Source organism: Oncorhynchus clarkii, chromosome 7 (genome assembly GCF_045791955.1).
Source record: "Oncorhynchus clarkii lewisi isolate Uvic-CL-2024 chromosome 7, UVic_Ocla_1.0, whole genome shotgun sequence".
Taxonomy (NCBI): Eukaryota; Metazoa; Chordata; class Actinopteri; order Salmoniformes; family Salmonidae; genus Oncorhynchus; species Oncorhynchus clarkii.
The window spans coordinates 35,829,468-35,971,574 of NC_092153.1; the positions used below are offsets into that span (position 1 = coordinate 35,829,468).

At 42.1% G+C, this 142,107-nt stretch overlaps 6 protein-coding genes and 1 long non-coding RNA gene across 7 annotated transcripts; 4 read left to right on the top strand and 3 right to left on the bottom strand.

The window, feature by feature from the left end:
* Window positions 1–2,414: 2,414 nt before the first annotated feature.
* On the top strand, window positions 2,415–7,198 carry LOC139413232 (trypsin-like). Its single transcript, XM_071160372.1, has 5 exons — window positions 2,415–2,469; window positions 2,777–2,927; window positions 3,325–3,466; window positions 3,603–3,860; window positions 7,046–7,198. Exons 1-5 carry the CDS (start codon window positions 2,415–2,417, stop codon window positions 7,196–7,198), a joined length of 759 nt encoding a protein of 252 aa, XP_071016473.1.
* Window positions 7,199–9,493: 2,295 nt separating this feature from the next.
* On the top strand, window positions 9,494–17,003 carry LOC139413233 (cytidine deaminase-like). Its single transcript, XM_071160373.1, has 4 exons — window positions 9,494–9,774; window positions 10,736–10,847; window positions 14,809–14,866; window positions 16,571–17,003. The coding sequence occupies exons 1-4, from the start codon at window positions 9,585–9,587 to the stop codon at window positions 16,703–16,705; spliced, it is 495 nt and encodes a 164-aa protein (XP_071016474.1). The 5' UTR covers window positions 9,494–9,584; the 3' UTR covers window positions 16,706–17,003.
* On the bottom strand, window positions 16,934–44,400 carry LOC139413231 (dnaJ homolog subfamily C member 16-like). The gene is made up of 16 exons (XM_071160371.1): window positions 44,352–44,400; window positions 43,429–43,646; window positions 38,890–38,956; window positions 38,413–38,555; window positions 37,868–38,046; window positions 37,264–37,448; window positions 34,223–34,327; window positions 33,977–34,135; window positions 33,704–33,834; window positions 28,344–28,521; window positions 28,049–28,231; window positions 27,280–27,356; window positions 21,969–22,049; window positions 19,866–19,955; window positions 19,591–19,761; window positions 16,934–19,318 (listed from the first exon to the last, which is right to left on the bottom strand). The coding sequence occupies exons 2-16, from the start codon at window positions 43,605–43,607 to the stop codon at window positions 18,751–18,753; spliced, it is 2,496 nt and encodes an 831-aa protein (XP_071016472.1). The 5' UTR covers window positions 43,608–43,646; window positions 44,352–44,400; the 3' UTR covers window positions 16,934–18,750.
* A 16,061-nt stretch (window positions 44,401–60,461) lies between these two features.
* On the bottom strand, window positions 60,462–103,643 carry LOC139413234 (mitogen-activated protein kinase 14A-like). The gene is made up of 12 exons (XM_071160374.1): window positions 103,161–103,643; window positions 84,965–85,094; window positions 81,115–81,173; window positions 75,734–75,845; window positions 75,621–75,650; window positions 75,088–75,135; window positions 69,357–69,471; window positions 64,436–64,507; window positions 63,440–63,519; window positions 62,299–62,377; window positions 61,993–62,166; window positions 60,462–61,851 (listed from the first exon to the last, which is right to left on the bottom strand). Exons 1-12 carry the CDS (start codon window positions 103,277–103,279, stop codon window positions 61,784–61,786), a joined length of 1,086 nt encoding a protein of 361 aa, XP_071016475.1. The 5' UTR covers window positions 103,280–103,643; the 3' UTR covers window positions 60,462–61,783.
* A 3,041-nt stretch (window positions 103,644–106,684) lies between these two features.
* Window positions 106,685–109,177, top strand: LOC139413235 (protein kish-B-like). The gene is made up of 3 exons (XM_071160375.1): window positions 106,685–106,819; window positions 107,464–107,595; window positions 107,882–109,177. The coding sequence occupies exons 1-3, from the start codon at window positions 106,810–106,812 to the stop codon at window positions 107,962–107,964; spliced, it is 225 nt and encodes a 74-aa protein (XP_071016476.1). The 5' UTR covers window positions 106,685–106,809; the 3' UTR covers window positions 107,965–109,177.
* Window positions 109,178–110,123: 946 nt separating this feature from the next.
* LOC139414205 (uncharacterized) lies at window positions 110,124–111,295 on the top strand. Its single transcript, XR_011634868.1, has 3 exons — window positions 110,124–110,390; window positions 110,557–110,594; window positions 111,174–111,295. It is a non-coding gene; the product is annotated as an uncharacterized lncRNA (long non-coding RNA).
* A 143-nt stretch (window positions 111,296–111,438) lies between these two features.
* On the bottom strand, window positions 111,439–115,239 carry LOC139414204 (beta-1,3-galactosyltransferase 6-like). Its single transcript, XM_071162093.1, has 3 exons — window positions 114,936–115,239; window positions 114,107–114,656; window positions 111,439–113,931 (listed from the first exon to the last, which is right to left on the bottom strand). The coding sequence occupies exons 2-3, from the start codon at window positions 114,644–114,646 to the stop codon at window positions 113,452–113,454; spliced, it is 1,020 nt and encodes a 339-aa protein (XP_071018194.1). The 5' UTR covers window positions 114,647–114,656; window positions 114,936–115,239; the 3' UTR covers window positions 111,439–113,451.
* Window positions 115,240–142,107: the final 26,868 nt, after the last annotated feature.

Consider the following 142,107-nt stretch of genomic DNA (forward strand, 5'->3'; position numbering starts at 1 on the left):
CAACTGGACTGGAGTGTAAATCTATTACACTTTGTGATACAAAAAAAAACAAATAAATGGAAAAACAATTACCCTGCCAACTAACCTTTCACGTATTAAATAAACTAAATAAAACCCACCGTCTCATTCCACTACTTTGACCCTTTCTGATCCTACACCAGGCCAACAGCCTGGGAGGACGGGATACTACAATTCAGCACTCCTTGTAACTTCCTCTGCAGTAAAATCTCGTAATCCCAAGTACCTCTCACAGCTGCCGCCACCACCACACCTATTTCCTGTGATTTATGTTCCATTTCGGTGGTATAGTTCATAGCCATGGCAATGAACACTAATATTTCATCAACCACTCTGCCACCGGGCCTGCATCGCACCAAATGGCAGGCATCACTGACACCGAGAATCTTCAACTTGAGTTGCTCAACCTCCACCCACACCCCAGTAAATCACTCCTTCCAATAGCGCCCTTTTGCTGAAAGCAAAGTAAGTAACAGGTATTTTCACAATTTACGTGGCGCAGAGCACCTGCTTCCTCTGGGTGGAAGAAACAGTCCACTTCGGGTTACCTTCACCGATTCAACAGTGCCCAAATCCTTTTTCCCCCAACCTGAAATCACGTATGGGTCGGCCAAAAGGCAGGGGTCCACTTGGAAAAAGAAAAAAACTCCTGCCGGACCAGATTCTTCACAGCACCTCAAGTACTTCATCCTCATTCTCTTCTAATTCACCTCCAGAGCTACTGGAGAAGAGCTCATTCTGTTTGGGCTTGAAGTCAATCTTCCTCGACGCCCCACATCTCTGTCATTACCGCTAGCTTCATCTGAAAACACGTAACCTACTTCCAGCCATCTCTTCATTAACCCCAAACCTGGGTTTATCATCACTGATTAATTGGATATATTAATTGGCGAGGGAGGTGCTTTGCATGTGTGGTGAAATTAGCGAAAGTGGGGGGGGGGCGGCTTTGACAGAGTTCCCTTTTGCGAGGGTGGAGACGCCAACTCCCAACCAGTGTTGGGAAGTAGTGAACTACATGTTGTTCAACTAGCAATTAAACTTTATTTTGCAGAAGCTTAGTGGTAGTTGAACTTAATTCAAATCTTGGTAGTGTTTTCAGTAGTTAATCGTTTTTCGGGTAGCTAACTACGGGAACTACACACTAAGAGAAGGGTGTGCACGCCTAATCCTCACTGGAACATAGTTTTTGTGTTTAATGTTTAATAGACACATTCTCTTAACATCTGACTCCAGAGTGATCTGTTCATTCAATATGCAGTCTGACATTTCTGACTAAGATATGATACATTTTTCACAGGAGGTTGGTGGCACCTTAATTGGGGAGTACTGCCTCGTGGTAATGACTAGAGCAGAATAGGTGGAATGGTATCAAATACATCAAACACATGGTTTACATGTGTTTTGATGCCATTCTGTTTGCTCAGTTCCAGTCATTACTACGAGCCGTCCTCCCTTCAGCAGCCTCCACTGAATTTTTCCCGAAGTATCTAGGATGTAGTGTACTACTTTTTTTTAAAGTAGCTCTAACTATATTTTTCTTAAGAGTTGCTTTGGTGTATCTTAACTTCTTCTAGTGTGAAGTAATTGGTAGTTTGATAAACTATGATTTCACTTATGGACTCTGAACTTTACACACAATTTTAGTTCTGGGTTAACCAAGATTACACTGCTCTAAAGAGTGACTGCTTATGTTAGCCTTTTCGGACAAAAAAACCCACGATTTTACTCAGCAAAGATGGTGTCTGAAGTTACACATCCCACTATTACAACAGCGTTACTATTTTGGAGAAAAAAAGTTCAATATATTTTCTTAAAACATCCTCTGTATTGTGTGCTTATTGTTTAACCATTGATATGTTCTAGGAGCATCAAGTACTGCTGGAATGTTTAGCAATGGAATGTCCATCTTTTTGTAAGAAATTACATTATAAATTATTTTGTGACCAAAGTATAAATAGCCCACACTAGATGAGGCTACCCAAAAGTACTTTACTAATGATTAGCAAATGTTTTATAAGGACCTATATTAAACATCTTATGAATGAACTTGTGAATCATTATTAAATACTTTAAAAGCTGTTTATACTATAAATGTGTGAATAAGGTTACTAACGTTTACAATTAAATGGTCCATAAATAAATAAACTATTTACTAACCAAATATAAATGCTTTAACACGTGGAGTTTTTATTACGTGCTACCGAATTGCACAAATATGTTATGTCTACATTAGTGGTACATTTAGAAATCTATAGTCTTTAATGTGGCATGTTCCTGAATGTTTAATGGCAGTAAAAATATGGAGTAAAATATTTCCCAGTGTGCTTTTCTGTCTGCTTTAGAACCGACCAATCCAGTCCAAATAGACCAGACAAGCCAGATCAGACCAGATAACCATGGCAGAATCATGTCATGTATCACTGATCCTACTGGTCATTCTCACAATCAGAGGTATAGAACCAATGTATGATAATGGGCATAGAAATTATTCGGCAGATGTCAATCTTACCTTTAAGAACCTCCTCTCTCTCTCTCCCCTTCTACCCTCCTTCATCTCCCACTCTCGCTCCACCTCTCTTCCCTCCTCACCCCCTATCCTCTCTTCCTCCTCACCCCCTATCCTCTCTTCCTCCCTCCCCCTACCTCTCCTTCTGACCACCTACACCTCCCTCACTACCCCCCCCCCCCCTCCCTCCCCACCACCACTCTCTCTTGCCCCCTTTCCTTTGTCCCTCCTCCACCATCCCTCCCCTTTTAGGAGTACTGGGCCAGAGGATCATTGGGGGTCTGGAGGTAACACCCTACTCTATAACCTACCAAGCCTCCATCCAGTACAACAAATTACACTACTGTGGAGGGACCCTCATACACCCTCAGTGGGTGGTGTCTGCTGCCCACTGCTGGAGACCGTGAGTAATTCAACTTCTATTTCACCTTGTACAGTTGCTTTGATGGACAGTAGCTTCCCACAGCCACTGTGTCTGGAGCTCTGTGAGTCTGGCTAATCTGGTCCACCAGCTGGCTCTCTCTCCGAACCTATGCAGTAACAATTGAGCCTGGGGACGGGGTTAGAGTCCTCTGGCAAGTGAGACTACCTCTTGTACTACACCCACTAGATTTGGGGTTATGATGGGATAGAGTAGGGCATTTCTAATGTATATTCTTCAAGAACCAATAGATATACTATTTATTGAAATAACCATTGAACAGCAGGACATCTTACAGAGTGTGTTTTTAGAATTAAGTGGAATGATTCATGCTAGTTGCCAGATTGGAGTCCTAACTTCCGCTTCTCTCGATCCACAGGGCATACCTGATCAAAGTGGTACTGAGTGAGCACAGTCTATCCAGAGTGGAAGGCCTTGAGCAGGAGTTCAACGTCTCCAATGTGCTGGTCAACTACATGTATAACTACAGGACGTTCGACAACGACATCATGCTGCTCAAAGTAAGCTGATACGATGGACAGTAGCTTTGGTTTCCCTGTACTCCCGCTCTGTATATTATCTATTGGTCTGATTAATTGATGGATAAATTAATGAACAAGTGAATCAATTCTCTCTCCCTCTCCATCCCTCCATCAGCTGGAGAGGCCCGTGAATCTCAACGCCAACATCAAGCCCGCCATCCTGCCCAGAGTGGACATGCCCCCGTTACAACAGGGAATGACCTGTACGGTAAGCGGCTGGGGGGTCACCAATATCTTCAGCTACTACCTGTCCCCCGTGCTCCAAGCTGTGGATGTTGACGTTATCACCAACTGCCAGAACTACTACTACTTCAGGATCACAGACAACATGCTCTGTGCCGGCTCTCCCTTCGGAGGGAAGGACTCCTGTCAGGTGAGAGATAAGAGATCTGTGGCTCTATTTCAGTGTCCATAATACACACTACTATACTACTTAGAATTAAGTAATGTATCGGCATACTGTACATTCTAAGTATAATGCTAGTATGGAGACAGGAATGTGTAGCCTGTCTCTGAATGTCAGACTGTAAGGTACTTTATGTCGTGACGTATGCAGACCTGGGTTCAAATACTATAAGGTATTTCAATTATTAAGTAGTTGAATATGGGAATGTATTTTAAAATACACTTGGAAAGTATTTGAAAATACTCAAATACACTCTCATGCAATTAATACAGGTCATTTAAAATAGTATTTAAAAAAAACATTCAAAAGTTACCCTTTAAGATAAAACTATAGTAAATATTTTCACGTGACCAAATAAATAATTTATTAAAACACACTGTTTTGCAATGGTCTACAGCAGCCTTAGCAGCACTCTGTAGCGTAGCACCATGGTGTAGCGGGAGGATAGCTAGCAGTCTGTCCTCCGCTGGGTACACTCCTCTGGGTACATTGACTTTAATAGAAAACCTAGGAGGCTCATGGTTCTCACCCCCTTCCATATTTACACAGTAATTATGACAACTTCCGGAGGACATCCTACAACCCATCAGATCTCTTGCAGCATGAACTGACATGTTGTCCACCCAATCAAAGGATCAGAGAATTAATGTAGTACTGAAAGCATAAGTTACAGCTAGCTAGCACTGCATAAAATGTGGTGAGTAAACTCAGCAATAAAAGAAACGTCCCTTTTTCAGTACCCAGTTTTTCAAAGATAATTCATAAAAAAACAAACTTTACAGATCATTATAAAGGGTTTAAACACTGTTTCCCATGCTTGTTCAATGAACCATAAACAATTAATGAACATGCACCTGTGGAACGGTCGTTAAGACACAGCTTACAGACGGTAGGCAATTAAGGTCACAGTTATGAAAACTTAGGACACTAAAAAGGCCTTTCTACTGACACTGAAAAACACCAAAAGAAAGATGCCCAGGGTCCCTGCTCATCTGCGTGAACGTACCTTAGGCATGCTGCAAGGAGGCATGAGGACTGCAGATGTGGCCAGGGCAATAAATGGCAATGTCCATACTGTGAGATGCCTAAAACAGCGCTACAGGGAGAGAGGACGGACAGCTGATCGCCCTCGCAGTGGCAGACCACGTGTAACAACACCTGCACAGGATCGGTACATCCGAACAGCACACCTGCGGGACAGGTACAGGATGGCAACAACAACAACTGCCCGAGTTACACCAGGAATGCACAATCCTTCCATCAGTGCTCAGACTGTCGCTCAATAGGCTGAGAGATGCTGGACTGAGGGCTTGTAGGCCTGTTGTAAGGCAGACAACACCGGCAACAACGTCGCCTATGGGCACAAACCCACCGTCGCTGGACCAGACAGGACTGGCAAAAAGTGCTCTTCTCTGACGAGTTGCGGTTTTGTCTCACCAGGGGTGATGGTTGGATTGCGTTTATCGTCGAAGGAATGAGCGTTGTACCGAGGCCTGTACTCTGGAGCAGGATCGATTTGGAGGTGGAGGGTCCGTCATGGTCTGGGGCAGTGTGTCACAGCATCATCGGACTGAGCTTGTCGTCATTGCAGGCTCTCTCAACGCTGTGTGTTACAGGGAAGAGATCCCCCTACCTCATGTAGTACCCTTCCTGCAGTCTCATCCTGACATGACCCTCCAGCATGACAATGCCACCAGCCATACTGCTCGTTCTGTACGTGATTTCCTGCAAGACAGGAATGTCAGTGTTCTGCCATGGCCAGCGAAGAGCCCGGATCTCAATCCCATTGAGCACGTCTTGGCCCTGTTGGATCGGAGGGTGAGGGCTAGGGCCATTCCCCCCAGAAATGCCCGGAAACTCGCAGGTGCCTTGGTGGAAGAGTGGGGTAATATCTCACAGCAAGAACTGGCAAATCTGGTGCAGTCCATGAGGAGGAGATGCACTGCAGTAATTAATGCAGCTGGTGGCCACACCAGATACTAACTGTTACTTTTGATTTTGACCCACCCTTTGTTCAGGGACACATTATTCAATTTCTGTTAGTCACATGTCTGTGGAAATTGTTTGGTTTATGTCTCAGTTGCTGAATCTTGTTATGTTCCTACAAATATTTACACATGTTAAGTTTGCTGAAAATAAACAGTGAGGACATTTCTTTTTTTGCTGAGTTTAGTTGAATCAAAGAGAAAGACAATAGTTGAACAGCTTTGAACAAGTTAATTTCTTCCAAAATTAAGGAGAAGCAATATAGAGAGAATGCTAGCTATATTTTGTAGTATATTTGTTTTCCACCTTAGCTAGCATCAATGCAGCTAGCTAGTTTAGCCTACTCAAAGAGAGCTTAAACAGAGAGGGATGCTATGTTAACTAGCTGGCTATACAACACTGGAACTCTTCCGAGTCAGCTTTTGGTTTAATCCATTTTTTGCTACTGGGACGCGCCAGAGTAACTGCTAAACTGCTTTCTGACTGTAGAGGGTTTACTAACGTGTTAGTTTTAGTAGCTATGTTGACTATGAGATGTCTAATGGTTACACCCTTGACCAGCTAGACGCAGCTAAGTGTGCAAAGTTTTATTGAATGTGTCACTGTCTGACACCTTGATTACTCAACCTGTGCACTCATGTAAACTTTCTAGGTTGTAGCAACCTCATGATGGTTAGAGGGAAAATGTGAGTATCATGTAAGTAGCCTGAACCTATCGATGTTACATTGAGCTGGGTGAATGGAATATGAATGACAGTCATCCAATATGCTGTTATAGAAATAAGGCCATGTTCATGTTCCTCCCTCATAGTAAACGGCACCGACCGCCCCTATCCACTAACCCTAGCTCTACCCCTAGCCTTAACCCTTGCCCTTATTCTAACCCTAACCCTCGCCTGAACCTTAACCCTAATTCTAAAGCTAACCCTAACCTTAACAAGCAGTTGCTTATCAACAGATAGTTTGTTGATAGTATGACCATCTGTAGAGCATCTACAGACAAAAATCCAGACTATCCAAATAAAGTCTGACCATAAATAATTATATAAAAAACACACGTATTTGAACCCAGGTCTGGACATATGTTGTGATGTGCGTATGCCAAGTATATCTGTACGGCAAGCAAATTTCTTGATGCGGATATTAAAGCACATCAATTCTATCAGGGTGACTCAGGCGGCCCTCTGATCTGTAATGGGCACTTTGAGGGCATCGTGTCCTGGGGCATCAGCTGTGCCAACCCCTACTTCCCTGGCGTTTACACCAAGGTCAGGAAGTACATCAGCTGGATCAAGTGGATCATGCAGAACGACAGCTAGCGACGCCATATCCTCCTTTGTAAGGATCACAATGGGATACCATGTACAGAAACTGTTAGTGTATCGATATGGGACATAGATACGGAACTACCCACTGTAAACCATTACCACCAGTTTTCTTTACTACATAGAAAACACGAAAAAAAAATACACTCAGGTCTATCATCTCTCTTATGGCTACTGAATGCTGTACTGAATATGTCAAAAGTGAGTGATAGTCTTTTTGCTGATAGAAAGCATCTAGGTAATAGTGTTATCAGCAGACAGACGGGTTTACTGTATAGACGTGATCAACCTATGTAATCATTTGTAATCATTTGTTGAATAAGAAAAACCCACGTACACTTTACAGCCATTGAAAAACATGGTTTATTTTGTCCGGTCACCAAAACAGAAAGAGAGTTTAAGACACACTAAAGCATTTGTGTCTGCACTGTTAGTTGACATATTTCCCTCTATATCATATTTTCATTAATATGTTATTTTGTATGTCTTGTCAAACACATACAGCGAGGGGGAAAAAGTATTTGATCCCCTGCTGATTTTGTACGTTTGCCCACTGACAAAGAAATGATCAGTCTATCATTTTAATGGTAGGTTTATTTGAACAGTGAGAGACAGAATAACAAAAAAAATCCAGAAAAACGCATGTCAAAAATGTTATAAATTGATTTGCATTTTAATGAAGGAAATAAGTATTTGACCCCCTCTCAATCAGAAAGATTTCTGGCTCCCAGGTGTCTTTTCTACAGGTATTGAGCTGAGATTAGGAGCACACTCTTAAAGGGAGTGATCCTAATCTCAGTTTGTTACCTGTATAAAAGACACCTGTCCACAGAAGCAATCAATCAATCAATCAATCAGATTCCAAACTCTCCACCATGGCCAAGACCAAAGAGCTCTCCAAGGATGTCAGAGACAAGATTGCAGACCTACACAAGGCTGGAATGGGCTACAAGACCATCGCCAAGCAGCTTGGTGAGAAGGTGACAACAGTTGGTGCGATTATTCGCAAATGGAAGAAACACAAAATAACTGTCAATCTCCCTCGGCCTGGGGCTTCGTGCAAGATCTCACCTCGTGGAGTTGCAATGATCATGAGAATGGTTAGGAATCAGCCCAGAACTACACGGGAGGATCTTGTCAATGATCTCAAGGCAGCTGGGACCATAGTCACCAAGAAAACAACCGGCCGCGACCGGGAGGTCCGTGGGGCGACGCACAATTGGCCTAGCGAGGTCCGGGTTAGGGAGGGCTTGGCCGGTAGGGATATCCTTGTCTCACTCCTGTGGCGGGCCGGGCACAGTGCGCGCTTAACTAAGGTTGCCAGGTGCACTGTGTTTCCTCCGACACATTGGTGGGCCGGCTCCCGGGTTGGATGCGTGCTGTGTTAAGAAGCAGTACGGCTTGGTTGGGTTGTGTATCGGAGGACGCATGACTTTCAACCTTCGTCTCTCCCGAGCCCGCCCGGGAGTTGTAGCGATGAGACAAGATAGTAGCTACTAACAATTGGATACCACGAAATTGGGGAGAAAAAGGGGTAAAATTCAAACCAAAAAAACCAACCTCAAAACCAAAAAAAATCCTCCTGAACTACAAGAAACATCTGACCTCTGATTGCCAACAAGGGTTTTGCCACCAAGTACTAAGTCATGTTTTGCAGAGGGAGGGTCAAATACTTATTTCCCTCATTAAAATGCAAATCAATTTATAACATTTTTGACATGCGTTTTTCTGGATTTTTTTGTTGTTATTCTGTTTAAATAAACCTACCATTAACATTATAGACTGATAATTTCTTTGTCAGTGGACAAATGTACAAAATCAACAGGGGATCCAATTATTTTTTCCCTCACTGTACTTCTTATCCATTTCATCTGTGGATAAATAACATTTGTAAGGTTATTTTGGGTTTTCTCTGTGCTTTCCCAGTAAAACAATAAAGATAATTATTTTTACCAAGCTGTCTCTTCACTAATCACTAGCTACTCATCTACAAAAAATTATATATTTTACCAGCACACAAACCTCCTTCTGGGAACTTTATACACTGCCACAAAGAAAACATTTACGGTAAGCTAAGGCAACAATATGCAACATCCTACTGGTTGTGCAACAAGAGTTCACTCAGCTCAGCACGCAGCTGACTCACCCCCTTCCCGCTACACACACACACCCTACCCACCCAGATCCATCAGAGAGGGGGAGGATATACAAGTAACAGGGATTGGCTATAAAGAAATAAACCACCCCCCAGTTACCCTCCCCCGATTTATTACAGTACAAGACATACTCATACCTCCACAGAAAGTCAGAGAAACTCAACAAGAACAGACACAGGCACCAACACCCACAGATTCACACCACAGACAGACTCAGAGCCAGTATGGGAGACCTGCCGATCGAGATGCTCCATGGTAAGGACCAGGGGTCGCAGCTCCTCCACCTCCCAGACAGGGTAACGGTAGAAGGGCTTATCCATCAGTCCCTGGAGGCCAAGGAGTTTTCCTACTGTCCCTACAGCAATTTCAGGGTCGGGGCTGCCCTTCTGGCCCACGACGGCAGAGTGTTCACAGGTGAGATATCATCTATCACTTCAAATCTATTGATTGAGTTTACTTGATCTTAAAAGAAAATACCTACATCTGACAATCAGTATACGTTTAGTTCGATCTATTTGACCAGGTAAGTTGACTGGGAACGTGTTGTCGTTTAGCTATAACATTGAACTGGGAAGACTTATAGTGGAGAAGGATCCGACGTTAGATGCACGTGTTACAGTAAAGTAAAAAATGTACAGAACGTCTACATTTTAATCAAGAACTTTAGAATAGATCGATAACCAGGAAATAGGCATATCCCACACTCTGTAAAATACATTATTACCCTGTAACGTTTACACTGTCAAATGTGTGACAAAGATTGCTTCTAATCACGAGCAGGAATATGTACGTGTGTAAAATCCAATGTTTCAACGTTCCTGAACCAAGGAATAACCACATATGAAGCAGGCCTGTGATGTTCAGAATGATGTAACTGTCTGTGTTCTACAGTTCTGTAGATTATTCACACTTGTTCCCTCAGCGTTGGAATTTACTCAGTCAGAAATTAATCAGTTAGTCCGTTAGAATCTAGTCAGAAAGGAATTTAGCTCAAGTGGGCAAGAAGCCTTTTTGTGCACAAGCATAACTAGGTTATTTAACAATACATGAACAGTCAGTAAATTCAAAGGACTTCAATAACTTTGTTGAGTACACTGTGCTCTCGACTGACTGGTTTTGCATAACCTGTTAATGATTAATTAGGGGAAAACTATCGAAACCAAGTAATCTCCTTGGCCTAAAGACACATTTATTTGCAAGAGGATGCTTGGTATTTTCAAATCAACCAATCCATCAATTGACCAATCATATAAGATCTTTAGAGGGAACAGGGGAGACGTCTTCAGCTCTGTCTGCTTTGCCTTTGTTTTAAGCCCTTTGAAACCAAGTGAAAAGCGCTGTGCATGACAGTAAATGTGATCTATCGTCTCTTCAGGTTGCAATGTGGAGAACGCGTGTAACAACCTGGGTGTGTGTGCAGAGAGGAACACCATCGCTAAAGCAGTGTCAGAGGGACGCCGTAGCTTCAAGGCCATCGCTATCGCCAGGTAGTTCTACACTGAGTGTACAAATGATTAAGAACACCTGCTCTTTCCTATGACAGACAACCGAAAACGAAAGGAGACAGTATGTGTTTTTTTCATAAATAACAACTGGTCTCAAGCTTTTGCTCACCTGATAAAGAATATCTCATGGTAAACTGCAGACTTATCTACCAAGAGAGATCTCATCCATAATTACACGGCTGTCTACATTCCTCCACAAGCCAACACCACTCTGGCACTCAACAAACTGTATGGGGCAATAAACAAACAAGAAACCGCTCACCTCAGCGTTTCTGGTGGGTGGTGAATAACACAGGGAAACTTAAAACCAATCCTACCTCACTTAGCGCCCCTACTGGCGCGGGATAAAACTCTAGACCACTTTTATTCTCCCACAGAAACGCATACAAGACCCTCCCTTGTCCTTCCTTCGGCAAAATTTGACCATGACTCCATTCTCCTGCTTCCTGATTACAAACAAAAGCTCAAACAGGAAGTAGCAGTGATAGACTCAATACGGAAGTGGTCAGGCGAAGCAGACGCGAGGCTACAAGACTGTTTACTAGTACAGACTGGGATATGTTTTGGAATTAATCCAATAACATTGAGCCATTTACCACAACAGTCACAGGCTATATCAATAAGTGCATAGACGATGTCGTCCCCCACAGTGACTATAAGAACGTGTCCCAACCAAAAAGCATTTGTTGCAGACAACATCCACTCTGAGCTAAAGCCTAGAGCTACCACTTACAATACGGGGACATGCTTTCATTCAGCCACAAGAGCATTAGTGAGGTCGGGCACTGATGTTGGGCAATTAGACCTGGCTCTCAGTTGGCGTTCCAATTCATCCCAAAGGTGTTCAATGGGGTTGAGGTCAGGGCTCTGTGCAGGCCAGTCAAGTTCTTCTAGAGTCAATCTTAACAATCAATTTCTGTAAGGACCTCGCTTTGCACAGAGGGGCACTGTCACTGAAACAGAAAAGGGCCTTACCCAAACTGTTGCCACAAAGTTGGAAGCACAGAATTGTCTAGAATGTCATTGTAGCGTTAATATTTCTCTTCACTGGAACTAAGGGGCCTAGCCCGAACCTTGAAAAACAGCCCCAGACCATTATTCCTCATCCACAAAACTTTACAGTTAGCGCTCTGCATTGGGGCAGGTAGCGTTCTCCTGGCATCCACCAAACCCAGATTCGTCCGTCAGACTGCCAGATGCTGAAGCGTGACTCATCACTCCATATGAAACGTTTCCACTGCTCCAGAGTCCAATGGTGGCGAGCTTTACACCACTCCAGCCGACGTTTGACATTGTGATCTTAGGCTTGTGTGCAGCTGCTCAGCCATGGAAACCTATTTCATGAAGCTCCCGACGAACAGTTATTGTGCTGACGTTGTTTCCAGAGGCAGTTTGGAACTCGGTAGTGAGTGTTGCAATTGAGAAGATTTTTACGCACCACGCGCTTCAGCACTTGGCGGTCCTGTTCTATGAGCTTGTGTGACCTACCACTTGGCGGCTGTTGCTCCTAGACATTTCCACTTCACAATAACAGCACTTACAATTTACCGCGGGAGCTTCTAGCATGGCAGAAATTTGACAAATTGACTTGTTAAAAAAGTGGCATCCTATGATGGCGCCATGTTAAAAGTCTTCAGTCAGCTCTTCAGTAAGGCCATTCTAATGCCAATATTTATCAATGGAGATTGCGTGGCTGTGTGCTCGATTTTATATACCTGTCAGCAATGGGTGTGGCTGAAACAGACAAATCCACTAATTTGAAGGGGGTGTCCACATACCTGTGTATATACAGTGCATTCAGAACTTATATAGACCCTTAGACTTTATCCAGATGTTATGTTACAGCCTTATTCTAAAATGGATTTAAAAAATAATTCCTCATCAATCTACACACAATACCGCATAATGACAAAAACAGAAATATAAATACCTTATTTACGTAACTATTCAGACCCGTTGCTATGAGACTCGAAATTGAGCTCAGGTACATCCGGTTTCCATTGATCGTCCTTGAGACGTTTCTACAACTTGGAGTCCACCTAAATTAAATTGATTGGACATGATTTGGAAAGGTCTCAGAAGCAATTGTCCGTAGAGCTCCGAGACAGGACTGTGTCAAGGCACAGATCTGGGGAAGGGTACCAAAACATTTCTGTAGCATTGAAGGTCCCCAAGAACACAGTGACATCAATCATACTCAAAATGGAAGAAGTTTAGAACAACCGAGTCTCTCCCTAGAGCTGGCCGACCGACCAAAGTGAGCAATCGGGGGAGAAGGGCCTTGGTCAGGGAGGTGTCAGGAAAGAACCTGATGGTCTCTAACAGAGCTCCAGAGTTCTGTTGAAATGGGAGAAACTTCCAGAAAGACAACCGTCTCTGCTGCACTCCACCAATCAGGCCTTTATGGTAGAGTGGCCAGACGGATGCCACTCCTCAGTAAAAAGGCACATGACAGCACGCTTGGAGTTTGCCAAAAAGGCACCTAAAGGACTCTCAGAACATGAGAAACAAGATTCTCTGATCTGATGAAATCAAGATTGAACTCTTTGGCCTGAATGCCAAGCGTCACGTCTGGAGGAAACCTGGCACCATCACTACGGTGAAGCATGGTGGTGGCAGCATCATGCTGTGGGGATGTTTTTCAGCAGTAGGGACTTGGAGACTATTCAGGATGGAGGGAAAGATGAATGGGAAAAGTACAGAGAGATCCTTGATGAAAACCTGCTCCAGAGTGCTCAGGACCAGGAAGGTTCACCTTCCAACAGGACAACGACCCTAAGCACACAGCCAAGACAATGCAGGAGTGGCTTCGGGATAAGTCTCTGAATGTCCTTGAGTGGCCCAGCCAGAGCCAGGACTTGAACCCGATCAAACATCTCTGGAGACCTGAAAATAGCTGTGAAGCGATGCTCCACATCCAACCTGACAGAGCTTGAGAGGATCTGCAGAGAAGAATGTGAGATACTCCCCAAACACAGGTGTGCCACGCTTGTGGCGTCATACCCAAGAAGACCAAAGGCTGTAATCGCTGCAAAAGGCCCTTCAATAAAGTACTGAGTAAAGGGTCTGAATACTTATGTAAATGTGATATTTCCATGATTTAAAAATTTGCAACAATTTTTTTTTTAACAGTTTTTGCTTTGTCATTATGGGGTTTTGTGTAGATTGATGAGCAAAAAATGTGTTTAATCCATTTTAGAGTAAGGCTGAAACGTCACCAAATGTGGAAAAATTCAAGGGGTCTAAATACTTTCCGAATGCACTGTACCATGTATCTCCCTCGAGTACCTCTGCACATTGACCTGATACTGATACTCCCTGTATGTAGCCCCATTCTTGAGTATTGTATTCCTTGTATTAGTTACTATTTTTTGATTTAAAAAAAATTACGACTCTGCATCGTTGGTAAGGTTCACAAGCCAGCATTTCACAGTAAACTCATAGACTGTTGTATGCGGCGGATGTGATAAATACATTTTGATATGTGTACATTCCTCATCTCAATAATTCAAGTCTAATGCTGACTCCTAGTGTCAGGATAGTGTTATAACATCTTGGTAACTATCAATGTTCTTATACAAATGTGTTCGAGGCAGGTTGACGTTTATCGTCACGAGTCTCGCCCTGGAGGCAGAACTGAGCAGTTTCCGCTAGATGGGCCAGCTGGAGTCAAAATTGGCTATATTGTAAAAATATATGTAAGGAAAAAAACAAATTGGTTGACATTTAGGGTTAACAGTGTGGTTAAGGTTACAGTTGGGTTTAAAATTAGATTATATATGACTTTGCGGCTGTGCCAGCTAGTGACCACTCTGCAGAGCTGCCTCCAGTATGAGTCACCCCAATACATGCCAACCTGCATGTTGCATAGTGCAGTGCAAGGACAATAGCATTCTTCTCATTGACGGTGTTGTAAAATGTCTTCATATCAATTTGTTTGCAGTGACTTAGATGACCAGTTCATCTCACCATGCGGTGGCTGCAGACAGTTCATGAGAGAGGTAAGGATAATTCAAGCCTTGCATCCTAGGAGGAAGAGAAATGGTCTGTCATTCATCTATACTGTAGGTGTAGTAGGTCTACTTCTGTTACAATGCCTACATTCTGATGACTAAAGTAGTTATAGAGCAGGAAACTTAATCTAAAGTTTTGCTGATGCTTCATATACAGTGGGGCAATAAAGTATTTAGTCAGCCACCAATTGTGCAAGTTCTCCCACCTAAAAAGAGGAAAATCACATTGTAGGATTTTTAATTAATTTATTTGCAAATTATGGTGGAAAATAAGTATTTGGTCACCTACAAACAAGCAAGATTTCTGGCTCTCACAGACCTGTAACTTCTTCTTTAAGAGGCTCCTCTGTCCTCCACTCGTTACCTGTATTAATGGCACCTGTTTGAACTTGTTATTAGTATAAAAGACACCTGTCCACAACCTCAAACAGTCACACTCCAAACTCCACTATGGCCAAGACCAAAGAGCTGTCAAAGGACACCAGAATCAGAATTGTAGACCTGCACCAGGCTGGGAAGACTGAATCTGCAATAGGTAAGCAGCTTGGTTTGAAGAAATCCACTGTGGGAGCAATTATAAGGAAATTGAAGACATGCAAGACCACTGATAATCTCCCTCGATCTGGGGCTCCACGCAAGATCTCACCCCGTGAGGTCAAAATGATCACAAGAACGGTGAGCAAAAATCCCAGAACCACACGGGGGGACCTAGTGAATGACCTGCAGAGAGCTGGGAACAAAGTAACAAAAAGCCTACCATCAGTAACACACTACGCCGCCAGGAACTCAAATCCTGCAGTGCCAGACGTGTCCCCCTGCTTAAGCCAGTACATGTCCAGGCCCGTCTGAAGTTTGCTAGAGAGCATTTGGATGATCCAGAAGAAGATTGGGAGAATGTCATATGGTCAGATGAAACTAAAATATACCTTTTTGGTAAAAACTCAACTCGTCGTGTTTGGAGGACAAAGAATGCTGAGTTGCATTCAAAGAACACCATACCTACTGTGAAGCATGGGGGTGGAAACATCATGCTTTGGGGCTGTTTTTCTGCAAAGGGACCAGGACGACTGATCCGTGTAAAGGAAAGAATGAATGGGGCCATGTATCGTGAGATTTTGAGTGAAAAACTCCTTCCATCAGCAAGGGCATTGAAGATGAAACGTGGCTGGGTCTTTCAGCATGACAATGATCCCAAACACACCACCCGGGCAATGAAGGAGAAGCATTTCAAGGTCCTGGAGTGGCCTAGCCAGTCTCCAGATCTCAACCCCATAGAAAATCTTTGGAGGGAGTTGAAAGTCTGTGTTGCCCAGCAACAGCCCCAAAACATCACTGCTCTAGAGGAGATCTGCATGGAGGAATGGGCCAAAATACCAGCAACAGTGTTTGAAAACCTTGTGTAGACTTACAGAAAACGTTTGACCTGTCATTGCCAACAAAGGGTTTATAACAAAGTATTAAGATAAACTTTTGTTACCAAATACTTATTTTCCACCATCATTTGCAAATAAATTCATTAAAAATCCTACAATGTGATTTTCTGGATTTTTTTCTTCTAATTTTGTCTGTCATAGTTGAAGTGTACCTATGACGAATTACAGGCCTCTCTCATCTTTTTAAGTGGGAGAACTTGCACAATTGGTGGCTGACTAAATACTTTTTTGCCCCAATGTACAACGTGTTTTTCTCCAGTTTGGGGCCAACTGGGACGTGTACCTGACTAAGCCAGACGGCTCATACATAGAGATGAAAGTCAGCGAGCTGCTTCCTGTCTCCTTCGGTCCAGAAGACCTGTCCATGAAGAAAGTCGTCAAGATCCCCAACTAGTATTAACCTGTTATAACAACCACTGGAGGGGGGGGGGTAGCACGTGAGGACTGGACAGTAGTGCTATGTCAACGATGTATATTTATGCATTTTCATTGTTCATGAGTAATCGAGATTTCAGTATGTTATTGACAGTACATTGATCAATTTGTATCCAATACATGTATAATATTTTGTCACACTTCGCTGGTATCTTTATTCCACATCAATCTATTACTGTGAGTGATAAAGATTTAGAAAATGTTTATTCATGTTAGGAAGCATAGTTACATCAAATAAATAGCAACAGCACATCAAATAATTCTATATTTCACATCATTTCATACTAATCGTTTAAAATGGACTACAGTACTACCGACTCTCCCAAACAGTTCAACTCCTCAAATGTACGTTGGATTAAATCTCTCATCAGCACCAATATTGGACATGGACATGAGAAACACATTCAAATGAAAAAGCAGGCAAAGTGAAATATCTACGTAGTTTATATGTATAACTTAGCGAGCGGGAAATCATTCTGTAGCAAGAATGCAAGTAAAGGACATCTTATGCAAACCTTGTGTGCAAGTGTGACCGACTGGGTTTGAACCATGGACCATACGGTTTCAAGCACAAACTGTTTAGCTCGCTAAGCTAAAGCCTTAACCAAAGTCTTCAGGTCTCAGGCAAGGTTACTCATCATCACACAAGCATGGTTCACAAGCACATCATGAGGTACAGGAAGGAAAGAGTTGTGGAATAAAGTTGATGGAGCTTTGCAAATCTCACGGTGACAAAACACAGAATATTCTTCTGACAAAGACATGCAATAAAATCCATAGCGGTATATTTAAGGGCACGGACTCAAAACGAAAGTAAAAGAAAAGAAACGAGACAGAAGGATGATTCAACCTTTCTGCCTGATCTGCAAAGGGAAATAAATATTTATAAAATAGTTGTACTGAGATCTCCAGCTTGGGGACCTGGCCCTGAGCAGCAGCAGAGAACACCAAGGGCTCTATTCAACCAGCTAGGAACAGTTTAGCACCCCCAAGTCCTAACCATTAGGAAAGAATAAGCCAAACTGACCTTAGTCCAGCGTTACTGTGGTAAAAGTTCAGTAAGCATGAAATAGGAGGAAATGTCGTGAAAAGGGAGGTCATACCTGAATTTGTGCTACAAAAACGAGTTTGCTTTTCCTGTTTCAAACATGTATTCCTTTGAACAGGACCCTAGTTTAAAACTGTACATGAGATTTTTTTTTTGCTTCACATCATTTTGTTCAGTACATGGATCCTAACCTACGTAATCCCCCCCCCCCCCAATCCCCCCCCATAATTGAACCAAAGGCAGCTGGTGAGAGGAGCTATCGGAGGAAGGGCTCATTGTAATGGCTGGAACGGAATCAACGGAATGGTACCAAACACATCAAACACATGGAAACAACGTTTGACTCCATTCCATTGATTCCATTCCAACCATCACAATGAGCCTGTCCTCCTATAGCTCACCCCACCAGCCTCCTCTGAATTGCACATAATATACTCCCCCCCCCCCCCTCCCCCTCCCCCTTTCTTTAAATCCTAAGAGCTGGTGGTTATTGAATAGGGTCCTTGGTGTTTATTTACAACAAAATATCCAAACATACAGTAGTCAGTGCTTTACAGTGCTACACGTCAATTGTCTCAAGCCCTAATTCCGGGTTAACAGCTTCCTATGAAAGACAATGGCAAGATCAGTGCATTTGAAGCTTCACCTACTACAGTCCCTAAAGCTAAAGTAAAAAATGATTGTTGTGATAGGGTAAATGGAGCTTCAGTTTCTTGCCTGGTCCCGGATCAGTTTGTGCCATCTGGCCAACTCCTATGACCATTGTCACACCTGAAGTTGGCATTCGCAAGAAAGCACAAACAGATCTGGGACAAGGTTGGTATACTTTATAGGGTTATATTAATCTTCTGTATTATTCATTTGGCTTTGCATAATGACTACTGGCTACGTTTAAGCTGCAGAAATCTCATTTACACTTCATATGGGTCCGGTCGGGTCCAGTCCAGTGTGGTTCCTCAGTTCTGGGGAGCGGGGCTGGAGCTTGGGGAGGTGGTGTCCAACCCAGGCCAGCCAGGGACGCTGTGCCTGGGCAGAGTCCCCTCCATCAGCCTCTCCATCCACAGCCCCAGCCTGTCCAGCTTATGGTGCACCTCCAGACTGGTAGCCCTGGAGGCCCGCCCACCACCCCTCCCACCCCTACCCGACAAACCCCCCTCCTCCCTGGACCTTGAACGTGAGCTCGACTGGGATCGCGACCTTGACCGAGACTTTCTCCTGGAGCCTTCGTCAAATGATGAAGATGATGAGCTTGAGCTCTCTCCTCCAGTGTCCGTGTCCCCAGTGAAGACAGGTCTGAAGAGACAGAAGTACTTCTTGTGTCCATTGAGTGCCAGAACATGGCCTGTGAAGTCTCTGGGACGACCTGAGAAGGGAGAGGAGTATTCATCCCCCTCTCCTCCTCCCCCTTCCTCCTCCTCTCCGTGGGTCAGGACCCGGGCTGCAGTAGGACAAGACTCCAAGAGAGATGGCATCCACTGGCTGTGTTTGTCTGCATTCAGGAAGGAGAAGTGTAGGGTCTGGGTCCTGAGGGTGGGCATAGAGAGACAGACACAATCACAGACAGAGACAGAGTGGGTGTGGCACAAAAATACACTAATCACTAGAGCAATTGTGGCATAATACAATATAACACAGAATGCATTTAATTTCTGACACAAAATAAAGTGTTGAGGTTATTTTCTAAAGCAGTACATTTTCTGTAACCATTACTTATACATTTTTGTCTCATTCATTTATATATGAAAAAAAAAAGTATATATTTTGCAACAGAGGCTAAGCAGTGTGTAGCATCTTACCCGGAGAAGGAGAAAACCTCTTTGGCGTACTTCCTGAGCAGAGCATTCTTGGAAGCGTCAGTGAGGACTAGGACCACGTTGATGTGACCAGGTCTCAGCTTGACCAAGTTACTGATGTAGGTGATGTTTGTCAGCTCCGTCACCTCCACAAAGTCCTTCTTAGGAGGACGACTGGCAGGTGGGGAGAGAGGAGAGAAGAGGGTGAATACTCGTTATGATAACGAAGATAAATATCCTTGCGCATGCATGCACGCATTCTTTTATTTTATTGTTACCTGGAAGTATTGGCTCTACCAGGTGAGTCTTCAGTCTTTGGTGGGTTCTTTGGCTTTGGTTTTTGGGGAGGCTTCTCTTCACCCGAGTCACTAGTGATGAACAAACGGTGAGAGAACAGCTGTATGTCTGTCTGCTATCAGAAGACATATGACTTATCGCTCGACTACTGACACTGACTGAAAAGTCTATGTTTAAGGTTGAGTTAACTCTCCAAACATACAAATGTGCAGCATCAGGTGCTTTCCAAGTATATTTCAGAAAGACAAATGGGATTCTACATGTTTCTATTGTAAATACTGTCTCAACAAATCCTGATAAAATAATATATATGTCGGGCTTGTGGAGCCTACAAAGAAGAATTCATGAGTTAGCTATTGATTTCCTGGTTCACAAAAAAAGCTCAACTTAGATATAGTTAGTCAAGTTTGGACACACCTACTCATTGAAGAGTTTTTATTTTTATTATTTTCTACATTGTAGAATAACAGTGAAGACATCAAAACTATGAAATAACACATACGGAATCATGTAGTAATAAAAAAGGTGTCAGACAAATCAAAACATATTTTATATGTGAGATTCTTCAAAGTAGCCACCTTTTGCCTTGAGGACAGCTTTGAACAGGCTAGGCATTCTCTCAATGAGCTGCATGAAGAATGCTTTTCCAACAGTCTTGAAGGAGTTCCCACATATCACGAGCACTTGTTTCCTTACCTCTGCGGTCTAACTCATCCCAAACCATCTCAATTGGGTTGAGTACGGGTGATTGTGGAGGCCAGGTCATCTGATGCCTCACTCTCCTTCCTGGTCAAATAGCCCTTACACAACCTGGAGGTGTGTTTGGGTCATTGTCCTGTTGAAAAACAAATGATAGTCCCACTAAGCGCAAACCAGATGGGATGGCGTATCGCCTCAGAATGCTGTGTTAGCCATATTGGTTACGTGTGCCTTGAATTTGAAATAAATCCCAGACAGTGCAAACAGCAAAGCACCCCACACCATCACACCTCCTCCTCCATGCTTCACGGTGGAAACCACACATGCGGAGATCATCCGTTGACCTGCGTCTCACAAAGACACGGCGGTTGGAACCAAAAACCTTACATTTGGACTCATCAGACCAAATGACAGATTTCCACTGGTATAATGTCCATCGCTCGTGTTTCCTGGCCCAAGCAAGTCTCTTCTTACTGGTGTTCTTTAGTAGTGGTTTCTTTAAAGCAATTCGACCATGAAGGAAGGCCTGATTCACGCAGTTTCCTCTGAACAGTTGATGTTGAGATGTGTCTGTTACTTGAACTCTGTGAAGCATTTATTTGAGCTGCAATCTGATGTGCAGTTAACTCTACTGAACTTATCCTCTGCAGCAGAAGTAACTCTGGGTCTTCCATTCCTGTGGTGGTCCTCGTGAGATAGTTTCACCATAGATAGAGCATGATGGTTTTTGCGACTGCACTTCAAGAAACTTTCAAAGTTCTTGAAATTTTCCAGATTCACTGACCTTCATGTCTTAAAGTAATGACGGACTGTGGTTTCTCTTTGCTTATTTGACCTGTTCTTGCCATAATATGGACTTGGTCTTTTACCAAATAGGGCTGTCTTCTGTATACCACCCTTACCTTGTCACAACACAACTTATTGGCTGAAACGCATTAAGGAAAGAAATTCCACAAATTAACTTTTAACAAGGCACACCTGTTAATTTAAATGCACCTCATGGAGCTGGTTAAGAGAATGCCAAGAGTGTGCAAAGCTGTCCTCAAGGCAAAGGGTTGCTACTTTGAAGAATCTCAAATATATTTAGATTTGATGAACACTTTTCTGGTTACTACATGATTCCGTGTGTTATTTCATAGTTTTTATGTCTTCACTAGTATTCTACAATGTAGAAAATAGTACAAATAAAGAAAAGCCCTGGAATAAGCAGGTGTGTCCAAGCTTTTGACTGGTACTGTATGCGTTTTTGGTTGAGTCATTTAGACCATGACTATTTCAAGCTTATTTTTCATGTATATATTTACATATTTAGGCCAGTTAGCAGTCCTACGGTATGTAAACTAACTTTGAGTCCCAGCCCCAGAGGCGGAGGCTCCCATGCTCACCTGAAGGCCTGGATGATGACAGTACCAAAGAGGATGAACAGAGCAGAAAAGATGAGAGACAGGATGGGCATCATCTCCCGCCTAGAAGACAAACATCAACAAGTTTAGATGATAGATTTATAGTATATGATACTTCGCTGTCAATTTTGTTCTACCATAAAACACCAACAAAAGGTTTAATAAATGTGTTGCAGAATTGTGTCAATCACCATCTAACCAAGAGGTAGATAAACTTTTTGTGGCCCACATCAACAACCATGTGAAAAAAAAACTATAATCAACAGCCAATGTTTACTTATATTTGTTTTGGGCTATGACTTTCAACTGCAATCATTGTCAGTATTTCTGATTGTCTCCTCAACGCACTCTCTCTCATACTTTTACATTTGCGACTATGACTAGGGCTGTGGAGGTCATAAAAATGTGTCAGCCAATTACTGTCATGCAAAAGTATGCCGGTCTCACTGTAATTGACCATTAATTAACATAAAAACGTTTAGCATATCCAGGCCTCCACGCATACAAGCTGCATTCAAGCCGCTGAGCTGATGTGCTCCTTTGGAACATCTACATTTAAAAAGCCTCATAAATCTATTTAATATACTGTACACCATCACAATAAATCCATAATTTATTTTTAGCCAGGTCTAAAGAAACAATATCATATGAAGAACATTTATTTCAGAAGAACAGAAAATGGAGTTGGCCTACTGTATGTTATCTGGCTAAACTCCATGCCATAGGCCATAGGCTGCACACAGCCAAGACAACACAGGATTGGCTTCGGGACAAGTCTCTGAATGTCCTTGAGTGGCCCAGCCAGAGCCCGGACTGGAACCTGATCAAACATCTCTGGAGAGACCTGAAACTAGCTGTGCGACACTTCCCATCCAACCTAACAGAGCTTGAGAATGGGAGAAACTCCCCAAATACAGGTGTGCCAAGCTTATAGCGTCATACCCAAGAAGACCAAAGGCTGTAATCGCTGCCAAAGGTGTTCCAACAAAGTACTGAGTAAAGGGTCTGAATACTTATGTAAATGTGATATTTCAGTTTATTTTTAATAAATTTGTAAAAATGACCAAAAAAACGATTTGCTTTGTCATTATGGGATATTGTGTGTAGATTGACGAGGGGGAAAAAAACAATTTAATCAATTTTAGAAAAAGGCTGTAATGTAACAAAATGTGGGAAAACTGAAAAGTCAAGGGGTCTGAATACTTTTCAAATGCACTGTATGCTTATAAGTCCCGTACCATTATTTCATGTGATTTTTTAAAAAGAAGAATATAATAGATAGATATTTTCCCCATTCTGGAGCAAGACCGCATATGAAGTGACTATGTTGAGTGTAAAAGTGATCATTTGAAACAGGTCCTGTCAGCTAGATTTAGAGTTATTTGGCAACTTAGTTCTGAACAATGTTCCCTCTAAGCTGCGCAATTGCGCGGACACGCAGGAGCCCCGAGACTGCAGCGCGCAGAAGAAATATCAGCCCACGGAGAGAAGCACGAGATTGAACTCCACTTTCTAGAGTTTTCCCTGACAGTTAATATAAATGTTATACATTGAACGCATTATTAGCCAGTTTCAATGCAACATACCAAAACAAAACAAACTACGTAAGAGATTTTGTTGTCGGCAGAAAGCATCGGAGTAGGATTCTATTGCCCACGACTCAGGCCGTCCTCTACACAGACCAGTGTGGCATAACACATTTTTTTTCATAACCAATCCATTTGCCTATATGCAAATAAGCAATAGGCATATATGGATCTGTGTCATTTACTTTGAACTGGACTGTGTTTACAGCTGTGGTCGTGAATAGATGCACTTGTTTTGAGATCAAAGCAAGAGCTAAATGTAGCCATGTGTGCACATGCTGTTCATATCCTTTGCCAGGTAAGAGTTATTAGCCCAGTTATAGAACATTTGTAGTCAGCAATAGGGGAGTGATTGCTTCCTACAAGAACACAAAAGGTGTAGATTTCTAGACATCTTTGAAAAGCGGGTCAAGTAAAGAGCTTTTTTTTTGTCTTAAAGGGTCAGTGTTGTATTTTGAGACAGGCTTGAATAAGCTAAGTAGCCAATAGGCAGAAGGTAGCATAACTTGTCTGATTCTCTGTAATAATGGTATGGGAATAATAATGCATTTTATTTTGTAAAGTGGTTTCTTGCGTTGAACAACATTCAGTCACCTTATCTGAAGGACAAGTATATAAATACGTAAATGTCAAGTCCTGCGTATTGTTTTGAAAAGTCTCATGGAATATAGGTCTACATTGAACACCACACATTGGCTGCTGCTGTAGGCTGAATGATAGTACAGCCATGTTAAAATGTTATGGGATGCATTTTCTACACTGTTTTTGATGGTAGGCCACTCTGGTAGGCCTACATTATGATCAAAAAGCCATAGTAGCCTACTTGGCCACTGTTAAAACTAACTTAAAGCGGGTACAGCCTCAGTGTTGACAGTTAATGAATGCCGGAATTCTCCCAACGTTCGAGTTAGCACTCAGCATTGGTTGTTTGAGGGAACATTGGTTGCGAATGATACAAACCGTAGAATGTCTTAGACATCAAAACATATATGGGCCGTGTGGTAGTAAAATTACAATATTATGTTATGATACCGTTTTAATTCATGGTTGTTTTCATGCAATGGAGTAGCTTTCATAGAACTCTCTTCATTCTGATTGAACTGAGAGGAGACTTTGAAGCTTGGATTGGCAACTGATTAAGTGATGGCTTGGTGAAACTTTCCAGCCACATTCCATTCTGTGATTAGTGGTGCATGTGAGACATATGTCTCTGGTCGGACTAAGCCTGCGTTCATAGATTAGATGTGTGTGTGACCCGAGATAGCCTGAAGGAATAGAACAAACATTTCAGTGTTGGCTCTCATCCTTGCTCATGGGAAACTTCGAGGAGTAAATTAACACCCCTGTGCAGATAAACGACAGGATGAACCCAGAATGGTTTATAGTGCCCAATCTGCATAGGGGGGGGGGTGCAGCCATGATTAAAGCATTTTGAGGTCCCCTATATAAAAAAAACCCTGTATACTATATGTATAATTTTAAGCACTCGGCAACACACACTTCGGAGTGTGGGTTCGCCGGTTTCATTATTAAATCAAGATGATTGTTTGAAGAAATGACAAAGTCTCGCTCACTTGATTTGAATATTCCACCACAGCTGCATGACGCAACGATATGCTATTGATGATTTGAGAAAGTCGGGGGGGGGGGGCTTGGTTGCTTGCCTCAGGCTGCTCCTCTCATCAAGTGATGATATTTTCACCCGTCAGACTATTCTCAATAGAATTTTGTCTTTACTAATATGTCAAATTAGTCTAGATTTAGAAATGGCCCATTATCAAATTGGCAGGAACAGGGGGAAAAAAGACATGTCATCTGTATGCACTCAAATAGCGAATGGAGGCCGTGGGCTTTTCTGACTGTCCGTTTTCCAATGATGCTCGATGGGCTACTTCAGTATATTAGTTGAGCTGTGGATAATATGAGCAGCTGAGAAATAATAGAACATTCATTTCACTCCATGCGTCAACCGCTTTGAGGAGCATGCGCTCGCTGTAAGACAGGTGACATACCGCCCAAACTCCGTATGGCATGGGCTCTCCAACCTTGCTCCTGTAGCTACCCAGTGCTTAATTTGTGAAACCAAGTAAAAATCTGTTTGGGAACATCGATAGTAACATGTTTTGCACAACAAGGCACATTTCACTGTTGACAGACCCTCTGCGCCCATGAGAAAGGAATAAAAGAGAGGAGTTGGAAACGCATGGCGGTGAGATATTCTGTAGCTAAAAAGTCATGTCAGCCTATTGATTATGAAAATATTACAAAAACTCAGATTACTAGGCTATTCAGAATCAGATACAAATTCACTACAATTGTAAGCCGCACAGTTGACTGTGCCTTAAAACAGCTTGGAAAATTCCAGAAAATTATGTCATGGCTTTAGAAGCTTCTGATAGGCTAATTGACATCATTTTGAGTCAATTGAAGGTGTACCTGTGTATGTATTTCAAGGCCTACCTTCAAACTCAGTGCCTCTTTGCTTGACATCATGGGAAAATCTAAAGAAATCAGCCAAGACCTCAGAAAACAATTGTAGACCTCGACAAGTCTGGTTCATCCTTGGGAGCAATTTCCAAACGACTGAAGGTACCACGTTCATCTGTACAAACAATAGTAAGCAAGTATAAAAGGAAAAAGGGGAAAGCTTGCAAGCCGAAGAACACCATCCCAACCGTGAAGCACGGGGGTGGCAGCATCATGTTGTGGGGTTGCTTTGCTGCAGGAGGGACTGGTGCACTTCACAAAATAGATGGCATCATGAGAAAGGAAAATTATGTGGATATACTGAAGCAACATCTCAAGACATCAGTCAGGAAGTTAAAGCTTGATTGCAAATGGGTCTTCTTTTATGGACAAAGATTCCAAGCATACTCCAAAGTTGTGGCAAAATGGCTTAAGGACAACAAAGTCAAGGTATTGGAGTGGCCATCACAAAGCCCTGACCTCAATCCTATAGGAAAGGTGTGGGCAGAACTGAAATTACAGGTGCGAGCAAGGAGGCCTACAAACCTGACTAAGTTACACCAGCTCTGTTAGGAGGAATGGGCAAAAAATTCAGCCAACTTATTGTGGGAAGCTTGTGGAAGGCTACCCGAAACGTTTGACCCAAGTTAAACAATTTAAAGGCAATGCCACCAAATACTAACTGAGTGTATGTAAACTCCTGACCCACTGGGAATGTGATGAAAGAAATAAAAACTGAAATAAAATCCTTCTCTCTACTACTATTATGCTAGTGAGGTAGGTTTATTCGAGGTAGGTTTCATCATCTTTTCGAGCACGATTTCTGCTTTTGTGCTGGCGAGTTGCCTCGGCTTCATTTAATGTATTAGCCACCGAACTAACTAGGGATTGTGGTATAAGGAAACAGGCCATTTTACAGCAACGTAGCGGACCTAGCCATTCACTGTGGGGATGATACATGTGCCGCCTTCTCCCATGATCTAAGGGTGCTCTCTCAGTGGTTGAATTATGTATTTTAGATTTGAATCATTTTAAATTTGGATTTCTAAGGTAAACCACATTACAATGACTTTGAGATACAAAGACAATATTAAATATTTTTAAATTTCATCCGGCTTTTGGACATTTTCCCATGACCCCATTTTCATATCAGGCAACTCCCGTACGGGGTCACATCCCCTTGTTTTTGGAACCGCTGACCTAACCCAATTGAAAACGGATCAAATAAAGAAATATCTTACCAGTTGGAGAAGAGAAGGTCATCATAGATTTGAAGGAAATAATCGTAAGCTGCATTGATCCACTGAATCAGAAACATCTAGAGTTGGAGAAGAAGAGAGAAATTGCTGTTTAGTTCAGGTAGAGTGCCGTCATAGTTCAGGTGTGTGTGGTGTGTGTGTACCAGGTGTGCATGTGTGTGTGACTCACAGGGGTCAGTTCGTTGTTTAGTTCAGGTAGCGTAGCATCATTAACTGCCAAAATAATGGTTAACACTTGAGTAAAAAAGGTACACAGAATATTGAAAGCAGGTGATTCCACACGTGTGGTTCCTGAGTTAATTAAGCAATTATAACCCATCATGCTTAGGGTCATGTATACAAATTCTGGGCAAACCATTATTTTGGCTACCATGGCTATGCCCCCATAGGATGACAATGCGCCCATCCACAGGGCACAAGGTCACTGAATGGTTTGATGAGCATGAAACGATTTAAACCATATGCCATGCTGTCTCAGTCACCAGATCACAACCCAATTGAACACTTACGGGAGATTCTGGAGGGGCGCCCCAGACAGCGTTTCCTACCTCGATCAACAAAAACACCAAATTATGGAATCGCTCGTGGAATAATGGGTATCGCATCCCTCCAATAAAGTTCCAGATACTTGTAGTGTCTATGCAAAGGTGCATTGAAACTGTTCTGGCTTTCCTTTATTTTGGCAGTTACCTGTAGCTCAGGTAGGCAGGTGTGTGTGTGTGTGTACCAGGTGTGTGAGTGCGAGACTCACGGGGGACAATTCGTTGTTTAGTTCAGGTAGCGTGGTGTCATAGCTCAGGTAGGAGGGGTCTCTCTGTAGGAGCTCCAGCTGCTCGTGGAGGCGGGTCTTATCATCGTCACTGCCGTTCCATCCACCAATCACAGACCGGTACACAGCCTTACCTCCCGGGCTCCGCCTCTCCAGTATCACCACCTGTTGTGGTGCAATCAAACACGAGCGCATAATGTGTGCGTACTGTACGATACACCTTATTGCCCATTTGTGTGGGTGTGTATTGTAAGCAAAGCATGTGTTTATTACTAACCTGTGCGAACAGTGGGGCCTGGTTGTGGAGCAAGGCCTGACACAGTGGTTGTTGCTGTCTCTGGTAGACATATGTGAAGCGCAGGACGTCTTTAGTGTTGGACGAGGCGAAGGTCAGGAAGGCCCGGTTACCAGGGACAAACCCTGGCTCCTCACCAGTGATCAGCAGCACACAGTACCTGAGTGAGTGAGTGAGTGAGTGAGTGAGTGAGTGAGAAGGGGGGAAGGAAGAAGGTTTACTTTATTTTCCTTAAGGATCAGAAACGTGTCTTTCTGCTTTGTTCCAATAACCACACTAGCATACCACTTAGAACTCAGAATGCATGCCAATACAATACTTCATTCTTAGGTTTACCCCAACGCAGACATACAGTATATCCGAGAGTCTTTATTGCAGTCACACTGCAAAGATGATAAGATCTCACAACACGTATAGAAGTGCTGAACATCTCAGGAACCACAAAAAAGTTACATAGAAATCTTCTGCTATGTGCAGTGCACAGTGAGGCTGCAATAAAACGACCTAAGACAGAGGCGAGCTCTGTCCACATTAGCATACCACTTAGAATTAAGAATACATGCCCAAAACATGAGTTCATTCTAAATCAGGCCTGGGCAAACTATGGCCCTTGGGCCATATGCGGCCTGATTCAATACAGCCAGTGGAATCCTGCTCAGATCAAAGAATTTGTGATAGTAAAGTTTTGAAAAAAAGTATTTGTTATTCAAATTAGAAGCCCAATGAAAACTCGCCTTTGTGTAAAGATTTAACTACCATGGCTTGTGGGACATTTACCTTGAATGCGCATATAAATAACAACTGCACGAGGACCGACAGTAACTGACAGGCTGACACACACACGTCACAGTTACAAATAGTAGCTAGCTAGAAAATGCGCAAAAAATGTGCTTTATCAAAGAAAAGAAAAGTGGACAATGAATGTAGGGTGTTCCAGCAAGAGTGGACGTTGAAATATTTCATTATTGAGGTATCAGGGAAAGCTATGTGCTTAGTGTGCAAAGAGAGCATCACTGTCTTGAAAGACTACAACTTGTCCCGACACTTCCGTTCGAAGCATGCAGAGAAATATAGGAATGTGTCTTCTGAGCAGAGGGCAATTACGTTGAAAGAGTTGCTTTCTCATGTGCAAAAGCAGCAAGGACTTTTTACAAAACTGAATTCAGCAAACAGAATTGCGAGAACTAGCCATGTACTGTCCCACAAAATTGATAAACATAGCAAGCCATTCTGAGGGTGAGTTCATTAAAGAATGTTTAATTGACTCTGCAGCAATACTTTGCCCCGCCAAAAAAAGAGCTGTTTGAAAATGTTTCCCTGTCAAGGCGAACAGTGACACGGCGTGTTGAGGACGTCGCAGAGAATATGGAACAACAGTTCAAAAAGCTCATCAAAAAGCTAAAGGACCCTGGGATGAAACACCTCCCTCTGCAACTGGATCCTGGATTTCCTGACAGGCCGTCCCTAGGTGGTAAGGGTAGGTAAGCACACATCCGCCACGCTGATCCTCAACACAGGGGCCCATCGGAGGTTTGTGCTCAGTCTCTGCCTGTACTCCCTGTTCACTCATGACTGCGCGGAAGGCATGACTCCAACACCATCATTAAGTATGCCGATGTCAACAGCGGTAGGCCTGATCATAGACAACGACGAGACAGCCTATAAGGAAGAGGTCAGAGACCTGGCCGTGTGTTGCCAAGACAACAACAACCTCTCCCTCAATGTGATCAAGACAAAGGAGATGATTGTGGATTACAGGAAAAAGACTGAGCACACCCCAATTCTCATCAACAGGGCTGTAGTGGAGCAGGTTGAGAGCTTCAAGTTCCTTGGTGTTCACATCACCAACAAACTAAGCACACCAAGACTGTCGTGAAGAGGGCACGACAAAACCTCAGGAGACTGAAAAGATTTGGCATAGATCCTCAAAAGGTTATACAACTACACCATCAAAAACATCATGACTGGTTGCATCACTGCCTGGTATGGCAACTGCTCGGCCTCCGAGCTTAAAGCACTACAGAGTGTATGGCCCAGTACATCACTGGGGCAAAGCTTCCTGCCATCCAAGACCTCTATACCAGGCGGTGTCAGAGGAAGGACCTAAAAATGATCAAAGACTCCAGCCACCCTAGTCAGAATGTTCTCTCTGCTACCGCACAGCAAGCGGTACCAGAGCACCAAGTCTAGGTCCAAGAGGCTTCTAAACAGCTTCTACCCCCAAGCCATAAGACTCCTGAGCATCTAATCAAATGGCTATCCAGACTATTTGCATTGCCCTAACCCCCTTTACACCACTGCTACTGTTATCATCTATGCATAGTCACTTTAATAACTTTACCTACATGTACCTCAATTACCTCGACTAACCGGTGTCCCCGCACATGGACTCTATATACAGGGGGGTACCGGTACAGTCTCGCTATTGTTATTTTACTGCTGCTCTTTAATTATTTGTTACTTTCATTTCTTATTTGTACTGCATTGTTGGTTAGGGGCTCATAAGTAAGCATTTCACTGCAAGGTCTACACCTGCTGTATTCGGCACAAGTGACAAGTAATATTTTATTTGAAGAGCTAAAAGACAAGGTAAAGGATTTGACCTATTTCTCCTTGGCCCTGGACGAGAGCAGTGAGGCACGTGACACGGCGCAGTTGTTGATATTCTTACGATGCATAACCATAGACTTTGAAATTACAGAGGAGCTTGCTTCAGTGCAGTCAATGAAGAGCACAACCACAGGGAAAGATTGATTGGAGGAGGTTAATATGTGAAAAGTTATCTAGTGTGACCTCTGATGGGTGACAGGAAAAAAAAACATTGGCCTTTTGAAAAGGATACAAGATCAAGTAGCAGAGCTGAACCCAGATCAGAAAACTATTTTCCTGCATTGCATTATTCATCAGGAGGTGCTCTGTAAATGTGTTCTGAAAATGAGCCATGTGGATACAGTCACTAAAGTGGTAAACTTCATAAGAGCAAAATCTTTAAACTACAGGCAGTTTGTCTCACTGTTGGAAGAGAGTCGGGTCATGCAGATCTCCCCTACCACGCAAACGAGAGAGTGGGGAAGGTGCTTAAAAAGGGTGGGGGACCTGAAGTCGGAGATTTCCTTTCTTTTGCAAAAACTGCAAGATCAAGAATGGTTGGCTGATTATGCCTTCACCGTGGACATCATGGCCCTCATGAATGAACGGAATTCTAAACTACAAGGGAAAAGCCTTTTTGCACATCAGATGTACAGCCTTGTCAAAGCCTTCAGGGGAAAACTACTCCTCCTGACCCGCCAAGTAGAAGCCAACAATCGCACCCACCTTCCGACACTACTAGTCTGTTCCCTATCAGATGACCAGTGGGAGAAGTTGTACATCGCTGCTGCGTGCTTTGAACGGTCAGTTTTCCCGTCGTTTTGAGGATTTCAAGTATTGGAAAATGACATCCTGTTGGCTTCCTCTCCTTTCTCCTTCAATGTGGAACACGCACCCACTGGCCTGCAACTTGAGCTTATCGATCTTCAGTCTGATGCAGTGACTGGAGAACTATTCAAAACAATGTCACTGACGAGGTTCTACGCATCTCTCGATGAACAAAACCTTTCAAAGATTAGGAGTCATGCTCAGAACATGTTTGTACTGTTTGGGTCAACCTATGTATGTGAACAGACATCGTCAGTGACGAAATATAACAAGTCAAGGCACAGATCCTCTCTTACCGACTCTCACCTCTCAGCAATCCTGCGCAAAGCAACGAAACTATACCTGACTCTACTGCTCTAGTCAATGCCCATCAGAGACTTTTCCCTCTGTGTAGTTCATTGCATGATTAATAATGAAATACCTTCCAAAAGGAAAATATGGATGTGGTTTATTTCTGTGCATGTTAAAGTAAAATAAGTGGCATATCTGGACGTGATTTACAGAAGAGATATGTCAACAAAATCATACACATGATGTATAATCCTGTTATATGATTCTGGCCCGCGATGGCAAAAATATATTCTAATGTGGCCCTCCATGGAAAATAATTTCCCAGGCCTGTTCTAAGTGGTACTAGTGTGGATATTAAAGCCCAGTGCAGTCAAAAACGTGATTTTCTTTCTTAAGTTTATTAGGTACACTCACCTACCGGGTAGGACCTCTCTTTTCCTCCAGAACAGCCCGAATTATTTGGGGCGTGGATTCTACATGGTGTGGCGTTCAAACGTTGCTCAATTGTTATCAAGGGACCGAACGTGTGCCACGGAAACATTCCCCACAACATTACACCATTGACACCAGGCTGGATGGGTCCATGGCCTCATGCTGCTTACACCAAATCCAGACTCTGCCATCAGCATTACGCAACCAGGATTTGTCGAACCAGGCAATGTTTTTCCGCTCCTCAATTGACCAGTGTTGGTGATTGCATGTCCACTGGAGACACTTCTTGTTTTTAGCTGATAGAAGTGGAACGCAGTGTAGTTGTCTGCTGCAATAGATGCCGTTCTGCACATCACTGTTTTACTACGCAGTTATTTTCCTGTTTGTGGCCAGCCTGTTAGCTTGCACGATTCTTGCCATTCTCCTTCGACCTCTCATCAACAAGCTGTTTTCGCCCACAGGACTGTATGTTTATTTATTTTTTGTCGCATCATTCTTGGTAAACCCTGGACACTGTCGTGCGTGAAAAGCCCAAGAGGCGGGCCGTTACTGAGATACTACATCCGGCGCGCCTGGCACTGACGATCATACACACTCAGTTGCTTATGGCACTCCTTTTGCCCATTCTAACATTCAATCGAACAGTAACTGAATGCCTCGATGCCAGTCTGCCTGCTTTATATAGCAAGCCACGGCCATGTGACTCACTGTTTCTAGGAGGGAACCATTTGTGAACAGGGTGGTGTACCAAATAAACTGTATATTTTATTGAATATTTCCACAGTGAGGTTGGAATAATACTGCGAAATTCGAATGATGATAATTCCCTTTCGGTGTGAGAGCTGTTTGAAAAGACATCCTAAAATTTCACCCAGTTTTGAAGGGATGGAGTTTTGGGCCAAGCCTGGTGACATCACCAGGCGGTAAGTTAATTAATAGACCAATAAGAAAGAGAGTTCCAAACCTCTTTGCGAATAACAGCTAGTTTTCAGTTTCCCCCTCAGACAACTCCCATATAGTCCTCGCAAGATTATTGGTTGAGAAATTGCGCTTTGCTAAGAAGCTATTCTTGTTAATTTTTGACCATTTTAATAGAAATCACAATAAGGTACTAAATTGTTATCCAGAAATTATTTGATATGGAGATAGAAACGGCTGCATTGGACCTTTAAGATCAGAGGCCGGATTTAGTTGGTTCTTACTTCCTGCGCCGGTGGAACTGCTTGATGGGGCAGAGCTCATCGAACAGATGCTGGTTGACCAACCGAGGGACACACAGGTACTTGTTGTTGGACACAAACTCCTCCATGATCTGTCTCTTCATCCCTTTAGCCTGGGGGGGGGGGGGGGGGAATAGAGAGAGAGAGCAATGATCAATAGAGAGAGAGAGCAATGATTCATCTCTGACACCAAAACAGAATAAGTAATCTAGAGCCAGCGCATGCAACTATTTTAATACTGGTCCATGAGTTTACCTGTATAATATCAGCAGGTTGCTCAGTGTTCTCCTTGAACAGCAGCATTGTGGGAGCATAGCTGTTGATGTTGAACTGATGCAGTAGTCTGGATGTCTCTGTCAGTCCCTGGTCCACGTAACCAAACCGCACATAGTCCTTAAAGGCAAACGCTGTGAGCTGGAGAGAGGGAGAGAGAAGGGTAAGCTGTTGGACTGATGACTAGATAGATACTCATTTTCCACAGACACACTCGGTGTGTGTTACCTTGTAGAGCAGGGGCACTGCAGGCACTTGGTCAAACAGCAACACACTGGGATTGTTCTCAACATGCCAGCTGCCCAGGAAGGACACATAGTTCTTATCTGTTACCTGACAAAAGAAAAATAAAACAAGATCAAATGGAACAACTTATTAAGTTCAGGAGAGATTAAAATGCTTTTTATATATATATATATATATATACACATACATACATACAATCAGTGCATTCGGAAATTATTCAGACCCCTTGACTTTTTCCACATTGTGTAACGTTGCAGCCTTGTTATAAAATGCATTAAATAAATAAAAATCCTCAATCTACAGACAATACCCCATAACGACAAAGCGAGAAACTAAAAGAAACGTATTTACATAAATATTCAGACCCTTTGCCATAGCAAGAAATTGAGCTCAGGTGCATCCTGTTTCCATTCTTGAGATGTTTCTAAAACTTGATTGAAGTCTACCTGTGGTAAATTCAATTGATTGGACATGATTTGCAAAGGCACACACCTGTCTATATAAGGTCCCACAGTTGGCAGTCCATGTCATGTTTTTCCAGAGTCAGGGACTGTGAGACTAGTCAGGATTGAGGGGAAGAACAGAGCAAAGTACAAACACCCTTGATGAAAACCTGTTCCAGAACGCTCAGAACCTCCGATTGGAGCAAAAGTTCACCTTCCAACAGGACAACGACCCTAAGCACACAGCCAAGACAACGCAGGAGTGGCTTCAGGACAAATCTCTGAATGTTCTTGAGTGGCCCAGCCAGAGCCCGGATTTTAACCCGATCAAACATCTCTGAAGAGACCTGAAAATAGCTGTGCAGCAACGCTCCCATCCAACCTGACAGACCTTGAGAGGATCTGCAGAGAAAATTGGGAGAAACTCCCCAAATACAGGTGTGCCAAGCATTATACCCAAGAAGGCTTGAGGCTGTAATCGCTGCCAAAAGTGCTTCAAAAAAGAAGTGAGTAAAGTGTCTGAATACTTATGTAAATGTGATATTTCAGTTTAAAATGTTTAATACATTTACAAAAATGTCTAAAAACTTGTTTTAACTTTGACATTATCACGTATTGTGTGTAGATTGATGAAGGGGAAAAAAACTGTTTAATACATTTTAGAATAAGGCTGTAACGTAACAAATTGTGGAAAAAGTCAAGGGGTCTGAATACTTTGCAAATGCACTGTATTTTATGGCATGCAGTGCAAAAAAGGAAACCTACGTATTACAGGTACTGCGTAATTGTAGCAATTATACACAATATATGAGTAAAGTATTCACATATCCCTTTGCATAAATTTGGAATGAAAAGCACCGTAGCTTATTAAAGAGCAACTGTACCACTTCTCAACCTCATATTCATTATCTCCAGTACCAAACCAGTGTCTACATATGTCAAGATGGAGCATATATGTTAAAACATTTGGGGTCACATAGAAATGTCCTTGTTTTTGAAAGAATATAACATTTTTTTGTCCATTAAAATAACATAAAATGTATCAGAAACACAGTGTAGACATTGTTAATGTTGTAAATGACTACTGTAGCTGGAAACGGCTGATATGGAATATCTACATAGGCCCATTATCAGCAACCATCACTTCTGTGTTCCAATGGCACATTGTGATAGCTAATCCAAGTTTATCATTATAAAAGGCTAATTGATCATTAGAAAACCGTCAGCTATGTTAGCACAGCTGAAAACTGCAGTGCTGATTAAAGAAGCAATAACACTGGCCTTCCTTAGACGAGTTGAGTATCTGGAGCCTCAGCATTTGTGGGTTTGATTACAGGCTCACAAATGGCCAGAAACAAAGCTTCTGAAACTCAGTCTATTCTTGTTGAGAAATGAAGGCTATTCCATGCGAGAAATTGCCAAGAAACTGAAGATCTCGTACAACGCTGTGTACTACTCCCTTCACAGAACAGCACAAACTGACCCTAACCAGAATAGGAAGAGGAGTGGGAGGCCCCAGTGCATAACTGAGCAAGAGAACAAGTACATTAGCATGACTAATTTGAGAAACGGACACCTCACAAGTCCTCCACTGGCAGCTTCATTAAATAGTACCCGCAAAAAACACCAGTCTCAATGTCAACAGTGAAGAGGCGACTCCGGGATGCTGGCTTTCTATGTACACCTATTCCATTCCATTTTTCCCCCATTTTTTAAAAATCAGCCGTTTCCAGCTACAGTAGTCATTTACAACATTAACAATGTCTACACTGTATTTTTGATCAAATGTATGCTATTTTAAAAATGGACAATTGTTTTGGCTTTTCTTTCAAAAACAAAATTTCTTAGTGACCCCAAACTTTTGAACGGTAGTGTATGTGCTTTGTAGAAAAAAACTACGTTAAAAAGTTACTCGATGACATCAAAAGTAACATTACATTTTTTTTTTTTTCAAACACTATGAGATTCACAGTGACGTGGGGAGCAAGGAAATTACCCTCCCTCTTGCAAGAAAAAGTCATTGCAGGTTCTGAAAATGCTTCTTACTTAACCTTACCCTGTGACGTCACAGAGAAGCATTTTTAGGACCTTATCTTTTAACACAGATCAAAGAAACATATATGTAGACATTGATTTGGTGCTGAAGATAATGAGTGAAGTTGAAAAGTGGCGGAGTTGCCCTTTAAGCTATTATTTTGGACCTGTTTGCCTCGGAGGCAACAGGTCCACTACAAACTGTCTGAGGTGTTTCTGACTATTTATTATAATGGTGCTGATTAACTGAACACGATAGGTGGCAAAAAAACATCGGAAGCCATTCATTTTCAATGGAGGGAAGTGAAATGGGCAGGAGACTGTTGGGCGATCCGAACATGGGCGAGAGAGTGTGAATAGGGCGGGACCTAAGTTGGGGAAAGCTGAATTCTCAGCGATATTGCATCAGGATTGACCAATCAAAGCCTACTATAGCTTCTAGCCTCTACTGGATTGTCTGTTGATACCTAGCATGCTCGCTAGCACCCATTATTATTACTATAAATCATACTGGATACATTGCAATATTGTTAACAGCAGGCCTACCTTTTCCACCAGCCTCTGAGGCAGCAGGTCTTCTACAAACTGTCGCAGGTGTTCTCTGACCACGGAGTAGTGGAACACGGTCACTCTACCATTGACCACACCCAGGATGGATGGCGTGCGATGGACACCCAGCTGGTTGGCTAGGCGACGCTCGTAACCAATGTCAACAATGCCGATACCCACACCTGAGTGATGGACACCATTAATTAGGTTGTTACATACCAGTGGACAGTAGAGGGAAGCAAAGAAACAGTTGTATTAAACAGATTACAATGTACTGTATGTTTTGATTCATTTGAGTCACCACTGACTAATAGGTTTGAGCCCATTTCCCCTGTTGTTCTCTTGTCAATGGTTAGTTTCTCCACCTGTTACAAACCACACATCAGTGAATGAATTTAACAACCTTCAAATCATGATTCGACCCCAACGGATTCTTAGTGAAAGACATGTACTGCATCCCAAATGGCACCCTTTTCCTACAGAGTCCACTACTTATGACCACAGCCCTATTGTCCCTGGTCAGAAGTAGTGCAGTATATAGGGAATAAGGTGCCATTTGGGACACAGCCATGGACTTCCTGGAAGACAGCCTACTTCGTACCCAGTGGCTCTAGCTCCTGTACTGCCTCCCTCCAGACTGGCTCGATGTGAACGCAGGCAAAGCACCACTCGGAGGTGATCTTGATCAGGTAGGGCCGCTTGAAGCTGTCGGGCAGCACCTTACTGTTGAACCCTGCGTGGTCGAGCAGATACTTGCTGTCTGAGAAGTCCCGGCCTGACCTGGGGGAAGAGAAGATTTAGCCACTCTTGGAGGACAATGGAAGTTGATTAAATATGCTTCTTTACTACTAAACCCAATGCGTTTTTTGCATGTAGCCTTCGTCATGGATACCCTAGACAGAAAAATAAAGGAGGCTTTGATACGGTATCTTTCAAAATGGCCTCAGGGACCAATCAATTCAGGGACCCCTCAAAGTGGGAATATATTTACGTTTTGGTCATTCAGCAGATTCTCTTACCCAGAGCGACAGTGCAATTAAGGAATGTAAAAACCAGCACATATCACAGTCATTGCAAGGGATACAAGACAACATGATTGGCAAATGAGTTGCAAAAATTGCGTGGTATCTTTTCCTTTGCACTGACCTAGGGAAATTGAAGAATGATTCGTCGAAATAGAAGCTGTTGTGGAAGTGTCGGTTGAAGCCCTGCTGGTGCTGACCCTGCTTGTTCTCCTCCATCTGTCCATAGCGGTCGTAGTTAGCACGCCGCTCCACATTCCCCAGGATCTGAGGGAGGGATCCAATCAAACTTTGTTATGAACTCCTATCCTCCTCCTGACTATAGCGTTTAAATAGAGCAGTGTTCTACAACTCAGATCCTTGGAGACCCACAAGGTCAGGATGTGCAGGCTTTTGTACAAGCCCAGCATTTACACAACACTTCAGCACCAGCATAGTCAAGCTCTTGATTAGTTGAGCCAGGTGTTAGATTTGTGCTGTGTTAAAATCTGTAGTGCACACACCCAGTGCATGCTATGTAGCCATGTTAGTTGAATAAACATGAATCTAAACATTTAAGATTTTTGTCTGCATGTGTGTCTGGTAAGTGAAACTAGTATACCTCATAAGATTTAGTGATCTTGATGAACATATCTTCAGCCCCAGGATCATTGTTCTTGTCTGGGTGCCTTGAACACAGAGCAAAGAGACACTTATAGCAGAAGGACACTTAAAAACGCCCATACCAGTAGAAATACTGAAATACAATAAGTCATTGTTTTAGTCAAAGTATGATATTTTTAGGCTTGCAAATCCATGTGAATCCGGTGACTTTTCCTATGATATGACATTCATATTATTACATACATCAAACTTTTGACTGGTTGTGACACACCTACTCATTCAAGAGTTTCTTTATTTGACTATTTTAGACATTGTATAATAATAGTGAAGACATCAAAACTATGAAATAACACATATGGAATCATGTAGTAACCAAATAAGTGTTCAACTAATTAAAATATTTGATATTCTTCAATGTAAAACACCCCTTGCCTTGATGACAGCTTTGCACACTCGTGGTATTCTCTCAACCAGCTTCATGAGGTAGTCATCTGGAATGCATTTTAATTAACAGGTGTGCCTTGTTAAAAGTTCATTTATGGAATTTATTTCCTTCTTAATGGGTTTGAGCCAATATGTTGTGTTGTGACAAGGTAGGGGTGGTATACAGAAGATAGCCCTATTTGGTAAAATACCAAGTCCATACAACATCAAGAACAGCTCAAATAAGCAAAGAGAAATGACAGTCCATTACCTTAAGACATGAAGATCAGTCAACCAGGAACACTTCAAGAACATTGAACGTTTTTTTAAGGTGCATTAGCAAAAACCATTAAGCACTATGATGAAACTGCCTCTCATGAGGACTGACACAGGAAAGAAAGGAGTTACCTCTGCTGCAGAGGATAAGTTCATTATAGTTACCAGCCTCAGAAATTACAGCCCAAATAAATGCTTCAGAGTTCAAGTAACAGACACATCTCAACAACTGTTCAGAAGAGACTGCGTGAATCAGGGCTTCATAGTCAAATTGCTGCAAAGAAACCACTGCTAAAGGACACCAATAAGAAGAGACTTGCTTGAGCCAAGAAACAAGAGTAATGGACATTAGACCAGTGGAAATCTCTCCTTTGGTCTGATGTGTCCAAATTTTTGATTTTTGGTTCCTACTGCCATGTCTTTATGAGATGCAGATTAGGTGAACGGATGACTGCCGCATGTGTAGGTCCCACCGTGAAGCATGGAGGAGGTGGTGATTTTCTGGTGAAACTGTCAGTGATTTATTTAGAATTCAAGGCACACTTAACCAGCATGGCTACCACAGCATTCTGCCACGATACGCCATCCCATCTGGTTTGCGCTTAGTGGGATATAATTTGTTTTGTTTTTTCAAGAACACACCAGGCTGTGTGAGGGCTATTTGACCAAGAAGGAAAGTGATGGAGTGCTGCATCAGATGACCTGACCGCCACAATCACCCAACCTCAACCCAATTGAGATGGTTTGGGGATGAGTTAACCTGCAGAGGTTAGGAAAAGAAGCCAACAAGTGCTCAGCATATGTGGGAAGTCCTTCAAGACTGTTGGAAAGCATTCCAGGTGAAGCTGGTTGAGAGAATGCCAAGTGTGCAAAGCTGTCATCAAGGCAAAGGGTGGCGACTTTGAAGAATGTAAAATCTAAAATATATTTAGATTAGTTTAACTGTGTGTTAACTAACCTGTGTTAACTAACCTCCAAACGAGCTTCAATGCCATAACACATTCCTTCCGTGGCCTCCAACTGCTCTTAAACGCAAGTAAAACCAAATGCATACTCTTCAACCGTTCGCTGCCTGCACCCGCCCGACTACCATCACTACTCTGGACGGTTCCGACCTAGAACATGTGGACAACTACAAATACCTAGGTGTCTGGCTAGACTGTAAACTCTCCTTCCAGACTCATATTTAACATCTCCAATCCAAAATTAAATCTAGAATCGGCTACCTATTTCGCAAAAAAGCCTCATTCACTCACGCCGCCAAACATACCCTCGTAAAACAGACTATCCTATTGATCCTCGACTTCGGCGATGTCATTTACAAAATACTCTAAAAATACTCCAATACTCTACTCAGAAAACTGGATGCAGTCTATCACAGTGCCATCCGTTTTGTCACCAAAGCCCCTTATACCACTCAACACTGCGACCTGTATGCTTTAGTCGGCTGGCCCTCGCTACATATTCGTCGCCAGACCCACTGGCTCCAGGTCATCTATAAGTCTATGCTAGGTAAAGCTCCGCCTTAACTCAGCTCACTGGTCACAATAACATCATCCACCCGTAGCACGCGCTCCAGCAGGTATATCTCACTGGTCATCCCCAAAGCCAACACCTCTTTGGCCGCCTTTCCTTCCAGTTCTCTGTTGCCAATGACTGGAACGAATTGCAAAAATCACTGAAGCTGGAGACACATTTCCCTCACTTACTTTAAACATCAGCTATCTGAGCAGCTAACCGATCGCTGCAGCTGTACATAGCCCATCTGTAAATAACCCACCCAATTTACCTACCTCATCCCCATATAGTTTATTTACTTTTCTGCTCTTTTGCACACCAGCATTTCTACTTGCACATCACCATCTGCTTATCTATCACTCCAGTGTTAATTTGCAAAATTGTAATTATTTCGCTACTATGGCCAATTTATTGCTTTACCTCCTTACGCCATTTGCAAACTTTTTTTTTCTATTGTGTTATTGACTGTACGCTTGTTTATTCCATGTCTAACTCTGTTGTTGTTTGTGTCGCACTGCTTTGCTTTATCTTGGCCAGGTCGCAGTCGTAAATGAGAACTTGTTCTCAACTAGCCTAAATAAAGGTGAAATAAAAAATGTAAAATGACATAAGCATTCAGATCCTTTGCTATGAGACTCAAAATTGAGATTAGGTGCATCCTGTTTCCATTGATGATCCTTAACATGTTTCTACAATTTGACTGGAGTCCCCCTGTGGTAAATTTGATTGATTGGACAGGATTTGGAAAGGCACACACCTGTCTATATAAAGGTCCCACAGTTGACAGTGCATGTCAGACCAAAAACCAACCCAAGAGATTGAAGGAATTGTCAGTAGAGCTCCCAGACAGGATTGTGTCGAGGAACAGATCTGTAGAAGGGTACCCAAAAATGTCTGCAGCATTGGAAGTACCCAAGAACACAGTGGCCTACATCATTCTTAAATGGAAGAAGTTTGTAACCACCAAGACTCTTCCTAGAGCTGGGTGCCTGGTCAAACTGAGCAATCGGAAGAGAAGGGAGGTGACCAAGAACTCGATCATCACTCTGACAGAGCTCCAGAGTTCCTCTGTGGAAATGGAAGAAACTTACAGAAGGACAACCATCTCTGTAGCACTCCACCAATCAGGCCTTTATGGTAGAGTGGCCAGATGGTAGCCACTCCTCAGTAAAAGGCAAATGACAGCCCGCTTGGAGTTTTCCAAAAGACACCTAAATGACTCCTAGACCATGAGAAACAAGATTCCCTGGTCCGATGAAATCAAGATTTAACTCTCTGCCTGAATGCCAAGTGTCATGTCTGGACGAAACCAGGCACCGCTCATCAATATGCCAATACAATCCCTACGGTGAAGTATGGTGGTGGTAGGATCATGCTGTGGGGATGTTTTTCAGCGGCAGGGACTGTGACACTAGTCAGGATCGAGGGCAAGATGAACGGTGCAAGTACAGAGACATCCTGGATGAAAACCTGCTCCAGAGCGCTCATGACCTCAGAATGGGGTGAAGGTTCACCTTCCAACAGGACAATGACCCTAAGCACACAGCCAAAACAATGCAGGAGTGGCTTCAGGACAAGTCTCCAACAGTCCTTGAGTGGCCCAGCCAGAGCCCAGACTTGAACCCGATCGAACATCTCTGGAGAGACCCGAAAATAACTGTGCAGCGACGCTCCCCATCCAACCTGGCAGAGCTTGAGATGATCTGCAGAGAATGGAAGAAACTCCCCAAATACAGGTTTGCCAAACTTGTAGCGTCATACCCAAGAAGGCAGTAATCACTGCCAAAGGTGCTTCAACAAAAGTACTGATTAAAGCGTCCTAATACTTATGTAAATGTGATATTTCAAGAGAAAGAAATACAGGGCTCTACAGTGCTTCCATTTTGGAAGCATTATGTTCCAAAATATTTAGCTGTGTGACCTGGAATTTTAATTTAGGAACAGTGCGCCTAGAGAAATTAAGGATTCCAGCTTTATTACCTTCAATATTTTTCATTGTGCTCCTACATCTCTTTGTGTGTGCATACGTTTTTTCCAACTTAGGCGCACACACGCTGCTTGTAAAAAAGGTCAGTGTAGAATTGTGCATCTGCCGGCCGAAAGTACTTAGTGTTCCCTATAACACTCTGTGCCGACAGAAAGCAAGATAATAGCACCTACTATGCAGACCGACTATTGGTCTGGTAAGTTCTCCCTACCCAATTGACAGACATTACTAGAGACAAACACACATCCATCCGTAAGAGGCCCCACACGCACACGTTACCCAAACCTATTCATAGTATGATAGACAAAAAGTAGCAGGGTGTTTCCAACTCACCATTCTCTGACCAGCCTCTTGTACACCTTCTTGACCTCTGCTTGACCGGCGCTCTTGGTGAGCCCCAGGACTCTGTAGGGGTCAAACTCCTGGGCTGTGTTCACCGTCTCCCCCAGCAGCAGAAGGAGAACGGCCAGCCAGACCATAGAGGCCTGGAGTGGCCTACACAATCCCCCCATCTCCTCTCCTCCCTGTCCCAACGTCTCTAAATCTGCAACCTGAGTCAGGAGGAAGAAATGAAAGTAAAAAGATACATTCATATCATTTGACTCAGTTCTGTTGGACCTCTAACTGAAAATATTTGTAATCACTTTCATTTCAATACAGCGGTGCAGTTCTGCGGTGTTGTTAAATGGTTTCAGTTGTGTCGTTGAGACACTTCACCTGCATCAACTCGGTCAATAAGTTTCTCTAATGAGCCACGGAGTGGCACTGAACAACAATCAAAACGTTTTGCTAAGGCTGGCATAAATGACCCCACCTGGCCAGCAGCTAGTTCCAATCTATCTAGCCAAAGTTAGCTAGGTATAATTATTGACATGATCCACATTAGCTACTACAGCTAATATAGCTAGCTGCATTTGGTCGATGTTTTGCTAGATAACGTTAGATTGCTGACAGCTGGCAAAACAAAATACGAGTGTAGCTTTTATAACTAGTTAGCTATACACATTACTCTGCTAGCTAACTAAATAAGGCAGAGTGAAAGATAATGAATGTGGCTAGCTAGCTCGCTGGCTATTCCAGCTCTTTGCCCAGCTAGCAGCAAATATTTCATCTGTATTAGCAGTTTTTGCCTTTACTCTGGCTAGCCAACGTTAGAAGGCCAAGTCATGTCTACAGTACCTATTTATCTAGACAGCGATGCAACATGAACATATATTGCTAAATAGCTACAAAATATGTTATAAAAAATACTAAACCTGAATCAGTCACAAAATCAACTTGTCATCATGTCGACTGATATAATTTGATTTTGGATACTAGGTAACGTTTACAGATGCTGCTGCTTCTTCACATTTGTATACAGCGCCACCTACTGTACTGGAGTGTGAGTTCTTGTTCTTCTTTGGGGTTAACGACGGGTGACATCCAATATGTTCCCTGACAAGTGTTATTGCAGAAAATCTTCCTCCTGCCAGAATCCCCCCCCCTCTAATTTCCTTAATTTTGTGGCTAGAATCAAATACTTATGTGGCACACACATTTGTTCTATAGAACAAACTTCACGTCAGGCAACCGAAATTAATAATGAATGTATGTGTGTTATATTAAACATAGAGGTACGGGCGACATGGGCGGCCGCCCAGGGCGGCATTTTACCGTGGACAGCACGTGACCGCTGAAGGTGGGGTTCGCCCAGGTTATTGATGATTTAATATTATATTTTTCTAACGCTGATAGAAAGAGAAATCTAATACCTCCTCAGCTAGCAATGCTCAGGCATCATCCAATGTCGTTACACAGGAGGCAAATGCTTTGATTGACAACTGCCACAACTATACTGGCCTGACAGACTCTATGACTCTTACAGTGTCAGACGAGGATTTTCCTTTACAAGAAAGGAATGTTTGAACTGGGCCCAGATGCCGCTGCCAATAATGATGCTATCGCCACTCTTTCCAGGCTCATCAATACAAGGTCTGATGCCAGAGAAAATGGTCAGCGACAACGCAATGAAAATATTGACTTTGCATGCATGGAAATCAAGCATGTTAACCCACATCGAAAGGCGTTTAAAAAAAAAAGAGGAGGGAGAGACGGACTTGTGCCAAAGAAGAATCGCAGAACTCGAAAGCTACTCCAGACGGTGGAATCTGAGACTATGGAGTTCTCCACGGCAGATGGGGAGAACGTGCGGCCAGAGACCATCAAACTCTGCCAAACTATCCTACCCGAGGAGAAGTCTAAGCTTGCAGATGTGGTCGACACCGTACATCGCCTCGACACGAGAAGTCAGGGTGACTCCAAGCCCAAAGGTGTCATTCTCCAGTTCACATTACAGATCTACAGGGATGCCACTTGGAAAGCAGCCAATGCATCTACCTTCCTACGCGACAACAATCTGGTTGGTTTGCTGAAGACCTCTCGAAAAGAGAGAGAAACTGTGGCCAGTTGTGGGAAAAGCACGAAAATAGGGGAAAGCGGCTTACTTTTCTTCGGAGTGCGCGCATTCATCAACAGATCTGAAATCAACCTCCCTCATTGAGGACTGTCATAGACTGTGCCTGGTGGTCAACATAGGCTACCTAGATAGCTACCTCTGATGTGAGCAGATCTCACTCCCGGCTCTAAGGTGATTCAACTTTCGTTCCAACTGCACAGGACTACTGGAGTAGTAGATATTTATTTTTTTTATTTTTTATTATCTCACTTCTGCTATTTTTACCTGCAGTATAGGCAGTGAGCAAGATTTTTGTTGTTTCTTGTTCTGGCAGTTATTTGTTAAGGTAAACATCTCACTGAATCATTTATATCTATCTATATTGTGTGCAACGCTGGCTTCTTTTCATTCTTACTCGATTTTCGATTGCTGTTTAGCTTGTAGTGCTTTCTGTTCTATATTCCACTTTGTCGTTGTCTATAATTTCAGTCAATGCTAGGAGGGTAAGAAATAATGTAAAGCGCAAAGCATTATATTTATTTGGCAAACAGCTTAAAACAGACTAATATATTTTTTTCAAGAGTCATTTATTTTCTACCGACGTCAACTTCTGGAGATCTCAGTGGGGAAATGATTTATGGCTCTATCATGGTTCTGAACGCTCTGCTGGAGTTATCACTCTGGAGAATAATTTAAATGGAAGTATTTTGCACTCCGACTGTGACCCTCATGGTCACTTTCTTTGTCTTGTTATCAACTGTAACAACAACATCATTATTATTATTACCAACATTTATGGGTACAATTCCAAACGTAAAAATGATCAGTTACTTGAATCTTTGGAAAAGCGTATTCTCCATTGGCTAACCAAGTTCTCTAATGATTTACTTATAGTAGGTGGGGATTTTAATATTTCTCAGTTTATGGAAAGGTTTGATATTACAGATATTTGGAGAGTAGAGTTTCCCAATGACAAGTCTTTCACTTCGAGTAAAAAGGCATGCTCCAGATGATCCTAGATATCCCTCTAATGGTGTGGGGGCTGTGTTTTGGCAAGGTGGGTGGGGTTATATCCTGCCTGTTTGGCCCTGTCCGGGGGTATCGTCAAATGGGGCCACAGTGTCTCCCGACCCCTCCTGTCTCAGCCTCCAGTATTTATGCTGCAGTAGTTTATGTGTCGGGGGGGCTAGGGTCAGTCTGTTACATCTGGAGTATTTCTCCTGTCTTATCCGGTGTCCTGTGTGAATTTAAGTATGCTCTCTCTAATTCTCTCTCTTTCTTTCTGTCTATCTTTCTCTCTCTCAGAGGACCTGAGCCCTAGGAACATGCCTCAGGACTACCTGGTCTGATGACTCCTTGCTGTCCCCAGTCCACCTGGCCGTGCTGCTGCTCCAGTTTCAACTGTTCTGCCTGCGGCTATGGAACCCTGACCTGTTCACCGGATGTGCTACCTGTCCCAGACCTTCTGTTTTCAACTCTCTAGAGACAGCAGGAGCGGTAGAGATACTCTGAATGATTGGCTATGAAAAGCCAACTGACATTTACTCCTGAGGTGCTGACCTGTTACACCCTCGACAACCACTGCAATTATTATTATTTGACCCTGCTGGTCATCTATGAACATTTGAACATCTTGGCCATGTTCTGTTGTAATCACCACCCGGCACAGCCAGAAGAGGACTGGCCACCCCTCATAGCCTGGTTCCTCTCTAGGTTTTTTCCTAGGTTCTGGCCTTTCTAGGGAGTTTTTCCTAGCCACCGTGCTTCTACACCTGCATTGCTTGCTGTTTGGGGTTTTAGGCTGGGTTTCTGTACTGCACTTTGAGAATTCAGCTGATGTAAATACATTTGATTTGAATCACACGTAGATTTTTGTCTGGTGTCTAAATGTTTTAATAAACAGGGTATTTCTGTTAACATCCTGGCCACTCCCCTTACTGATTGATCATAGAGCTATTTATAATGACATTAAACTGTTTATCTCTGATAATGGCCTTGGCAGAGCATCCTACTGGAAGCTTAATAGCTCCATATTAAAACACGAGTTGGTCAAGAGGGAGATAAACAATTTAATTACACACTTCTGGAACAAAGCTATAAATGACAATTCACACAGTAATAACTGGGAGATTTTCAAATATGAGATTGGAACATATTTAAGAAAATATGGGAGTATTCTTGCCAAGACGAGAGCTGAAGAAGAAAGTGTAATTACAAAGACCACCTCTCTTGTTCAAAAGCCTGTTGAAAGTCTCTCAGAGGAGAACAAATCTGTTCTGTGTGAGCTTCAACACAAGTTGGATGATATGTACAAACTGAAAGCAGAGAGGGAGCCTTTGTCAGATCTAGAAACAAGTGGCTAGAGGAGGGTGAACAAAATTCATCTTGTTTTTTCAGGTTAGAAAAAACGCTCTAAAAAATAATACAATTCAACAATTAAATATTAATGGTCTCATCACAGGTGATCCCAAATTATTCTCTAACTTTAGTTGCAACTTCTACAGGAATTGATATGGTTCTAACTATTGTGAGGTTTCCTCAAGTTTCCTCAAGTCAACTCTGTGTGATGTGAAATCAATTGGGGAGGCTGAAAGGGAACAGTGTGATTTTTATTTTATTTTACCTTTATTTAACTAGGGAAGTCAGTTAAGAACAAAATCTTATTTTCAATGACGGCCTAGGAACAGTGGGTTAATTGCCTTGTTCAGGGGCAGAACGACAGATTTGTACCTTGTCAGCACGGGGATTCAATCTTGCAACCTTTCGGTTACTAGTCCAACGCTCTAACCACTAGGCTACCTAGAGTAGAATTTTTTCTGTTGTACACATTCAAAATAAATAAGTCTCCTGGGACTGATGGTATATCTGCTGACTTTTACTAACCTTTTTCTCAACAGTCAGACCCATTTCTGTTGGAAGTCTTTTCTGAAATAATTTCAAATAATGCACACCCTCCCAGTTTGACTCAAGGTCTGATTACATTAATAAGAAAGCCCAAGAAAGACTTGCTTCTCCTCGATAATTGGCGTCTAATCTGTCTGCTCAATAACAACTACAAAATATTAGCCTCTATATTTGCAAAAAGAATGAAGGCAGTATTGGACTCAGGGCCTCCCACTCCTCTTTCTATTCTGGTTAGAGACAGTTTGCGTTGTTCTGTGAAGGAAGTAATACACAGCGTTGTACGAGATCTTCAGTTTCTTGGCAATTTCTCGCATGGAATAGCCTTCATTTCTCAGAACAAGAACAGACTGATGAGTTTAGGAGGATAGTTATTTGTTTCTGGCCATTTTGAGCCTTTTATTCGAACCCACAAATGCTGATGCTCCAGATACTCAACTAGTCTCAAGAAGGCCAGGTGTATTGCTTCTTTAATCAGAACTACAGTTTCCAGCTGTGCTAACATAATTGCAAAAGGGTTTTCTAATGATCAATTATCCTTTAAAAATGATAAACTTTGATTAGCTAACACAACGTGCTATTGGAACACAGGAGTAATGCTTGCTGGTAATGGGCCTCTGTACGCCTATGTAGATATTCCATAAAAAATCTGCCGTTTGCAGCTACAATAGTCATTTACAACATGAACAATGTCTACACTGTATTTCTGATCAATTTTATGTTATTTTAATGGACAAAAAATGTGCTTTTCTTTCAAAAACAACAACATTTCTAAGTGACCCCACACTTTTGAACAGTAGTGTATGTCTAATAATATCCAACTGGTGTTTGACCTTATTGACTGTTCTGATCTAATATTTTAAGATAGAAGACAATAAAACGTAGACTTTTATAAAGACTTTGATACAGTGGAATATGAGTTTCTGAGAATTGTTTGCTGTTAAATACTGTGTGATACCCTCTATATGCAATATTCTAGTCAAGGAAAAAGTAATATACCTTGGGATTACCATATCTAAGGATCAGCAGGGTAGATGCTCATTAAATGTCATACCTATTATTAATTTGTCCTTGAAAGGTTGGGTATTGCTTTCTAAAGCTGAAGGTATCTCCAGACTTATGCAGCCCAGTCAATCTTGACAACAAAATAGGTAAAGTGGTTGACCAGATATATTTCAACTTCATTTGGAAAAATCGTACACATTATATAAGGAAATCTGTCATTATGAACACATGAATATGGTGGTCTCAATTTTTTGGATTTTCCTACTTTGAATAATACTTTAAAGATACATTGGCCTGAACATTTCTCAAAGAATCCTGCTTCAATTTGGAATTTTATCCCTCATTATGTCTTCTCTTGTTTTGGTGGCTTCAATTTTATGTTACTTTGTAACTATAACATTGATACGATTCCTACAAAATGATCTGCTTTTCATAGACAAGTATTCTTAGCGTGGTTGTTAAAATACTGTATATAAACATAATTTTTCCCCGCATAGGTATTTCATTAGGAACAATAAGGATATTTTGTCTTTATTTTTTAAGAACTGGTTCAATAATCATATCCTGCTGGTGAGCCAACTTTTTAATGCAGTAGGATTGTTACTCAATTATGAGGAATTTTTATCTCATTACAATATCCCTGTTACACCTAGAGAGTTCGCCATAGTCTTTGATGCTATTCCATCTGGAACTCTCATGTTGTTTAGAGGTATAACCAGACCTCACCTTCTTGGCCTACTCTCTTTAATCCAGTTGACTCTCCAATAGGAAAACATTGTTTCTCCTTGCTCCCTCAGAACAACAGATCTATACATGCTTTATTTCAAATGGATATTGTATCCATTCCTTATGTCACAATTTACTGGAATACATTTGTCAATAATGTCTGTTGGAAAAAAAGTCTGGTTATTACCACACAAATACCTGCTTGTTAACAAGGTCAAAGAGGTCTCTTTCAGAATGATCCACAAGTATTACCCTGAGAATCATTACCTGAAGAAACTCAAAAAAGACATTAACGTTAACTGTACTTTTTGTGTTGACCATCCCGAAACAGTTTTGCATTTATTTTGGCATTGTTTACATGTAAAGAAATTATGGAAAGGTATTCATAGTTTTATAATTGTTAATATTCTTGATGAAATTTGTTTTTTTTTAATGGGAGAATGTGCTGCTCAGTTTCCTTAACTATAATAAGGAAAAAGAAAAACAATTTTACCTCATACATCTAATTGTGCTAATGGGAATATGTCAAATTCATAAATGTAAATTCACTAATAAAAAAAACACTCATCCGTGTTTTCTATAAGGAATTCGAGCAGTACATTAAGACCATTCTACATTCTTCTAATAAGAAAGCTGTTAAAACAATCAGTGTGTGTTTCTTTTAAGGTCTTTGTATAATCTGTAATTTGTTGTAACCCCTAGCATATGTTATCATTGTCTGTTTGCATATGTATGTATACTGTTTTAACCATTATACTTTGTGATACAAAATGGTAAAAGGGAAGAAAAAAACATAATTATAAAAAGAATACACCCTCCCAATTAAACCTACTCTGATTAAAAGCCCACTACCCCATTCCACTACTTTGACATTATCTACTCCTGCACAAAGCCAATGGCCTGGGAGGACAGCACACTACCACTCAACACAACCTGAAGTCAAATATTGTATACCCAAATACTTCTCTGCAGCTGCCACCACAACATCTATTTTCTGTGATTTACGTTCCATTTTTGCGGTACAGTTGATAACCATTGCAATGAATGCTAAAAAGATTACCTTACTGAAGCATTGCCTTTGGAAAGTATTCAGACCCTTTGACTTTTTCCACATGTTCTTACATTACAGCCTTATTCTAAAATTGATGAAAAAATACAATTCCTTATCAATCTAGACACAATACCCCAAAATGACAAAGCAAAGACAAGTTTAGAATTGTTTTGCTAACTTATAAAAATACCACATTTACATAAGTATTCAGACCCTTTACTCAGTACTTTGTTGAAGCACCTTTGGCAGCAATTACAGCCTCGAGTTTTCTTGGGTATGACGCTACAAGCTTGGTATATGGGGAGTTTCTTCCATTCTTCTATGCAGATCCTCTCAAGCTCTATCAAGTTGGATGGGGGCGTCTCTGCACAGCTATTTTCAGGTCTCTCCAGAGATATTAGATCGGGTTCAAGTCCGGGCTCTGGCTGGGCCACTCAAGGACATTCATAGACTTGTCCCGAAGCCACTCCTGCATTGTCTTGAGTGTGCTTAGCATCGTTGTCCTGTTGGAAGGTGAACCTTCGCCCAAGTCTGTGGTCCTGAGCACTCTGTAGCAGGTTTTCATCAAGGATCTCTCTGTACTTTGCTCCCTTCATCTTTCCCTCTATCCTGACTCGTCTCCTAGTCCCTGCCGCTGAAAAACATCCCCACAGCATGATGCTGCCACCACCATGCTTCACCGTAGGGATGGTGCCAGGTTTCCTCCAGATGTGACACTTGGCATTCAGGCCAAAGAGTTCAATATTGATTTCATCAGACCAGATAATCTTGTTTCTCATGGTCTGAGAGTCCTTTGGGTGCCTTTTGGTAAACTCCAAGTATGCTGTCATGTGTCTTTTACTGAGGAATTGCTTCCGTCTGGCCACTCTACCATAAAGGCCTGATTGGTGGAGTGCTGCAGAGATGGTTGTCCTTCTGAAAGGGTCTCCCATCTCCACGGAGGAACTCTGGAGCTCTGTCAGAGTGACCTTCGGGTTCTTGGTCACCCCCCTGACCAAGGCCCTTCTCCCCTGATTGCTCAGTTTAGCCGGGTGGCCAGCTCTAGGAAGAGTCTTGGTGGTTCTAAACTTCTTACATTTTGAGAATGATGGATGCCGCTGTGTTCTTTGGGAGCTTCAATTCTGCAGAAATGTTTTGGTACACTTCCCCAGATCTGTGCCTCGACACAATCCTGTCTGGGAGCTCTACGGACAATACCTTTGACCTCATGGCTTGGTTTTTGCTCTGATATGCACTGTCAACTGTGGGACCTTATATAGACAGGTGTGTGCCTTTCCAAATCATGTCCAAACAATATAATTTACCACAGGTGGACTCCAATCAAGTTGTAGAAAAATCTCAAGGATTATCATTGGAAACAGGATAAATCTAAGCTCAATTTCGAGTCTCATAGCAAAGGGTCTGAATACTTATGTAAATAAGGCATTTCTGTTTTTAAAAAATATATATATATTTATAATAATAATTAAACCTGTTTTCGCTTTTTCATTATGGTGTATTGTGTGTAGATTGTGTGTAGATTGATGATGAAAGAAATATAGAACGTAACGGAACAAAATGTGGAAAAAGTAAAGGGGTCTGAATTCTATCCGAATGCAATGTCTGATTGGGAAGGGAGTCTCTCCCTTCTCATGTAAAGCTGAACTTTATGAGATATCCTGTAAGAGCTCTTGTGCACAAACCCCTCCAGTGTTATGAATTCAACATATTTGGGCATGTATCAAGTGTATGCAGATGGGAAGAATATCATATGCCAGCTGAGGTTATATGCTCCAACTGTGGTGTTGAACACTGTCCAGGGGGCTGTCCAACATGTCTCCTATTTGGAGGTGGTGAGAAGAGTGGAAGGAGCGAGTGACATTGAAGACACAATGGTATTTGGGACTGCACAAGTGAATGTTTCTCGGTAATCAAGGGATTCTGATATGTTACAGGTGAAAAAGGTGGACTTTGTAGCATTTATTTTAATGGTCACAAACTGCACAGCACAAACAAATAAGAAATCAGAGAACATTTGAATTACTGGTCAGCAGTACGCTTTTTGGGACTCAGTGAGTTTACAGCCGGGGCATTGCAAGAAATCACAATCCCCTGAGTCTGTGTAGGGATGTGATTTGAATGGCAATGTGACTGAAGGAGTGTCTATTTTTATATTTCGTATGATGTCGGTTTTTCCTACAATGGTTCTCAACTGTACCGCAGAACTGGAACGTAAAAATCAGAAAAAATTGATTTGTTGTGGTGTCAGCTGTAGATAACTACTTGGGTGTACGGGATTTTACTTCAGAATAGTTATAGGGTGTGCTGAACGATCGTGTCCTGTCCTCCCAGGCCGCCGGACTGGTGTAGGATCAGATAGGAACCAGTGGAATAGTGGTGACATTTTTAATGGTTGTTTTGTCTTCCCTTTTCTCCAGCCCTTCCCTTTTTATGTCGCAAAGTGTAATGAATTCACACTCCAGAACAGTAGGCAGAAACACAGGGCTAGATAACAGAAATAGATTAAGATGATGGCCGACCATTTTTTTTTCCAAGTAATGATTGACGAGTGTCGAGGAGAAAGAGAGAAGGGAGAGAGGTCGTGCCTCTGCTCATGCTCTCAAAATGTCGGCGCCCGGAGAAGACATGTTTCCAAGGTGAGCAGGACGATTATGAGATGGAGTTACGTCAGGATACCACCAGCCTGAAAGCAAAGTCGGGAGAAGATGAATATTGGGACAGGGATACAGAAAGGTGGGTTTCTGAGGATCTAAAACCCTCACTCCGACTATAAACAAAATCTTTCAATCACCACTTTGCTTCGTTTGATTCCTTTATTTTTCACGACTGTAGCCCAATCATTCTCAATCTCATCTTCACCCGACCCAGCATCAGTTTCGAACATATCAGCCGTTCCCGAGACCTTCCCAAATCCTTCTTTAACCTCTTTAAGGTTTATTGGCAGACTAAAACCTATAAGGTGTATTGCCGTCACATACAGTGCGAGGTAGTAAAATATCCCCCCAAAAATAAGACGTTTTGGATTAAAATATTCATACTAACTACGATCTTCAATATGCTCCATCTGTTTGCAAACATTTGCAACATGGGCAAATCCTTTACAGTTTTTGCATTGTAGTGTTTAGTGGACAAATGCTCTTGCTAAGTACTTTACATAAGCTAGCTTTACATGCATAGGGATGCGCTCTAGGGATGTGCTCTTAATCAAAAAACAAAAGACCTGACAGACTTTCTTCCTTTTTTCTATTCACTATTCAGTTTAGGCGAAGGCCACCAACCACACCTTGGATTCTCTTGAAGTATTCAATCTCAACATCCATCGACACCCCGACGATGACTGCTTTAACAGGTGCTCTATTCTGCAGTTCAAAGCATGACACTTTGGAATTTGCAATTCTTGTGATTCCCAATTCTTTCTTCTGCTCTTCAGAAACACAATTAACTAGAACAAGTCCACTCCTGGTCACTCTTTTCCCAACGCATGCTTCACCTTCTTTTATACCTCAAATGAGTTTAAGGATTGGGCCCTTTTTTTCAATTTTCGCCTAAAATGACATACCCAAATCTAACTGCCTGTAGTTCAGGCCCTGAACATTTCCTTGGTACCATTTGAAAGGAAACATTTTGAAGTTTGTGGAAATGTGAAAGGAATGTAGGAGAATATACGATATTAGATCTGGTAAAAGATAATACAAAGACAAAAACAATCGTTTTTTGTATTGTTTTTGTACCATCATCTTTGAAATGCAAGAGAAAGGCCGTAATATATTATTCCACCCAGGTGCAATTTAGATGTTGTCCACTAGATGGCAGAAGTATGTGTGCAAAGTTTCAGACTGATCCAAAATGTTGTATCAAGACTGCCCAAATGTGCCTAATTTGTTTATTAATAACTTTTTCAGGTTCAAAACTATGCACTCTCCTCAAACAATAGCATGGTATTCTTTCGCTGTAATAGCTACTGTAAATTGGACAGTGCTGTTAGATTAACAATAATTTAAGTTTTCTGCCAATATCAGATATGTCTATGTCCTGGGAAATGTTCTTGTTTCTTACAACCTAATAATAGGTTGTAAGGTAGTAACCGTCCCGCAGGGGACCCACCAATCCTGAAGAAGTTTTTAAAGTAATGATGGACTATCATTTCGCTTTTCTTATTTGAGCTGTTCTTGCCATAATATGGACTTGGTATTTTACCAAATATGGCTATCTTCTGTATACCACCCTTACCTTGTCAAAACACAACTGATTGGCTGAAACGCATTAAGAAGGAAATAAATTCCACAAATTAACTTTTAACAAGGTACACCTGTTAATTGAAATGCATTCCAGGTGGCTACCTCATGAAGCTGGTTAAGAGAATGCCAAGAGTGTGCAAAGAGGAGGAAACAGGCACAAAAGTATCTATATCCACAGTAAAACGAGTCCTATATTGACATAACCTGAAAGGCCACTCAGCAAGGAAGGATCCACTTCACAAAATAGATGGCATCATAAGGGAGGAACATTATGTGGATATATTGAAGCAACATCTCAAGACATCAGTCAGGAAGTTAAAGCTTGGTCGCAAATGCATCTTCCAAATGGACAATGACCCAAAGCATACTCCAAAGTTGTGGCAAAATGGCTTAAGGACAACAATATCAAGATATTGGAGTGGCCATCACAAAGCCCTGACCTCAATCCCTTAGACAATGGGCAGAACTGAAATTGCGTGTGCGAGCAAGGAGGCCAACAAACCCGACTCAGTAACACCAGCTCCGTTAGGAGGAATGGGCCAAAATTCACCCAACTTATTGTGGGAAGCTTGTGGAAGGCTACCCAAAATGTTTGCCCCAAGTTAAACAATTTAAAAGGCAATGCTACCAAATACTAATTGAGTGTATGTAAACTTCTGACCCACTGGGCATGTGATGAAAGAAATTAAAGCTGAAATAAATCATTTCTCTCTACTATTATTCTGACATTTCACATTCTTACCATAAAAAGTGGTGATCCTAATTGACCTAAGACAGGGAATTGTTTTGCTAGGGTTAAATGTCAGGAATTTTGAAAAACTGAGTTTAAATGTACAGTATTTGGCTAAAGCGTATGTAAACTTCCGACTTCAACTGTATATATTGTTTTTGACCAAGCGTGCATGCACCAAATCCACCTCTTCGGCACCATAGAATTAAAAATGTTAATACTATAATGGACATGAACATGATAGGGTAAAGGTCAGCCATTTTGGTCAGGGAGTTGGTCAACCATAGTTTGCAAGTGCTGTGATAAGATATTGTGTAAAATAATGAATTTTAAAAATTCATCTGCACTGTATGTTTTATAGAAACCATTCAGACAGTTTTATATTCCATACAATTTTTTATTAACTGCCAATAGATCAACATTCCATTCAAACAATGCAGTCAATCCACAGCCATACACTGGTTGAAATCAGTTCATGATGGGATAAGTAAATGCAACAAGCAGGGTAATGTGGGGTAACTAACCCCCCTAAGAACAATGTCCAATTACTGACACAAGATGAAGGAAAAAGGAAACCACACACTGCTCTTGATAGTATCACTGATCTTTAATAAGCTTACGTGTCAGCCTCACGGCCTTCGTCAGAGCTTTTGAGAGTTTTTTTTCAATTTAGCACCTTTATGTAGACCTAGCCCCACCCACATCCGTTCCACGCATCGAAGGGGGTTGGAGGCAAAGGAAAAATAAGTAAGTGCTACCAAATATAACAATATGCATTTCATAAATAATCAAATAAAGTGTGTAAATAAGACGTTTTAAACACGTCTGTAAAACCACAATGAGGACATAGACCTACCGAACAAGTTTTTAAAAAATCATTGGGTACATCGTATGAAAAACATCAAAGTAATCTTAAATAGGGGCATAATTCATGTTCAAATTCACAACATAACATACATAGGCATTTCATCATTAAGACCTTGAGGAAATAATGTCTGGAGGGTGAAAATCCCAAAACATTCTCTTTTACTCAGAGTATTATTAATGTCACCTCCCCTGTCTGATATCTTAACTTTCTCTATGCCACAAAATCTAAAAAGGTAGAAATGTCATGCATGTACTGCGACTGGATAATTCCTGTCGTTTCCTGTCGTTTCTCCTGATTGAACTTTTATGTTCACTGATTCTCTGTTTGATTGAACGAGAGGTTTTACCGACATAGCACAGCCCACATGGACATTTAATAATGTAAATAACATGGGTGGTGGAACACATAATAATGTAATTTATTTGGAACCATTTTCAAGTATGTGGGTGTCAGAAATATTCACACTTCATCATATTGTTACACTGTGCGCATCCTCTGCATCTATAGCTACCATTTGGAAGAGGGCGTAAAAGAGCCTGGCTGATTTTCTTTTGTGACTGGCAGTTGGCATAAACCAATTTATCGCGTAAATTGCGACCTCTCCTATACACAAATAAGGGGTGGATTTTTAAATTCAGCCGGCAAAGCTGGGTCCGATGATAAAATATGCCAGTGTTTCTTCACCGCATCTCCCACTTCTCGCGAGTTCAAAGTATATGTGGTTGTGAACATTACAGAGTGTTCAGGTTCATTTCCCAGACCGCCCTTCACACACACACACAGGCTGTGCTGGCTCACAGAAAGAGTGGGTCATTGCCATTTTGGTCAAGGCTCTCTATAGCAGGTTCAGCAACTGAGGGAGCTGACTTAAATGAGTAAGCAGCTGATGTGCCAAAAAGCTGCAAAACATTATCAGGCAGCTGGTGCTCATAGCAAGCCTCACCAGACAGCTTCAGTCCATATTGAATGTACAGGATGGAGTTATGGGTCTGCAACGACATTTGGCTTGTCACCTAAAACCCTCACATACTTTTACAGATGCACAATTGAGAGCATCCTTTCAGGCTGTATCACCGCCTGGTACCGTTACGGCACCGCCCACAACTGCAGGGCTGCCTGTTCACCATCCAGAAGGCAAGGTCAGTACAGGTGCATCAAAGCAGGGACCGAGACTGAAAAACAGCTTCTATCTCAAGGCCATCAGACTGTTAAACAGCCACCAAATCAAATCAAATCAAATCAAATCAAATTTTATTTGTCACATACACATGGTTAGCAGATGTTAATGCGAGTGTAGCGAAATGCTTGTGCTTCTAGTTCCGACAATGCAGTAATAACAAGTAATCTAACTAACAATTCCAAAACTACTACTACTACTACTACTACTACTAACATTGAGTGGGTGCTGCCAACATACTGACTCAACTCCAGCCACTTTAATAATGGAAATGACTGTAAAAATGTAACACTAGCACTTTAAACAATGCCACTTAATATAATATGTTTACATACCCTACATTACTCATCTCATATGTATATGCATATACTGTACTCTATATCATCTACTGCATCTTTATGTAATACATGCATCACTAGCCACTTTAAAACTACCACCTTGTTTACATACCCTACATTACTCATCTCATATGTATATACTGTACTCGATACCATCCACTGCATCTTGCCTATGCCGTTCTGCACCATCACTCGTTCATATATCTTTATGTACATATTCTTCATCCCCTTACACTTGTGTGTATAAGGTAGTAGTTGTGGAATTGTTAGGTTAGATTACTCGTTGGTTATTACTGCATTGTCGGAACTAGAAGCACAAGCATTTCGCTACACTCGCATTAACATCTGTTAACCATGTGTACAGTGCCTTGCGAAAGTATTCGGCCCCCTTGAACTTTGCGACCTTTTGCCACATTTCAGGCTTCAAATATAAAGATATAAAACTGTATTTTTTTGTGAAGAATCAACAACAACACAATCATGAAGTGGAACGACATTTATTGGATATTTCAAACTTTTTTAACAAATCAAAAACTGAAAAATTGGGCGTGCAAAATTATTCAGCCCCCTTAAGTTAATACTTTGTAGCGCCACCCTTTGCTGCGATTACAGCTGTAAGTCGCTTGGGGTATGTCTCTATCAGTTTTGCACATCGAGAGACTGACATTTTTTCCCATTCCTCCTTGCAAAACAGCTCGAGCTCAGTGAGGTTGGATGGAGAGCATTTGTGAACAGCAGTTTTCAGTTCTTTCCACAGATTCTCGATTGGATTCAGGTCTGGACTTTGACTTGGCCATTCTAACACCTGGATATGTTTATTTTTGAACCATTCCATTGTAGATTTTTCTTTATGTTTTGGATCATTGTCTTGTTGGAAGACAAATCTCCGTCCCAGTCTCAGGTCTTTTGCAGACTCCATCAGGTTTTCTTCCAGAATGGTCCTGTATTTGGCTCCATCCATCTTCCCATCAATTTTAACCATCTTCCCTGTCCCTGCTGAAGAAAAGCAGGCCCAAACCATGATGCTGCCACCACCATGTTTGACAGTGGGGATGGTGTGTTCAGGGTGATGCGCTGTGTTGCTTTTACGGCAAACATAACGTTTTGCATTGTTGCCAAAAAGTTCAATTTTGGTTTCATCTGACCAGAGCACCTTCATCCACATGTTCGGTGTGTCTCCCAGGTGGCTTGTGGCAAACTTTAACCGACACTTTTTATGGATATCTTTAAGAAATGGCTTTCTTCTTGCCACTCTTCCATAAAGGCCAGATTTGTGAAATATACGACTGATTGTTGTCCTATGGACAGAGTCTCCCACCTCAGCTGTAGATCTCTGCAGTTCATCCAGAGTGATCATGGGCCTCTTGGCTGCATCTCTGATCAGTCTTCTCCTTGTATGAGCTGAAAGTTTAGAGGGACGGCCAGGTCTTGGTAGATTTGCAGTGGTCTGATACTCCTTCCATTTCAATATTATCGCTTGCACAGTGCTCCTTGGGATGTTTAAAGCTTGGGAAATCCTTTTGTATCCAAATCCTCTTCATGATGCTCTCTGCGCTTTTAACGGACCTCTGAGACTATCACAGTGCAGGTGCATTTATACGGAGACTTGATTACACACAGGTGGATTGTATTTATCATCATTAGTCATTTAGGTCAACATTGGATCATTCAGAGATCCTCACTGAACTTCTGGAGAGAGTTTGCTGCACTGAAAGTAAAGGGGCTGAATAATTTTGCACGCCCAAATTTTCAGTTTTTGATTTCTTAAAAAAGTTTGAAATATCCAATAAATTTCGTTCCATTTCATGATTGTGTCCCACTTGTTGTTGATTCTTCACAAAAAAATACAGTTTTATATCTTTATGTTTGAAGCCTGAAATGTGGCAAAAGGTCGCAAAGTTCAAGGGGGCCGAATACTTTCGCAAGGCACTGTATGTGACAAATAAAATTTGATTTAACAAATATCCTTTTGTGACAGTGACATAAGATCCCTCCCCTCGCTTCTAATAGACTACACACAGAACAGAGGACAGGATAGCGTAACAAGTGTTCGAGGAGGCAATGATACAAAGACGGAGTGAAAAAGAAACACAGAGATGGGTAGAAAAAAAAGAGATGAAATAAGTTAAGGGGCAGGATAAGCAAATACAAAACTCCCCAGCCTTCTACCCCCTCTCTCTTTCTGTGTGATTGAATTAGAGAGAAAAGATGGACATCAAAAGGTTGTATCGTCATTCTCAAAAGGGGCACACCATTCTAAGAAAAATCCACCTGATTGGGCATGGAACCTGCCAGTCATTCCTAAACGGTTCCTGTCACTAGGGGTTCTAATACTAGGGTGTTCTAATCAGTGAGAGAAGGGTGGGTGGGGCTATGTTCTCGATTATAATAGCGACTTCTCGGCAGTATTACTGTGTGCATAGTATCATTTATTTACAAGAGTGTAGCCTTATTTACATATGTAAAACACTGGCAGGCATAACAACAGAGTACAGTTTGACTGTAGAGACAGAACTTTTCAGAGAAGGGCAGAGGTGATTTACACTGTTGGGTTTCCTACTGAATTCGATCCAAAAGGACGTAAAATAACATCTGGCTATACACTACCAACCTAAAGTCATAAATAAAATGTTTGAAGGTACCAGTGGTTTGTTAAATTAAATAATGTGGTTGATTGTTTTTGCCATATTGAACTGAGTACCATTTCCAGGAATTTATTAAATAAGATACTTTTTAGCAAATCATGTGAAAATCTGAAGCTAACTTAACAGATATTCTAAACACACAAACAGTAGATACAATATTACAAAGTCATTTCCCCAGTTCGGCCCACAAACCAAAACATAAACAATATAATATAATACAGCAAGCGGGAGGGTGGGGTCGGTCAACTTTAACCCTTGATCTCTAACCCGAGAATGACCCCAGAAATGAACGACGACAGACACTTGAATGTCGTGGTTTCCCATTTGTTTGTTTGTTAAATAGTCCGGAGAGTTGATAGTCCTCACACAAGGTTGTGTGCTCTGGGAGGAAGTTGCCTCTAAATTCTGATCTAAGATAGGCTCAACCTACTCCCAGATCCTAACCTAAACCATTAGGGGAGGAAACGCATAACTGGTCTGAGTTCAATGTCTACATGCCACTTCCTCCTCAATACAATTCCATAAGAGAAGGAGAAGGCAGCAAGATTATCAATGACATCACCCTAGTTCCCTCAGGACTCCATCTCGTCTCCGTCGAATGGCAGGGGCTCGAAGCTGCAAACCTCCTCATAGGTCAACCCTGAGAGAAAGAGAGAGATCAGAAGTGGCCGGAGTGGACATCTACCTAGTTTAGTGTGAGTACCATGTTATGTTAAACCTAAATGGTTTTATCATCCTCCCTCCACACACAGAGCCATCTCTCTCTCCCCCCATCACATACTTTTCCACTCCTCTATCTCCAGCTCACGGCTCTCAAAGCTCTGGTCGTATGGCTCAGACTCTGGTTCATCGTCTGGGTCGTGGTACTGGGAGAAGTAGGGGTGGGCCAGGGCCTCTGACGCTGTGATCCGCTGATCAGTGTCCAGAACCAACATCTTCTCTAACAGATCCACCGCTGGAAGGGGGAGAGAGAGAGAGAGAGAGAGAGATTGTAAACGGAGTGTCTGTTAAGACAGTGTGAATGTGTGCGTTTGTGAGACACTAGACAGACTACCCCATTATTACCTAGTAGACTAGCCATTATTACCTAGTGGGTTAGCGCCAATGAACACATCAGCAAAGTTCCTCTTGGGCATCTGGGGAAGGGAGTTAATGTAGTTTCTGGCCTGTTCGAGAGATACACAGAACAGTTCAACACACATTGGACGGGGAACACACAGGTGACTACAACACTTGAACTGCTTCTAAAATCAAGCGATAGCACATTTCGGCAGTGAAGACAGATTATTTCTGTACACTTAGGGCTCAAATCCTAACTTGAGATCAGAATGTGTAAATCCCGCATTGATGCCAATAAGAGACGTGCTCTGAGGACGTATGTATCAAGCGGCTCAGTGTAGGAGTGCCAATTTATGATCAGTTTAGCCTTTCACATCACATTGAATAGGATTACATGGTCAGGGGGAACCTGATCCTAGATCAGCATGCCTACTCTGAGACGCTTGAGAAATGGCCCCAGATCTAGGTAGGATAGGAATCCCATAGAGCACATCTAAAGGGTTATGAAGAATGCAGCAGTCTGGAGCTGTAGTTTGGAAGAGAACCACTGTACACAACGACCAAACACATCATATACCATCAGAACACTCCAGATCAGAGGGGCAAGGCCATAAAAAGCAGTCAGGAATTAGGGATTGCAAGGCACTCTGGGAATTGGTTAGATTACGTCAGAGATGCATGTCAGACAAAAAGCAGTCGGGTGCAGAGAGTAGGGGAGGGTTGGAAGAGCTCTGTAGGGCCTAACAAAAGACTGGGGGCATCATAGAGGTCCTATTAAATTACTAGAGGGGCTATGTCATAAACCCTCAAAATTCCAGGATGGGGTAGCCATAATGGTCAGGGAGAAATCCAAACCAATCTAATCGGAAAGGATGGCAGTAGAGGCATAATCCTGATTTTACTCATGCAGGAAAATTAAGACAGACATGTGATATCAGAAACTGTGTAATAGAATTTGAACTAAAATATTGTCATACAATCATAAATACAGTTCATATGGTTTTATATGCATTTTCTGTATAAATAGTATCTAAAATATGAGTCAACGACCATAAATGTCTACATTTGTTTTCCTGGAAAACTGTGAGTGCTATTATATAATACAATATCAGTACTTGTTGCATTTATAATTTGGGCGACCCTGGGAAGGACATTTCATAGTGTCTCACCTCGTGGCTGGGCATCCGGCTAATGACAGAGGCCGGGGGTGTACCTGTCAGCCTCATGATCTGCTGCAGCTGGTTAATATCTACAGCAGCCCAGGATCAAGGGTCATAGGTCATACTGTCACACGTGAGAGGGTCACAGGGATGTCAAAAGTGTCCCTAAACTAAATACTGAATAATTTTGTTTCGTGGGGAGAAGGGGGGGGGGGGGAGAAGATAAGGTGGATGAGAGGGAAGGGTAAAAGTTGACATGCTGTATGAGGTATTATTGAATAAAGACACAACAACATGCTTTTAGAACAAAGCCAGCAGAGGAACGAGTGACAGAAGAACAGAGCAACTCAAGACGAGAGGGCTCAAGGGGGCAGCTCTACTCAATGACAACTAGGTCAAGGTTCTCTTGGCTTCTGAAACAGCAGCCCATGTAGCTGTAAGTACACAGGAAGTGGTGTTGAGTTACAGTGGCTATATAAATGGCAGGACAGGAAGAGAGTATAGTAGTAGTAGCGTCTCACGAAGGAGGTTGTTATAGAAACGCAGAAGCACAACCCAAACGCAGGCAGGCAGACGGGCGAGGGCGGATTGGAACAGAACATGGTGGAACACGACGGAACACTCACAGACTCAGAGATTTTTTTTTCATCAAGAGCTCAGGTTCCGGGGTTCCCATTGAAGCATTATAAGCTTCAACTGACCAATGTCTTTACCATACCATACCAACATCAAGGGAAAACTGAGGGATGGGATGGAAGGAGGGTGAGAAAGAAGGGATGGGAGGGTAGGGAAAAGTAGGAGGGAAAGATGGAGGGAGAAGTAGGAGGAGGGATACTTCTATGAGAACCTCAGACATATACTACCTGGTTTGCCCATGCATGTAGTTAGTTATTTAGCTAAGTGCACACTTCAACTGGGTGTAGGGGATAGGGGTCAATATGGAATTGGGCCATGACAACAAGTGCTACACTTTTCTATGTCACCGTGACAACAGTGAAAGGATACGGTCGGTGCCGGGGAATAACGTCCTTCCGGTTAGCAGCTCTGCCATTATGCAGCCCACCGACCAGATGTCAACTACAACAACAAAAACAACACCGTTAGTGTTCAGCTAGAAACACATATCTGTAAAATCATTTGGTATAACAATTTACACCTGCAAAATTATTTTTGGGGGTGTAAAAAATACAATAAAACCTGGCCTATAGAATATACACCGTATATTACTTATAGGTCATACCTGTCGTATTGCAGAGATAGTGTAATATACAGTGGATTCGGAAAGTATTCAGACCGCTTCACTTTTTCAACATTTTGTTACATTACAGCCTTATTCTAAAATGGATTAAAACAGTTTTTTTCTAATTTCTCAAACAATTCCCCATAATGACAAAGCAATAACAGTTTTTTAGAAATGTTGGCAAATTTATTAAAAATAAAAAACTGAGATATCACATTTACATAAGTTTTCAGACACTTTACTCTACTTAGTTGAAGCACCTTTGGCAGTGATTACAGCCTTGAGTCTTCTTGGGTATGACGCTACAAGCTTGGCACACCTGTATTTGGGGAGTTTCTCCCATTCTTCTCTGCAGATCCTCTCAAAACTCACTTCTGCATTGTCTTGGTTGTGTGCTTAGGGTTGTTGTCCTTGTGTAAGGTGATCCTTCGCCCCAGTCAGAGATCCAAAGCACTCTGGAGCAGGTTTTAATCAAGGATCTCTGTACTTTGTTCTGTTCATTCGTCTCCCAGTCCCTACCGTTGAAAAACATCCCCAAAGCATGATGCTGCCACCACCATGCTTCACTGTAGGGATGGTGCTAGGTTTCCTCTAGACGTGACGCTTGGCATTATTCAATCTTGGTTTCTGTCTGGCCACTCTACCATAAAGGCCTGATTAGTAGAGTGCTGCAGTGATGGGAGAAACTTCAACTAGCTTTTTCAAACATAAATTTGCATCCTGTAGCTCTAACTCCAAAAAGTTTTGGGACACTAAAGTCCATGGAGAATAAGAGCACCTCCTCCCAGCTGACCACTGCACTGAGGCAAGGAAACACTCACCACCGATAAATCCACGGTAATCGAGAATTTCAATAAGCATTTCTCTACGGCTGGCCATGCTTTCCTCCTGGCTGTCCCAACAAACAGCTCCGCACCCCCCGCAGCTACTTGCCCAAGCCTCCTCAGCTTCTCCTTCACCCAAATCTAGCAGATGTTCTGAAAGAACTCTAAAAACCTGGACCCGTACAAGTCAGCTGGGCTAGACAATCTGGACCCTCTCTTTCTAAAATTATCCGCTGACATGTTTGCTAACCCTATTAGCAGTCTGTTCAACCTCTCTTTCGTATTGTCCGAGATCCCTAAAGACTGGAAAGCTGCGGCGGTCATCCCCCTCTTCAAAAGGGGGTGACACTCCAGACCCAAACTGTTAGACCTATATCCATCCTGCTCTGCCTTTCTAAAGTCTTCGAAAGCCAAGTTAACAAACAGATCACCAACCATTTTGAATCCCACCATACCTTCTCCGCTGTGCAAACTGGTTTCCGAGCTGGTCACGGGTGCACCTCAACCACGCTCAAGGTACTAAACGATATCATAACCGCCATTGATAAAAGACAGTACTGTGTGGCCGTCTTCATCGACCTGGCCAAGGCTTTCGACTCTGTCAATCACCGTATTCTTATCGGCAGACTCAACAGCCTTGGTTTCTCAAATGACTGCCTAGCCTGGTTCACCAACTACTTCTCAGACAGAGTTCAGTGTGTCAAATCGGAGAGCCTGTTGTCCGGACCTCTGACCGTCTCTATGGGGGGGTACCACAGGGTTCAATTCTTGGGCCAACTCTTTTCTCTGTATATATCAACAACGTCACTCTTGATGCTAGTGATTCCTTGATCCACCTCTATGTAGACGACACCATTCTGTTGTATACACCTGGCCCTTCTTTGGAAACTGTGTTAACAAACCTCCAATCGAGCTTCAATGCCATACAACACTCCTTCCGTGGCCTCCAACTGCTCTTAAACGCTAGTAAAACTAAATGCAGGCTCTTCAACCGATCGCTGCCCGCACCCACATCACTACTCTGGACGGTTCTGGCTTAGAACATGTGGACAACTACAAATACCTAGGTGTCTGGCTAGACTGTAAACTCTCCTTCCAGACACATCTCCAATCCAAAATTAAATCTAGAATCGGCTTCCTATTTTGCAACAAAGACTCCTTCACTCACCCTGCCAAACATACCCTCGTAAAACTTACTACCCTACCCATCCTCGACGATGTCATTTACAAAATAGCCTCCAACACTCTACTCAGGCAAATTGGATGCAGTCGATCGCAGTGCCATCCATTTTGTCACCAAAGCCCCATACACTACCCACCACTGCGACCTGTATGCTCTCGTCGGCTGGCGCTCGCTATATATTCGTTGCCAGACCCCCTGGCTCCAGGTCATCTATAAGACTTTGCAAGGTAAAGCTCCGCCTCATCTCAGCTCACTGGTCACCATAACAACACCCACCCGTAGCACGCGCTCCAGCAGGTATATCTCACTGGTCATCCCCAAAGCCAACACCTACTTTGGCCGCCTTTCCTTCCAGTTCTCTGCTGCCAATGACTGGAACAAATTGCAAAAATCGCTGAAGTTGGAGACTTATATCTCCCTCACTAACTTTAAGCATCAGCTATCTGAGCAGCGAACCGATCGCTGCTGCTGTACACAGCCCACCTGTAAATAGCCCATCCAACTACCTCATCCCCATATTGCACTTTTTTTGCTCTTTTGCACACCAGTATTTCTACTTTCACATCATCATCTGCACATCTATCACTCCAGTGATAATTTGCTAAATTGTAATTACTTCGCTACTATGGTCTATTTATTGCCTTACCTCCTTACGCCATTTGCATACACTGTATATAGACTTTTCTATTGTGTTATTGACTGTACATTTGTTTATTCCCTGTTGTTTGTGTCGCACTGCTTTGCTTTATCTTGGCCAGGTCACAGTTGTAAATGAGAACTTGTTCTCAACTGGCCTACCTGGTTAAATAAAAGGTGAAATAAAACAAAAACTTCCATAAGGATAACAGTCTCCACAGGGGAACTCTGGAGCTCTGTCAGAGTGACCATTGGGGTCTTGGTCACCTACCTGACCGTGGCCCTTCTCCCCCAATTGCTCAGTTTGGCCGGGTAGCCAGCTCTAGAAAGAGTCTTGGTGGTTCCAAACTTAAGAATGATGGAGGTGACGGTGTTCTTGGGAACCTTCAATGCTGCAGAAACCTTTTGGTACCCTTCCCAAATCAACTTTTATTGGTCACATACACATGGTTATCAGATGTTAATGAGAGTGTAGCGAAATGCTTGTGCTTCTAGTTGACAGTGCAGTAATATTTAACAAGTAATCTAACAATTCCCCAACAACTACCTAATATACACAAATCTAAAAAGGAGTGAATTAGAATATGCACAGATAAATTACTGGATGAGCTATGCCGAGCGGCATAGGCAAGTTGCAATAGATGGTATAAAATACAGTATATACATATGATGAGTGATGTAAGATATGTAAACACTATTAAAGTGGTATTATTTAAAGTGGCATTGTTTAAAGTGACTAGTGATCCATTTATTAAAGTGGCCAGTGACTGGGTCTCAATGTAGGCTGCAGCCTCTCTGAGTTAGTGATGGCTGTTTAGCAGTCTGATGGTCTTGAGATTGAAAAACAGCTTCTTTCTCTCAGTCCCAGCTTTGGTGCACCTGTCCTGACCTCACCTTCTGGATGGTAGCGGTGTGAACAGGCAGTGGCTCGGGTGGTTGATGTCCTTGATGATCTTTTTGGCCTTCCTGTGACATCGGGTTCTGTAGGAGTCATGGAGGGCAGGTAGTTTTCCCCCGGTGATGCGTTGTGCAGACCGCACCACCCTCTGGAAAGCCTTGCGGTTGAGGGCGGTGCAGTTGCCGTACCAGGCTGTGATACAGTCCGACAGGATGCTCTCGATTGTGCATCTGTAAGTGTTTGTAAGGATTTTGGGTAACAAGCCAAATTTCTTCAGCCTCCTGAGGTTGGCGCTGTTACGCCTTCTTCGCCACACTGTCTGTATGGGTGGACCATTTCAGTTTGTCTGATGTGTACGCAGAGGAACTTAACTTTCCACCTTCTCAACTGCTGACCCTTCGATGTGGATAGGGGGGTGCTCACTCTGCGGTTTCCTGAAGTTCACAATCATCATCTCCTTTGTTTTGTTGACGTTGAGTGAGAGGTTGTTTTCCTCACTTCCTCACACTCCGAGTGCCCTCACCTCCTCCCTGTAGGCTGTCTCGTCGTTCTTGGTAATCAAGCCCACTACTGTTGTGTCATCTGCAAATTTGATGATTGAGTAGGAGGCGTGCATGGCCACGCAATCGTGGGTGAACAGGGAGTGCAGGAGGGGGCTGAGCACGCACCCTTGTGGGCCCCAGTGTTGAGGGTCAGCGAAGTGGAGATGTTGTTTCCTACCTTCACCACATGTGCCTCGAGACAATCCTGTCTCGGAGCTCTACGGACAATTCCTTCGACCTCATGGATTGGTTTTTGCTCTGCCATGCAATGCGGAACCTTATATAGACAGGAGTGTGCGCCTTTCCAAATCCTGTCCAATCAATTGACAATCAAGTTGTAGAAACCTCTCAAGGATGATCAATGGAAACAGGATGCACCTGAGCCTCATAGCAAAGGGTCAGAATACTTATGTACATTCAAAAAAAAAAAAATATATATATATATATATATTTTTTTTGAATGTACATATATATAAAAACATCTAAAATCCAGTTTTCACTGTCATTATGGGGTGTGTAGATTGATGAGGATTTTTGTTGTTGTTTTATCTATTTTAGAATAAGGCTGTAATGTAACACTATAATGGCACTCTATTACAGTACCTGTCATGTTGTAGTGCATCCAGTTAAGCATGATCTCTGGGGCGCGGTACCACCTGGTTGCTACGTAACCCGTCATCTCATCATCAGTGTGTCTCGCCAAACCAAAGTCCAGGATCTGACAGGTAGAAAGAGAGAGAGGGCAAAAGTGAGTGTGTGTGTGTATGCATGTGTGTGCAAGAGAGAGAAAGAGAAATGGTTGTGTGTATCAAAAGGTGTGGACTCAAGTCACAGACTTTTTGTAACTCATAATTTGTAACTCAATTTAGACTCGAGTGACCTGGACTAAATTTGAGTTACAAATTTCATAACTTCAAGATTTAACTTGATAGAAAATAAAATGACTTGACTTGAACTTGGAGCCTGAAGACTCGGGACTCGACTTGGCAACAGACAAACAGAGAACACAGGTATAAATACACAGGGAACAACACATTGCATGTATCGATAACTTTTATTACTTGACTTGAAAAAAAAAACGTATGACTCAACTTGCTCTTAGAATGCACGGCTTGGCCTTGACTCGAGACTCAACCAGTTCTACTTGGGACTCGGACCTTGCTTGTGACTCGAATAATAGTGACTTTGTCCCACCTCTGGTATTTACAGTGCCTTTAGAAAAAGTGTTCATACCAGTTGGCTTATTCCACATTTTGTTGTGTTAGAGTCTGAATCTTCACACAATACCCCATAATGACATAGTGAAAACATGTATTTATTGTTGTTGTTTGTTTTGTATTCACACCCCTGAGTCAATACTTTGTAGAAGCACCTTTGGTAGAGATTACAGCTGTGAGTCTTTCTGGGTAAGTCTCTATGAGCTTTCCACACCTGGATTATGCAACATTTGCTTCAAGCTCTGTCAAATTGGTTGGTGATAATGGCTAGACAACCACTTTCAGGTCTTGACATTGATTTTCAAGCTGATTTAAGTCAAAACTGTAACAGCCACTCAGGAATATTCAATGTCTTATTGGTAAGAAACTCCAGTGTAGATTTGGCCTTCATCTCCCAGTGTCTGGTCGAATGCAGACAACCAGGTTTCCTCTAGGATTTCGCATGTGCTTAGCTCCATTATGTTTCTTTCCTATCCTGAAAACTCCCCTGTCCTTAATGATTACAAGCATAACATGATGCAGCCACCACCACACTTGAAAATATGTAGTGTTACTCAGTAATTTGTTGTATTGGATTTTCCCCAAACAGTTTGCATTCAGGTCAAAATGTTAATTTCTTTACCATTTTTTTTTGGTATTACTTCAGTACCTTGTTGCAAAACAGGATGCATGTTGTTTAATATTTGTATTCTGTACAGGGTTCCTTCTTTTCACTCTGCCAATTAGGTTAATATTGTGGAGTAACTATGTTGATTTATCCTCAGTTTTCTCCTATCATAGCCATTAAACTCTAACTGTTTTAAAGTCACCATTGGCCTCATGGTGAAATCCCTGAGCGGTTTCCTTCCTCTCTGGCAACTGAGTTAGGAAGGACTACTGTACTTTGTAGTGGCTGGGTATATTGATACACCAACCAAAGTGTAATTAATGACTTCACCATGCTCAAAGGGGTGATTCAATGTTTGCATTTATTTTTATCCATCAACCAATAGGTGCTCTTCTTTGAAAGGCCTTGGAAAACTTCCCTGGTCTTTGTGGTTGAATCTGTGTTGGAAATTCACTGCTCGACTGAGGGACGTTACAGATAATGGTATGTGTGGTATAGAGTAGAGGTCGACCGATTAATCGGCATGGCAATCGGCATTTTTGGACGCTGATTAAGGCCGATTACAATGCATTCCACGAGGAAACTGCGTGGCAGGCTGACCACCTGCCAAGGTAAGTTGCTAGCTAGCATTTAACTTATCTTATTAAAAAAACAAATCAAACTACACATGGCTGATTATATTACTAGGCTAACTAGCTTGTCCTGCGTTGCATATAATCAATTGAATTTATCATCGAATCACAGCCTGCATCGGGGGATGATTAACAAAAGCGCATTTGCGAAAAAAGCACAATCGTTGCACGAATGTAGCTAACCATGAACATCAATGCCTTTCTTAAAATCAATACACAGATGTAGATATTTTTAAACGTGTATATTTAGTAAAAATAAATTGTTAGCAGGCAATAATAACTAGGGAAATTTGGTCACTTCTCTTGCGTTCATTGCACGCAGTCAGGGTATATGCAAAAGTTTGGGCCGCCTGGCTCGTTGCAAACTAATTTGCCAGAATTTTACATAATTATGACATAACATTGAAGGTTGTTGTCACGTTCTGACCATCGTTCGTGTGTGTTTTCCTTGTTTTAGTGTTGGTCAGGACGTGAACTGGGTGGGCATTCTATGTTGGATGTCTTGTTTGTCTATTTCTATGTCTGGCCTGATATGGTTCTCAATCAGAGGCAGGTGTTAGTCATTGTCTCTGATTGGGAACCATATTTAGGTAGCCTGGGTTTCACTGTGTGTTTGTGGGTGATTGTCCTTAGTGTCCTGATGTCATTGTTCTTTGTTAGGTTACACAAGTATAGGCTGTTTCGGTTTTCGTTAAGTTTATTGTTTTTGGTAGGGTTTGTGTTTAGTTTGTTTCTTCATTAAACATGGATTGCAATAATCACGCTGCATTTTGGTCCGACTCTCCTTCTCATCAAGAAAACCGTTACAGTTGTGCAATGTAACAGCAATACTTAGGGTTGTCACCCGTTCGATAAAATACGGAACGCTTCCGTATTTCACTGAAAGAATAAACTTTTGTTTTCGAAATGATAGTTTCTGGATTTTACCATATTATAATATAATAAACAGAAATACATTAATAAGTCTATGATTTGATAGAGCAGTCTGACTGAGCTGTGGTAGGTAGCTGCAGGCTCGTAAGCATTCATTCAAACTTTACTGCGTTTGCCAGCAGCTCTTAGCAATGCTTGCTTCACAGCGCTGTTTATGACTTCAAGCCAACTCCTGAGATTAGGCTGGCAATACTAAAGTGCCTATTAGAACATCCAATAGTAAAAGGTATATGAAATACAAATGGTATAGAGAGAAATAGTCGACGTGTCATAATTCCTATAATAACTACAACCTAAAACATCTTAACTGGGAATATTGAAGAACTGGTAATATTGAACCACCAGCTTCCATATGTTCTCGTGTTCTGAGCAAGGAACTTAAACGTTAGCTTTTTTTACATGGCACAAAAATTGCACTTTTACTTTCTTCTCCAACACTGTTTTTGCATTATTTAAACCAAATTGAGCATGTTTCATTATTTATTTGAGACAAAATAGATTTTATTAATGTATTATATTAAGTTGAAACTTAAGTTTCATTGTTCATTCAGTATTGTTGTAATTGTCATTATTACAAATATATAAATACATAAATAAATAAATAAATACATAAAATGGCTGATTAATCAGTATCAGCTTTTTTTAGTCCTCCAATAATAATCGGAGTTGAAAAATCATAAATCGGTCGTGCTCACACACGCTTTTTCAGTTTCAGTTCAACCCACACATTTTCTAAATGATTGAGGTCAGGGCTATGTGATGGCCACCCCAATACCTTGACTTTGTTGTCCTTAAGCCATTTTGCCACAACTATGGAAGTATGCTTGGGGTCATTGTCCATTTGGAAGACCATTTGCGAACAACTTGAGATGTTCAATATAACCACATAATTTTCCTACCTCATGATGCCATCTATTTTGTAAAGTTCACCAGTCCCCCCTGCAGCAAAGCACCCCCACAACACGATGCTGAAACCCCCGTGCTTCACGATTGGGATGGTGTTCTTCAGCTTGCAAGCCTCCCTCTTTTTCCTCCAAACATAACGATGGTCATTATGGCCAAACAGTTCTATATTTGTTTCATCAGACCAGAAGACGTGTCTCCAAAAGTATGATCTTTGTCCCCATGTGCAGCTGCAAACCGTAGTCTGGCTTTTCTATGGCGGTTTTGGAACAGTGGCTTCTTACTTGCTGAGCGGCCTTTCAGGTTATGTCGATATAGGACTCGTTTTACTGTGGATATAGATACTTTTGTACCCGTTTCCTCCAGCATCTTCACAAGGTCCTTTGCTGTTGTTCTGGGATTGATTTGCACTTTTCACACCACAGTACATTCCTCTCTAGGAGACAGAACGCGTCTCCTTCCTCAGTGGTATGATGGCTGCGTGGTCCCATGGTGTTTATACTTACATACTATTGTTTGTACAAATGAACGTGGTACCTTCAGGCATTTGGATATTGCGCCCAAGGATGAACCAGGCTTGTGGAGGTCTATAATTTATTTTCTGAGGTATTGGCTGATTTCTTTTGATTTTCCCATGATGTCAAGCAAAGAGGCACTGAGTTTGAAGGTAGGCCTTGAAATACATCCACAGGTACACAGAAGCGTCTAAAGCCATGACATCATTTTCTGGAATTTTCCAAGCTGTTTAAAGGCACAGTCAACTTAGTGTATGTAAACTTCTGACCCACTGGAATTGTGATACATTGAATTATAACTGAAATAATCTGCCTGTAAACAATTGCTGGAAAAATTACTTGTAGAAGTAGATGTCCTAACCAACTTGCTAAAACTATAGTTTGTTAACAAGAAATTTGTGGAGTGGTTGAAAAACAAGTTTTTAATGACTCCAACCTAAGTGCATGTAAACTTCCAACTTCAACTGTATATATATAAAAAATAATCAGTCAAAAGTTTGGACACACCTACTCATTCAAGGGGTTTAGAGTAATAGTGAAGATATCAAAACTATGCAACACAAAAAAAGTGTTAAACGAATCAAAATATATTTATATTTGAGAATCTTCAAAGTAGTCACCCTTTGCCTTGATGACAGCTTTGCACACTCTTGGCATTCTCTAAGCCAGCTTCACCTTGAATGCTTTTACAACAGTTTTGAAGGAGTTCCCACATATGCTGAGCACTTGTTGGCTGCTTTTCCTTCACTCTGCAGTCCGACTCATCCCAAACCATCTCAATTTGGTTGAGGTCGGGGGATTGTGGTGGCCAGGTCATCTGATGCAGCACTCCATCACTCTCTTTCTTGGTCAAAAAGCCCTTACACAGCCTGCAGGTGTGTTGAGTCATTGCACCCAAGTTTAATTCTCCTGGTATAGGTAACCAGGTTTTTAGTCTAAAATGTACACTGACACTTGGTAAAGTTCATGATGCAATTGTCCTTAACAAGGGCCCCAGGACCAGTAGGCGCAAAGAACCCCATAACAGCAAAGATCCACCACCATATTTTACAGTACGGATGAGTATTTTCTGCATATGCATTGTTCCTTCGAAGGCCAAACACATATTTTTTCATGTCATATGCCATAGCACTGGTTCCAATCCAAGTGCCAATGCCGTTTATCAAACTCCAAGCGGTGCTATGCTTAGATGACATGAAAATAAAGCCCTTTGGCCACGCACACAAATAGTGGGTTTGGCCTTCGAAAGAACAATGCAAATGCAGAAAATAACTAAATACAGTGGGCAGACTGTAGCATTCTGCACGTTGCAACTTCATGAACAGCCCACCACTTCAGGCGTGCATTTTTCACCAGTCTGAACGAAATATCTAACAGCTGTAAATGACTGAGCTTTACTGTATGTTTCATGAAAATACGGTATAAAATCAAATCTCTTACTAGCTGGAGAGGAGAAGCAGTTCAGGGTAGTTGAACTATCCCTTTTAGTTAGGCAGACTGGTTTAATAAATCGAAAAACTTTCTCACCTTGAGCTCACAGTCCTCATTCACTGCCAAGTTACTGGGCTTCAGATCCTGCAGAGGGGAAGGAGAGAAGGGAGAATAAGGCAGGTATTGAGTATACACTAACACTGTCAGGTATTCCAATTTCTGCCCTCCACCAAACGCAAGCATCTTGACGTAAAGAATGATGTAAAGTACCAGTCAAAAGTTTGGACACACCTACTCATGCAAGGGTTTCAAATATATATATATTTTTTAATATATATATTTTCTACAACGTAGAATAATAGTGAAAGACATCAAAACTATGACATAACACAGATGGAATCATGTAGTAACCAACAAAGTGTTAAACAAATCAAAATATTTTTAAGATTTGAGATTCTTCAAAGTAGCCACCCTTTGCCTTGATGACATCTTTGCACACTATTGGCATTATTATTCTACAATGTAGAAAATAGTAAATAAATAATATATATATAATAATAAATAATAAAACTTGAATGAGTAGGTGTGTCCAAACTTTTGACTGGTACTGTAAGTTTGATGTAACTTACTCTGTGGATGATGTCTGCTGAATGGATATACTGCAAAACAAAAACAGACAACTATTTACAACTGCATAGCTATGAAAACCTATAGCTGCACCTATGAAAACACACACACCTACCTTGAGACCCCGGAGGATCTGGTATATGAGGAACTGAACGTGGTCGTCCGTCAGTTTCTGACACTTGACGATATTGTTGAGGTCCGCCCCCATCAGGTGGGTCACCAGGTACCTGCCAATCACAACCCCAAAAAGGTAATGGGAAAATGTGTATAATTGCAGGAAATGTGCTTTAAAACAGTTGGCCACCCACAACCCCACACCACTGCTGAAAAAAATCCTAGGGGGAACACAATAGGTGTAGAGAGAGAGGTCTCAAATGAAACTACAAATTACAAGCAGTAAACACCGCTAAGTGCTTTACAGCTCATTTAGGGTGAACCAGGGATAGAGAAGGCAAGTCTAAAGAAGGTTGGTTCTTTAAATCAGAATAACAGTTTTCAGCTGCCTTTTAAAATGATAAACTTGTAATAGCTAACAACATGGCATTGGAACACAATAGTGATGGTTGCTGATAATGGGCCTCTGTAGATATTCCATTAAAAATCTGACGTTTCCAGCTACAATAGTCATTTACAACATTAACAATGTCTACACTGTATTTTTTATCAATTATGTCATTTTAATGGAAAAAATAGCTTTATTTTATAAACAAGGGCATTTTTTTAAGTGACCCCAAACTTTTCGATGGTAGGTAGTGAGTGAGTGAGTGAGTGAGAGAGATCCTATCCTAGCCCAATGAGAAATGAAGGTTAGTACTTCAGTATTCTACACACATTTATACTGGAAGCCACAGAGACAGTGGAATGCTTGTTACCATGGAAATAAGGAATAATGTGCAGCATGTGTGCAGTGGTAAACCTGCATGTGTCTCAGTGAGATAAATCACACGACCAAACACATTAAATAGAGACCTGCAGAAACAGGTTTGTTTAAATATAATACGGCTGGGATTTGCCAGGGACCTCACAATACGATATTATCACGATACTTATGCATAGATATGATATTGCGATTCTATATTATCACGATTCTATATGTATTGCGAGTCAATAGTGCATTTGATTGTGATTTGATGTTCCAAACATATTGGAACATCCTATAGAACAAGCTATAGGATGAAAAATACCAGAGTGTTGGAGCAGGTACAGCAGACTCGCGCTAGCTAACAAAAAAAAAGTAGAAAATAACAATGTTTTACAAATCGACACTTAGAGTCACAGGGCTCTATAAATAGGTGCAAGTGTTGAATGCACCTTAGTTTGCAATTTTGCGATGTAAAAACTGGCGCACTGGCATTTTCACCCCTTACACTAGGTTCTGCAATTTACCTGTCCAATATCAGCTCACTTGCACAGAGGTGGGATGGGTGGCAAGATTTGATGTGTGTCCTTTAAAAAAAAAAGCGCAAAAGTGGCAATTTCATACAGCGCTAAATGAAAGTTAAGACCCATCAAAAGCAGGTAACGTATTTGGTAATGGCATGGATTTTAAGAGCGGAAGTGCAACCTATCCAGCCAGTGCCCATGGAATCTCATATTTAAAAACGATTGACCCCCCCCCCCCCGTTTTGTTTAATTTGATTAAAACCAAGCATATCCTACCCCCTTAATCAAGGCAGGTTTAGCAACTTTGCATGGGTGCGTCATTTTGTCCTGGCCATGCATTAGCCAAGTAGCCTATGAGTTAACAGGGTTTTCAAAAATGGCTTAGTGAGAGTGCCCTGAAATATTTGAGGTTTCATGATTCACAATTCACATACCTGCATACTTTATTTCGCTTGTTCAAGTAGGCTACCAATCCCCATTTTCAAAGAGCGCCCCTTGTCCGATTACCAAAGATGCGCTCCTCCAAACTATTCAGTCTCCCTATAATGCCATTTCAATAGCCAATTTTTTTTGAGAATGTGCCTCGGAATGACACAAATTACAACTCTCCTGTCAATTGTATAGACGTGCAAATGTTGTACGTAAAGACATTTAGGACTGTGTGCACACAGTGCCATGGAACAAGAGAGGTTATTTAAGATATCATGCTTCTGACTCCATCCGATTTTGAAATATTGTCATTTTATCAAATGAAACGAAAAACAAGAAATCATAGCCTCCCCTCAATGAAGGCTGTTTTTTTTTGTCATGCTCAATAAAGGGTTTGGCTCGTGAGAGTGCTTTGAAATAACTATCAATCACCAAAGCTTTAGTGAAAGATCAAGTTTGGGAGCAGCAAAACAGTGAGTGGACCTCCCCTTTTTATCATTATTTTAGTCAGCTCCCATTATTATTTATTTTTGATGTGCGTAAAAGCCTCAATAGTCTTAATTTTATACGCCCACGGGGAGCAATTATCGTGCCTGTAACTGTATTTAAACATAGACCATTTAAAACAAGTTGTTTTATTTTGATTAGAATTTCATTCAAATTATTAACTCTCATTTTAAGCCTCATCAATAGTGCATTTAATCTTGCTTATTCACAACGTTTGGCATATCCATGGCTCAGACATTAAAGACATAATGCAATTTCAAGTGAATTCGGAAAGTATTCAGACCCTTTAACTTATTCCACATTTTGTTATGTTACAGCCTTATTCTAAAATGGATTACATAAATATTTTTCCTCCTCAATCTACGCACAACAACCCATAATGACAAAGCGAAAACAGGTTAAGACTTTCTCGCAAATGTATTCAAAATAAAAAAACATAACTTATTTACATTAGTATTCAGACCTTTTGCTATGAAACTTGAGCTCAGGTAGATCCTGTTCCAGTTGAACATCCTTGAGATGTTTCTACAACTTGATTGGAGTCCACCTAAATTTAATTGATTGGACATGATTTGGAAAGGCACACACCTGTCTATATAAAGGTCCCACAGTTGACAGTGCATGTCAGAGCAAAAACCAAGCCATGAGGTGGAAGGAATTTTTTCGGAGCTCTTCGGACATGATTGTGTCGAGGCATAGATCTGGGGAAGGACATCAAAACAGCATCGAAGGTTCCCAAGAAACTCCATAATTCTTAAACAGAAGACGTTTGGAACCACAATGACTCTTCCTGTAGCTAGCCGCGGAGAAGGGCCTTGGTGTCAGGGAGCTGACCAAGATCCCAATGGTCTCTCTCAAAGAGCTCCAGTGTTCCTCCGTGGAGATGGGAAGGACAACCATCTCTGCAGAACTCCACAAATCAGGCCTTTATGGTAGAGTGGCCAGACGGAAGACACTCCTCAGTAAAAGGCACATGACAGCCAGCTTGGACTTTGCCAAAAGGCCCCTAAAGACTCCCAGACCACGAGAAACAAGATTGTCTGGTCTGATGAAACAAAGATTGAACTCTCTGGCCTGAATGCCAATCGTCACACCTGGAGGAAACCTGGCACCATCCCTACGGTGCTGTGGGGATTTTTTTCAGCGGCAGGGATTGGGAGACTAGTCAGGATTGAGGGAAATGGATGGAGCAAAGATCCTTGACGAAAACCTGCTCCATAGTGCTCAGACTGGGGAAGGTTTACCTTCCAACAGGACAAGGACCCTAAGCACACAGCCAAGACCACACAGGAATGGCTTTGGGACAAGTCTCTGAATGTCCTTGAGTGGCCCAGCCAGAACCTGGAATTGAATCCAATCAAACATCTCTGGAGTGACCTGAAAATAGCTGTACAGTGACGTGTCACATCCAACCTGACAGAGATTGAGAGAATCTGCAGAGAAGAATGGGAGAAACTCCAGAAATACATGTGTGCCAAGCTTGTAGAGTCATAACCAAGAAGACTAAGCTGTATTTGCTGCCAAAGGTGCTCCAACAAAAGTACTGAGTAAAGGGTCTAAATACTTATGTAAATGTGCTATTTCAGCTTTTTATTTTAAATAACTTGCAAAATTTCAAAAAAACTGTTTTTGCTTTGTCATTATGGATTATTGTGTGTAGATTGCTAAGGATTGTTTATTTAATCCATTTTAGAATAAGGCTGTAACAAAATGTGGAAAAAGTCAAGGGGTCTGAATAGTTCCCGAATGCACTGTACAGTAGGCCTAGCCTCTAGATCACAGCGAATGCTATGTTTAACAATATATTTCCATACTTCTGTAGGTTATTTAACAAATTAGGCTACAATGGACTAACATTCGAATTGGAGTTGACAACGCAATTCATAAAATACTGTAAATACACAACTTGAAGCAACCACATATTTAGACACAGATCACGTTCTGATTGGGGTGTCAAGCCTCGACACATCTACAACTTTATATTCATCAAAACCCAGCACTTGCACACCGCCAGCATCTGTGCCCATAATTCCGGGTGTGAAAATAGCAAAGATATTTGACACACCCCCGAACCTATGGCAATACCACCCGGGCTTACATGTACCGTTGCGTTAAGTTTGTTAAAATGGAGCCCACAGTATCGACATAAAATCGTCAAAAATAATATCGCAATACTCTACTGTTAGCTTGGGTGGTATACTGTATAAACCGTATGTGGGAAAAGCCACGGAATGGTTTTTCAATACAGTCCAAAGTTTTCCAATATATTTTAATATTTGTAGCTACTTAAGTTATTACCTTGCAGTCAACTTGTGCAATACCTTAAGGGAGATAAAAACAGATTGCGTTCTTCATTTCACCAGTCACATTATTTTAAATGATTAAGCTTACTGTAGATCCCCAAAACAGTTGAGCCAGTCACTGTGTTTGTTTGTAAATAGCACAATGGGAGAAAGCGAGCTGCTTCCATAGCGTTCTATATATATTGGAGAGTCTCTCTGTGTGGCACACACGAGGTGATAAAGTTACACTTGTACTGAATTCACAACTAAATGTTTGCCATCAGATATCTTATAACGGCTTCCTGCCAGAAGACAAAGAGTTCTGGATGAGTTATTTTTCCCCTGTGTGTTTCCTACTAGCGTTTTTTTCCCCCCCGCCTCAGTTCTTCTCCATGTACACATGCTGCACTTCCTTCAGAAAAAGCATGCGTCACAACTTCATTCATTTGCACAATTTATCTCGTTCACTTTCGCGTGTAGCTATGCTTGTATAACTTTATGGAGCTGGATTTGCCCGTCTTTGCAATTTGTTTGTTAGTTTTCGCTCGTTAGCATTTAGCTAACAGCGTCTATGTGATTTCGTTATTAATTTGTGCCAAGTTTGTTAGCAATCTGGTAACGGAGGCCCAATGGGCTTTTACTGTGTTTTTAGTACCCACTTGTGTGCTATGCTGGTAATACCACAAATTCCGGTATGAGAGAAGGACAGTACAACAATATTAAAATCTGGAACCGCCCAAGCCTGCTGTATCGATCCCCCCCCATCCCTATAACATATACATTTGCATGTGTTCTGCTAAGCAACTTAAACTCCTATACAACAGCTATTTGAAATGCCAGAGCGAGGGGTTTAGAAATGGCGAGCAAGAGAGAGAACAAGTAAGATGTTACTCACACATCGTTGAACTCCTCTAGGCTGGTAGCGGGCGTAAACACATCCAACAGGCCGATCACCTGACAGAAAGAGGAGGTCAAAGGTTAGACAACATTCTAAATACAACAGACACAACTCACATTGCAAACATAACTCATACTACAGAAAAAGCTCACACTACAGACAAAACAATAACAAACACCACAACATGTGGTCTTCTTCCAACTGCTAAAATCCCTCAGGGGGATTGAGGCAATGTGCAGAGTGCACACACAGAGGAGAATGGTTTATGCATTCGTCTTTGTGCAAAGAAAAGTAGAGCCTTCTTAGTGTGAGACTGTGCTTACCGCCCGTCCTCCTTGACATGGTCTTTCACTGTTTTAATAACCATCAGATAAAGGTCGCTTTGACAACAAACATCACGTTTCTTCAAACAAAGTTTAGGGATTTTTGGATGCAGTCATGTCAGGTCGTTCTAAAGCTTTGGAACAGAGCCCAAACCACTGTTCTGCTCTCAACACAAGACAGACAGTACACAGTGACAGTCGGGGCTCTGTGACACAGGCTAATGCACTCATAGTGTGTGTGTGTGTGTGTGTGTGTTGCTGTTAACACAGGAGAAAGTGATGACTGAACTCCTTACAGGAAATCATGCAGAATACAATAAACAGAAAGAGAGAGCCAAAGGGAGAGAGAACAAGGGAATGAGAGGGAAAAGGAGAGAGAAAGAAGAGCTAGCATGCAGGCACTGTGTGGGTGGCTAGAGAGGAGTTGAGGAGAGCGGACAGAGGGAGGAAGCGGACATCGGTGCCAGACCCAGTGTGCCCCCCTCTAGAGAAACTGACTGATGTGGGTGGGTGTCATAACAACACGACTCGACACCGTCCACGCAGGGCAGAGCCCTCTGCGATTGGTGGACTCGAGCCAAAACAAAAAGTGATTGGCTGACTCAGGCTTTCCAAAAAAACATAGCCTGCAGTGTAACCAGGCAACAGCGGGGAAATTCACTCAGAGAATAACAGAGAATAAGTGGGTCAAGACTCAAGAGCTGTGATCAAACTGACACGTGCATCTACTCTCCTGTTCCCTTACCTGCTGCTAAGCGCTAATTGTTACCTGAACTCAAAAGAGAAGTTTAAACAACTCAAACCCACACACTCTCTGTGGCAGGTGGATCCTGCTGTTGCCTGAGCGTTACCTAAAGTCACAGAGGGATAACATTTAGTTTTCGAAAAAAGACCTTGTGCACAATCACCACTGTCAGCCTTGTCCGATTAATATGAATTTACTGCCATTTGCCACACACAACCACAGTTTGGTGGTATTTGCTTGCGGTGCAGCAGAATGGTGACTCTTAAGTTGGACTCTGGGTCAAACCCCCTATCATCTTCAACTTGACCATGAAACACAGCAGTGTGTTCAGCTTCACCACCACTGAATCATTCAGTGAAACCCCACACCCCTGACGGAAGAAATTTGCTCCAGTGTTGTTTACACGACTGGTTTATGCAGAGTTAACCTCCCTTCACACCACAAGCATAACAGGCATAATATTGGATGTAACCAGTGGTTGTAAAGGTGAAGTGTTGGGGTTTGCAGCACCATACCACCGTGAGAGTGAAATCAGTGAGCAGGACTGATGTTTGAATAAGCGCTGAGGGGCCTCTTCACGTCCTACAACTTAGCTCTCCTATGGTGACTCAATGTTAGAGAGGGGATGTGACCATAGAATTAGAACGACTAGAATATTCTAACATTTCCACTTAAGTCAAGGTACTCTGGTGCGTGGCCAAACGAACTAAATGACGATCGCCCCGTAGCACTCACTGCTGTCATCATGAAGTGCTTTGAGAGGCTAGTTAAAGATCATATCACCTCTACCTTACCCGACACCCACTTCAATTTGCTTTCCGCCCCAATAGATCCACAGACGATACAATAGCCATCGCACTGCACATTGCCCTATACCATCTGGACAAGAGGAATACCTACGTCAGAATGCTGGTCATTGACTAAAGCTCAGCATTCAACACCATAGTACCCTACAAGCTCATCATTAAGCTCAGGGCCCTGGGTCTGAACCTCGCCCTGTGCAACTGGGTCCTGGACTTCCTGACGGGCCTCCCCCAGGTGGTGAAGGTAGGAAACAACCCCTCCACTTCGCTGATCCTTAACACAGGGGCCCCACAAGGGTGCGTGCTCAGCGCCCTCCTGTTCTCCCTGTTCACCCATGACAGCGTGGCCACGCACGCCTACAACTCAATCATCAAGTTTGCAGACGACACAACAGTAGTAGGCCTGATTACCAATAATGACGAGACAGCCTACAGGGAGGAAGTGAGGGCCCTGGCAGAGTGGGGCCAGGAAAATAAACTCTCTCTCAACGTCAACAAAACTAAGGAGCTGATCATGGACTTTGGGAAACAGCATCGACAGTCCACATCGACAGGTCCGCAGTAGAGAAGGTGGAAAGCTTCAAGTTCCTCGGTGTACACATCACTGACAATCTGAAATGGTCCACCCACACAGACAATGTGGCGAAGGCGGCGCAAAAGTACCTCTTCAACCTCAGAAGGCTGCAGAAATTCAGCTTGCTCCCTATGACCCTCAGAAACTTACACCAATGCCAAATTGAGAGCATCCTGTCAGGCAATATCACCGCCTGTATGGCAACTGCACCGGCCGCAACCGCAGGGCTCTCCAGAGGGTGGTACGGTCTGCCCAACGCATCACCGGGGACACACTGCCTGCCCTTCAGGTCATCCAGCACCCGATGTCACAGGAAGGCCGATCATCAAAGTCCTAAACCACCCGAGCCACCGCCTGTTCACCCCGCTATCATCCAGAAGGCAAGGTCAGTAAAGGTGCATCAAAGCAGGGGCCGAGAGACTGAAAAAAAACAGCTTCTATCTTAGGGCCATAATGTTAAATAGCCATACTAGCCGGCTACCACCTGGCTACACAACCCTGCACCTTAGAGGCTGTTGCACTATATACATAAACTGGCCACTTTAAATAATGGAACACTAGGCACTTTAATACTTTTTACATTCATATGAGATGGGTAAAGTAGTATCTACTGTAATCTATTCTACTGTATTTAGTCAATGCCAAGCCGACATTGCTCGTCCTAATATTTATACATTTCTTAATTCCATTCTTTTACTTTTAGATTTGTGTGTATTGTTGTGACTTGTTAGATACTACTGCACTGTTGGAGCTAGGAACACAAGCATTTCGCTACACCCGCAATAACATCTGATAAATACGTGTATGTGACCAATACAATTTGACTTGACATTGAATGTCATGGTCCAAAGGGCCAGGGGCCTTTTGTCGGTTCAAGTGAATGTCACTCTATGGATGTGACACTGACCTGTTGATCCCTTCAGACAGAAGCTCCAGTACACTGTTACCACAGGAGCCGGAGGATCATATAAAAACACATACTTCGTCCACTCGACTCCCTTCACACGCACTTGTGCGCACACACAAAAACAGACACGTCTACTCCATCTGCTCTTTAGATTAAGAGATGGCAATCAATAGCCTTTCATAGCACACAGATACAGTACCACAGTCAGTAACTCTCACTTTTGAGGTCAGGTCAGCTTTCCCCAGAGTGGAGGCAGATGGCGGCAACACACACATGCATGGGCGCGTGCACACACACACACAATATTTTTCAGAAATCTGAGTTGGAGGATTATTGGAACTTGAATAAGCAGCGAGGAAATCCTCTAGGCTCAAACTGGGACTCGTGAAAAATTCGGTAACTTCTGCAAAGTTGGACTGATCGATCAGTAAAAAGGTCAAGGAAAGGTTAACTCACATGCTCCGGGAGGTGTGTGTGGGGACGGGGTTAACTTACGTTCTCGTGTTTCATGTGTTTGAGGAGTCGTAGTTCTCTGTAGGTCCTCTTAGCGTGGATGACGGACTGGAACGGCCTCGACAGCTTCTTCACCGCTATCTTCAGCCCCGACTTCACGTCATACGACGAGCTGCGCAGTGTCAAAGAGCACACACACACCTTGGTAATTATAACATTCATATCACATGTATAATATTACTGATATAACATAACATTCCTGTTATCACAGTAATGACGTTACATCAATAATTCAACACTACATTCCTCTTATTTCAATTGCATGCTACTTTCAACCAGACATTTAAATAAACCATTATTAAATGTAATATTGTGTGAAGTGGTCCTTGGGACCTGGAGAGGCGCTGTACACAAAGGTGTTTTATTAAACATCATGATTGTTGTAGCCTCGGTAATTTTGCAGTACTTCGTATCAATGCAGTAGCCCTCCCTTCCTGCCGCATGTAACACAGCACAGTTAGAGCAAATATACGGCAAGGCAACAGTACACGTCGTCCCCCACAAATGATGCAGCGCATCATTTGACTTTGATACCGATACCAGTCTTAGTATCACGATACTCGGTTACCACAGCAAAAAAAAGGCGTATTAGCCAAAGTCACAGTCAAAATGGCACTTGATCCAGACAGATCCTTTGAGATCAATATATCATTATGTTTGATGTGAATTTTTCTGAGACACCCTTGTGTGCATTAATGAATCAATGATACAACCAATCTGTCTTTGTTCTAACCAATCTACATAAAAACATAAGTTATAATTTACTTTAAATGTTAAGTCTCTATTGATAAACTGGGTAAATCAAGATGTAGCCTAGGCCAATTCACAATAGAGGTGAATGCGTATTCAATAGGAATGTGTGCATGCATTGAGGTATATGGAGCTTGTTTTGGCTGATTTCATGGTGCTACAGATGAAAAACAAATCGTTTTCCCTTCCATTTGAGACTTATTTTATTGTACTGATCAACAACATTTGAATAGAAGAAGCAATCTCTTTTAGAAAAGTGCACGCTGTCTCAGCCCTAATGATGTCATTCACACACACGGACAGAGAGATGTGACTGATGCGAGGGAGACGAAGTGAATTAATCAAGTTTTGGCAATGACTATGGTTTTTGGTGACACTCAGCTTTGAAATAAGGATATTTTGCATTATTGTTTGCATTTTATGACAAAGTACTAGGGTAGTGAATTGATGTTAGCTTCAGCTGTGAGCTAGCCAGGAAAGCTATCCTACAAAGCTGGAAGCTACCTGTATTTTCTTGCATTGTAAAGTGTTCTAGCCTGTAATGGACATTGTTTTGAGAACAGTAATTAACAGTTGCAACATTTCTACATGATGTGTCGCATGTGTCGAAGTGTGTTAACTTCTGTGCAGCATGAAGGGGGAGCTAACATGTTGCAGCACACACACCCCAGTGAGTGCAGTGGTTCCTCAGGACAGGCTAGAGCTAGCATTGAGTAAGTGTAGCAGGCACGATGCGCTCGCTCTATAAAGGGGACATCTGCTGCGCTGATAGACAGACTTGATCCTCTCAAATCAGTAGAGGACGTCAGACACATTTGATATAATTACTGAAAGTAACAAATTCTGTTACCGAACCGTTTCAAGTTCTGGTATTGAAAAAGTACAAAAGTTTCAGTATACCGTGCAACACTATTCACTTGGTTTTCTTATGGGAAACGTTTTACTCTTGAGGGGCTGTATATATAGTGCTTTCAAAGTATTCACACCCCTTTCCTTTTCACATTTTGTTGTGTTACAAAGTATTTTTTTTGTCAATGATCTACACAAAATACTTGAATGTTAAAGTGGAAGAACATTTTTCTATATTTTTTTATGAATGGGAACAAAAACACTAAAATATCTCATTCACATAAGTATTCACACCACTGAGTCAATACATGCCAGAATCACCTTTGGCAGTGATTAGAGCTGTGCGTCTTTCTGGGTAAGAACTTTGCACACCTGTCTGGTTAGACTGTAAACTCTCCTTCCAGACTTACATTAAGCATCTCCAATCCAAAATTAAATCTAGAATCAGCTTCCTATTTCGCAACAAAGCCTCCTTCACTCATGCTGCAGAACATACCCTCGTAAAACAGACTATCCTACCAATCCTTGACATCAGCGATGTCATTTACAAAATAGCCTCCAACACTCAGCAAATTGGATGTAGTCCATCACAGTGCCATCGGTGTTGTCACCCACCACTGCGACCTGTATGCTCTCGTTGGCTGGCCCTCGCTACATACTTGTCGCCAAACCCACTGGCTCCAGGTCATCTACAAGTCTTTGCTAGGTAAAGCCCCACCTTATCTCAGCTCACTGGTCACCACAGCAACACCCACCTGCAGCATGCGCTCCAGCAGGTATATTTCACTGGTCATCCATGAAAGCAAACACCCCGTTTGGCTGCCTTTCCTTCCAGTTCTCTGCTGCCAATGACAAGAACAAATATCACTGAAGCCTTAAACAGTGGGACAAAAAAGTATTTAGTCAGCCACCAATTGTGCAAGTTCTCCCACTTAAAAAGATGAGAGAGGGATGTAATTTTCATCATAGGTACACTTCAACTATGACAGACAAAATGAGTTTTTTTTTTTTTTTTTTAATCACATTGTAGGATTTTTAATGAATTTATTTGCAAATTATGGTGGAAAATAAGTATTATATAAACTTATTTGCTTGCCATAACAAACGGGTTGAATACTTATTGACATTTCAGTTTTATAATGTTTTATTCATTTGCAAACATTTCTAAAAGCAGATTTCCCCTTTGACAGGGTATTGTGTGTAGATCAGTGAGACAAAATCTCAATTTAATCCATTTAAAATTCAGACTTTAACACAACAAAATACGGAAAAGTCAAGGGGTCTGAAAGCACTGTGAGTACAAAATGTAATGACTGTAGGGACAGGAGATATGCATGTTCAAAGTTTTGGAATTTCAGTTGATTACTACAGCGCCCCCTTGGGAAAACCAGTCATTTTGTAAATGTCGGATTTCCAAACCCAAGTTTCATTGTACATACGGAGACAGATCCGCAGTCCCACGGGGACAATAAAAGTGATTATGAATTTTTTTTTTTTTTTAAATGAAAACCAACATTTTTGTCAACTGTATCTGTAAGGAATTACACTGCTTATAGGTAGTCACCCTTTCAAAATGTTCACCTTTTGTGAATGAACGGAGCTTATAGATCCTTATGGGAAACTTGTAAAAATATTGAAAAACATAAATTTCACTCTGACATTATGTAGGCCGATGACAAAAAAATCTTTAATCCATTTTAAATTCAAGCTGTAACAACAAAATGTGGAAAAGGTTGAGGGGTGTGAATACTTTCTGAAGGCACTGTGTGTGTGTACTTTTTCCCTTTGCTACGTTACAGCCTTATTCTAAAATGGATTACATAAAAATTCCCGGAAATCTACACACAATACCCCATAATGACGAAGCAAAAACAGGATTAGATATTTTTGGAAGCAGAAACAATGGAAACAGAAATACATACATAAGTTTTCAGACTAGAGGTCGACCGAATAATCAGAATGACCGATTAATTAGGGCCGATTTCAAGTTTTCATAACAATCAGATGTTTTTTTTTTTTTACACTTTTATTTAACTAGGTAAGTCAGTTAAGAACACATTCTTATTTTCAATGACGGCCTAGGAATGAGGCAGAATGACAGATTTTTAGCTTGTCAGCTCAGGGGATCCAATCTTGCAACCTTACAGTTAACTAGTCCGACGCTCTAACCACCTGCCTCACGAGGAGCCTGCCTGTTACGCGAATGCAGTAAGCCAAGGTAAATTGCTAGCTACCATTAATCTTATAAAAAACAATCAACGACTGTCGTTGCTCCAATGTGTACTTAACCATAAACATCAATGCCTTTCTTAAAATCAATACACAAGTATATATTTTTAAACCTGTATATTTAGCTAAAAGAAATCCAGGTTAGCAGGCAATATTAACCAGGTGAAATTGTGTAATTTCTCGTGTTCATTGCACGCAGAGTCAGGGTATATGCAACAGTTTGGGCTGCCTGGCTCATTGCGAACTAATTTGCCAGAATTTTACGTAATTATGACATAACATTGAAGGTTGTGCAATGTAACAGGAATATTTAGACTCATGGATGCCACCCGTTAGATGAAATACGGAACGGAATAAACGTTTTGTTTGAGGTGATAGTTTCTGGATTTGACCTAAAGCTCGTATTTCTGTGTGTTTATTATAGTTAAGTCTATGATTTGATAGAGCAGTCTGACTGAGGGGTGGTAGGCAGCAGCAGGCTCGTAATAGTCAAAGGTATGTGGTTTAGAGAGAAATAGTTGACGCGTTATAATTCCTGTAATAACTTGCGGCTGAACTTGAAAGGGGTTCCTTCGTTATTTTACTGTTCATGTCTTTCATAGAGAATGTCTCGATCTACTTCAAATAAGGTCTGTGTTTCGTGCAGGCTTAAACCACCTCGCCGTTTTGATACCTTATCCTAGTGAGATTTACATGGGTAACGTTTGTCAAAATATTTTCATAAATCCACTCTACAAAAAAAATGATCTTCGCTTATATTTAGCCAATATTGATCAGAGTTACCTTGTCCTATGGATATCTACACAGTTATAAAATTGGCAAGGTGGTGTAAGCCTACACAAAACACAGACCTTATTTTAAGTGAATCTAAAAACATCCTATGGAATAAATGAATGAAAAACCGCTTTTCAGATTTTGCAAGAAGGTGTCATGGGAATTATGACTCCCACTTTGGTAGTCAATTCTTACCATGTCCATTATTAAAATAGGATTTCCTGCATATAGAAAGTACAGTTTTTGTTTTCAACATTCATCACATAGAACTTAAACACAGGTAACTTGAGAGTATTTGTCTCCAGAGCAGACTCTTCAGTATCATTGTCACTTCAGAGCTGTGTGTGTGTGTGTTTTACAGATGCCAGAGAAAAGCAGAGCACCAGTGTGGGACTGTTACATGGAATTGGCACCAGGGAAAGCAAGGTATCTTATTTGTGATAAAGATGTAAGCATGGGGTCAGCAATGGCTAAATCAAAAAATACCACCAACCTGTGGAATCACCTTAAGAACACACATCCAAAAGCCCATAATGTATTATATTAAGTTAAAATAAGTGTTAATTCAGTATTGTTGCAATTGTCATTATTACAAAAGTGTATATATAAAACATTTAAATAAAAAAAATGGTCAGATTAAATCGGAATCTGCCTTTTTTGTCCTCCAATAATCGATATCGGCGTTGAAAAATCATAATCGGTCGTCCTCTAATTCAGACCCTTTGCTTTGAGACTCTGTTTCCATTGATCATCCTTGAGATGTTTCTACAACTTGATTGGAGTCCAACTGTGGTAAATTCTATTGATTGGACATGATTTGGAAAGGCACACGCCGGTCTATATAAGGTCCCACAGTTGACAGGTCATGTCAGAGCAAAAAACAAGCTATGAGGGCAAATGAATTGTCTGTAGAGCTCCGAGACAGGATTGTGTTAAGGCAAAGATCTGGGGAAGGGTAACAAAATATTTCTGCAGCATTGAAGGTCCCTAAGATCACAGTGGCCTTGATCATTCTTAAATGGAAGAAGTTTGGAACCACCTAGACTCTTCCTCAAGCTGGCTGCCCGGCCAAAATTGAGCAATCGGGGGAGAAGGGCCTTGGGAGCTGACCAAGAACCTGATGGCCTCTCTGATAAAGCTCCAGTGTTCCTCTGTGGAGATGGGAGATCATTCCAGAAGGACAACCATCTCTGCAGCACTCCACCAATCAGGCCTTTATTGTAGAGTGGCCAGACGGAAGCCGCTCATCAGTAAAAGACTGCTTGGAGTTTGCCAAAAGGCACCTGAAGACTCTCAGACCAAGATTCTCTGGTCTGATGAAACCAAGATTGAACTCTTTGGCCTGAATGTGAAGCGTCACGTCTGGAGGTAACCTGGCACCATCATTACGGTGAAGCATGATGGTGGCAGCATCACGCTGTGGGGATGTTTTTCAGCGGCATGGACTGGGAGACTAGTCAGGATTGAGGGAAAGATGAACAGAGCAAAGTACAGGGAGATCCTTGATGAAAACCTGCTCCAGAGCGCTCATAACCTCAGACTGGGGCGAAGGTTCACCTTCCAACAGGACAACAACCCATAGCACACAGCCAAGACAATGCAGGAGTGGCTTCGGGACAAGTCTCTGAATGTCCTTGAGTGGCCCAACCCAACTTGAACCCAATCAAACATTTCTGGAGAGACCTGAAAATAGCTGTGCAGCGATTCTCCCCATCCAACCTGACAGAGCTTGAGAGGATCTGCAGAGAAGAATGTGAGAAACTCCCCAAATACAGGTGTGCCAAGCTTTTAGTGTCATAACTCTTTTTGGGTGAGGCAGTAATCGCTGCCAAATGTGCTTCAACAAAGTACTGAGTAAAGGGTCTGAATACTTATGCAAATGTGAAATCAGTTTTTGATTTTTTTTTAATACATTTGCACACATTTCTAAAACCTGGTTTTGCTTTGGCATTATGGGGAATTGTGTGTAGATTGATGAGGGAAAAAAACTATGGACTCCATTTGAGAATACTGTGGTAACGTAACACAATAAGGAAAAAGTCAAGGGGACTGAATACTTAACAAATGCTATGTATGTAGCACGGAGTTCCAATATGATAACAAAAAATCTACAGGCAGGTTAAATAGACCGCTGATTTTTATTGTATTAGTCATTCCAGGGATCCTACTTGAAAACGCAACAGAGAAGCAATTTGCAGTTTCGCAAATCACTAAACAGTCAATAGACATGAAATCATAAAATTACACAAACTGTGTAGGACACTAAATACTTCATAATAACAACCCAAATGTTATAAGTGGTGGAGTTGTCCTTCAAGTCATATAATTAGTCTCCCATTGACAGCAATGCATGACTTAGGACTCACCTCGTGTCACTGTCTGTCTGTATGGAGCTAAGGGGATGATGTGTATGATAGTGAGTCAGCTTCATCAATTGGTAGTCCTTGAGCTGCTGTGTCCACATGTATAACAGTAAAATGGCTTGGCTGTGACACATCCACATGCACGCAGTGACACATCCATGCTACAGTGATTCCTCAGCAGCACATGCCATGTCCACACCCTGATACAGAACAAAGAACATGGAGAGAAGTGGGTGTTGAACATTCCCTGCCCTTCTCTGCCTAGCCCCATCTGAGTCACACACACACACACACACACACACACACACACACACACACACACACACCTGATGTTTATCAGTGACATAGCCTATTGCTGCAGTGACTGCTATGGCATTTCCCGACAAACATTTTCCTATACATCACATATACCATGTAGCTTAAAGTAGGACTGAGCAATGTGACCAAAATATCATATCACAATATTTATCTCATTTAGCTAGCTTTGATGTAGCTAAAATATTAATGCTCACCTATTGTTCTCCGATTTAGAATATACCATTGCACAAACATGCTGATCTAGGCCTAGACCAGAACTGGTGTCAGGCTGTATTAGCTAGCTAAACTCAGCAAAAAAAGAAATGTCCTCTCACTGTCAGTTGCGTTTATCTTCAGCAAACTTAACATGTGTAAATATTGTATGAACATAAGATTCAACAACAGTGAGAAATAAACTGAACAAGTTCCACAGACATGTGACTAACAGAAATTGAATAATGTGTCCCTGAACAAAAGGGGGGATCAAAATCAAAAGTAACAGTCAGTATCTGGTGTTGTCACCAGCTGCATTAAGTACTGCAGTGCGTCTCCTCCTCATGGACTGCACCAGATTTGCCAGTTCTTGCTGTGAGATGTTACCCCACTCTTCCACCAAGGCACCTGCAAGTTTCCGGACATTTCTGGGGGGAATGGCCCTAGCCCTCCGATTCAACAGGTCCCAGACGTGCTCAATGGGATTGAGATCCGGGCTCTTCACTGGCCATGGCAGAACACTGACATCCCTGTCTTGCAGGAAATCATGTACAGAACGAGCAGTATGGCTGGTGGCATTGTCATGCTGGAGGGTCATGTCAGGATGAGCCTGCAGGAAGGGTACCACATGGAGGAGGATGTCTTCCCTGTAATGCACAGCGTTGAGATTGCCTGCACTGACAGCAAGCTCAGTCTGATGATGCTCTGACACACCGCCCCAGACAATGACGGACCCTCCACATCGATCCCGCTCCAGAGTACAGGCCTCGGTGTAACGCTAATTTCTTCGACGATAAACGCAAAGCTGACGATCACCCCTGGTGAGACAAAACCGTGACTAGTCAGTAAAGAGCACTTTTTGCCAGTCCTGTCTGGTCCAGCGATGGTGGGTTTGTGCCCATAGGCGACATTGTTGCCGGTGATGTCTGGTGAGGACCTGCCTTACAACAGGCCTACAAACCCTCAGTCCAGCCTCTCTTAGCCTAGTGCGGACAGTCTGAGCACTGATGGAGGGATTGTTCGTTCCTGGTGTAACTCGGGCAGTTATTGTTGTTGCCATCCTGTACCTGTCCCGCAGGTGTGCTGTTCGGATGTACCGATCCTGTGCAGGTGTTGTTACACATGGCCTGCCACTGCGAGGGCGATCAGCTGTCCGTCCTGTCTCCCTGTAGCGTTGTCTTAGGCGTCTCAGTACAGACATTGCAATTTATTGCCCTGGCCACATCTGCAGTCCTCATGCCTCCTTGCAGCATGCCTAAGGCACGTTCACGCAGATGCGCAGTGACCCTGGGCATCTTTCTTTTGGTGTTTTTCAGAGTCAGTAGAAAGGCCTCTTTAGTGTCCTTAGTTTTCATAACTGTGATCTTAATTGCTTACCGTCTGTAAGCTGTTAGTGTCTTAACGACCGTTCCACAGGTGCATGTTCATTAATTGTTTATGGCTCATTGAACAAGCATGGGAAACAGTGTTTAAACCCTTTACAATGAGGATCTGTGAAGTTATTTGGATTTTTACAAATTATCTTTGAAAGACAGGGTCCTGAAAAAGGGATGTTGCTTTTTTTTGCTGAGTATGTTTGCTCTGACTAAGTACATTTAGCTAGCTAACTAGCGGTTAGCATTAACGGCTAACACAATTTATTTTAGCCACAACTTACTGAGAAGACAAACTAGCTGTTTGCAGACAGTAAGATACAAAAACTAATAGTGTAATTATAGACCTCTTGTGGATTTATATTAAGAAGCAAAATGGAAAGCAGCATCCGTGTTACCAACACCTTGTTGCATCTTCAGAATTGACCATGCAGATTGCAAGTGGTTGTGACTCCTGGTCGAGCAGAAAAACTGCTCTCCTTGTGTGTGGAAGAAGAGAGACGAGTCAAGTAGCATAAAAACTGACATTTACATGCGGCGGAGTGGTTTAACATATTTAACAAATCAAACATTGAAATACTGTTATACAAGGTCAAGTAAAAACCCAAACCGGTCTGTGCATAAATACAGGTATTTAGTACAATACGGTACTAAAATACCAGCATTAATAAACAGCACTAGCCTAAAACAGACCTACTAAACATATTATAATTCACACAGGTACTACTGATTTGATGGCAATGAGAGGGTGCGTAGCTCCTGCAATGCAGCAAGTGGCAGCCAGAGAGCAGCACGGAGATTCCCTAAAACCAAAATCACTATGTCCACCCTGTTGCCATGTGGAGATGTGCCCCTCCCACATTATTCAGACCAACAATGCAGCACTTTAAGTATTTGTAAAATTATTCTTGACAAAATGTTGACAAACATGCAGCTGCTAAAAAAACTCACTGAGAACTGTTAGAGCCCCCTGGATCGATGATGATTTAAAAAATTGCATGGTTCAAAGGATGAAGAAAAAAAAGTGCAAAGTGGCAAAAAAAAAATCAGGCTGCTCAGTCAAATCAACATAGTCAATTGAAAAATTGTGACAAAAAAAAAAAAAAAATCTATAATAATAATAACCAAAACAATATAAATGGGAAAAACTTGAGCACCTTATACTATGGGCAGAAAATCATTTAATCTCCATCATTCGAAGTTGAAGTTGAAGTTGATGCGTCTTTTATAACAAAACCTATTGATAGAGCCAATCATTTAAATTAATATTTCACTGGTTAAGTGGACAAACAGAAGTGAAATGACAACATTGACCAATGAACCATTATATTTGATTATTTAAGATCTAATAATGAAAGAGAAGGATTGCCGTATTGAATTTGGGTGGAAGAGGTGGAAAAACAGTTGTTATCCATCAATAATGATAAGCCACCTGGTATAGACAACCTAGTTGGGAAGTTATTGAGAATGGTAGCGGACTGTATTGCCACCCCATTTGCCATATATTTAACCAAAGCCTAAAAGATTGTGTGTGTCCACAGGAGCGGAAGGAAGCGAAAGTAATTCCACTACCTAAAAATAGTAAAGCACCCTTTGCTGGCTCTAACAGCAGCTCAAATCAGTAAAGCTGACTGTTCTTAGTAAACTGATGGAGAGAATTGTGTTTGAACAAATACAAGGGCATTTTTTAAAGAACAAGTTAGTTACTGACTTTCAGCATGCATATAGGGAAGGGCACTCAACTTGTACTGCACTGACTTAGATGACTGATGATTGGCTAAAATAAATGGATAATCAGATGATAGTTGGAGCTGTATTGTTAGATTTGGTGCAGCTTTTGATACTATTGATCATCACTTATTATTGAAAAAAATACTTGTTATGGCTTTACATCACCCGTCATCACATGGTTGGAGAGTTATTTATCCAATTGAACTCAGAGAGTATTATTCAATGGAAGCTTCTCTAACATCAGAAATGTACAGTACGGTATTCCCCAGGGCAATTGCCTTGGGCCATTACTCTTCTTTACAAATTATTTGCCACTTGTCTTACAAGCTAAAATGGCTATATATGCTGATGATTGCACACTACACATCAGCACTTAGAGCCAGTGAGCTCACTGAAACTCTTAGCAAGGAGTTACAGTCAGTGTTAGAATGAGCAATGAACAATAAACTGGCCTTAAATACATCTAAAACTAAAAGCATTACATTTGGCTCAAAGCATAACTCTTAGACCTAAACCTCAACTGGAGTTGTGTATAAAAGGTGTGACCATGGAACAAGTTGAAGAATCTGAACACCTAGAAGTAACACTGGCTGTTCAGTTAATATGGTCAAGTCATATTGACAAAGTTGTTGTGAAGATGGGGAGAGGCATGGCTGTTATAAAATGATGTTATGCGTTGTTTTTTTTAACACACCTGTACTAGTTGTTCAGGCTTTGATCACAACTTGATTAATGCCCGGTAATATGATCAGGTGCAGCAAAGTAAGGCCAAAGAAAGCCGCAGCGGGCTCAAAACAAAGCAACACGCCTTGCCCTTAACCGCACACACAGAACTAACAACAACATGCATGATAGTCTTTCATGGTCGAGAAGAAATTGACTGCTTCCCTTCTAGTCTTTTTAAGGAACATTTGTGTGTTGAAAATGCCTAACCAGTTGTATAGTCTATTTGCATACACTTCAGGCATACATACCCCACTAGACCCGCCACGATCGGTTTCTTCACAGTACCCAAACCAAAAACAGATTTAATGCGTCACATTATATATGTCATCGTATATATATGTCATGTCATTGTGGAATGCTCTGACACCAGCAAACAGCTAGTTTAGCTTAAAAAACAAAAATATATTGTATCACAGTGCCTCTCCTCTTTCTAAAGACCTAATTTAACTGTACTGTATATAAGAATATGTACAGTACCAGTCAAATGTTTAGACACACCTACTCATTCAAGGGTTTTTCTTTATTTTCTACATTGTAGAATAATAGTGAATATATCAAACTATGAAATAACACATATGGAATCATGTAGTAACCAAAAAGTGTTAAACAAATCAAAACCCTTGAATGAGTAGGTGTGTCCAAACTTGACTGGTACTGTATATATGAAGTGTGTAAATATAATTTGTTGTCTTCCCTATATTTACACTTTTTAAAATTGTATAATTATTTAATGTATTATTATCTTATGTTATTCTTGTCTATTACTGTTCTGTACTTTGTAATGTATTTGTACATTTTATGTGGGCCATAAGAGTAGCTGCTGCATGTGCAGTAGCTAATGGGATCCTGATAAACTAAACTACTACGTGTAGAATTTGCCCTCCAAACACCAAGGAATAAGGAAGCAAGTTCCTACGAAGTCAGATAAGTATAGAAGCTGGTTTCCCCTCAGAGTAAACTTGTTACCACAACTACATATGGTCTTATCAAAGAAGGCAAACTTTTCCGTGGTCATCTTAGTACCATTGTTTTGTTATGTATTATAAATGCATTTGTGTAAGCTTGGCTTAGTGGCTGGCTCTGAGGGCACTGCATACCATAGCACTCCCCACTGTACCAACACCAGCAAACTACTCTAATGAGGCTGAAGCCATATCTGTTTACACATTTGTTTTTATAAACTTCATATTTAACCAATTATTAACTGTCTATGAACTACCTTCAATAAAACATTTACAAAACCTCTTAAAATGTCTTAAAGTAAAGTCTTACCAATATATATTATTAATAACTCTGAACACTCTTTGCATAAACACTCTTAGCATGGAACTCCTGGATGGCTTCCACATTCTAAGAACCAATTCTAGGAACAGAGCAGGAATAGAGTGAGGTCTGTGATGGGAGTGGTTTTCTCAAAAAGGCTTGGAATGACAGATGGGGTAGAATCTAGAATCCCTAACATGGTGGTTTACAATCCTTTATTAGGCAGAGTTCACACTGAGGACTGGGAGGGAGGGACCGCCTGGTGGCAGGAACAAATACATACGTTAACTTGAAACCGACTGGCTGAAAGGTTGGCATCCCAGCTTGTCTTTCTTTGCAGTCCTGCTGGGCATATGATAAGATCCATTCGCCGTATCAGGAACCACTTTAAATGCTAGACATTTCTCCAGGCGATGTGAGATCTGATCATCCGAGTAGCGGTACTGCAAAAAAATTAAACCAAGAAACGCAGCCACTGATTGACTGACTTCCCTGAACAACGGTCTGACTGGCCTGACTGGCCGGGCAACCAACTGACTGACTGCAGACAGGACTACAGGAACTGACTCATGGAATAGCCAAGACAACTGGAAGGACGGACTGTGTCCCAAATGGCACCCTATTCCCTACAAAGCGCACTACTTGACCATGTGGCTCTGGTCAAAAGTAGTGCACCATCTATAGTGCCATTTCAGGCACATATCTAGTCTATTAATACCCCACTACTCTTCCATTATACAGTACTGCACTGCCACGCTCTCTCAACGTTGCTTTTCTCTCAACATTGTCAACGCACTCTCAAAGTATGTTTCACTGCACCGCCCAAGAAGGTACAGTACTTAGGCCTATAGAGTATACTCTGAGAGCACTGAGCAGTGTAGTCCTATGACAACGTTTTAGCTCACGCCTGCCAGCACTATAAGTCTAATTTAGCCTAGTGCAGTGTTCCACAATTTACTGCAACTGCACTGTCCAGGAGACCAGTGAGACGCAGCAGCTCATCAATATTTGGCTATAATACAGAGACAGAAGTTCAGAGCTTTCAACCGCTGACACTAACTTAACATTAACCCTTACCGCTACCCTTACCACTAACCCTAAACGCAAATTAAAGTACAAATAGCTCATATATTTTCTGCTCACTTTCTGATGATCAGTGGTATAAAGTACTTAAGTAATACTTTAAGTAAAAAATAATTTAAGTAGTTTTTTGGGGTAACTTTTACTTTACTAAATTACTAAACAAAATAAGGTACTTTTTACACAATTTCCCCTGACACCCTGACATTACATTTTGTATGGCTAGCAGGAAAGTGGAAAATGGTCAAATTCATGCACTTATCAAGAGAACAACCCTGGTCATCCCTATTTCCTCTGATCTGGCAGACTCACTAAACACAAATTCTTCAATTGTAAATCATGTCTGAGTGTTGGAGTTTGCCCCTTGATATCCGTTAAAAAAAACTCAAAAACAACGATGCTGTCTGGTTTTCTTAATATAAGGAATTTGAAATTATTTAAACTTGTAGACTTTTACTCAAGTAGTATTTTACTGGGTGACTTCCACTTTTACTTGAGTAATTTTCTATTAAAAGGGTATCTTTACTTTTACTCAAGTAGGACAATTGGATACTTTTTCCACCACTGCTGATGATATTGCCATTGTCACCTTTGTCCTTTCTAGCATGGCCATCTAGTGACAAAAGGATCAATTCATCACTTTCCAACTGAAAGCAAAATGATGCATCAACAGCTGCTACTGTACAAAACAACTTAACAGTGAGACACACACTTAGCATGTCCAGAAGAATAACTATTCTCACAGGACAGGAGCGGCTGTGTTATAATTACATTATAATGAAGTCTTCTTGTCAAAGGGACCTTGAGGAGACTACAGCAGGATGACTCAATCGAAACAGAGCTGAAGAGACTAGGCTACCTAATCTCGCAGTTATGACTCATCAGTGTACACACACAATGGGAAAAGATGACATCATTCCAGGCTCATCACCGGCAGGGCAGCAGATGCCTATAGAATAGAACGCTCATTACTCTGACTGGGGAGGTGGGGCTGCTTTCTGCCCGGCAACCACGTGACTTTCTATCCGTCACACTGCCTGCTGGCCTGGGTTAGAGTGCGCTACTAGAACATGCAGGGATGTAAAGGGAGCAAGGGGCTATTGGGCACAAGGTGATGTAACTAGAAACTTCCGTACAGTTTTAGTCACTTTCTGATTACATTCAGATGTAAGCTTAAAGTTCAAGCAACATCATGTGGGGCCATTGGAATACCTACATACATAAAATATTTTTCATTCAGTAGCCTAATCATGACCATGCATGCCAAAGACGTCACATTATGCCACATTTTGATTTGGGATGGGCACAATAACCATACACATTCGGGTTTCTACAACTGACAGATGATGCATTAACGTTGTTGTATATGTGCTGTTTAGTTGAGAGGCAGTAGTGAATAGGCGACTGAAGTCTTTCGTCTTGACTGTTAAATTCTCGTAAATGAAAAAGCTAGCTAATCTATTTTTGTATACAGGATGATGTTCACCAGGAAAACCATCCCGGGAGGCACATTTTATTTTCTATCTGCACAAAAACAAAGATAATCTGATGTTTGAAAGACAGTCAGACCCAAGTCACTCAGAAGAGTTCGTAGCACAGCAATCTGGTTACAGTAACCTCATTTTTACACTGACTGACACTTCGTAGGCAGCTATCGTAAAATGCTGAGAAGCAAATTATCCCCTGGCCTGATTTTGTGATTTGAAACATTGCAGATTGCTACACTCTGCAAAAGTTCATAAAAAAATATTGTATTTGTCACATAACATCTGCTAAACATGTGTATCGCGGGTGTAGCGAAATGCTTGTGTTTCTAGCTCCAACAAGAGTGTGCAAAGCTGTCATCAAGGCAAAGGGTGGCTACTTTGAAGAATCTCAAGTTTAAAATATATTTTTTGACTTGTTGACCTTTTTGACCTTTTTTTGGTTACTACATGATTCCATGTGTTATTTAATAGTTGATGTCGTCACTATCATTCTACAATGCAGAAAATAGTAAAAAAATAAATAAAATAAAAAACACTTCAATGAGTAGGTGTCCAAACTTTTGACTGGTACTGTGCATGTAAACTCAGCAAAAAAAGAAACGTCCTCTCCATGTCAACTGAGTTTATTTTTCACCAAACTGAACATGTGTAAATATTTGTATTTACATAACAAGATTCAACAACAGACATAAACTGAACAAGTTCCACAGACATGTGACTAACAGAAATGGAATAATGTGTCCCTGAACAAAGGGGGGGGGGGCAAATCAAAAGTAACAGTCAGTATCTGGTGTGCCCACCAGCTGCATTAGAAAGGGCAGTGCATCTCCTCCTCATGGACGACACCAGATTTGCCAGTTCTTCCTTTGCCGCTCTTCCACCAAGGCACCTGCAAGTTCCGGGCTCTTCGCTGGCCATGGCAGAACACGGTCTTGCACGCGCAGAACGAGCAGTATGGCTGGTGGCGTTGTCATGCTGGAGGGTCATGTCAGGATGAGCCTGCAGGAAGGGTACCACATGAGGGAGGAGGATGTCTTTCCTGTAATGCATAGCGTTGAGATTGCCTGCAATGACAACAAGTTCAGTCCGATGATGCTGTGACACACCGCCCCAGACCATGACGGACCCTCCACATCCAAATCGATCCCGCTCCAGAGTACAGGCCTTGGTGTAACGCTCATTTCTTCGACGATAAACGCAAATCCGACCATCACCCCTGGTGAAACAAAACCGCGACTCGTCAGTAAAGAGCACTTTTTGCCAGTCCTGTCTGGTCCAGCGACGGTGGGTTTGTGCCCATAGGTGACGTTGTTGCCGGTGATGTCTGGTGAGGACCTGCCTTATACAACAGGCCTTACAAGCCCTCAGTCCAGCCTCTCTCAGCCTGTTGCGGACCGTCTGAGCACTGATGGAAGGATTGTGTATTCCTGGTGTAACTCGGGCAGTTGTTGTTGCCATCCTGTACCTGTCCCGCCCGCAGGTGTGCTGTTCGGATGTACCGATCCTGTGCAGGTGATGTTACATGTGGTCTGCCACTGCGAGGACGATCAGCTGTCCGTCCTGTCTCCATGTAGCGCTGTCTTAGGCGTCTCACAATAAGGACATTGCAATTTATTTCCCTGGCCACATCTGCAGTCCTCATGCCTCCTTCAGCATGCCTAAGGCACGTTCACGCAGATGAGCAGTGACCTGGGCATCTTTCTTTTGGTGTTTTTCCAGAATCTGTAGAAAGGCCTCTTTAATGTCCTAAGTTTTCATAACTGTGACCTTAATTGCCTACCGTCTGTAAGCTTTTAGTGTCTTAACGACCATTGTTTATGGTTCATTGAACAAGTATGGGGAACAGTGTTTAAACCCTTTACACTTTTTACGAATTATCTTTGAAAGACAGGGTCCTGAAAAATGGGTGTTTCTTTTTTTTCCTGAGTTTATGTATGTATGCATGTACACACACTACTGTTCAAAAGTTTGGGGTCACTTAGATATGTCCTTGTTTTTGAAAGAAAAGCAATTTTTTTTGTCCATTAAAAAAAACATCAAATAGATCAGAAATACAGTGTAGATTTTGCTAAATGTTGTAAATTACTATTGTAGCTGGAAATAAAGATTTTTTTATGGAATATCTATTTAGGCATACAGAGGCCCATTATCAGCAACCATCACTCCTGTGTTCCAATCGCACGTTGTGTTAGCTAATCCAAGTTTATCATTTCAAAAGGCTAATTGATCATTAGAAAACCCTTTTGCAATTATGTTAGCACAGCTGAAAACTGTTGTTCTGATTAAAGATGCAATAAACTGGTCTTCTTTAGACTAGTTGAGTATCTGGAGTATCAGCATTTGTGGATTCGATTACAGGCTCAAAATGGCCAGAAACAAAGACCTTTCTTCTGAAACTTGTCAGTCTATTCTTGTTCTGAGAAATGAAGGATATTCCAAGTGAGAAATTGCCAAGAAACTGATGATCTCGTACAACGCTGTGTACCGTGTTATTTTTTTCATTTCACTTCACCAATTTGGACTCATTTCATTACATGAAATCCAAATAAAAATACATTTAAATTAGAGGCTGTAATGCAACATAATAGGAAAAACGCCAAGAGGGATGAATACTTTTGCAAGGCACTGTAAGTCATGGCAAAATGTGTAGAATTGCAGGAAATTAACTTTAAAAATTCAATTTCTCTCTGCTGACAAGGGGTCACTAAAAATGTTTTGCTACAAGGTGGGAGCCCCCAACAAAATCTTACTTACGCCCCTAAAAGGCTCGAGTGCGTAGTAATTTAACCTTTTTTAAACTGATATGAAAATTATGTTCCTTATCTCTCCAAAACCGTACCGCAAGGGAAACCAAACCTTCGTCAAAATATGTATACCGTCAATAGGGGCATAAGCATTTCGCGTCTATGAACGGGGTAACTCTATAGTAGATCTAGTTTATATACTTGTAATATGGATGGAATATATTTCGTAAAGCGGAGCAGAGTTCACTAAGCAGGCTCTAGTTCTCGTAGATATAGTTGATTACTGGAAAGGTACCTACCAGACGGACCCGTAGGCTCCCGAGCCGACCGGGGACAGGGTCTGGTACCGCTCCGGGACCTCCCATATCGTCTTGTTGAGCTCCTGTCGGTAGAAAGTGGGTCTCTCCTTGTGAAACATTCCCTGCAGAATGCAGACAAACAAGCCCGTCGTAACTTCGGTTTCCTCGTTTGCGTGGTACTAGTGATGCAGGTGGTGCCTAAAACAACGATAACTATTGTTGACGCAACCAATAGACGAATTTGGTCTCGCGCATTCCGGACCGTGCAAACTTAATCCAGTGCACTACATGAGAATAGCAGAGCCTGAACACAGTGAGCTATGACTGAACAGCAGAGCCCGAAACTCAGTGAGCTATGATTGATTTATCCTCTCTGCAGATTGCGATCCTGTTCATGGGTACGTTCAGCGGATCACTTTTGTCAAGTCGACTTTCAAAATGCATTGCATTAAGTGGTTAAAAATTGTCCGATTTGCGCCTACATGTGGACAGCATGAATTTCACAAAAATTATGCGATCAAAGGTCATGACGTTTTGACTGCAGTCAACTGCAAGTTTTTGCAGTTGCTCTTCACCATAGAGAATAATAGAGTCCTCTAGTGGCCAAAGGGACGCTTTGGCATTGTCAGCCCCATTTTTGTTTTATTTAACCTTTATTTAACGAGGCAAGTCGGAACAAATTCGTATTTACAATGACGGCCTACATTGAGGGCTTCCACCATGCTTCTGCCATTTTAAAGTATATATACAAAAAGTAAATATATACAAATATAAAAAGATAGAGGACTTATCTCTATGCTCTTCACCAACTTCATCCTGAAGCCAGCCCTGCATTATTAATTAACCAACGTTGCTGCCATTCATGTCGAACAGTGGATATATACAAATAATGGTGATATTTGGGTTTCTCTCTCACTAATTGAATGCACAATGTAAAACACTTTTATAAACAATTGCAACACTGCCATGTTGAAAAACCACATTAGTGTCTGACTGCGGCTGTCACCGCTGCACCTTCCCCAACTTTACTCCTCGAAATTTGTCTACTGTCGTTTGCTTCAGCCACTCAAACGAGCCCCTTGACTGTGTTGAGAGGGACCGTGAACTGGGTGTAATCATTAGTCCAAACATTTGGAAAAAAAATACGTTTTTCTATTGAACAAACTCAAGTAGGGCCCTACCCGTTTTGTTCAGGTTGCTTCCGTTTAAGAAACGTTTTGCAACAGAATCGGTTTTAATAAGCCCCTGAAGTGCTACCCCGTCCCTGTTCACACATCTCGCGTGATTTGAGTTTTGCCAATAGGGAAATCCCACTGAAATATGTAGTAATTCCTAATGTCCTTTGCCTTTTACTGTAGGCTACATGTTGAAATCAAAGACAGGTTTAAAAACTGTGTTGAAATGTTGAAAAAAAATATGTATGCAATAGTGATTGACCCGTTGGGCTTATTTAACATATCACAGTGGTATGATGGCCTTACTATCTTGATGTTTCCCCAATATTTTGAATTGCCATCTGGACGAGCCTGCTGCATACATTTTTACTTGCAGTAATCATAGGCCTAGCTGTTAGTTTAATTAGGTTGCAGCTAACGATTAGCATACGCATGCTATACATTTATATCAAAGACACTCATTACACCCTATTTGTTTAGCTTTATATACAGTATGTAGAAAATCCACACATTTCCTGACTGACATTTCCACCAATCACCCCCATTTCCAGGTTTCTACAGGGGCTGTATGTCCTCCTAGCCTCATACAAACTATCTTAATCTCGCTAGCTCACATTCCATTTCGCTACACGGATAGAGCAAAACAGAATTTGAGCTTGCAAGATCAAGATGGTTCGTACGAGGCTAACGTCCTCCCCCAACACACCTTAATTAGGCTCGCGTGCTTCCAATTAGTGATGGGAAGTTTGCTCTTTTTACTGACTCAGATCTTTTCAACTCGTTCAGTCAAAAGAACAAAACGTTCGACTCATTTCTTTAATTTGATTCAGTAATGCTCAGAGCACGCAGGACCCCCTACTGGCGAACGATGAATTAAAAAACTTGAACGAATTCTACAAGCCTCTTGTTAGCCATAAGGGGCTTATTGGAGCTGTCATTTGTGAATGAGAATCATAAAAGTGTGCTTCAAACAATGTACATTTCTGATCTCTAGGCATAGCCTACAAATAAGACTATTTATTGATACGTTTCAAACAAGGTCTAAGGCCACAACCGGACTAGAATGTGAACGACTCTTGGCGGAATGCAATTGCTTGACTGCCACCAGGGAGATTAGCACAATATTGTTTGCAAACTGCAGCCCCCCAAACGATTCGTACTAGAGTTCGAGTTGAGCTGTGTAGGCCATGTTTTGGTTCTACAAAGCTGTGTCCATCGATAATAATCAATTCATTGCATTAATTATTGCACCATGCGATCAATTATCAGTTATAAACATGTCTTTTTCTTCTCTACGTTGCCTGCAGCATGATTTATTTTTCTGTGCGCATAGTTGGTCGGATAGACAGTGGGTCAGAGCAAGTGCTGTATCCTGAGCCACTGAGCCTGAGGAGCGCATATTAATGCTGCTGTAGAATTCATTGCAGCCACAAGGTCAAACTAACGGACAAAAAATAACAAGTCACTAGGAAAAACGCATCAAATCGTTTGCGAACTGCACATCACTACTTCCAATCAATCAGTCTGGCAACCTCATAGACTAGAAGCATGTAGTGTTTGAACATGATGAATGTGTAATATAGTTCATAGTCCTTACCTTCTGAAGTTCATCCCCTGTTTCACCTGGATGCATTATTGCTTAAAAATCATCCATCCATCTTTATGGGTTCTACTAAGCTAAGATATGGAAAAACAGAGAAAAAAAATGTTTCATAAGGAATAAGGTTTGGAAGTGTCTGTCCTATATCTAGGAGATATAAGAAAGATGAGGACTTCCATTCATTTTTTTAACAGGTACCAGGTTACCTTCATACCAGTCCTACTGGGCTTTGTGAGAGTCTCATCTTTCCATAGAGGGGTCATATTAGTTAGTAGGCCAAAACGTCCACCACATATGTGGAAGGCCGACATAGGCTGATTAAGTGGATTGAGACGCAGCCCATGCAACAAAACAGATATCTCTAGCTTAAACTGACAGATTTTTATGGGTGCAACAATAGTTAGTCAACTGAGAACTGAGATCCTAGTGTTCTTACAGACACTCCACTGTGAAGCTCCATAACCTTCCAATATTTTTCAATATACTGTATCTCTCCTTGATACACAATTGGCTGGGACAAAGATCACCTGACCAACTTTGATTTTGGTGTGAATTGTCCCTTTCATGTGGAGGATACCGTAGATTAAAAATACAAACATTTAAACATTTAAGAAAAATACATTACTAACCCAGTTTGTCCACAGAGTTTCTAAACCATCTTTGGTTTGGCTTTGTTACTCACAGTATCTGAGTTCCATTGCTCTGTCCTGATGAACCCGGATATGTCATTTGTTTTCCATCCATTAGTTGTCGCTCGATTGGTCATGCTGGCTGCTGACTAACACAGGGAAGGAGGACAACATTTGACAACAACATGGACCTTTGAAAATAACTGAGACTTCAACACAGTCTTGGACAACAGCAAACTGCAAACATGACAAATGGTAAGTTGGATGTGACGTTTTTTAGGTCATCTTACAGGAGATGCACTGTTTTCAAAGTAAAGAAGCAGACGTTAGCGATATACTGTAGCTTTAGTTAGCTAGCTCTCCCTTTGTGATTCGATTAATAATCATTGTGCCAGCTACTTTGCTAGCTAGCTACCATATGGTTCTGTAGACGTGGCTACAGACCGTACTGTAGCTAGCCAACATCAATTTTCTAACATTTTGATTTATGAACTGAAACGTGCATCGTCAATTTGCATTCTAATACGTCCATCTGGTAGCTAGCTATCTATGTTGTGACATGTTTGGTGGGACTTTTATAAATTACCTAGCTATTACTGGCATCAACCCTGCTTTTGTAATTGATGTTGACATAGCTAGGTATCTAGCACGCTAATCACACAGGTATCAAGTGTAGCCTAGCTGTCAAACTGGTTTCACTGGCAATGGTATTTTACCATTGCTGTAGACATCAAGAAGTGATTGTGTGCTAGCTTCAACAAGATACAATCTGTCAATCTATTGTTGTCAATAAAATATTCAAATATCCAAGGCAATGGTAGTTCATCATTGAAAATTGAACCACCATATCTCCAGATGTCATCTTCAGACCAAATTATGTTTTTTTCTCCTCTCCTCAGTGTACTCGTTGGATGGGATTGTGGTATTTGGAATTCTGTTCATCTGTACATGTGCATACCTCAAGAAGGTGCCTCGCCTCAACAGCTGGCTACTCTCAGAAAAGAAAGGTGTGTGGGGGGTGTTCTATAAAGGTAAGCCATCAATCAATCAAGTAGTAATTTCCATCTATGTAATAGAAGAATGGGATATAAATACTGGGTTTGTGTTTCTAACTACAGCCAAAAAGCTATGCTACAGTTTCATCATAGTCTGAAGCAGAGAGGTACTGTTTTTTCTCCCTCATTCCCCCATTCTATTTCCTCCCCTATCTGTCCATCCCTCCCCTCTCTGTATCTCTCTCCCCTGTGTATCCCTCCCTTCTGTCTTCCTTGGTCTCTTTTGCTCTCTCTCTCTCTCTCTCTCTCTTTCATCTCTCAGCTGCAGTGATTGGGACTAGACTGCACCATGCTGTGGCGATAACCTGTCTGACGATGGCATTGTACCTGGTCTCCTTAAAGTGACAGTGTCAGGCTGGGATGGACCAGATGGGACTAGGATGGACTGGAGTGGACCGGACATGGCCAGGCTTGGCTGGGCTGGATTGGCCTGTGCTGGTTTGCCACCCATGGACACTGTTTGGACAATGTGTGCCCAACACTCCCAATTGATTCACCCAGGACCTGTAAAGGATAAGGATAAGCCAATAGTGCCCCACATTAGGTAAATAAGATCCCTGTAGCTCACTGCACTCTTCTAAACCTGACATCATCCATCCCTGCATGACACAACTGTCATCCAGTTTACCCTGAGTTTCCTGTACAGATCTTATAGAACAGTGTTTCTATTCTTGAGGTGCACATTCTTTGTTCTAGCTCAACACTAACACATCTGATTCTACTGTTTAATTGCTCAACCAGTCACCAAGCCATTGAGTAGTTGAATCGGGTGTGTTAGCTCTGGGCTGAAACAAAACCGTGGTCCACCTGGAATGGATTAGGGATCACAGTGATAGAGATGTCAGCAGGCTAAGTAGTGTCAGCATGCTGATGTACTCAGCACGCTCATGTGTTGAGTAGTATCTTTATTTAATACTGTTGTTAGCAGAAATAGTTTTTTAATAATTTTTATTATCATCTAATTACCATTCTCAACGGTTTATTCTGGGGAAAGGACTGGTATTAAGGAATAGCCTAAAATAATGTGGAAAATATTAATTCCTGTTTAAAGTCAGACTTCGGTTGTATATATTTAGGGGGGAAAGTCAGTATAATAGATTTGAAAAAGCTGTTTTCTGTAGAGCACAATAGAGAAGAGCATCACATGCATTGTTGTTAAGTCTAAATATCTCTTTGTTTATTCAAAGGTATTTTTTTACGTTAAAGTGGTTGTACGTTGTCATGATTATCGTCACTATCATTTTTCAACAACCTGGAATAACCCTGGGCCATAGTTAAAAGCTATAAGGTCACATGTTCAGGTAAACTCTTGGTTCCTTGCCAAATTTTCACAAACAAAACTAATATAGGAGAAATGTCTTGGTGTCCAGCTTAACCTCTTATTTTCTTTCAACCTCTGTTCTTCTTTTTTTTGCTCTGTAATTTATGTATGATTTCCCTGTTTGGAAAAACCACTACAGATTTCTGCACCAGTGCTTTGTGACTGGCCCGCTGTATGTTGTGTGACAATAGCGCTCATCATCTTTGGGGAAAATAAATGTTTAAAAATTACTTAAAACACCTTAACCGTGCTGTATGTTACATTTTAGTGAAAGATGCAATGAGAACCTCTGTCAATGAAAGTGCGCAACTCATGACCACAGCTCAATAACATGTACATTGTGGCGTTGTCTTGATCTACAGTAAGTAGTAGATATATATATATATATATATATATATATAAAAAATTAAACCTTTATTTAACTAAGCAAGTCAGTTAAGAACAAATTCTTATTTACAATGACGGTCTACACCGGCCAAACCCGGACGACGCTGGGCCAATTGTGCACCACCCTATGGGAATCCCAATCACGGCTGTTTGTGATACAGCCTGGATTCAAACTAGGGTGACACCTCTAGTACTCAGATGCAGTGCCTTAGACCGCTGTGTCACTCGGGAGCCCATTGTTGGAGAGATAGCAACCCTTAAAGCACTCTTGTATGATAATGGTGGGTTAAATTGTGGATGAGGGTAGAATAGACTGACAATATCCCTTTTCATTGCTTTCACCATTATGTTTTGTATACTTTAGAAATTATTGTTAACTGGTGTTGATGACTGGGATTTCAAAAAAAGGTCCAATGAAAGATCTCCTTTGTTTCTTTCTGATTGTTTTACAGAATTATGTTCACACTCCTCAAACGAAACAAACCTAGGGCTTGATTCAATCCGTATCGCCGAAATTGCGCGTTATTGTGCGTTTGCAATTTAAAGGTCATTTCCGATTGAGCTGACATATGCAGCGTTTACCTGTGAATGCAGTCTCCGCAAACGCGGGAATATTACCTTATATAGGCCAGGGTTTCTCCAAGAATCTCAATATCCATATTTGGTTAACTCTCTTGAAATAGATGTTAACTGCTGTCTGCGTTCTCAGGTGGATAATTCCCCACCTGCTCTCTCTTGAGCTGAGCAGCTGTGACACCAGTTTCTCCTGCGGGAGGGAGAGTGGGAGGGAGCGACAATTAGACAGGGAATCAGATTTGACCTGCATAGAGCTGTAAGATGCACCTGTTCAACATAACACCACATTCACTTACACCGCTGCTGATTCAACTCCGAGTGATGGGATAGCTTGACCTGGAAACAAGACCAAGATTTTACTTTGGCGTGCATGTCTCTGTGTGTGCGAGAGCTTCTCCCTCAATCAAGATTCATCTCGAGAGAGCACAAGCTTCCCTCTTTCTTCAGAGCAGCAGTTCAGCTGTTATGTGACTATCCCTGCACACAGGTAAGGCAGTTTTTTTTGTGAAGTACATACAGTGAGTGTGTTTCAAGGAGAGTTATAAAGTTGACTTCACTATAAGATAAATGTTTTGACATCACTGCGAGAGATATTGTGATTTCCCTACTGTTGTGTGAATTCCTATATATTGCTTATCTTCCACTCTCAACAGGTGTTTACAGGAAATGGATATCAGAAGCCACAGGAGAGGTGAGTTCTTTATTGTGCATTTTGTTGGCAATAATATTTAATCTTGCCAAAGAGCATGAATAGTAATGGAAAACAATCATTTATTACCTTAAAGATGACTCGTACAATACCTCAATGAAGTGTCCTATTCCTTTCACCAGCAATTACTACATAATAACCATTTACTTTGTAATCTTCAGTAAATACTAAGGCAATTATGGTTAACAAAAAAATAGGGCTGTCAGAGTTAACCAGTCAACTTGAGTTAACCTTTTATGTAATTGTAGTGCAACATATTTTTTTGCCGTGAATAATCGTATTGTCTGAAAGCATTTTAAATACACTAAACATCATTTAGAGCTAAAAACAGTTGACGTTGAGGTTAAATAAAGTGTGCTTTATCAATGTGCCTGATTTTGGACCAAATCAAGACGAAAATGATTGTAATGATTTTCAATCTTAAATTACAGCTTACTTTTAAGCAAATTCTGAATTTGCAATAAATCGGGATTAATAACAGCAAATCCTACGATTAATCCGATTGCATTTATCGTTTGACAGCCCTATAAAAAATGTAACAATCTCCTCTTCCTCTGTCAGGGAGCTACGTCTGTCGAAAGGCCCATTTGTTCGTCTCTGTCTGTCAAGGGCCACGATGACATTATCCATGACCTCATCCATCCTGGAATCCGACCAATCCCGTCCTGGAATCTCCTCTACACCGTGACCACCAGTGCGAGCTGATGCTCAGTCACAGATGGTGGAAACAGTTAACAGTCAACACGACCAGGTTATAATGGGAGACCAGATTTAACTGTCATAATAGGCCGGCTGAGACAATGTTCTTATATAGCTTACAGTAGTAGAATAATACTCTTTATTCCTAAATTACAGATATACAGTACCAATAAGTATAGGTGTATACATATTGATATGAGTACCATCTCAGTTCCGGAAAACTGCCAAAACAGCTCTAAGTCTGCTGGCTTTTGTCTTAGTAACAAAGGTAGATGGCATTTTATTCCAACAAATAACTGCTTAATAAAGATTTTATTACAAAAATACACTTTTCAAAAGCATTTCAATGAAATGCTCAATAGGTCAAAATGTTTTAAACAAACAATGAGGAGAGGACAGTCATAGAATGTCTTTCAACATCTTTAATGGAAGCAGTTATTTTTTTCGTTTGTTGAAAAGTAACCAAATGCCAGCTGGAAAATTGCCAATACAGAAGCTCAGCTGAACACACACACGCAGCTCTGTTGGGCATCACTGGGCTTTGCAAATACGTCTACCAAACACAGACAGCAGGTGGGTTAAATCTCCCAGCAGAACAGAACAGGCTCTCAATAATCAGGGGAGAGGAGAGAGGCCAACATTATACATTTTTAACCTCAATACAACTCCAAACACCATCAAACTCTGAATGTATAATTTTGGGCCATTGTTCCTCATCAATAGGTAATAAGCACCATATTCATATCAAGATAATCACTTTCATCACATTCACCAATAGGTCCACTTTCACTCAAAGACAGACCCAGGAATTTGTAAATATAGACAAGAATGAGGTGGATGAAATTATACCTTGAAGACAGAATGAAGTGTGTCAGTTAGCAATGAGCTGTCGCCCACTCTATGATGTGGGCGTGCCCCAAGGTTCAATACTGGGGCTCCTTCTAATTCAGCCTGTACATTAATTATCTGCCTTCTGTCTGTACTTGGTCTGAAGTTCAAATGTATGCAGATGATATAGTGATATGTGCCTGCAAAGAGCAAACAAGCTGCACAAGAACTCACTACTGTAATGGTCCAGGTTACAAAGTGGCTCAGTGACTCATGTTTGCATCTCAATGTGACGAAAAAAAACAGTCTGCATGTTCTTCACAAAGAGGGCAACTGATGCTACTGAACCAGATGTCTATGTGTCAGGGGAGAAGCTCCAAGTGGTGTCCGATTTTAAGTACATTGGCATCATACTTGATTCCAAACTCTCTTTTAAAAAGCAAGTGAAAAAGGTAACTCAACCTAGCTATTTTCCGATTCATACGAAATTGTGACTACTGAGGTAGCAAAACTGTACTATGATACTCCCCCACTTAACATACTGCTTGACTAGTTGGGCCCAAGCTTGCTGTACAACATTGTGTGTGCAACTTCAAAAAAAACATGAAGACATTGCTCAAGGCCAATCACACTTGTGAACATAATCACTAGCTGTGTATGGCTGCTTTCCATGTTATTTGTAGCGTTTGAGGTGTGAAAACACTTTGTTGCTATTATGTATTTTGTTGCTTTTTGTGCTATTGCTCTGTCTGCATGCTACGTGTTGCTTGTCCTATGTTGCTCTGCGTGTGTTTACTGCTCAATGATTGTCTGTATTGTTATTGTTTTGAATAACCTGCCCAGGGACTGCGGTGGAAAATGAGCTAAAAATGGCTAAAATCGGCACTTTCACTGAAACGTTGATTATGGATATGTAAAAAATAAACAAACTTGGGTCTCTTTATTGTCCTACCAGTAAGGTGAATACCAGTTCCTTTAAGTACACTCACTCCCAACATGCTGTTAATAATAAATACATCGACTCCTGTCCTATTCTGTGGTACCAGTTTGCTTCATTTTAGTCCGTGAGGGCTCCAGAATAAATAAACAAGTAAACATATAAAAAGGGAACAGTGTTTTCCGCAGGTCTTTTCATAGGCGGGCTCCCATAACAGACACCTTCTATGGATGTCAACTGAAGGCAACAAATGTTTTAGTTGAGGACGGGCAACAGAACAAGAGGGGCGGTGGGGGACGACGGCAGAGCAAGGCTGAGGGAGAACACCATACTGCCTGGGGAAATATTGGTGAGGATGGACAGGGTCAGGGGTTATCAGGGTACTCCATCCTTCCTCTGGCAGCACTGGGATGGCGGGACGCTCCAGTCGTATACATAACTCAGTCTGAGTTTAACCTCTTCTTTACACAACCTCCCATCTCTCTGCAGTGTCTGCTGTTTCTCTAACATATCCTCCAGGCTCTGCTTGTGGGTCACCAGGTACTTATTACTACAGCCCCTTGACTTGAACTCCGTGTCGAAGCGTGGGTCGTGCGTCCGTTTGACGTCCACGGGGGCCAGCCAAGCCCCGAGTGACACGTCCTCGCTCTGCCACACCTTGAGGAAGGCAGCGTTGATGCGCACGTAGTGGATTAGGTCGCAGGAGAGCAGATAGCCTCCACCCAGGGCGTAGGGTAGGTAGTAGTCACACAGCTCCCAAGCCGACTCCCTCCACTTCGCTGCAGTTTTGACACGACCGCAGCCTGAGAAGAACCCCCAGTACAGCCGGCTGGGTTCTTTAGTCTTCAGCTCCTCCTTTAGATGAGAAGAGATGATGTTATTGTGTGTTTGCACAGAAATGTGTTTCTATCCATATCACACAATATAGAAACGTTTTAAAAAGGCAAAACTGTGAAGAAAATCACATAACATACAACACCCCAGGGCTGCGTACCAACACCAGGGACGCATCCCATATCAAAATACACACCTTCAAAAGGTCCAGGCGAGCGAAGGTGTCGTCATCTGCTTTTAAAACAAACTTAAAGTCTACATTGTGATCCAGCCAGGAGTACATGTGCAGCAGCTTCAGGGTCAGGTTCTCATACGAGTCCCGCAGCTCGGGGAGTAAGAGCAGGTCTTTGTGTCGGCCCTGCTCTGTGTTGAGGTTCTCCATATCCTCGGCCGGTAGACCCTCTGTTCCCACCACAAACATAGCTAGAACCTCCGGGTCCTTCTTAGTCAGCCATGTGCTGCGGATAATGCTCCGCCGCTCTGTGTACTTGGGTCCTGTGGTGATGAGGACCACAAGGAAGGCTGAGAGGTCTTTGGGGCGTGAGGGGGGCTTGGGGTGCTCTGCTCTGGGCCGGGAGTGGGCAGCGTGGGGTGCTAGGCCTGGAGGGTCAACCTGGCCCTGTTTCAGGGTCTCGGAGGTACACTTGGCGAGGAAGAGGACGACTACAGCAAATAGGCAGACTCCTGCAATTGCCAGAGCCGTCTTGTGACGACACAGGAGGCGAACCAGTTTCATGGTGGGGAGACTGAGAAGGGGAGAGAGAGATCTGTAAACAACATGTCTGTGAACAACAGCAGTCAATGAATGTCTCCCAGAGAAAGTAGCTAAAGAAGTAGACATTCTAGAGTTGATCAACTGTATTGAACAGCTAGCTATTAATCTGTGCTAACCAGACCACCAACAGCTTGCAACCTGGCTAACATTACCTGACCAATCTAATTCCAAGCGCCCGAGAGAAAGCATGCTTATTCAATCAAAATCAAAACAAGGGCCAAAACAAAGGAGGGAATATGGGCTACAGTACCTGACAGTGTCACAAAACGCTAGGTGTCGAATGCATTGATGACAGTTACCTCGGCATTGCTTCTGTCTGTAGCTAACACAAATGCGAAACGTTAGCAGACTGGCTAGCTCAACAGCTATCGAGGAACAATGATTTGCTGCTCACAATTCGCTTGCTAACAAACAACGCGAGCCATTTGGTTCAGTATAACTCCTTGAGCTCTTTGGTCGGTGGAAATGAATAAAATCGTTAACTGAAACAAACGAACAAATCATTGTGTGTAGCCTTTACGTTCATTTCGCCCCTGTTCACACGCAGTCAAATTATCTTTTTTTTTAAAATATCAAATAACAATACAATAGCAAATAAGCATAGGATATCACTACAAATATCCTTTCTTCTTATGAAACATAATAAAAATAAAAAAATATATAAAAATCACTAGACATGAATTGCCAGCATGGCTAATTCTAGGATTAGAAGCAAATATAGGGCCAAAGCCAGTAGGGGGGTCCGGGGGCATCCTCCCACGGGGAAAAAAAAGAGCAGAATTTCAACAGAAATGAACATTGAGAAATTAGAACATTTTCCAGTCAACATGGTGGGTTAGGGCCTATTCTATTTGAGAGTCGGGGAACTCGACATCGACTCGTACACAGGGGGCTTCATACTCTTCCCGAGTCCGGCAGAATCATATTACTCTCGGGTTCCGGCTAATGGTACTCGAGTCAACTTCAGCATATCTGGCCCGATTAACTTTTTCAGAAGTAGGGACGTCTGAGGTTTTTATTCGGGAGGTGATGGAAGAATAAAAAACAAATGAATGTAATAATTTCACCTCGAATTTGCAAGGTAATTTGCAAGCTAAAATGCAGTCCATTAGTCTATTAGATGGAGAAGGACACTAGAGAATCTATGATATAAATGAATGAGATTTTACTCCAGATTTTTTGGGGGAACACCACAAAATTGTATCTGATCCAAATGGTTGTATAATCAGGCCTTTATTTCGGCATTAAATTCAAAAGGACATTTGAGCTCTTATCCAAATTAGTCTACATCACTGCAGTTTACCCAAGATAATAATTGTGTACTAACAATAATACATTCCTCATTGCACTGTGTTGTTGTAGCTTAGAAGGTAGAATAATTGTATTTTCTAAAACCGTAGGCCTAATGATATCAATAGTGGAACATGCCTGGGACCACAGAGTACAGCCTGGAAGAACGCATAGGCCTATATTTTCCATTAGATAATCTGCTACCTAGTCTGAAGGAGTGATGCAGCCTACAACCATGCATGTTGAATTATTGCAATAGCCTATTAAACTGTTACATATTTAGTCTATAGCCTATTGGGCTCCTGAGTGGCGCAGTGGTCTAAGGCACTGCATCTCAGTGCAAGATGCGTCATTAAGCCCCTGGTTCAAATTCAGGCTGCATCACATCCGGCCATGATTGGGAGTCCCATAGGGCGGTGCACAATTGGCCCACTGTCATCCACGTTTGGCCGGGGTAGGCTGTCATTGTAAATAAGACTTTGTTCTTAACTGACTTTCCTAGTTAAATACAAGAATATATCAACTAAAAAAGGACCATGATTGTGGGTTCAATCCCTGGGGCCACGAACAGAATATTAATGCATGGATAAAGGTGTCTGCTTAATGTCACATTTTTTATTTTTGCACACCTCATATTTATGAGACATCGAAAACATTTCTGCATGGAACTTTTGACAGTAGCAGGGCTGCCTGCACATTCTGATAAGATGGAAGGAAAATAAAACAGAGCATCTTAACTAGGTAAGTTATGAATTGTATCACCAACTGTGTAACTTTGTCATAGTCTTTGTCATAACCCAAGGTTGCATGCCACATTTTTGCTGAACCGGAACATAGACTAAGTTTAATTCAAGATTGAGACCTCATTGTTTTACAAATCTGTGATTGTAATTTTCTAAATTGTCTATTGCCAACATCAATGCTTGAAGTATCCTTAATAGGGAGCTAGCATTATCTATAAAGGAACCAAAAACACACGATTCAGCAGCGGTGGTCTGTGCTGCTCGAGCCGTCTGCCTTGTAGCTCAAGCCGGCCTCGCCGCTTGACTTTCCAACGGTCGTTGGTTAACAGTCGAGGCCAGCCGTAGAAGATACCAAAAAGTTTGAACTAGGTAATTGTAGCTATTGTATTTGTAGTGTATTTTGTAGCAGTCGTTAATTAGTTTGTGACATTGTAGCTACCTTCATTTTTGGACTGGTCATAGTTGTTTCAACGTTACCGTCAGTTTCTCTGTTACAGTCAGCTAACTCTTAGGGTAGAGGTAGCTAGCTATGTGATATTTGGTAGCTAATTGAGCTAGCTAGTATTTTTGTTTGTAAAACATCAGTAGTCTACTGTAGCTAAGACAAGGCAAGAAAGCACCCGGTTAACATACAGTGGAGAGAACAAGTATTTGATTCACTGCCGATTTTGCAGGTTTTCTTACTTACAAAGCATGTAGAGGTCTGTCATTTTTTTCATAGGTACACTTCAACTGTGAGAGACAAAATCCAGAAAATCACATTGTATGATTGTTAAGTAATTAATTTGCATTTTATTGCATGACATAAGTATTTGATACATCAGAAAAGCAGAACTTAATATTTGGTACAGAAATTTTGTTTGCAATTACAGAGATCATACGTTTCCTGTAGTTCTTGACCAGGTTTGCACACACTGCAGCAGGGATTTTGGCCCACTCCTCCATACAGACCTTCTCCAGATCCTTCAGGTTTCGGGGCTGTCGCTGGGCAATGAAAAAATACTGAAAATTTCAGCTCCCTCCAAAGATTTTCTATTGGGTTCAGGTCTGGAGACTGGCTAGGCCACTCCAGGACCTTGAGATGCTTCTTACTGAGTCACTCCTTAGTTGCCCTGGCTGTGTGTTTCGGGTCGTTGTCATGCTGGAAGACCCAGCCACGACCCATCTTCAATGCTCTTACTGAGGGAAGGAGGTTGCTTGCCAAGATCTCGCGATACATGGCCCCATCCATCCTCCCCTCAATACGGTGCAGTCGTCCTGTCCCCTTTGCAGAAAAGCATCCCAAAGAATGATGTTTCCACCTCCATGCTTCATGGTTGGGATGGTGTTCTTGGGGTTGTACTCATCCTTCTTCTTCCTCCAAACACGGCGAGTGGAGTTTAGACCAAAAAGCTCTATTTTTGTCTCATCAGACCACATGGCCTTCTCCCATTCCTCTTCTGGATAATCCAGATGGTCATTGGCAAACTTCAGACGGGCCTGGACATGCGCTGGCTTGAGCAGGGGGACCTTGCGTGCGCTGCAGGATTTTAATCCATGACGGCGTAGTGTGTTACTAATGGTTTTCTTTGAGACTGTGGTCCCAGCTCTCTTCAGGTCATTGACCAAATCAAATAAAATCAAATCAAAATCTCTCCTCCAAATCAAATCTCTCCTCCGAGAGAGAGAAAGAAAGAGAGAATTAGAGAGAGCATATGTGGGGTGGCCAGTCCTCTTCTGGCTGTGCCGGGTGGAGATTATAACAGAACATGGCCAAGATGTTCAAATGTTCATAAATTACCAGCATGGTCGAATAATATTAAGGCAGAACAGTTGAAACTGGAGCAGCAGCACAGCCAGGTGGACTGGGGACAGCAAGGAGTCATCATGTCAGGTAGTCCTGGGGCATGGTCCTAGGGCTCAGGTCCTCCGAGAGAGAGAAAGAGAGAAGGAGAGAATTAGAGAATTCACACCTAGATTCACACAGGACACCGAATAGGACAGGAGAAGTACTCCAGATATAACAAACTGACCCTAGCCCCCCGACACATAAACTACTACTGCAGCATAAATACTGGAGGCTGAGACAGGAGGGGTCAGGAGACACTGTGGCCCATTCCGAGGACACCCCCGGACAGGGCCAAACAGGAAGGATATAACCAGGTCCTGCCGTGTAGTTCTGGGCTGATCCCTCACCTTCCTCATGATCATTGATGCCCCACGAGGTGAGATCTTGCATGGAGCCCCAGACCAAGGGTGATTGACCGTCATCTTGAACTTCTTCCATTTTCTAATAATTGCGCCAACAGTTGTTGCCTTCTCACCAAGCTGCTTGCCTATTGTCCTGTAGCCCATCCCAGCCTTGTGCAGGTTTACAATTTTATCCCTGATGTCCTTACACAGCTCTCTGGTCTTGGCCATTGTGGAGAGGTTGGAGTCTGTTTGATTGAGTGTGTGGACAGGTGTCTTTTATTTCAGGTAACAAGTTCAAACAGGTGCAGTTAATACAGGTAATGAGTGGAGAACAGGATTGCTTCATAAAGAAAAACGAACAGGTCTGTGGGAGCCGGAATTCTTACTGGTTGGTAGGTGATCAAATACTTATGTCATGCAATAAAATGCTAATTAATTACTTACAATGTGATTTTCTGGATTTTTTTTTAGATTCCGTCTCTCACAGTTGAAGTAATAAAAATTACAGACCTCTACATGCTTTGTAAGTAGGAAAACCTGCAAAATCTTCAGTGTATCAAATACTTGTTCTCCCCACTGTAGGTAGCTAATAGTCACAGCAGTTAGCTACACTATTTATGCCCAGTGAATCACAAAAGAACTTGTGCAACCTCAACCGGTCTCGAGCGGAGATAACAAAGAGCGCTCCAAGCGTCAATGATACATTTAGTTTCATGTGTACTATGGCAGCTAAAATCTCAATTACTGTAACGCCTAAAATTATTTTTGTACATATGGTCTCGTGGTTCTGTAACTTTATCTACCTGAATTACTTGAATCTAGTGGGCGACCACAAAACAATAAATAGTTTTGCAAAGTCAGGAAGCAGGTGCAGTTGGTGAGTTTAATAATAATGGAGCGATACAAAAGGGTGGAAACGTGAGCCTCACAGTGATGGCGAGCCGCCTGCTCCTTCTGGTTGGTGACGGCGTGCTGGAGCCTCAAGTCGGCATTGTTCCAAAACTCTTCTGCGAGCCTGAACCTCTAGTCCACTGCAGGGGCATCGGTCTGGCTCGGGGAACACGGAGCCAGAGCTGGCTGATAACCCAGAACACACTGGAAGAGAGTCAGCCCGGTGGAGGAGTGACGCAATGAATTCTGGGCGCACTCCGCCCAGGGAAGGAATCAGGCCCACTTCCCCTGCCGGTCCTGGCAGTGACTCCTCAGAAACTTCCTCAGCTCCTGGTTCATCCTCTCCAGCTGCCCGTTAGACTGAGGCTGGTGACCACCAGCTTCTCCATGAAGGCTTTCTATACCCGTGGCGTGAATTGGGGGCCACGGTCAGAGACGATGTCTACCTGAAGGCCATAGTGCCGGAAGACCTGTTGGAACAGTTCAGCGACATGAAGAGCGGTAGAGAGACCAGAGAGTGGGATAAAATGGAACGATATCAAGAATCTGTCCAAACCACACAAAATGTGGTTAAACCATCAGAGAAGGGGACATCAGTGACAAAAATCAATGGACATATGAGACCAAGGACACTGAGGTACGGGAAGGTGAAGGTGTTTCCCTGCTGGAGCATGCCAGGGAGATTTAGCTTGGGTACTTACAGAACATGAGTTTATATAGCGAGTAAAGTCCTGTAGCAAGGTGAGCCACCAGTACTTTCCAGAGATTGACTGAATAGTGCGGGACAGCACACTGGTCAGCAGCCGATCCCTTATGCCCTTGGGAACGTAGGTGCGCTCAGGGGGACAGGTATTTTATTTATTTAACTAGGCAAGTCAGTTAAGAACAAATTCTTATTTTACAATGACGGCCTACACCGGCCAAACCCTCCCATAACCCGGACGATGTTGGGCCAATTGTGAGCCGCCCTATGGGACTCCCGATTATGGCCGGTTGTGATGCAGGCCGGGATCAAACCAGGTTCTGTAGTGACGCCTCTAGCCCTGAGATGCAGTGCCTTAGTCTGCTGTACCACTCGGATGCCAAAATCTCCCGAATCGTAGAGATGGGACAGGGCATCGGCTTTGGTGTTCTTTGAACCTGGGCGATATTTCAGAGTGAAGTCGAATCTAGTGAAAAAAAAAGAGCCCATCTTGCCGAGGGTTCAGCCGCCTTGCTGTCCATATTTACGGCAGGTTCCGATGGGTGTTGAGGATGAGAAATGGGTCCTTGGCGCCCTCTAGTCAGTGTGTCCACTCCTTTAATGCCAACTTCACCGCCATCAGCTCCCGATTGCTGACGTCATAATTACTCTTTGCGGGAGATTACTCTTTGAGTAATATGCACATGGGTACAATTTCTGTGGATTACCTTGTCATTGGGACAGGACAGCCCTCACACCCTCTTTTGAAGCATCCACCTCTACCAAGAAGTGCAGAGTTGGATCTGGGTGTTTGAGCTACGGGGCGGAGGTGAAACACCCTTTCAGTATGCAGAAGTCTTCGTTGGCTGCAGGACTCCTTCCCAACTTACAGGGACTACCCTTGAGGAGAGGCAATAGAGCTAAAGTTCTTGATGAAATGGCGGTAGAAGTTGGCAAACCACAAAAACCATTGTAAACCATTTATGGTAGTTAGGACTGGCCATCGACCTTACCATCCATCATCACTCCTTGCGGGCCGATCTGGTAACCCAAAAAGGAGAAGGTGCGGTGATGTGTGTGATAGTCCCGGATCCCAGTGGCCGATTATCTAGCGCCTGAACCAGAAATGGAGAGGAGAGCAGGTATGAGGTGATGTTCAGGGAGGAGACAAGGGCCTGGTCAATAAAATTCCCTGCTGCACCAGAGTCCACTAGAGTTGTAGAAACAACACGAGGGACAGCCAAGCTAGTGAAATCAATACTTAAAAAGGTTTGGCTGAAAGTGATGATGGAATACTTATGCCTAATCCAGGAGACAGATGATCACGGGGCCATCCCTCTGCTCTCGCGGACCCCGGGTTGGAACTTGTCTGACATTGCGGTCAGCAGGGGCACCAGCTTCAACAATAGGGACAGAGAGTGACGGCGTCGCTCAGCCGCGGGAAGACATGTGGCCCCTATCTCCATGGATTCAGGCTCTGACTCAGAACAGTCAACGAATGAGGGAAAGAGTCGATGGAGGTGCCGATGCTCCCGATAAGGTTATCCAGATGGATGGCCATCGTGATGAGTGCGTCCAAGGAGAGCGTGTCGTCTCGGCATGCCAACTCTGTCTGGACATCTTTGCGCAGTCCTCTTCCGAGTAGGGTGCGGAGCGCCGGCTCATTCCATCCACTGGATACTGCCACTGTCCAGAGCGTGAGGGCGTACTGGCCATCCTGCCATAGGTGCTCACCCTCTTCTCGGCCTTCCGGTGGATGATCAAAGACCTCCCTGAACAGAGCCATGAACTTTTCATAGGAACCCAGCTCCTACTCTCCTCTAGCTCACTCCAATGCCCGTCCGATCAGCAGGGAAATAACGGTGGCAACCTTGGACCTCCCATCTGATGAGTGAAATAGAGGGAGCACTGGAGTAGGAAGCCACGGCATTTAGATGGAGTCTCGTCATATTTGTCTGGGAGGGATAAATGGGCATCATTGACCTGGGCTTCCGTTTGTTGAGGCAGTATTCTGTAACGCAGGGAGTCAGGAAGCAGGTGCAGTTAGTGAGTTTAATAATAACGAACATGGAGAGATGCAAAACAAGAGACACGTCTGGACAAGAAAACAGAACCAATACTGCCTGAAGAGTAATGCTACAGAGTGCCAGATAAAGGGGAACTAAATCAGGGTAGTGATGAAGTCCATTTGTGCCTAATGATGGTTGCCAGGTGTGCGTAATGATGGGTTGCCAGGACCGGTGGTTAGTAAACCTGCGACATCGAGCACCAGAGCGGGTGTAGACTTGAAACCTATACAGTAAATGGGTGAATGAATCAGCTGCTGTCTATCATTGAAGGCAAATCTATATACAAAAAAAATACTAAGTATAATGGAGAAAAATAAAAATTCTACAGGTTGAATGATTAGTGTTTCCAGCTTCTCCCATTCGTCAATTAAACCCCATATAAAGCGATGTGTTCGCTTTACAATTTCTCTTTTTTGTCTTCCAGTCAGCCTCTCCTGTCTCCACCTTCCACCACGCGGCCAAAAACTCACTATTCACAGCCAGAAAGGTATGTGATACAGCAGTTATTACTCAACATTTTCTTGTCCAAACGCTTCTGATTCTTGAATCAAATAAGTTATAAATGCTTGTTGAGCGTAGTTGAACTGTTCTGCCCCATCAGAACCAAACATAGGCCTGTTTACACTTGTTAGGGATAGGGAGCAGTATTCTGAAGTTTGGATGACTGAGGTTCCCAAAGTAAACTGCCTGTCACTCAGGTCCAGAAGCTAGGATATGCAAGGTAGTATTAGATAGAAACTTTAGAGTTTTCTAAAAAAAAACTGTTAAAATACTGTCTGTGAGTATAACAGAACTGATTTGGCAGACGAAACCCAGAGAACAATCCATCCAGAATTTTTTTGTTGAGGTCATTGGATTTTCAAATGCTTTTCTATGGGGAAACCAAATTTGTAGGACCCAGATTGCAGTTCCTATGGCAACCACTATATGTCAACAGTCTATAGAAATTGTTCTATGTTTTTTTTTTATATGAAGAAGTAGTCGTATTCTAGTCTTTTGGTGCGCGTGAATGAGAGCGCGCTCCTCGTTGTTTTTCTCCGGTATTGGAAACAGTTTATTCCGTCTTAAATTTGATCGATTATTTACATTTTAGGGTACCTGAGGTTGGATTAGAAATGTTGTTTGATATGTTTGGACCAAGTTGACAGGTAATTTATTTGATCCTTTGTAGGCATGTTGGGTGAGTTGGAACCGGTGTATTTCTGAATCAAACGTACCAAATAAACAGACATTTTTGGGATATAAAGAAGGACTTTATCGAACAAAACAACCATTCATTGTGTAACTGAGACCTTTGGGATTGCAAAAAGATGAAGATCTTCAAAGGTAAGCGATTTGTTTTATCGCTATTTCTGACTTTCGTGATGCATCTGTTGGTTGGAAAATGTTTTTCATGCTTTTGTATGCTGGGCGCTGTCCTCAGATAATCGCATGGTACGCTTTCGCCGTAAAGCCTTATTGAAATCTGACAAAGCGTCTGGATTAACAAGAAGTTAATCTTTAAACCGATGTATAACACTTGTATTTTTTATGAATGTTTATTATGACTATTTCTGTATTTTGAATTTGGCGCTCTGCAATTTCACCGAATGTTGTCCCGGGGGTCGCTAGCAGAACGCCTGCGCCGGGAAAGGTTAACTGAAAACAAACACTGTATACCCTCAAAACATGGTTAAAACTTTCATTTTTATTTAATGGATCGTTAGTCCTTGCATCCATAGCTCCTATATGTTTATGGTCATTGCTATCTGGAATCCTTGGGATGTCCCTTCCTTAAGCTTAACCAAATCCGCCTACCTGACCTTAATTATTATTTAAAAATATATATATTTTAAAAATTTAACTTCAAATGGGGGTATCGGCATCCATCCATCCAATCCGCAAGTTGCCCATCCCTGACCTAGAGTCCGTAAATTCTGTGCTTAGTTCCTTCTTCTGAAAAGGAAGTAATTTGCCTCAAGGACACATAAGGTCTGCCATGATGGATTTTCCGCCATTTAGAATCTCCTCCAGAACCACAGGGCTGATCTGGATGAAACTTGATATGGTATCTATGGAGCAAGGTCTTTCAACGCCATATTTTCCAGACTAGTATGGCAAACAATTTACCAATAAATAATGTGGGCATGGTCTGGCACAAATCACAAGGATATTTGTATTGTAACCAAACTTGTAGCACGGTGGTGCTACAACGGCCACATATTTATCTTCTTCGGTTTGACTCAGTATTGAAATTGAAAAACTCTGGTTGTGTTGATGTGTTTCCCATTTGAGGTCTCCATCCTAGGATTTGTGTGGTGTCAAAATCGGATTAAACGTAACTACTTATTTTGCTCTTTTTATGTTATTCAAAGGTGCTGTCAGGAGAAACACTTTCACATCCAAGGCTACAGATGGAGAGGTTCGGCATAAGGTAGCTGCAGCTAGCACCAGACAGAGATGGAGGCAGAAAGGAGAGGTTTGATCACAGCAAGGAAAGGGCAGATAGACCCAGAGAGACAGTTACATTTACAGTGGATTTGGAATGTATTCAGACCCTTTGACTTTTTCCATATTTTGTTACGATACAGCCTTATTCTAAAATTGATTTTAAAAATTCCTCATCAATCTACACTGGTATACCCAATGATGACAAAGCAAAAACAGTTTTTTTGAAATGTTTGCATATTTATTAAAAATACAAAACTGAAATATCACATTTACACAAGTATTCAAACCTTTTACTCAGTACTTTGTTGAACGACCTTTGGCAGCGAATACAGCCCTGATTCTTCTTGAGTATGATGCTACAAGCTTGGCACACATGTATTTGGGGAGAATCTTTCACATTCTTCTCTGAAGATCCTCTCAAGCTCTGTCAGGTTGCATCGAGAGCGTTGCTTCACAGCTATTTTCAGGTCCCTCCAGAGATGTTTGATCGGGTTCAAGTCCGGGCTCTGGCTGGGCCACTCGAGCATTCAGAGACTTGTCCCGAAGCCACTCCTGCGTGGTCTTGGCTGTGTGCTTAGGGTAATTGTCCTGTTGGAAGGTGAACCTTCACCTCGGTGTGAGGTTCTGAGCACTCTGAAGCAAGTTTATCAAGGATCTCTGTACTTTGCTCTGTTCATCTTTCCCTCGATGTTGACTAGTCTCCCAGTCCCCGCCGCTGAAGAAACATACCCGTAGGGATGGTGCCAGGGCTCCTCCAGATGTGATGCTTGACATTCAGGCCAGACAGTTTAATCTTTGTTTCATCAGACCAGAAAATCTTGCTTCTCATAGTCTGAGAGTCCTTAGGTGCCTTTTGGCAAATTCCAAGTGGGCTGTCATGTGCTTTTGCTGAGGAGAGCATTCCGTCTGGCCACTCTACCATAAAGGCCTGATTGGTGGAGTGCTGCAGAGATGGTTGTCCTTCTGGAAGATTCTCCCATCTCAACAGAGGAACTCTGGAGGTTCTTGGTCACCTCCCTGACCAAGGCCCTTCTCCCCCGATTGTTCAGTGTGGCCGGGCTGCAGCTCTAGAAAGAGTTTTGGTGGTTCCAATCTTCTTCCATTGAAGAATGATGGAGGCTACTGTTTTCTTGGGGACCTTCAACGCTACGGACATTTGTTGGTACCCTTCCCCAGATCTGTGCCTCGAAACATTCCTGTCTCGGAGCTCTACGGACAATTCCTTCGACCTTGGCTTGGTTTTTGCTCTGACATGCATTGTCAAATGTGGGAACTTATATAGACAGGTCTGTCGTCTGTTGCCTTTCCAAATCATGTACTGTACAATCAATATAATTTACCACAGGTGGACTCAAATCAAGTTGTAGAAACGTCTCAAGGATCATCAATGGAAACAGGATGCACCTGAGCTCAATTTTGTGTCTCATAGCAAACGGTCTGAATGCTTACGTAAATAAGATATTTCAGTTTTATAGTTTTTGTCACGCCCTGATCTGTTTCCCATGTCCTTGTGCTTGTCTCTACCCCCCTCCAGGTGTCGCCCATCTTTCTCATTATCCCCTGTGTATTTATACCTGTGTTTTCTGTCTGTTGCCAGTTTGTCTTGTTTGTTCAAACCTACCAGCAGATTGGCTCAGCTCCTGGTTTGCCCTAGTCTCGCTTTCTCGTCCTCCTGGTTTTTGACCTTTGCCTGTCCTGACCCTGTACCCGCCCACCTGACCACTGCCTGTCTCTGAGCCTGCCTGCCATCCTGTACCTTTGCTCCACCTCTGGATTGTCGACCTCTGCCTGACCTGACCCTGAGCCTGCATGCCGTCCTGTACCTTGGACTCTTCTCTGGATTGTCGACCCCTCTGGTTACAATAAACAATAAACATTGTCACAGTCTGAACTTGGGTCTTACCTTGATTCCTGATAGTTTTAACCTCTAGCACTTAGCCATCCCGGATCCGGGATCGTGAATACAGCCTCAGGCTCATTACCATAACGCAACGTTAACTATTCATGAAAATCGCAAATGAAATTAAATAAATATGCTAGCTCTCAAGCTTAGCCTTTTGTTAACAACACTGTCATCTCAGATTTTCAAAATATGCTTCTCAACCATAGGAAAACAATCATTTGTGTAACAGTAGCTAGCTAGCGTAGCATTTAGCGTTAGCGTTAGCATTAGCATTCAGCAGGCAACATTTTCACAAAAACCAGAAAAGCATTCAAATAAAATAATTTACCTTTGAAGAACTTCAGATATTTTCAATGAGGAGACTCTGTTAGATAGCAAATGTTCAGTTGTTCCTGAAAGATTATTTGTTTAGGAGAAATCGCTCCGTTTGGTGTACCAAAAAAACCCGAAAATCCAGTCATCAAAACGCCGAACTTTTTTCCAAATTAACTCCATAATATCGACTGAAACATGGCAAACGTTGTTTAGAACCAATCCTCAAGGTGTTTTTCACATATCTCTTCGATGATATATCGTTCATGGAAGTGTGCTTTCTGTTCTGAATCCCAGGAGAAAATTCCCGCAGCTAGAGATTACGCACCAATTTAGACAAAGGACACCGGGCGGACCCCTGGAAAATGTAGTCTCTTATGGCCAATCTTCCAATGATATGCCTACAAATACGTCACAATGCTGCAGACATCTTGAAGAAACGACAGAAAGGGCAGGCTCGTTCCTGGTGCATTCACAGCCATATAAGGAGACAATGGAAAACAGAGCCTCAGAAATTCTGCTAATTTCCTGTTTGAAGTTTCATCTTGGTTTCGCCTGTAGCATGAGTTCTGTGGCACTCACAGATAATATCTTTGCAGTTTTGGAAACGTCAGACTGTTTTCTTTCCAAAGCTGTCAATTATATGCATAGTCGAGCATCTTTTCGTGACAAAATATTGCGCTTAAAACGGGCACGTTTTTTTTATCCAATAATGAAATAGACTCAATTGGTTTTAATAAAATTGCAAAAAATTCTAAAAACCTACATACGTTTATATCGGTCCACTATTACTATTTTAGGCCCTGTGCACTACTTTAGTGAAACTTATTTTTTAAAATTCATATATTATTTTAATTCTGATTTTTCAGGAGGCTCTGAAGCTCCCTCAGCACTCACACACACACACACACACACCCCCACACACACACACACACACACACACACACACACACACACACACACACACACACACACACACACACACACACACACACACACACACAGTGCATTAATTAGAATCCATAGATCAGCTTTAAGTGGTACAATCTACTTACTGTGTGCTCATCCCTCTGCCTCTCTCCATCGCATTCTCTGTGTCGTCTGTTGCTGTCTCGCTTGTCTGCCCTCTTCTGTTGCTGTCTCTTAGTGTTCTATGTTGCTCTGTTGTCTACCCTCCTCTCTCATCCTGTCCTGGTAGTAAAACGTGCAAAAGTGAACAATTGTTTTATTAATAATTGCACAGACTTTTTCGCCTCCCCAGCAAATTATTTGTAAACAATGTTTTACTCTTTCACTGTCTGTATTTCACCTGTTATAATTTATGAAAATAAATTCAACTATTTAGAATCTATAAAGCAGATTGAAGTGATACAGTCTACTGTGTGCTCAACCCACATATGTTCTCTCTCCATCTGCCCTCTTCTGTCACTTTGTGTCTTGTCTGTTGGTGTCTCTTATTGGTTGTGGTCTCAGGTTGTTTTTTTTACAGTCTTTTTTGTCTATCCTCTTCTGTTATGGTCTATTCTGTTCTTCTGTTGTCTACTCCCATCATAACCTATTCTTCTGTTGTGGTCTCTGTGTCTTGTCTAGTGTGTCTCTCGCTATCATACTACTCTTCTCTTCTCGAATCAAATGTTATTGGTCACATACACGTGATTAGCAGTTGTTTTTGCAGGTGTAGCGAAATGCTTGTGCTTCTAGCTCCAACAGTGCAGTAATATCTAACAAATTACACAACATATACACAATACACACAAATCTAAGAAAGAATGAATTAAGACTATATACATATATGGATGAGCGATGTCAGAGCGGACCAGACTAAGATACAGTAGAATAGTATAGAATATACAGTGGGGCAAAAAAGTATTTAGTCAGCCACCAATTGTGCAAGTTCTCCCACTTAAAAAGATGAGAGAGGCCTGTAATTTTCATCATAGGTACACTTAAACTATGACAGACAAAATGAGAAAAAAAATCCAGAAAATCACATTGTAGGATTTTTAATGAATTTATTTGCAAATTATAGTGGAAAATAAGTATTTGGTCAATAACAAAAGTTTATCTCAATACCTTGAGATAGAAGCTGTTTTTCAGTCTCTCAGTCCCAGCTTTGATGCACCTGTACTGACCTCGCCTTCTGGATAATAGCAGGGTGAACAGGCAGTGGCTCGGGTGGTTGTTGTCCTTGATGATCTTTTGGCCTTCCTGTGACATCGGGTGCTGTAGGTGTCCTGGAGGTGGAAAAAGAACTCAATTGTCATACTTGAGTAAAAGTAAAGATACCTTAATATAAAATGACTTAAGTAAAAGTGAAAGTAACCCAGTCAAATACTAATTGAGTAAAAGTCTAAAAGTATCAGATTTTAAATGTACTTAAGTAGAGTGGTGGAAAAAGTGCTCAATTGTAAAACTTGAGTAAAAGTACAAAGTAAAAGTAAATGCTATATATCAAATTCCTTATATTTAGCAAACCAGACGGCACAAATTCATTTTTTATTACTTTTTTTGACAGCTAGGGCTAACTCCAACACGCAGACATAGTTTACAAAGGAAGCATTTATGTTTAGTGAGTCCACCAGATCAGAGGCAGTAGGGATGACCGGGGACATTCTCTTGATAAGTGTGTGAATTGTAACTTTTTCCTGTAGTGAAAAGCATAGTACATTTGGGTGTCAGGGAAAATGGATGGAGTAAAAAGTACATACTTTTCTTTATGAATGTAGTGAAGTAAAAGTAAAAGTAGTCAAAAATATAAATAGTAATGTACAGATACCCCTTAAAAACTACTTAAGTAGTACTTTGAAGTATTTTTACTTAAGTACTTTACACCACTGCCTGGAGGGCAGTTAGTTTTCCCCCAGTAATGCGTTGTGCAGACCTCACTACCCTCTAGAGAGCCTTACGGTTGTGGGCAGAGCAGTTGCCGTACCAGGCGGTGATACAGCCCAACAGGATGCTCTCGATTGTGCATCTGTAGAAGTCTCTGACTTATTATGCAAATAGTCTGGGTAGTCATTTGATTAGAGGTTCAGGAGTCTTATGGTTTGGGGGTTAAAGCTGTTGAGATGCCTCTTGGACCTAGACTTGGCGCTCCGGTACTGCTTGCCTTGCAGTAGCAGAGAGAACAGTCTATGACTTGGGTGGCTGGGGTCTTTGACAATTTTTAGGGCCTTCATCTGACACCGCCTGGTGTAGAGGTCCTGGATGACAGGCAGCTTAGCCCCAGTGATGTACTGGTCCGTTCGCTCGGTCCTCCTTTTCCTGTAGTCCACAATCATATTAACTGTAAAGAAAAATCAAGTGTCCGCATAACAGAGCAACACAACTCCAAACATGACAGATAAGAAGCCACATAGTCCCTAGGCCATATGACTATAAAGAGACATGAGCCCCCCAAAAACTATAGAATGAAATCAGTTATAAGACCTCTATTATTAATTTTGTCAGTTCTATCAGCTAATGTGTGATTTTTACATTTTGAGGACACATAACTTAAGGGCCCATGTATTTTCAATGTTTTGTTCACCTACAATCTAACCACAAAGCTCACCATCTTTTCCCCTCTCTTTCTGGCTTCCCTCCTCCTTCCCTTTTAAGTTCAAGTTTGTTTATTTGTCATATACACAGAGTATACCAAACATTAGTAACAACTTCTTAACATTGGACTCCACAGGGATGCTGACCCATGTTCACTACAATGCTTCCCACAGTTGTGTCAAGTTGGCTGGATGTCCATTGGGTGTCTGACCATTCTTGATGCACACGAGAAACTGTTGAGTGTGAAAAACCCAGCTGGTTGCAGTTCTTGACACAATCCGGTGTGCCTTGCACCTACTATCCTACCCCGTTCAAAGGCACTTACATGTTTTGTCTTGCCCATTCAACCTCCGAATGGTACAGATATACAATCCATGTGTCAATTGTCTCAAGGTTTAAAAATCCTTCTTTCACCTGTCTCCTCCCCTTCATCTACACTTATTGAAGTGGATTTAACAAGTGACATCAATAAGGGATCATAGCTTTCACCTGGATTCACCTGGTCTATCTATGTCATGGAAAAAGCAGGTGTTCTGTATTTTTTGTATACTCAGTGTACACATGATATGCATGGAGTACACTGCAATGAAATGCTTACTTGCAGGTTAACCTCTCGACAATGCAACAACAATAGAAAAAGTAAGTAACTAAGTGAATGAGTAATACAAATAAAAGCTCAGTGAAATAATTTCACCAATTTCAATAATGGGAAGATTTCTACAAATAGTTGGGTTGCCGCCCCCCCCCCCCCCTTGGGTTGTGCCGTGGCGGAGGTCTTTGTGGGCTATACTCAGCCTTGTCTCAGGATGGTAAGTTGGTGGTTGAAGATATCCCTCTAGTGTTGTGGGGGCTGTGCTTTGGCAAAGTGGGTGGGGTTATATCCTTCCTGTTTGGCCCTGTCCGGGGGTGTCCTCGGATGGGGCCACAGTGTCTCCTGACCCCTCCTGTCTCAGCCTCCAGTATTTATGCTGCAGTAGTTTATGTGTCGGGGGGCTAGGGTCAGTTTGTTATATCTGGAGTACTTCTCCTGTCCTATTCGGTGTCCTGTGTGAATCTAAGTGTGCGTTCTCTAATTCTCTCCTTCTCTCTTTCTCTCTCTCGGAGGACCTGAGCCCTAGGACCATGCCCCAGGACTACCTGACATGATGACTCCTTGCTGTCCCCAGTCCACCTGGCTGTGCTGCTGCTCCAGTTTCAACTGACCTGAGCCATAGGACCATGCCCCAGGAATACCTGACATGATGACTCCTTGCTGTCCCCAGTCCACCTGACTGTGCTGCTGCTCCAGTTTCAACTATTCTGCCTTATTATAATTCGACCATGCTGGTCATTTATGAACATTTGAACATCTTGACCATGTTTTGTTATAATCTCCACCCGGCACAGCCAGAAGAGGACTGGCCACCCCACATAGCCTGGTTCCTCTCTAGGTTTCTTCCTAGGTTTCCTAGGTTCTGGCCACCGTGCTTCTACACCTGCATTGCTTGCTGTTTGGGGTTTTAGGCTGGGTTTCTGTACAGCACTTTGAGATATCAGCTGATGTACGAAGGGCTATATAAATTTGATTTGATTTGATTTAGTTACATAGCCTACATGGAAATATAACATACATGAGCCAAGCATGCTCACTGACAGGGATGTGTGCGCACAACATTTTAAATATGTTTTTTGTGCGTGTGGACCGTTTCTGGGATCTTTTATTTCAGCTTATGAAACATGGGACTAAAACTTGACATGTTGCATTTATTTTTTTGTATAGCGTATCTCCCTCCAAAATAACTTCAGTCGCACTCATAAATGTGAATAATAGTTTCCTCTTTATCACAAAATACGCATTTATCCTCTAAGTCCATGAATTTAGACAAAGGAAAGATACCATAGAATAGGTATATTTTGTAAGATTATATTTTGTAAGAATTAATATATTAATTCCAGATGAATTTCCTTCTGGGAGAGATCTTGTTCTTGAAATGAAAAAGTTCCCTTATTAATTTAGTATTATATTTTTTTATGTAGCAGGGGACAACCTTCTAACAAGTTGTACATCTCTTGAAATGTTCTCCGATACACATATGAGATTTCATTAATTGAGTAAATGTTGCTTTGCATATATAATTACATTCTCTAATGTATTAGGAAGTTATGTTTCTAAGAACTTTCTATAAGCGTATATTCCCTTTATAAATTAGTAAATCAAGCACAAATGTATTTTTTCAAACCATTTAGAGAATATCTTTGTTCCGCAGAAGTGTTTTGCTGGGGGAGAAGTTGTGGAGAGGCTGAAAGGGCTCGTTAGATATATTTTACTGGAGAATAGTTGCACTTCCAAATTGAAGACTACACAATTTCTTAAAAATATGTCAAGAAATGAAGTACCATGTAGATTAAGAGCAAAGCATGCATCTTTTTATCCTGTTTATTTTAAAGGTGTTGATAGAAATTAAATCTAACACGTCAAGTCCACAATCAGCTCTTTTTGTTTGATATTACAGATTTATTTTGTTGATTTTTCCATCAAATCTAGAAAAGTTTTGACATCCTTGCTGCTTGTATCTGCTACAAATGGAGATAGAGCAGGGTAGACAACGCGACAGACCTTCTGCTTTGGAAGATAAAACCCTTTCAATAATAGACGTCACGCTGTAGCAAGTTATTCAAGACGGATGTTGTTTTCTTTCATCTTGGAGAGACATTGAGATATGGTTCAAGACCCGAAGCTGAAGAGGATGATTTTGTCTTAAGAGCAATGGTGATCCTTGTGATTTAGTTGTATCATCTACTAACTTTTTTTGTTAAATTAATTTTCCAAATATAGAAATCAATGTTGTTTAAAATGCTGAGAGATAGTACTTCAGAAGGGCAATAAAGAGAAGACAAAGACAGTATGTGATGATGCAGGCACTGGGGAGACACATTTTGTGCCACCCAGTGGATAGAATTAGAATGAGCGTATAATTACAACTAAGCTAAAGCTACAGCAATGATTCTAAATTATATGGAATGTACTGAGTGGGAATAGAATGTGGAACCATAGAAATAGAATGAATAGAACGGTCTTGGAAGCTCTAACCCTGGAAATATGACTGGTACACTCGCAATGGCTGCCTGGTATTGTGACGCAATCCTTTCCATCTGTATTTTGGAATGTTGTATCAACTGATGCTGGATTGCCACGGTAACGTAGAATGTTTGTTCAAATGTTGCTATCTAATGTGGCTCATGCAATGGAATGTATTTTCTTTGTAATGTCAGTTGAGTTGATTCAACAAATCACAGCACAGATTGAAGTGTACACTTCCTGCTTTTACTTCCTGGGATGGGCACCCTCAATTTTATTTTTATTTATTTTATTTAACCAGGTAGGCTAGTTGAGAACAAGTTCTCATTTACAACTGCGACCTTGCCAAGATAAAGCATAGCAGTGTGAACAGACAACAACACAGAGTTACACATGGAGTAAACAATAAACAAGTTAATAACACAGTAGAAATATAAAAAAATAGTCTATATACATTGTGTGCAAAAGGCATGAGGAGGTAGGCGAATAATTACAATTTAGCAGATTAACACTGGAGTGAAATGATCAAATGGTCATGTGCAGGTACTGGTGTGCAAAAGAGCAGAAAAGTAAATAAATTAAAACAGTATGGGGATGAGGTAGGTAAATTGGGTGGGCTATTTACCGATGGACTATGTACAGCTGCAGCGATCGGTTAGCTGCTCAGATAGTAGATATTTAAAGTTGGTGAGGGAGATAAAAGTCTCCAACTTCAGCGACAATGGCTGCCAGTCCATCCAATATGCCACCATTGACTTGAATGCAGACAACCGTTTTGTTCATTATATTTCTATAGAACTCCCCCAACTCTGTTCTGGTTCTTTACTAGTTTTGTGGGTAAGAAACCACAGAGAATTTCTACTCCCGCTCTATCTCTATGGAAAAGGAATAGCCCCTTTTAGTTGGTTGCTAGGACACCACTGCTAAGTATTTCCTGACCAGGTATGGCCAAAACCCCCCATTTGATATTGCATGTAGTGATGTGACAGGAGTAGTCCTCAGTAGGTGTCTTGTTGCTACCAGTAGCTGACACAGCTAAACTGACTGTCAGACATGGACGATAAGAAGGCAGCAGAAGATCTGACAGATGACTTCAAAACATACTTTGGGAACAAACTTCAAATAAAACTGCTGTAAGGTCACAAATAACCTCATGACTTTCATGATGATCATTTTACTTTGGGATGGGCTCCTTACCCATAAAAACTGAACAAGGTTGTAAATGTCAAAAATAAATCACACTGTTATTGTTGTCCACCAGGAAGGCGGCCCGTGCCCCGTCCACTGATGTCTTGGCTCCCTCGCCTTATTAGGAAGACAGGAGCTGAACATACACAAGGTCATGGAGGCCTTTCAAGAGGTGACACACACACGCACGCAGGCACACACATAATAGTTCTTACCCCATAACGTCTGAATCTCTGGCCTGTAACCTCTGACTTCTGCCCTCTTCTACTGTCTGTCTCTGTCTGTCCGTCTCTGCCAGGACTTTAACGTGACCCTGATGGCCCAGCGTGTCAGAGATAAAGAACTGAAGGAGAGGGAGGTCCAGATGAAGGAATACCTCAAAGAACTTCGACACCTTCCTCAAGCTAATGGGTGCCTGCTTTCGATCCAGCCCTGCTCTACCACACCTGATTCAACCTTTCATAATCTTCAATCCCGGAGTCTGTCCGAAGTTTATATGCCTGTTTAGCTTTTTGTTTGTTCCCCATTCCACCAACCACCAAGAAGAAATCAGCGCAGGAAATAGATCTAGCCCATCAGAATGCAGCGGACCTACTCATCATGAGACAGGAACTAAAGGCTATCACTAAAGAGAAAGATGAAATCTACCCCCTCTTTCTAGGTAAAGTGGTCAGAGACAGTGAGCAGGTAATGATATATACAGTATATACATATGTATGTGGACCTCCCTTGTGTGGATTCGTCCATTTCAGCCACACCCGTTGCTGACAGGTGTGTAAAATCGAGCTAACAGCCATGCAACCACAAACAAACATTGGCAGTAGAATGGCCTTACTGAACAGCTCAATGACTTTCAACATGGCACCGTCATGGGATGCCACCTTTCCAACAAGTCAGTTCATGAAATGTCTGGCCTGCTAGAGCTGCACCGGTCAACTGTAAGTGCTGTTATTGTGAAATGGAGAAATCTTGGAGCAACAACGGCTCAGCCGCGTAGTGTTAGGCCACACAAGCTCACAGAACGGGACCGCCGAGTGCTGAAGCATGTAGCTTGTAAAAATCATCTGTCCTTGGCTTTAACACTCACTACCGAGTTCCAAACTGCCTCTGGAAGCCACGTCAGCACAATAACTTGTTGTCGGCAGCTTCATGAAACGAGTTTCCATTGCTGAGCAGCCTCACAAAAGCCGACCCAGCTAACACAGTGGATCTGGGCCGGATTCCGGCTGAGAGTCGGGGCATTTGGCTGAGAGTCAGACTTGGCCAAAGTCATGTTGGCAGTATTAATTATGCCTAGGATGCTCGGGCCGATTCTGGTGTGAGTTCGGGCCGATTCCAGTGAGAGTTATCTGGCCCAAGTGTATATATTACTTGGGGCTCGGGCAGATTCTGGTGTGAGTTATCTTGCCCAAATGTATTGCTTCTTAACATAATAGCATAGCAGTCAGACGTTCTTTGTCCTTGTCTTGTTGTGTCCCGTGTATATATATTTACATCTTTCTTCGCATATCTTTTATATATTTTCAAAAACTCGACTTTAAAACACACTCCTACAACCCGCATCACCAATTATTTTTTTAAAGTATTATTTACATCAAATCTGAAATCCACAATAGAAGCTAGCCAGAAGCTAACCAGAAGCTAGCCAGAAAATAACCAGAAGCTAGCCAGTTTACTACAACGCGACTCAGACCAGAACATACCGGACCTATTTTTCTCTCCATAACCCCAGATTTCAACCGCAAGCTCTGGACATTTACACCTGGATCTCGCAGCTAGCTAGCTGCTATCCGTGTAACTATTGGCTTACGTCGATCCCGGAGCAAACATCAATTATTCCGGAGCTAGCCAGCTGAAGAGTTCCATCAGCCACTCCTGGGCTACAATCACCGATCCGGACCCGTTTTACTGCCAATGCGGAGCCCCACCGGGCCTTCATAACTGGACTACCGACGTTATCTGCCAGTGGGAGTTATCCAACTGGTCCCTCCGTCACGACGTTACCTGAACGTCCATCTGCGGCCCGCTAATCGTTAGCTGTCTTATTGGCTGCTATCTGAATAGGTCTATCGGACAATTTGTCTTGGGTCATTATAACTATATCTATTTTGCCAATTGGACTGATCCCCTCTACCACACGGAACCCCACTAATCTACCGACGGAAACGCACAAGGTAGCTAAAAACAGACCTCCATCCTATGCTAGCTTGCTACCGATAGCCTGGCTAGCTGTCTGAATCGTCGTGACCCCAACCAACCTCACTACTCACTTAATGTCAGTATGCCTTGTCCATTGCTGTTCTGGTTAGTGTTTATTGGCTTATTTCACTATAGAGCCTCTAGCGCTGTTCATTATAAATTATCCAACCTTTCAGTTCCACCACCCACACATGCGATAACATCACCTGGTTTCAAGGATGTTTCTAGAGACAATATCACTCTCATCATCACTCAATACCTAGGTTTACCTCCACTGTATTCACATCCTACCATACCTTTGTCTGTACATTATACCTTGAAGCTATTTTATCGCTCCCAGAAACCTCCTTTTACTCTCTGTTCCGGACGTTCTAGACGACCAATTCTCATAGCTTTTAGCCGTACCCTTATCCTACTCCTCCTCTGTTCCTCTGGTGATGTAGAGGTGAATCCAGGACCTGCAGTGCCTAGCTCCACTCCTATTCCCCAGGCGCTCTCTTTTGATGACTTCTGTAACTGCATACCACCCTGCATATCACTGCTGGCTTGCTTCTGAAGCTAAGCAGGGTTGGTCCTGGTCAGTTCCTGGATGGGAGACCAGATGCTGCTGGAAGTGGTGTTGGAGGGCCAGTAGGAGGTACTCTTTCCTCTGGTCAAAACAAATTATCCTAATGCCCCAGGGCAGTGATTGGGGACACTATGGTGTATGGTGCCGTCTTTCGGATGGGACGTTAAACAGGTGTCCTGACTCTCTGAGGTCATTAAAGATCCCATGGCACTTATCGTAAGAGTAGGGGTGTTAACCCCGGTGTCCTGGCTAAATTCCCAATCTGGCCCTCAAACCATCACAGTCACCTAATAATCCCCAGTTTACAATTGGCTCATTAATCCCCCTCCTCTCCCCTGTAACTATTCCCCAGGTTGTTGCTGCAAATGAGAATGTGTTCTCAGTCAACTTACCTGGATAAATAAAATTAAAATAAAAACCGTAATAGCCTTGGTTTCATGCATGTTAACATTAGAAGCCTCCTCCCTAAGTTTGTTTTATTCACTGCTTTAGCACACTCTGCCAACCCGGATGTTCTAGTCGTGTCTGAATCCTGGCTTAGGAAGACCACCAAATCATTTTAACTTCTACTTCTTCTACTTAAAAATCCACCTCTCTAAAAACAAGTCTCTCACCGTTGCCGTCTGCTATAGACCACCCTCTGCCCCTAGCTGTGCTCTGGACACCATATGTGAACTGATTGCCCCCCATCTATCTTCAGAGCTCGTGCTGCTAGACGACCTAAACTGGAACATGCTTAACACCCCAGCCATCCTACAATCTAATCTTGATGCCCTCAATCTCACACAACTGATCAATGAACCTACCAGGTACCACCCCAAAGCCGTAAACACGGGCACCTTCATAGATATCATCCTAACCAACTTGCTCTCTAAATACACCTCTGCTGTTTTCAACCAAGATCTCAGCGATCACTGCCTCATTGCCTGCATCCATAATGGGTCAGTGGTCAAACGACCTCCAATCATCACTGTCAAATGCTCCCTGAAACACTTCAGCGAGCAGGCCTTTCTAATCGAGCTGGCCGGGGTATCCTGGAAGGATATTGATCTCATCCCGTCAGTAGAGGATGCCTGGTTATATTTTTTTAATGCCTTCCTCACTGTCTTAAATAAGCATGCCCCATTCAAGAAATTTAGAACCAGGAACAGATATTGGTTCTCTCCAGACCTGACTGCCCTTAACCAACGCAAAAACATCCTATGGCGTTCTGCATTATCATCGAACAGCCCCCATGATATGCAACTTTTCAGGGAAGCTAGAAACCAATATACACAGGCAGTTAGAAAAGCCAAGGCTAGCTTTTTCAAGCAGAAATGTACTTCCTGCGACACAAACTCAACAAAGTTATGGGACACTGTAAAGTCCATGGAGAATAAGAACACCTCCTCCCAGCTGCCCACTGCACTGAAGATAGGAAACACTGTCACCACTGATAAATCCATTATAATTGAGAATTTCATAAGCATTTTTCTATGGCTGGCCATGCTTTCCACCTGGCTACCCATACCCCGGTCAACAGCACTGCACCTCCCACAGCAACTCGCCCAAGCCTTCCTCATTTCTCCTTCTCCCAAATCCAGTCAGCTGATGTTCTGAAAGAGCTGCAAAATCTGGACCCCTACAAATCAGCCGGGCTAGACAATCTGGACCCTTTCTTTCTAAAATCTCTTTCATATCGTCTAAGATTCCCAAAGATTGGAAAGCAGCTGCAGTCATCCCCTCTTCAAAGGGGGATGACTATCTATCTTACCCTGCCTTTCTAAGGTCTTCGAAAACCAAGTCAACAAACAGATTACTGACCATTTCGAATCCCACCATACCTTCTCCGCTATGCAATCTGGTTTCAGAACTTGTCATTGGTGCACCTCAGCCACGTTCAAGGTCCTAAATGATATCTTAACCGCCATCAATAAGAAACAATGCTGTGCAGCCGTATTCATTGACCTGGCCAAGGCTTTCGACTCTGTCAATCACCACATCCTCATCGGCAGACTCAATAGCCTTGGTTTCTCAAATGATTGCCTCGCCTGGATCACCAACTACTTCTCTGATAGAGTTCAGTGTGTCAAATCGGAGGGCCTGTTGTCCGGGCCTCTGGCAGTCTCTATGGGGGTGCCACAGGGTTCAATTTCTGGGCCGACTCTCTTCTCTGTATACATCAATGATGTCGCTCTTGCTGCTGGGGAGTCTCTGATCCACCTCTAAGCAGACAACACCATTCTGTATACTTCTGGCCCTTCTTTGGACACTGTGTTAACAATCCTCCAGGCGAGCTTCAATGACATACAACTCTCCTTCCATGGCCTCCAATTGCTCTTAAATACAAGTAAAACTAAATGCATGCTCTTCAACCGATCGCTGCCTGCAACTGCCCGCCTGTCCAACATCACTACTCTGGACGGTTCTGACGTAGAATATGTGGACAACTACAAATACCTAGGTGTCTGGTTAGACTGTAAACTCTCCTTCCAGACTCACATCAAAGACTCACATCAAACCAATCCAAAGTTAAATCTAGAATTGGTTTCCTATTTCGCAACAAAGCCTCCTTCACTCATGCTGCCATGAGCCTCGACTTCGGCGATGTTATTTACAAAATAGCCTCCAATACCCTACTCAATAAATTGGATGCAGTCTATCACAGTGCCATCTGTTTTGTCACCAAAGCCCCATATACTACCCACCACTGCGACCTGTACGCTCTCGTTGGCTGGCCCTCGCTTCATACTCGTCGCCAAACCCACGGGCTACCTGCTAAGGAAAAGTCCCCTTATCTCAGCTCGCTGGTCACCATAGTAGCCCCCACCTGTAGCATGCGCTCCAGCAGGTATATCTCTCTGGTCACCCCCAAAACCAATTCTTCCTTTGGCCTCCTCTCCTTCCAGTTCTCTGCTGCCAATGACTGGAATAAACTACAAAAATCTCTGACACTGGAACCACTTATCTCCCCCACCTGTACATAGCCCATCTATAATTTAGCCCAAACAACTATCTCTCCCCCTACTGTATTTATTTATTTTGCTCCTTTGCACCCCATTATTTATATCTCTACCTTGCACATTCTTCCACTGCAAATCTACCTTTCCAGTGTTTTACTTGCTATATTGTATTTACTTCTCCACCATGGCCTTCTTTTTTTGCCCTTACCTCCCTTATTTCACCTCATTTGTACTGTATTATTGACTGTATGTTTGTTTTACTCCATGTTTAACTCTGTGTTGTTGTATGTGTCGAACTGCTTTGCTTTATCTTGGCCAGGTCACAATTGTAAATGAGACTACTCAACTTGCCTACCTGGTTAAATAAAGGTGAAATAAAATAAATAAATCAAAAATTGCTCGGGCCGATTCCGGTGAGAGTTATCTGGCCCAAATGTATTACTTTGGGCTCGGGACGATTGGGGCTACTCTCAGGCAGATGATTAAGCTTTATATAATTAACATTTCATTATTTATTTTTCCATATTTTCTCCTTGTTTCTGTGGTCAAAAAATACAATTAACATTTAAATGAAATTCTTTAAGAGTCTTATGTAGTATTTTAGTAGTTTGATACTTTGTGCAAGGCAATTTATAAACATTAAAAACTTTGTGGATGGAGCCTCCCGAGTGGCGCAGTGTTCTAAGACACTGCATCGCAGTGCAAACTGCGTTGCTTCAGATGCTGGTTCAAGACCTGTGCCGGCTGTGACCGGGAGACCCATGAGGCGACGCACAATTGTCCCAGCGTTGTCCAAGTTTGGGGAGGGTTTGTCCCATTGCGCTGTAACGACTCCTATGGCCGGCAAGGCGCGCGGACACAGTCACCAGGTGTATGTTGTTTCCTCTGACACAAAATGTGTTTTTGTGGATGGATATAATTTGTATGTATAATAGTAACATGCAAATAACATTGCTCAGATGTGCAAGTGCCTTTAGAATTTTATAATAGTAATATTTAAAATGACTAAATCGGGTAATTTTGTATAAATGTATTTAAATTCTGGGCAGTCATTCATTTTGATTCCGACACCCAATTCTGGGCCAATTCAATCAGTTCTAGTCCCCCGGAAGAGAGCCGCTTCTAGGCCGATTCCTTATCGCTAGCTGGGTAAAATCACTATGTGCAATGCCAAGCGTCATTACACAATAACTATCAAACCACGTTTAAAAAATGTAAAATACATGCATAACTTCATCAGTTAATCCAAATTATTCCAATCTACTCAGCAGCATGTGAGGTTGGCACAAAACACAAAATAATCTATAAATGCACCGAACATTTCTCTATATTTTATGTTGGAGATATATTTGACATAATGGATGTATTCTCCATTTAATAAACCTGCACGAGTAGGTCAACTTTATGTCTCAAGGTCTAAAATGTATTTAACAGC

What these genes read in the sequence shown, in the direction of transcription:
- LOC139413234 (XM_071160374.1), bottom strand. Translation starts at nt 103,279, where the DNA reads ATGTTTCACAAGGAGAGACCCACTTTCTACCGACAGGAGCTCAACAAG. An exon ending in GCCGGATGCCCAGCCACGAG is followed by an intron (nt 62,378 to 63,439) that starts GTGAGACACTAT and finishes TCTCTCGAACAG; the next exon opens with GCCAGAAACTACATTAACTC. An exon ending in CATTGGCGCTAACCCACTAG is followed by an intron (nt 62,167 to 62,298) that starts GTAATAATGGCT and finishes TCCCCCTTCCAG; the next exon opens with CGGTGGATCTGTTAGAGAAG.
- LOC139413233 (XM_071160373.1), top strand. Translation starts at nt 9,585, where the DNA reads ATGGGAGACCTGCCGATCGAGATGCTCCATGGTAAGGACCAGGGGTCG. An exon ending in CGACGGCAGAGTGTTCACAG is followed by an intron (nt 9,775 to 10,735) that starts GTGAGATATCAT and finishes TCGTCTCTTCAG; the next exon opens with GTTGCAATGTGGAGAACGCG. An exon ending in AAGGCCATCGCTATCGCCAG is followed by an intron (nt 10,848 to 14,808) that starts GTAGTTCTACAC and finishes ATTTGTTTGCAG; the next exon opens with TGACTTAGATGACCAGTTCA.
- LOC139413232 (XM_071160372.1), top strand. Translation starts at nt 2,415, where the DNA reads ATGGCAGAATCATGTCATGTATCACTGATCCTACTGGTCATTCTCACA. An exon ending in GCTGCCCACTGCTGGAGACC is followed by an intron (nt 2,928 to 3,324) that starts GTGAGTAATTCA and finishes CTCGATCCACAG; the next exon opens with GGCATACCTGATCAAAGTGG. An exon ending in GAGGGAAGGACTCCTGTCAG is followed by an intron (nt 3,861 to 7,045) that starts GTGAGAGATAAG and finishes CAATTCTATCAG; the next exon opens with GGTGACTCAGGCGGCCCTCT.
- LOC139413231 (XM_071160371.1), bottom strand. Translation starts at nt 43,607, where the DNA reads ATGGGGGGATTGTGTAGGCCACTCCAGGCCTCTATGGTCTGGCTGGCC. An exon ending in TCATTCTTCAATTTCCCTAG is followed by an intron (nt 38,047 to 38,412) that starts GTCAGTGCAAAG and finishes CTCTTCCCCCAG; the next exon opens with GTCAGGCCGGGACTTCTCAG. An exon ending in GTCATCATCCAGGCCTTCAG is followed by an intron (nt 19,956 to 21,968) that starts GTGAGCATGGGA and finishes GTTCATCACTAG; the next exon opens with TGACTCGGGTGAAGAGAAGC.
- LOC139413235 (XM_071160375.1), top strand. An exon ending in GTGGGGGGTGTTCTATAAAG is followed by an intron (nt 107,596 to 107,881) that starts GTAAGCCATCAA and finishes TTCATCTCTCAG; the next exon opens with CTGCAGTGATTGGGACTAGA.
- LOC139414204 (XM_071162093.1), bottom strand. Translation starts at nt 114,646, where the DNA reads ATGAAACTGGTTCGCCTCCTGTGTCGTCACAAGACGGCTCTGGCAATT. An exon ending in CTCGCCTGGACCTTTTGAAG is followed by an intron (nt 113,932 to 114,106) that starts GTGTGTATTTTG and finishes TCTCATCTAAAG; the next exon opens with GAGGAGCTGAAGACTAAAGA.